The sequence below is a fragment of the Taudactylus pleione genome, unplaced genomic scaffold (genome assembly GCF_031769625.1).
Source record: "Taudactylus pleione unplaced genomic scaffold, aTauple2 ptg001990l, whole genome shotgun sequence".
NCBI classification, from domain to species: Eukaryota; Metazoa; Chordata; class Amphibia; order Anura; family Myobatrachidae; genus Taudactylus; species Taudactylus pleione.
Window position 1 is genome coordinate 1,660,214 of NW_028286386.1, and position 134,880 is coordinate 1,795,093.

Here is a 134,880-nt window from a genome sequence, read left to right on the forward strand (position 1 = left end):
CACAGCATTTGTAATAAATGTATAAAACTTATATCTTATACTTTAAAGCTATGGGACCTTTTATGTGAGTGTGCATTATGTAAGTATTAGGGGTTTGGGAAAAGACGCTAGTTAGATTTTCTGATTTGGGGCAGATGTGCATGCATGCAGCTAATAAACAGCGTTCGCATGCAGAATATTGTGCATTCGCTACTGTGCGTCATGTTAGCAGCGCAACTGTGCGTAATGTGCGGTGTTTATGCATGAGATTCTATTTATGATGGATTTAACACATATATATATATATATACGCACATATCGCATTCCTTACTAACATTTTCAAACTGCAATGCAAATGTGTTATGGGGAGTGAGCTTCACTTCTCAAACAAGGTGGAGACCCCCAACCGTGTTGGTGCCAGCATGTCTGAAAAAGAGCAGATTTAATTCAAGTGTCTGGGCCATATTACAATTGCCACAGCTACACCTGTCTATATACAGGGATTCCCAATTTATATGTAAAACACTCACAGTATTCTGGTGTATTGTCTATTCTATTTACTTTTCCCAGGAGGCTGTTTTTCTAGTTGTTTTTGTATTTCTCTATGCAAGGTTGTCCCCAGAATGGGCCTGTCATGGCTTCTAAAAAGATTATCAAAAACATTGCCATCTGTACTTAGCTCGTGAGTTGTAACTTAAAATGGTGCTGGTCGCAAAATGGCGTCTTGCAGATTCTTATTTTTAAGATGGAGTCTGGTTGCCATTCGCAAGATGGCGTCGCTCCAAGCTAATTTTACACTGATTCTGTTCCAGCCACTAAACCAGCTTCGACAGTCCACCCTTTGATAGCGAATAACATGCTATCACACTCTGATTTAAAATTAATTTAGGCATGCATTTATATATTAATGTTATTAGAGGATGGCACAAGGTGGTTCTTAATCCATCAATAATGTGTCTCTAGGAGGGGACATAAAACTACCATTATACGCACACCGCGGACCTTGGGAGATCATGTGAAAGATGTGGGGATGCACCAGTCCTATAAAGGAAGGTTTGATGGGGAATTAGGGACTTACATTATTTGAGGTGTTTTTAAAATAACATTTTGCTAATACTTTTTATGCACATCTAAATATAATACATTATATGATGGTATTTCTAGTTCAGGGTTGTAATGCAGTTCTACATTTACCTCAGTATTCATGAGAGTACTACTAACCACCATCATAATTTTGCTCTTCCGATTTACCTTATTTTTACATTTTCCACACTTCAACACATTAGGAACACACTTGACACACATGCCAATTACTATGATGGCAACCAATATAAGGATCAGGAGTTCACCTATGCTTGCGATCATTTCCTGGACCCACTCCCCTAGACCTGAGAACCACTTCACGGGGTTCAACCATGACACCCATTCCTCTACCTTTCCAGCCACTGAAGCGTTATGGTTCTTCCGACATTTCCATTTTAGCTGCAGAATTTCATCCATCTTCCGGTCTATCACCTCCTTGGGGTCACTGGTGTTATTAGTAATATATGTGCAGCACTTTACTCCAAACTGGGTCGCCAAAGTTACGCAATACCCTCCAGTGACAGCTATTAAATAATTTAGCACTAGTCTGTGTTGCACCAGTTCTTTCTTGTACGCTTGCAATTCCCTACCTGTATACCTGAAGATGTCATCATACATCTCGGTGATATTATCTATCAATTTAGTAAGATCTTGGATATATCTAAAATTTAGTGTACCCCGAGCGATCCTGGTGGGATCCAATGTGACTAAAACTTTGAAAGCCAGTTGTCTCACTAATTAACTGAGTGGCTTTATGCACGTCACCAGGTATCATATTTCTTTGGTCTCTGTGTTCATACTGTGTGTGAAGATATGGTGATGGTGTGTTTTTATGAATACCAAGCATTTCCCCATGTGTAAGGGTCATCATTTCTGGAAGTAGTCTTCCCAAATAACATAATTACTGTACTAAGATTGGTCAGACACTCCCCTGATTTGGCATAGCACTCCTCCTCCTGACTCCACTCCATCAGCACTGCCATCAGCTCCCATCTCCTCTATCGGTCCTCCATCACAGAAACTGGGTCTCCCAAACACATCATCACGACAGAAACTCTGGAAGAAAGAACTAGGATGACCACAGCAGAACACTCCATTGCTGGAAGCACTGATCTACACATTTCTTTAGCTCAGATATCTCACCGCACCTTTTTAACCCTCCTGGAACAGGCTCACAATCAACAGGTTCACGTTATCTGCCTCGACTCAGCCCCGTATCTCCACCGGTTGGTTGACCTTTCTACAGTGAGTGGAATGGACCCAGGTATCTCTCTCGGCCACCTTCAGCAACACTGGATTCGGACCTTCCCAAAGATCAGTCAAACAACCTGAGCTAGAAAAATTCGGATCATAACAAATTCCCCAGGTTTGACATCATGACAGTTTGCATCAGACATATTGGAAAATAACATTTTCAATTTCAGTTGTTCTTACTCATCTTCGTGAGACACTGCACAGTAACCTCATTATCATATTTTCACATGAGGCTGCCTGTTAAACAGTATCTCAAAGGGGGACAGGTAGACAGATGATCTGGGATGATCTTGATATTAATACCCATCACCTTACACAGGTTATAAAAGACATTACTTGTGAAATGAGTATCCCTCCTATATTCAATTATTCTAGGGATACTGTATTTGTACACAAATTCCTGCAATTTAAATTCTGTTATATCTACTGCTCTAAATAATTCCTGGACCCCTGGGTTGGACAGTATTCTGAGTATTTGACCTTAGCCTGGCATGGCTGCCATTTGTCATTAGCGACCTTGTATCCTGTGTGTGAGAGATAAAGCACAACAGTTTAATATCATTTAAACATGACCTAAATACAACAATAAATTGTCCACATTTTACATTAGAACAGATCCATTGGCAGGTTGAAAAGATTGGAAAGATTGAGGTTGTGCATGAGGATATGAGTTTGGATGTTGTGTGGGGTGTGTATTTTGACCGTGTGTGGTAAGAGCATTGTGGTGTTATCTGCATTACTTCTAGAGCTTAAATACTAACTGCCAGTAGTTTCTCGCTCTGGATCTCTCTCTTCTTTGAGATGTTTTTGTCATGTTCTATGGCGGATTCTATGAGGGTATCTATTGTGACTCCCCTCCAGCCAGGCTGTGAGGTCTGAACCCGGGTCTTTAGGTCTTCTTTAAGGCCATCCATGAGTATGGTGACAATCATTTCCCTGTGGTGAGTGCTATCTTTAATATCTTCTAACCCAGTGTACTGGGTGATAGCCTGCAGAGCCCGTTCACAATAATCTTCTGCAGATTCACTTTCCTTTTGTTTTATTGTGAAAATTTTGTTCCAGTTAACTACTACTGGAAAATATATACCCAACTGAGTTATAATACGGGTAGTGTTACCTTGGTTTACTTGGTCTGTTAAGGGAACGTCACCATCCAATACACAATCCGTGATAAATTTTGTCACGTCGATATTGCGTGGTAGACAGGCCATTAACACCACCCACCAATCTTTGTTAGTTGGCTCATGAGAACTACCCAAATTCCTCAAAAATCTTTGACATTTGGCTAATTCCTTCTTGGGATCGGGGAACTCATTCATTATGGAATTTAGCTCTGCTCTTGTCCAAGGACAATGCATTACCACATCCCTTGTAGGTACAACTCCGTTCGCATCCGCATTCCCATTCGGAACAGTGATTGTCCGAATGGGATGCAGACCGGCAGCAGTGCTACCTTTGACCTTATTACCAGGCTGGGGGTCTAGTCTGTTGCTGCAACGTATAGTATTAACAACTTCCTCCACGGGCGCAGAGGAGTTTAACACTTCCCGTGCTGTTACAGATGGAGATGGTGGCACCACTTGAGCTTGTCGTGGTGTCGCATCTAAAATGTGCACAGCATGGGAAATGGCAGACATAACAATAGGCTCATCATCCACATCATAAACATTTTCTTTATGGTTACTTAAGAGAGGGTACAAGTTGCTTGTTACATTTTTATGAGTTTTTTTTTTTCATGACTGTATCTGCACCTCCATCCACATAAGGTGGCGGTGGTGCGCGTGAACTACTGGCAATACCTTCCGCAACGCTACCTTGCCACATGTGCGCGCCTTTTTACGGCTCGCATGCATTGCAATCCAGCGCCGCGGGTGTATTTGCTGGCAATGCGTTTGCAACACTAGTTTGTGTTTCTTGCACATTTTTAAGCCACGCATCCCCTTCGTGCTGCCACAATTTTAAATATTCATAGTATATTACTTTTTTCTCTCGAGAACGCATCAGACTGATGTGATCCCGGACATTATCCAATACATCTTTATCAAAACTACCAATTCTGGGAAACGGTCTAACACTCTTCATCGTTTCTTTAAACCATATGTCACAACCGTTGCATGAGTACCATACTTAGTATGCATAATACGACGGGCCGATCCAAGCGGCGCTTCCATTAGCAGCACATCATTGTCTAACATCTCTATTGTTTGCGTGGCTCCCATCTTGGGACAACTCCTACGTTTTTCAATAAAAATGTAAACTGGTGAAAGACAATTAAGATACTTTCACTTACCTGAGAACGCCTTGGAAAAAGGGTGTATCCGCAAACCCTATGGAGGACGTCTAAGCGCTTCCACTCACCTACGGAAGTAAAGGCCGCTTCCGCTCAGCAGTCCCTTTTTGACTACCTTTCAACTGCTAGGGGGCAGCAAAGTACCCTTTGGGTTCCAGTTGATTTCATCCACCCTCTCACCAGCTCACAATCACAATTTAGCCAAAATTATGCGGTTCAATTATAGTGTTCAAATAAGTCTAACAGATCACACACATTGATTACTGAACGCTATAATCACGCTGGGAGCCGAACCTTAAAAAAATAACCCATACACCTGCTTTGTGTAAAGTAAACGGTAAGCTGCTACCGAGTCACTAGGCCAACCCCTGCGCCTAGCACTTAAGGGTCCTATGATACCCTTAACATTTAGGTCCCGTGTTATACCCTAAACAAGTACTCACAGTTGCACACTTTTTTTCCTGCGCAGAAAAATACACGTAAACCCAGTTATTGGCAATAATTGAAAAATGTAAACTCAACAGCTTTGTTCAAATACGTGGCAGCACTACCGGAAATGCGTGTATGCTATTGTGCGACCAGTCACATACACAATAATGCGACCAGTACACAACCGTATGACTTAACGTTAACAAAAAAAAATAATGCAACTCTGCCGCGTGTGCAATACTGCGATACACTTTTTTAGCGTGAAATACTATCAAAAAAGGAAAACAAACTTTTTCTTTTCTTGTCCCTGGATTCTAGTCAGCGTACCTTGACTCACACGATAACGGATAGCGATCTCTCAGCATAGAGTGGTTGTAGGGTAAACTGCGTGTGGCCACTATCCACCCTTTGGTGAGATATCGATAACCGTATTTTACCGTGTGAACAGGTAAGTGACCTCACACTATGAGACCCCATCTAAGGATACTGGATTTCAACCTCTATACGCACCTACCTATACCTTCTAAACCCTGCCTATTATTATTATCCTTTATTTACATGGCGCCACAAGTGTTTTGCAGCGCCTTACATAGAACTAATAGGTGAACAAGAAACAAGTAACTTACAGTACATTACAGTGCAGGACAAGGACATGATTTATATACATTGTTGCAATAGCGATTAAACACTCACAATAAGCAGCAGGGAGTTGGCAGTCACGTGTTAGATGCCCTTATGGGGAGTAAAGAGTCGAAAAAAATGTAAAGAGAAGCACATGAGGAGGGAAGATTTCCCTGCTCGTGAGAGCTTACATTCTAAAGGGGAGGGGCAGACAGACAGGCGTGACACAGAAGGGGTAGATAGGGAGGAAAGAGCATGAAGTGGGTTAGCATGAGAGCTGGAAGGCCTTGATGAAGTAGTGGGTCTTGAGAGCCCGTTTGAAGATTTGTAGAGAGGTGGAGAGTCTGATAGGGAGAGGGAGAGCATTCCAAAGGTCGGGAGCAGCACGGGCAAAATCTCGGATGTGGGAGTGGGAGGAAGTAAACAGTTGGCAAGAGAGGCGGCATGCATTAGTAGAGCGAAGTGGATGGGCGGGAGTGTGAAGGGAGAGAAGGTCAGAAATGTATGCGGGAGAGGATTTGGTGAGGGCTTTGTAGGCGAATGTAAGAACCTTGAATTGGCATCTGAAGGGGAAGGGGAGCCAGTGTAGGGCTTGAAGGAGAGGGGAAGCAGATGTAGAACGTCTGGAGAGGAAGATGAGCCGAGCAGCAGCATTGAGAACAGATTGTAGTGGAGAGAGGTGAGAGACTGGGAGGCCAGCTAGGAGAAGGTTACAGTAGTCCAATCTGGATATGACCAGTAAGTGGATGAGGGTTTTAGTAGTATCCTGGGTGAGGAAGGGTCTAATCCTGGAGATATTTTTTAGGTGAAAACAGCAGGACTGCGAGAGGTGCTGAATGTGCAGTTTAAAGGAGAGGGAGGAGTCTAGGATAACTCCAAGACAGGGCACTTTGGTGCTAGAGGAGATAGTTGTGCCATCAATAGATAGTGAAATTGTGGGAAGTGATGTAATGGAAGAGGGTGGGAAGATGATCAGCTCAGTCTTAGACATGTTAAGTTTAAGAAAGCGCTGGGACATCCACGAAGAGACAGCAGAGAGACAGTTGGAGATACGGGTAAGGAGCGAGGGGGAGAGCTCAGGGGTGGAAAGGTAAATTTGAGTATCATCTGCATAGAGATGATATTGGAGGTCAAAGGAGTTAATGAGTTCACCTAAAGAGGATGTATATAGGGAGAAAAGGAGAGGTCCAAGAACAGAACCTTGGGGAACTCCTACTGTTAGTGGAAGTGGGTGGGAAGAGGAGTCATGAGAGGACACAGCGAAGGAACGATCAGAGAGGTAGGAGGAAAGCCAGGAGAGGGCAGTGCCACGTAAACCGAGAGAGTAAAGGATTTGCAGGAGGAGAGGGTGGTCTACAGTGTCAAATGCAGCAGAGAGGTCAAGGAGAATGAGCAGAGAGTAGTGGCCCTTGGATTTGGCAGCAAGGAGGTCATTGCTGACTTTCGTGAGGGCAGTTTCAGTGGAGTGGAGAGATCGGAAGCCAGATTGAAATGAGTCAAGGAGGGAGTGGGAGGAAAGAAAGGCGGTTGTAGACAATACGCTCAAGGAGTTTGGAAGCAAAAGCGAGAAGAGAGATGGGTCGATAGTTTGAAAGTATGTTAGGATCAAGGGTAGGTTTTTAAGAATGGGGGAGACAAGAGCATGTTTGAATGCAGAAGTGACAGTGCCAGATGATAGGGAGAGATTAAGGAGGTGAGCCAGATGGGAACAGGCAGAAGGAGACAGGTGGGAGAGGAGACGAGAAGGGATAGGGTCAAGAGGGGAGGTGGAAGGAGGGGAGGACCGGATGAGGGCCCTGACTTCCTCTCCAGAAGCAGGGGAGAAGGATGTCAGAGTTGGTGAGACAGAAAGGGAGGGGTGGTAAGGGCAAGGAGGGGGAGGAGTGCTGAGGGTCTGATGGGATATGATGTCCTCATGTCAATTTTAGATGTAAAGTAGGTGGCAAAGTCGAGGGCAGAGAGCGAGGAGGGAAGGCGAGGAGAGGAAGGGCAGAGTAGGGAGTTGAAAGTGGCAAAGAGACGCCGGGGGTTTGAGGATTGGGAGATGAGGTTCTTGAAATATGTTTGTTTGGAGAGAGACAGGGCAGCACTGTAGGAAGAGAGAATAAATTTGAAATGGAGGAAGTCAGCCTTAGATCGTGACTTTCTCCTATGACGCTCTGCAATTCTTGAACACTTTTGTAGGTATCTGGTGCATTTGGAATGCCAGGGTTGTGGTGTGGATTTGCGAGGGTGAGTAGTTATTGCTGGAGCAACAGAATCAAGAGCAGAAGTAAGGGAGGAATTGTACAGGGAAGTAGCTTGTTCAGGACAGGAGAGAGAAATGATAGGGGAGAGAAGAGAGTCCAGCAGGGAGGAAAAAGCAACAGTGTCAATAGCCTCAATATTACACTTAGTAATGGTAGCCTTAGGAGTTAAAGGAGGGGAAGGAGAGAGGGATAGGTTAAAAGAGAGAAGATGATGGTCAGAGAGGGGGAATAGGCAATTGGAGTAATCAGAAATATCACAATGGTGAGTAAATACCAGGTCAAGTGAGTGCCCACTCACATGGGAGGGTAATGAGGTCCATTGTGCGAGACCAAATTAAGAGGTGAGGGTAAAAAGCTTAGCTGCAGAGGATTCTGTGGGAATGTCAATGGGAATATTAAAATCACCTAGGATAATGGAGGGAAGATCTGAGGAGAGAAAGTTTGGGAGCCAGGAAGTGAAGTTGTCAAGGAATTTGGAGGGAGAGCCAGGAGGACGGTAAATGACAGCTACTCTGAGTTTTACTGGTTGGAAAAGGCGTATAGCATGAACGTCAAATGTGAGGAATGTAAGGGATGGTTTAGAGGGTATTAGCCATGGCGACCCCCAAGCCTGGAAAGGCCCCCAGAGGATATAGCGGCAGGAGAAGTGGTGTCAGAGGGTGAGATCCAAGTTTCAGTGATGGCTAGGAGATTCAGAGAGTTGGAGATAAAAAGGTCATGGGTGGGGACCAGTTTATTACAGACTGACCTGGCATTCCAGAGGGCACAGGATAGAGAGATAGCATTTGTGGGGGAGATGTGAATAAGATTATCCGGGTTGCTGTAATGTGGAGGTAAGATTCATTTGGGGGACCGATATGAATAGAGTTTAGTGATGGTGTGGGCACCTGAGCTAGAAAGGGAACCTATAGGAGGTGGGCAGGGAGGGAGATGTGGATGGCAGTGGGGTGAAGTGACAGGGAGAGGTGTAGGAGGAGGCTTTGGTGGTGGGGTAGTAGGACAGAGGGGGGGTAGAACAGGAAGAAAGTGGAGTAATGGGTGAGGAGTGAAGAGTAGGCAGACAGAGGAGGGGGGAGAAGGGGAGGAGGAGGTGGAAGAGATAAGGGGGAAAGGATAAAGGTGGAAGTAGGGGGCAGAATAGAGGATTAGGTAGAGACTGAGTGAAGGAGGGAGTTGACGAAAACCTTGTCATGGTGTTTATAAGTAAACGAGGAATGAAATTCGGAAATGTAAATGAGATATGAGTGCAAGAAATTTGCAAAAGTGCAAGTGAAAAAACAGTGATGTATCAAAAAACAGTATCAATATGTATGCCAATTAACAAGATTGTTATAGGGAAAATTAAAAGTTGGGTTCTTCTAATGTGTGCAGAATTTGAAAAATAATGCAGATTGTAAGCAGATAGAGGATGTGAGGCGAGGCAAGAGAGCGGAGATAAACGACAGTGTTTCAAAGTTGATAGATGTAAACTGACATGGGGAAAAGTACGATAAGCATTAAATTGTATGCGAGAATCAGAAGGCCAGCATTATTAATAGCAATAGAAGTGTTCTTGCCGTGATTGTACAGGGAGTCCAGTTGTAGTCTGAGACTTTAGATTGTTGAGGTTTGTTATAAACCTCTAAAATTGATGCTATTTGCCTACGCAGTCATACAGTAAAATAAAGACTTTAGACCTTGAAGATGTGTTCCAAAGCATAAAGTATTATTCAAGTAAAGTACAGTCAGTTACACGCTGTGATCTAAGTACAATTTAGCGCAAAGAATTATACAGACCCAAGATACAGTTATACATTACGCACGCGCTCCAGACCAGATACCGGCATCAGCAAGAAACCTCCATCAATCAGCAAGAAGACTCCAGACTGGGGTCACAACACACACATTTATACCCTCACAGAAACAGACAACACAATAGAGGAGTTTGTTGCTGATCCCATTGGTTCCCAGTGCGGGTGCATTTGTTACAGGGCATTTAACAGGTTGGTTCAAATGAACACAGAACAGCCTCTAACAGCTTGTTGCCTCCTCTATTTCCCCTGCATGCAAATCTAGGCTGTTGGTTTCAGAAAATACATTTTGGTGCTTTATATCTCTACGGTCCATAAATTGAGAATGCATGTTGCGATCTTCACACCGATGATACCGGGAAGCTGTTGAGAAAGTGCAGATCAGTATTATATCAAACACAGCTTACTTATCATGTATTAAACCTTAGATACCAAAATAGTCTTTATTTCACAGCATTTGTAATAAATGTTTAAAACTTGGATCTTATACTTTAAAGCTATGGGACCTTTTATGTGAGTGTGCATTAAGTAAGTATTAGGGGTTTGGGAAAATACACTAGTTAGGTTTATCTGATTTGGGGCAGATGTGCACGCATGCAGCTAATAAACAGCGTTCGCATGCAGGACATTGTGCATTCGCTACTGTGCGTAATGTGCGGTGTTTATGCATGAGATTCTATTTATGATGGACTTAACATATATATATACGCACATATCTCATTCCTTACTAACATTTTCAAACTGCAATGCAAATGTGTTATGGGCAGTGAGCTTCACTTCTCAAACAAGGTGGAGACCCCCAACCGTGTTGGTGCCAGCATGTCTGAAAAAGAGCAGATTTAATTCAAGTGTCTGGGCCATATTACAATTGCCACAGCTACACCTGTCTATATACAGGGATTCCCAATTTATATGTAAAACACTCACAGTATTCTGGTGTATTGTCTATTCTATTTACTTTTCCCAGGAGGCTGTTTTTCTAGTTGTTTTTGTATTTCTCTATGCAAGGTTGTCCCCAGAATGGGCCTATCATGGCTTCTAAAAAGATTATAAAAAACATTGCCATCTGTACTTGGCTCGTGAGTTGTAACTTAAAATGGCGCTTGCAGATTGTTATTTTTAAGATGGAGTCTGGTTGCCATTCGCAAGATGGCGTCGCTCAAAGCTAATTTTACACTGATTCTGTCTCAGCCACTAAACCAGCTTCGACTGATGGGATGTGTCATATATTGTACCCCCGATGGTATATTGTTAGATATCCCAGAGAGAGCTGTGCACGAGGTGAGGGATATGTCGGACACTTCCCAAAGGTTAATGTATCACTTCACCGGTTCAGGTAAAAATCCATCTCAGGTAGATCAAATGTTATCCCAAATACCATATTCACTTTGGACCAAGGATGGACAGGACACTGGATTAATGGCAAATGTAGCTCCCGTAATGTTAAATCTAAAAAGTGGTAGACAAAATCCAAAAATTCACCAATACCCATTAAAACAGGAGGTAGAGTTAGTGGTTTATCCCATAATTGAGCGGTTATTACAACAGGGAATTTTAGTCCATACAGCGAGTATAGCCAACAGTCCCATCTTCCCTGTGAAGAAAAGTGGTGGGAGAGGTTATAGGCTGGTACAATACCTTAGAGGGGTTAATAAGGTAGTAGAGAGCCAATTTCCCGTAGTGCCGAATCCAGCTGTCATTCTTATGCAGATCCCACCAAATGCAACCCATTTCACTGTCATTGACCTCTGTTCTGCTTTCTTCACTGCACCTCTTCACCCTGACTGTCAGTACCTATTCACTTTTAAATACAGGGGTGTATAATACACATGGACACGATTGCTCCAGGGCTTCATAGACAGCCCCAGTATCTTCTCCCAGGCCTTACACGACTGTTTACAATATTTTCAACCCTCCAATGGATCTGTTCTAATACAATATGTGGACGATTTATTGTTATGTTCTAATTCGTTTATGTCATGTTTAAATGATACTAAACTTTTGTTGCTCCATCTCTCACAAACAGGACACAAGGTTGCTAAGTACAAACTACAGCCATGCAGACCAGGGTTAAATACTTGGGACATTGCCTAACCCAGGGGTTATGACATCTGACAAATGACAGAATCCAAGCCATACAGAGCATGACACTGCCACAGAACCAACAGCAAATCCGTACCTTCTTGTGATTGTGTGGATACTGCAGAATGTGGATCCCAGGTTTTTCTATTTTGGATTTGCCATTACAGGACTTAGGCCCTCATTCAGAGGCGCTCACAAAATGACTGAGGGCTGCCGCTTTGCTTTTGAAGTGTGGTCTCCTGGTCGCTAGCTAAGCTGTGGGTTACCACCCACAGCTTTAGCGACCGACTAGGTTGATTGCCGCGATGGTGAAGACCATAGCGACCATCGGGGCATGCGATGAGACCCTAAGGTTGGGTCTCGGCAGCCACAAGCCCCAGGGAGCTTCCTGCTCTGATCGAGCAGGAAGCTCCCCACTGACATCACTGCTGAATTCAGTGCGGCCGCCCACAAAATGGCAGGCGTTCCTTAAGGAACGCCTCCGTTTGTGAAACCACCCCCCCATCACGCCTACAAAATGGGTCGAGCTGTCGATCAACATCGACAGCCACCCCTTTTGTAGTGCGCTCCGGAGCTAGAGAATGTAGTGCGCTCCGGGGCTTGCGCACATTCAGTGTGGCCGCTGTGCGTGCTCAGGGCCTAAACATCGACCTGCTTGCGAGCGGGTCTGAATGAGGTCCTTAGTCCCTACCTCAAAGCCGGATCGTGTCATACACACAGAGGAATCAAAGCAGGCTTTCCTTAATCTTAAGGATAGTCTGACAAGAGCACCTGCATTGGGAATGCCTGATTATGAAAAACTTTTTGATTTGTATTGTACGGAAGCTAATGGTTGTGCAGCAGGTGTCCTCACACAAAAACATGGTGATGCCAGTAGACCCGTAGCATACTACAGTGCACAGTGGAACACTGTGGCTAGATCACTCCCAACGTGTTTAAGAAGTGTAGCAGCAACTGCTCTATTGGTCAGTAAGAGTGAGGATGTGGTATTAGGCCATGATATGATGGTCTATAATCCCCATGCTGTATCTGCTTTGCTAAACTCTGCCCAAACCAGACATGTCTCCTCAGCTAGATTCACAAAAGGGGAACTAGCCCTAATAGCACCTGCAAACATCACCAACAAACGGTGCAGTACGTTAAATCCAGCAACGTATTTACCATATGTGCAAGATGATGCACAAAGAGTGGAGAGAGGTGAGTCGCTGGTGAAAGGTGAGTTCTGCAGGTATATTGATGCACATGATTGTATGGAATATCTGAATCAAACCTTTACTGCAAGACCTGACATACGGGATACACCTTTAGAAAATGTAGATGTGACATTTTACACGGATGGAAGTTGTCATAGACAAACTGACACTGGAGAGTTATGTACAGGTTATGCTGTGGTAAATGACGAAGATATCATAGAGGCCGAACCTTTAGTTCCACCACACTCGGCCCAAGTGGCGGAACTGGTGGCATTAAGGAGAGCTTGTGAATTAGCAGAAGGTAAATCTGCTAATATCTACACTCACTCTAGGTACGCCTTCGGGGTGGTACACGATTTCGGGGCTCTATGGCGTCTGAGAAATTTTAAGACAGCAGCAGGCACACCAATCACACATTCCAGACATATAAAGGACTACTGACAGCAATCCAATTGCCTAAGACAGTTGCGGTAATTTAGTGTAAAGCCCATACATGTGAGGATGACCCGTTGTGACTGTGCAACAACAGGGCAGACAAAGCTGCCAAATGGGCAGCAGGGTTAAAAGTAATTGTGTCAATTAACCAAATGATGTTTCAAACGATTGACATGATGAAATTAATTGAGATGCAAGATTTGTGTTCCACTCAGGAAAAGGCAGTCTGGAAGTCCAAGGGATGTGGGCAAGAGTCCTCTGGACTGTGGAGAGATGGACAAGGTAACTACCCAAGCCTGGCTGAGGCAGCGCCTGGTCTGACTCACTCGGGAAAGGTATGTGGAAATTGGTGAGAGCATACTGGTGTGCACCAGGCTTTTCTTCTCAAGCAGAAAAGAGAGCAATGTCCTGTCTGACCTGTTGGAGGAAAAACATTGGGAAAATGATCCCTACTGAACCATCCCACATTCCTCCGACCAACAGACCTTTTCATCCAATTACCACCTTGCAGGAATCTCAAGTATGTATTGGTGTGCACTGATGTGTTTTCTAATTGGGTTGAGGCATACTCAGCTGCCACTAATACTGCTGCATTTACTGCTAAGAAAATTGTTCAGGAGTTTGTATGCAGATACGGTATCCCTAGAATTATTGAAAGTGATAGGGGTACTCATTTCACAGGTGATGTCTTCCAAAACATGTGTAAGTTGATGGGTATTAATAGTAGACTTCACACCTCCTACCGACCGCAAGCCAGTGCCAAGGTGGAGAGGATGAACAGTACTATTAAAAACAAATTAAGTAAAATCATGGCGGAAACTGGACTGGGTTGGCCAGAAGCAATACCACTTGTCCTTCATAGTATCAGGACAACTCCTAGACCCCCTCTCAATCTGTCCCCCTTTGAAATACTGTTTAGTAGACAACCTCATTTGATCATAAGCCCACAGGAGGATTTGAAAAGTAACAACGAGGTAACTGTAAGGTATCTTATAACAATGAGTAAACAGTTAAAGCAGCAACAGCAGAAACTGACATTGTTGTCACATGATATGCCAGAAACAAACTGTAATGATGTTGAACCTGGAGAATTTGTTATGATCAGAAATTTCTTGCGTTCAGGTTGTTTGACAGATCGGTGGGAAGGTCTGTATCATGTGTTGCTGATGAGTACAACTTCATTGAAGGTGGCAGAGAGAGATACCTGGGTCCACTCCACTCACTGTAAGAAGGTCAACCAACCAGTGGAGAAACAAGGCGGAATCGAGGCAGATAACGTAGACCTGTCAATTGCGAGTCTGTTCCGGGAAGGTTAAAGGTTACAGTGAGATACCTGAGCTAAAGAAATTTGTAGATCAGTGTTTTCAGCAATGGATTGGTCTGTTGTGGTTATCTTTGTATTTTCTCCCAGAGTCCTCATTATCTTGGGTTGTTTCGGGGTCTCTGGTTTCTGTGACGGAAGACAGAGGATGGAGAGGGGAGGAAATGGTGATATCAATGGAGTGGAGTTGGGAGAAGGAGTGCTAAACCAACCGGGGGAGTATCTGACCAAACCCAGTACAGTAATTGTTAAGAGATCTGCTATTGTGGAAACTCGGAGACAGTGTGAAAGTCTATCGTCTGAGGATTATTGTATGTGTGAGTTCTGTGGGTCCGTAGTCAATGAGAGATGCATCCAACAGTGCCAACCTAAGTATAACCAGTATTGGGGTGGGTATCCTTTAGAGGATTATCATACCATGGTGGGCATAGTTTCAAACCAAACTGACTGTTGGGTGTTCTCTCACCTACCACAAGGTCAGCATAATATAGGGTTAGTGCCATTTCCAATAAATGTCTCTGAGATTTTAGAATTACAAAAAGGGAAGACACTGGATGGAAAATTTCTTAACACCAAACCACCGCATTTTAAACTCCACCAGTACCAAGTAGATAAATCACTTTTATGTTTGAACATCACCAACTCCAATGACCCAGGAAGTTGGGAGGTGACGGGAAATAACCAGATAATGACCTTCTCATGAAGAGCTGTTCATGAGCCTATAAATTATTAACTGTTACGCACAATAGTGATTGTTATTCACATTTATGCACTGTTACGCACATTTATAGTTACGCACTGTTACGCACATTTATACCTGAAGTGTCTTTGGGTGGAAGACACTTCAGGTATAAATATACACTGAGTGACATCAAAGAAATGGTTGGCAGAGTACCAGAAGGGTACTGTCCCAGGGTGATACAACCAGAAACGTGTATTAGCCAGATAGGAGAACCTGAGATAGGATCATTTGTGAGGGAAATGTGTTGGATGATCATGATGCATTCTATTCCTTATGATCTCCCTGATGATGTATATTTTATATGTGGAAGGAAAGCGTATAAATGGCTCTCTCCGAGTTCCGAGGGTTTGTGTTATCTGGGAAGAGCAGTCCCAGAGGTTATGACCCTTACACATGGTGAAATGCTTGGTATTCATAAAAACACACCATCACCATATCTTCACACACAGTACGAACATAGAGACATAAGAAACATGATACCTGGTGACGTACATAAAGCCACAAAGATAATTAGTGAGACAACTGGCTTTCAAATTTTGGTAGCATTGGATCCCACTAGGATCGCTTGGGGTACACTAAATTTTAGGTATATTCAAGATCGTGCCAAATTAATAGATAATATCACCAAGATGTATGATGACACATTTAGGTATACAGGTAAGGAGTTACAGGCCTAAAAGAAAGATCTGGTGCAACACAGATTAGTTTTAAATTATTTAACAGCTGTCACTGGAGGGTATTGCGTAACTTTGGCCACCCAATTTGGTGTAATGTGTTGCACATATATTACAAATAATACTAGTGACCCCAAGGAGGTGATAGACCGGAAGGTGGACAAAACTCTGCAGCTGAAATGGGAATTTCGGAAGAATCCTAATGCTTCAGTGGCTGAAGTAGAGGAATGGGTGTCATGGTTGAACCCAGTAAAATGGTTCTCCGGTCTAGGAGAGTGGGTCCAGGAAATAGTAGCTAGTATAGGTAAACTCCTGATCCTCATATTGGTTGTCATCATAGTAATTAGCTTATGTGTCAGGTGTGTTCCTACTGTGTTGAAGTATGGAAAATGTAAAGATAAGGTAAACTGAAAGAATGAAATTTTGATGGTGGTTAGAAATAACAATATGATTACTGAGGTAAATGTAGGACTGCATTAGAACCCTGAACTAGAAGGTACCATTATATGATGTATAAGATTTAGATGTGCATGAAAGGTATTATGAAATGTTAATTTTAAACATCTTAAATAATGTAATTCCCTATTCCCTTCAAGACTTCCTTTATAGTATTGGTGTATCCCCACATCTTTCCCATGATCTCCCAAGATCCGTGGTGTGCATATAAGGGTAGTTTTATGTCCCCTCCTAAAGACACATTATTGATGGTTTAAGAACCACCTTGTGCCATCCCATAATATAACATTAAATAATATGTCATAGTGTAAGCCTAAACTGAATTTTTAAAATCAGTAGGCTAGCATGTTGTTTGCTATCAAAGGGTGGACTGTTGAAGCTGGATAATTGGATGAGACAGAATCTTTTTAAAATTAAATCTGCACAACGCCATTTTGCGACTGGCCGCCCAGCGCCATTTTAGCGAATCTCACCCATTATAAGTACATAAGGCGATGCTATCATTTAGCGTCGTGCGATCCCCATGCAATAGAAAGATGTTTAAAGTCCTCATTATATAAATAGACAGTTACTAAAACATATAATATGATCAACCCTGCAAAACACGTACCACGGTGTACTCCACAAACACGTAGTCGCATAACGCTAACTAGCATCTTTTCTCAATACCCCAATACTTACACACTGCACACTTACATAAAAAGGTTCCCTAGCACTAAGGTTAATATTTAAGGTTTTATTCATTATCAGTAATGTTGTGAAATACATGTTATTTGATATTTAAGGTTTAGTGCATGTTAAACAGACTGTGTTTGGTGTCATTCTAAACCACTGTGTCTTTGCAGATTTCCGGTTTCATTGGTGAGGAGATCGCAACATGTGTCTGCAAATTATGGATCATAGAGAGTTGGGCATTAAAATGTACTCTGTAATGCAGCCAGGTTAGATTGTTATACAGCGGGAAAATGGACACAAAGAGCTGTTGGAGGCTGGATTGTGACTATATGAATTGACCTATGAACTGTACTGTAACAGAAGAACCAGGAAGAAGAACCAATGGAATCATGCCAACCTGTTCTATTGTATTGCCTATCACTGTAAGGGTATATATTCAGGCTCTTTAAACTAGAGTCCAGTCATCTTGCTTTGATGCCGGGATCTGGATCCAGAGCGCGTGCGTATGTAACGATTGTACCTTGTGACTGTATAATTTGTTTGCGCTAATTGTATTTAGATCACAGCATGTAACTATGTTTTTTTATGGTGAATAATAACTTTTTATGCTTTGGAACCACAATCAAAGTCTGAAAGCAATTGTTTCTTGTGCGACTCATAACGCTAAATAGCAACAATTTTAGAGTGTATAGATAGGTAGGAATCGATAGGAAGTTTGCCTCATTACCAGATGTTAGAATTTTTTTCCAAGGAGTTCTGCGAGTTCATCCTCCTTTTGTTCCACCGGTAGCATTGTGGGATTTGTCTTTTGGTTCTTAAAGAGTTACAAGCTTCCCCATTTGTACCTTTAGACTGTAGATTGCAAGTGTTTGACAGCAAAGACACTTTTTCTTCTTGCTAGCTCTTCTGCTCATAGAGTTTTGGATTTGGCAGCGCTCTCTTGTCGCTCCCCAGTGTTTTTCACCAAGATAAAGCTGTTCTTCATACAAGGGAGGGTTACCTTCCTAAGGTAGTGTCCCGTTTTCATGTAAATTAAGAATTGGTTGTTCCAGCTTTTCAGGCTCTAGACCCTTTTGTAGGTGAAGCATCCCTGGATGTAGTTTGTGCTCTCCGTATTTATGTGGAGCGTACAAATTGTGTTAGAAAATCAGATTCCCTTTTTGTATTATATATGGTTTTTACAAACGAAGATGGCCAGCTAATAAGCAGACTCTGGCGAGATGGCTACACATGACTATCTCTCAGGTGTACACACAGGCTGATCTTCCTGTCCCAAGCATGGTGACAGCACATTCTACTCGGTCTGTAGGGCCATCGTGGGCATTCAGTTGTGGTGCTGCCTTGCACAATTGTTCAGCAGAGGCAACTTTTTTTAGGTTTTATGCCTTTGATACTTTTGCCTCCCAGGATGCTTCCTTTGGGAGACAAGTTCTCCTTTCTGCTCAGGAGCGTCCCCCACCCTAGGGGAACTGTGGATCCCTATGGACCCCGAAGAAATATAGAGTTATGATAGACTTACCTAAATAACTTTTCTTCAAGGTCCATAGGTTCTACAGGGCACCCACCCTGACTCACCTGGCTTCATTGGATGATTTTCTTTCGGTCACATATTCCCCCATCTTCTGTAGGAGTGTTTCTGGTGTACGATTGTTCTTCCTGCTCCTCTTTCCTTCTGCCTTTAGTCTTGTTAATTAAACTGAAGTCCTATGGCTAGGGGCGGGGTATATATAGAGGAGGACCCGGGGCCTTCTGGGAGCCAAAGCTTTAACTGTTTGGTGCCTGGTCTTCCAACCATAATATCCCCCCCATGGTATCCCTGTGGACCTTATGGACCTCGAAGAAAAGGAGTTATCTAGGTCTACCATAACTCTCTAAATTGTTTTTTTTTTTTACACTTTCTCTAGCTATGTAGAGTGCTTAACATATTTTAAGGGCTGCCTTGGAGTGTACAGCCGTGGCCACATTTTTGAGAATGACACAAGTATTGGTTTTCACAATGTTTGCTGCTTCAGTGTTTTTAGACCTTTTTGTCAGATGTTACAATGGTATACTGAAGTAAAATTACAAGCATTTCATAAGTGTCAAAGGCTTCTTATTGACAATTACATTAAGTTTATGCAAATAGTGAATATTTGCAGTGTTGACCTTTCTTTTTCAAGACCTCTGCAATTCGCCCTGGCATGCTGTCTATCAATTTCTGGGCCACATACTGACTTATGGCCGTCCATTCTTGCCTAATCAATGCTTGGAGTTTGTCAGAATTTGTGGGATTTTGTTTGCTCACCCGCCTCTTGAGGATTGACCACAAGTTCTCAATGGGATTAAGGTCTGGGGAGTTTCCTGGCCATGGATCCAAAATTTCGATGTTTTGTTTTCCAAGCCACTTAGTTATCACTTTTTCCTTATGGAAGGTGCTTCATCATGCTGGAAAAGGCACTGTTCGTTACCAAACTGTTCTTGGATGGTTGGGAGAAGATGCTCTTGGAGGATGTTTTGGTACCATTCTTTATTCATGGCTGTGTACTTAGGCAAAAGTGTAAGTGATCCCACTCCCTTGGCTGAGAAGAAACCCCACGCATGAATGGTCTCAGGATGATTTACTGTTGAGAGCACAATAATAAAGGGATAAGAGATGGAAGGAAAGAGCATTTGTCAACTTTGTTGGTGGGAACAGCACAAACCACAATCCAGCCCTGAGAGTCATGAGCTCCACAGTTTGCTTTGCTCTCTAGCAGGCGAAGCATATCACAGCAATTATAAATTAAAGCCTGGAAGCTGTAAACTGTTGGAGAGGGTGTTCAGCGATCTCTACTCTTCATAGCCGCTGGATACTAGGACCCAGAGCTGCCACCTGAAGCGAGACCATTGGTGTGGCTCCCCGTGCTGCTTCCTTCTACTCACCATCCTCCATAGCAGACATGGCCCTGATTGTTCACCAACTAACGCAGACTGTCCCCATCTATATGCTGCACCACAGAGTCCCCAAATGCCACTATTTCACCACCACTTCATATTACCTATATTCCACTGCCACCACTACAGTATATCAGTTCACTGTAGACTCCCTAAAATGTCCAGTATATCTTTTATATGCTCCTAGCTGCAACTGGAATATCTCTGCTGCATGCTGTTAACCCTGTGTTATCCTGCTACCTGTTTCTACTGGTTAATTATTATTATCCTTTATGTAGCTCCACAAGTGTTTTGCAGCGCCTTACATAGTACATAGAACTAATAAGTGAACAAGAAACAAGTAACTTACAGTACATTACAGTGCAGGACAAGGACACGATTTATATACATTGTTGCAATAGCGATTAAACACTCACAATAAGCAGCAGGGAGTTGGCAGTCACGTATTAGGTGCCCTTATGGGGAGTAAAGAGTCGAAGAAAATGTAAAGAGAAGCACATGAGGGAAGATTTCCCTGCTCGTGAGAGCTTACATTCTAAAGGGCAGGGGCAGACAGACAGGCGTGACACAGAAGGGGTAAATAGGGAGGAAATAGCATGAAGTGGGTTAGCATGAGAGCTGGAAGGCCTTGATGAAGTAGTGGGTCTTGAGAGCCCGTTTGAAGATTTGTAGAGAGGTGGAGAGTCTGATAGGGAGAGGGAGAGCATTCCAAAGGTTTGGAGCAGCATGGGAAAAATCTTGGATGCGGGAGTGGAAGGAAGTAATCAGTTGGCAAGATAGGCGGCATGCATTTGTTGAGCGAAGTGGACAGGCGGGAGTGTGAAGGGAGAGAAGGTCAGAAATGTATGTGGGAGAGGATTTGGTGAGGGCTTTGAAGGCAAGTGTACGAACCTTGAATTGGCATCTGAAGGGGAGCAAGTGTAGGGCTTGAAGGAGAGGGGAAGCAGATGTAGAATGTCTGGAGAGGAAGATGAGCGGAGCAGCAGCATAGAGAACAGATTGTAGTGGAGAGAGATGAGAGACTGGGAGGCCAGCTAGGAGAAGGTTACAGTAGTCCAATCTGGATATGACCAGTGAGTGGATGAGGGTTTTAGTGGCATCCTGGGTGAGGAAGGGTCTAATTCTGGAGATGTTTTTTAGGCGGAAACGGCAGGACTGTGAGAGGTGCTGAATGTGTGGTTTAAATGAGAGGGATGAGTCTAGGATAACTCCAAGACAGCGCACTTTGGGGCTAGAGGCGATAGTTGTGCCACCAATAGATAATGAAATTGTGGGAAGTGAGGTGGTGGAAGATGATGAAAAGATGATCAGCTCAGTATTAGACATGTTAAGTTTAAGAAAGCACTGGGACATCCATGAAGAGACAGCAAAGAGACAGTTGGAGATACAGGTGAGGAGCGAGGGGGAGAGCTCAGGGGTGGAAAGGTAAATTTGAGTATCATCAGCATAGAGATGATATTGGAGGTCAAATGAGTTTGAGTTCACCTAAAGAGGATGTATATAGGGAGAAAAGGAGAGGTTCAAGAACAGAACCTTGGGGAACTCCTACTGTTAGTGGAAGTGGGTGGGAAGAGGAGTCATGAGAGGACACAGAGAAGGAACGATCAGAGAGGTAGGAGGAAAGCCAGGAGAGGGTAGTGCTACGTAAACCAAGAGAGTGAAGGATTTGCAGGAGGAGAGGGTGGTCTACAGTGTCAAATGCAGCAGAGAGTAGTGGCCCTTGGATTTGGCAGCAAGGAGGTCATTGCTGACTTTTGTGAGGGCAGTTTCAGTGGAGTGGAGAGAACGGAAGCCAGAATCATATGAGTCAAGGAGGGAGTGGGAGGAAAGGTGGTAAGGCGGTTGTAAACAATACCCTCAAGGAGTTTGGAAGCACTATACCCTGGTTAAGTTTATCTGCCATGTTGACTGACCTCCATCACACACCAATGCCACCTACCATCATAGGGTCTGCCAATTGGTTATAGGCTCAAGCATCAGCTTGTGAAGATAAACAATACCAAGTAAAAAGGCTGCAACACAGAATAAGGATCTGAGTGAGTATAAAAAGGCCTTTATTTATTCAACAGACCAGCTCCGAAAACTATGCCACATGGAAGTTTTCCATGGAGATATTATAGCGGGAAAAGCTTTTGGAGATTACCAGTGACCTGGGTGATAATCCTAGCCCAGATGATGTAGATAAAGCTATGTGGACAATATGCTTAGCTATAGAACAGAATGTACATTTCATTATCCAAAGTAAAAGCAGCACATAATGTGCTTTACAGATGCCTTTTGAAGACAAAGGTTTAATGAGATGAATCAACCTGAGGTAAACTTTATATGGCACAAAGCTCAGTGCATGCAAGAATATGAATGAATATTTAGATAAAATGCTATCCATCTCTCAGAAATTGACATCAGTAGGGCATCCAAGAAGACGACGAGGAGGTTGCAATGGGGATGCTGCAAAAACTTATGCCAAAGTATGATTTCCTAGTAGTGGCTTTGGAGTCTTGTGCTATGAAACTATCACCAGAGATTGTAAGGGCCAAGCTACTGCAGATTCAAGAGTGTGTACCTGTTGATACTAAGGCTGGGTACATATTAGACAATGTGTACCCTGCTTGACCTCGGCAGCGACTGGACCTGGCGGGGGAGACTGCATTGGCAACTGCATACACACTTGTGGGTCTTGGCGGGGTGCCAACATTGACAAGTGCGTACACACTTGCCGAAGCCAAGAACAACGGTGCGACAGCGGGGGCCATGCTGCATTTGGCAGCATGGCCCCCGCTGACAATACCGCCTGTCGAGTTATGTTACTGACAACGTGCGGGTGCGCACTTAATCAGTGACATAGTGGGTACGCATTGCCCGATGTTTACGATGTCGTACGATCCGCCAGATTGGGCAACATATCATCTAGTGCAGAGGTTCCCAAATGCGGTCCTCAAGGCTCCCTAACAGTTTTTAGAGATATCCATGGTTGAGCACAGGTGGTTAAATCAAATTGACAGAGATATCCATGGTTGACCAAAGGTCACTCAATTAGTACCTCAAAGACCTGAACTGTTGGGGAGCCTTGAGGACCATGTTTGGGAACTTCTAGTCTAGTGTGTACCTGACTTTAGTCAGTGATTTATGTGACCATTGAGGAGAATATTGCTGACATGTTAACCAAAGGTTTGATATCACATGTACTTAATGTCTTTCTTTAAATATGAGGACTGGAATACATTTGAAATGATGTCAAAGGCGCAGCTATCGTGGATGCAGGGGGTGCAATTGCTATAGGGTTCGGAGTACCTATGTGGCCCAACCATCTGCATGCAGTTCACTTCACTTATTAAATTGTTCAAGTCTGCAAGATGTAAAGAACTGTCTACAGTGGCCGTACAATTGGAAAACTTAAAGTAGCTGGTCATCTGATCCTGATGATCGCAGACTCAGTCCTCCCACTTCGAGCCCTGGTGATTTCCTCTGTCACCTTGGGGACGAAGCTACAGAAGGATGGCGGTGGAGCTACACAGAGTGCGTGCCACTGGACTCAATAGCCGGACTGCATTTGGTGTGTGTGTGTGTTTGTATGTCAGTGTGTGTACGGTAAGGACCACTGGCACTGATGGTCTCGGAAGTAAATTGCTTCTTAGTCACAGGCAGCTTCGTCTGCCTGTGACTAAGCAGCAACTTACAGCCGAGACCATCAGCGCTGCAGCCCCCTGACAGTGTTCAGTAGAAAAGCAGCTATAGAACCATTTTTAGAGCGGGACACAGAAATTATTTTCCCCTGGAACCAATTCCCCCCCCCTCCCCATGTGTAAACCTGACACCCCTCCCCATGTGTGCTTTTGAACCCCCCTTACCCATGTCTGCCTCTAAACCTCCCTCTCCATCTCTTACTGTGCCTCCACTGTCATTCCCAAATGTGCCTTTGCTCCCTACCCAAGACTGGTGGCTTACTATCAGAAGTAGTGTGGGTGAATAGAGACAAGACCGTGCTTGATGTCGTATAACTGAACATAAAGATGGCAGGTAAGCACAATTTTCCTTTCTAAAAGCATTAGGGGTCCCTTCAAAATTTTGCTATGGGGCCCACAAAGTCTTAAGCTGCATACACACGTAAAGATTTTCTGTCCAACCATCTAACTTTTGGATTGGTTGGAATGAAAATCTAGTAACGTATGGGAGTAAATGATGATCAGCAATTTGCTCCTAAATACCAGAAAACAGATGAAAATGGTCATCAGACAAGTTTTTTTTTAAATGTTTGATCTAAACAATTTGTTCAAACAACAGTTTTTGTCCATTTTCCAGCTTTTGGGAGCAAATTGCTGATTGTCATTTGCTTTCATACCTTACCAGATTTTCATTCCAACCAATCAACTAGTTGGATAGTTGTACAGATAATCTTTACGTGTGTATGCAGCTAAAGTAACACCTCTGGTTGATGTGTTTTGTTATGTAAAACAAGACATAACATCCTTGTGTTTTTGGTTACAGGTGAGACGTCCAAATGTGGAATGTAACCAGAGACTGCATTGAGCAAGGAGAGATTTTGGAGAGAGCACTCAGCGCTCTTTCTTCTTTATGGCCGCCAGGCGCTAGGACCTGGAGGTGCCACCGAAGCTGCAACCTCCGACCTGGATACTGCTCATGCAAGGCTCCCTGCGCATTTGCCATCTCCTCACAGTCCTCCATAACGGATGTGCCCCTGAATATTCTCCAAATAACGGAGACTGCCCAATCTATATTCTGCACCACAGACTCCAAACCTCACTATATCACCACTGCGTAACTGCAGTATGAGTATAGGCGCACTACAACACCCAGCATACCCTTAGATGCTCCTTGCTGCAACTGGAAAATTTCTGCATCCTATACCTGCTGCATACTGTTAACCCTCCGTTATGCTGCTACCATTTTTTACCGATTAATAAATCATTCCCTTCTTAAGTTTATCTGCTGTATGGACTGACCTCCATCATACACTGTTACCCCCTACTACCATTGTAGGATCTGCTGTCGAAACCGAATAATTGGGTAAGACAGAATCTGTTTGGCAATCAGGAAAACCTGAACGACGCCATCTTGTGAATGGCAGCAAGACTCCATTTTAGAAAAGAAAGCTTACACAAGCATCATTTTGTCAAAAATACATAGTACACAATCCACAGTGCAAAATTGATAAAAGTAGCAATTTTGCTACTCACAACGCAAAGTTGCTAAAAAGTAGCACGAACAGCTTTTTAACAATCTTCCCCTAACACCTACCGACGGTGTTTAGCAGACATAAAATAACTTTGCAACACATTAAAATCACCACAGACTTATATTTGAGCAGTAGCAAAGTAGTGGTGTTTTCCCTGCACTTCATGTGCATAGGACAACGCAAAATAGCGATTTAGACGCACAGCCAGCTTTTTAGTGACCTTTCCCAAACCCATACTGGCATGCTCACACACATACACAGAAGCCTTTCCAACTTAGTGCTGGTCGCTAAGTGCCCCACAGACCCTCAAACGCACAACGCAATTTAGTGTCATTTCTCCCCGCATACACATTTAAAAGCAATGGTCCCGCAGCGCAAAAGGAATGATTATTACTTGGTTTAATCGCAATGTCAGCATATAAAGAAATGAATGTTTTCTGTAACTATGGCTTAGTAAATGACAATTGGACCGTGTTTGGTGCCGTAATGATCTACTCTGTTCCCACAGTTCCGGTGGCATCGGTGAGAAGATCAGAACATGCGGCTATGAAATATGTATGTTAGAGAGAATAACTTCTTGAAATGTTGTATGCCATAGTTAGATTAGATTTATTATGCAGCGGGAAGGTGAACACAATCAGGCTGTTAGAGGCTGGGTTGTGTCTTTGCACTGACCTATGAATTGTACCGTAACGGAAGAAGCAAGAAGAGGAACCAATGAAAACCTGCCAACGTATTCTATTGTATTGCTTATCCCAGTACGGGTATATATGTGAGTGCTCTGAAACAAGATGCCAGTCTGCGGTGTTCCTGTTATGCTGTTCGACGGAGGTCTCATTATTGATGCCGGTATCTGGTCCCAGAGCGCACGCGTATGTATTGACTGTACCTTATGACCTAATGTTTGTACAATTTATTTTGCGCTCATTGTTAAATCATAGCGTGGTAACATCTGTACTTTTACCTGAATAATAATCTTTAGCGCGTTGGACCACTATTCAACTGTCTTAGAGTTTTATTAATGGTATAATTAAACACAGCGCTAATTAGCGACATCTTGTGATTTTAGAAGGTATAGGCAGGTTTTGTCTTAGAGGTTCTAGGCAGGTAAATCTTAGAGGTTTATAGGCAGGAATGTACTAAAGGTTTATTTACGATTCAACACTGCCAATATAAACAACCGAGCAGCACCAAACGTAGATTCTACAAATCATGTACTATTATAAGGCAAGTATGTGCAGACCAAAGGGGGAGAGTCCCACTAAAGTACTTTTATTGGTAAAGGAAGTTATTTAGCAAAACTTATTTATTTTTAAGAGAAAGTTCACCTTTTAATCTGTGTTGTATGAAGAATTGTCATGTAAAATGTAGGTACAATTCTACAACCTTCTACAGTAATGAGTTAGAAGCCATAATTTAACTTTCTATATTTACATTAATACTGTCAGTAAGCTTTATAGTGGTAAAAAGAATCTTTGTTTGCATTTGGTCTCTCTTCCGAAGTTCCATCATATGTTTTTGTATGGTGAAATTTAGGCTTTAATTAGTCTTCATGTTATTATATTAGAAAATTAGCTTTATACTGGAATAGGGATGGCCATTGGTGGATTGTCCATCGATGGCACTAAACCATCTAAGGTGAACTATCGATGGTTTGCACTCCTCCATGGCCACCGCCAGGGCTATTTTAGGTTCTGGAACTGTGTTTGGAGCTACCAGTGGGCAAATTATAGAATATACAGGTCTGGATTAAGGCTTATGGGGGCTTCAGGGAAACTAAGTTGTGTACCCCCCAACCCCCCCCTGCCGGCAGTGACCCTCCCTCCCACCCACACACCTGCCACCAAACAGTATAAACACAAATCTACAGCAATGCTTTGATAGAATAATAGATACCTCTATAATGTAAATGAAAACAGGATGCTAATGGAAAATCAGTAGGTGTAATTTGTTTGTAGGGTTACAGCAAACAGTGATATTCAGATGTATAGTTGCAGCGCTGCAAAATCAAAGGGATCTCAAATGAGGACTTTAAATTAACTGAGAACAGTAGTAGCTAATGGGATTTCTAGATAAACACACTAACATAGACACGACGAAGGGAAGGGGGTTGCGGGAGAAGGAAACAAAGGAGACGGGGCATCAGATCTTAGGGAAAGATGTGTTAGTCCATGCGGTATGCACTGGGAGTGGGTAGGTTGTGGTCGTTCTCCTGATCAACCTAGCAGCACCGCAGATGCTGCCGGTGACCTATGTGCTGAGCCACCAGGTCCTTGTGGCTACAGCTGCTGTAAACTCGCCGGCTGCCCGCCACTGACAGAGAAGCTACTGTGAATGCGGCTGATGCTCAGAGCTGCCCGGTGACCTGTCTCATTGATGTAGTACTGGCTGGTGCCGAGAGCTGCTGCTGCTGGCACTGGTAATTGCCCGTCTGAAATGGGCAGGGGGCAAAATTTGGGGTGTCCCCAATGTGTGTAGGCCCCAGGGTGACCGCCATGTCCACCCCCCCTAGAATCCGTCCCTGTGTATATATATATATATAGTATTTAGAAAAGAAGGCACTGAAAAGGGACTTTAATATTAAAAGTGTCTTGTGGAAAATACAATTTGGCCTAGCACATTACGTCATAGTTAATGTACCTGCTTGTTCCTGCTGAAAAATAGCACTGGTGACCGCTTTTGGGGTGCTGATGCGGTCACTTCACTCAAAGCATTCACAGGAACGGGCACCTTTCGAGGGTATGCAGTCGGGAAGCCGGCGGACCTAATCCCGACAGCCGGCTTCCCGACTGCTGGCGAGGGTTAAATGACAGGCGTCTAAATCTAGACGCCTGTCATTTTTCCGATGCCGGGAGACTAGCGCCTGGCACCCCGATCGAAGGGACGCCGGGCGCCGATAGACACAGGGGGAGAGGGTTAGGTTTAGGGTTCCCGGGGGGGACTTGGGGTTAGGCCGCGGGGAAGGGGGAGGGTTAGGTTTAGGCACTTAGAGGGGGGATTAGGGTTAGGCACTAGTGGGTAAGGTTAGGCACCACAAATGGAGAGTTAGGGGGTAGAATAGGTTAGTGAATACTTATCTGGGGACGATCGGGATTTTCATCCTTGTCGGGCTGCCGCTATTTGAACCGCCGGGCATGGGTCCGGCAGTAAATCATACTGATTCCCTTTCGAGCCGCTGTGTTTGATACATGCCGGTGCTATTAATGCATCCTGCAACGCGATCATGGGCCCATGGGATCTTACCCAGATTGCATTGCAAATGCAATAATTGGTAAATGGGCCTCTATGTGTTATGTACATGTATAGTAATATAAAATTTGTGGTGTTCCTAATTCTGCATTGCTACTGTATTGCCTCCTCTTTCTTGAATAAAAGGTTACATTAAACATAAATAAACTGAATATAAAAATGTACATAGAATAGTTGAACGCGGTAAAGCTTCCCTTCTGGATGACTGCCCCCATCCCAGAGCTAGCGATCTTCATTTCCAGCCCTCCTGTCAGTGGTCCTAAGCCTGCTGTCAGGGTAGGCAGTAACATAGAGCTGCTGCTACTACTATTACTATCTGTTACTATTGTTGTTGTCCCTGAAATAGAGGATTTTGAAATTTGAAAGGCTTCTCCCTCCCGCCTGATTCTGTTGCCATCTGACATGACGTCTGGCACGTAGGCCACACCCACTGTTCCCAGGAACCAATTATCTTCCGCCCCCTGGAGGCTCCTCCCGTTTCAGGAAGCTCCATGGTAACGAAGGGCACAGGTCCAATACACGAAGTGCGCCCGGGACGGATCCCTGGCTGGGCTGTGCGGCCGCAGGTAGTTGACGCTGTGGGCACTGTGAAAGCGGCGGAGGAGCGGCGGCACGGGCCCTGCTGGAGTGGGTGTGTGACCCGTAGGCGTGTCCAGGGGCGGGGCGCGTCCAGTCGCTCGGTGTCAGTTACATTGTGTGTACTAGAAGAAGACCAGGGCTGAGTTGGACCGCGGCGGGCTGATACCGAGAGGGTCCAGAACACCCCGGACAAGCAGCTCCCTGAACTGGCTCGAGAGTAATCTGAGGTCTCCCGGGACTCGTCCTAAGCAGCACAACAAGCTGGGCAGGCCACAGCCTTTCACTGACACCCACAGAGTTACCCGGGCCCAAGCTGCCAGATCCTCGGCCATGGATCAACTGCCCAGCAACCTCCAAGTCCTGCTCCAAGCAGCCGAGTACGTGGAGCGCAGAGAAAGGGGTAAGGACCTGAAATCATCAAATCAGTGTCTCATCATCTGGTCCCCCTCCCCCCTGTGTGTATGTAGTTATGTATTCCCCAACAGCAGGGGGAGGGGATCAGATGGTAATGACACAGTATATACACCTCTCCCCTTAGCCTATTTCCTCTGTCTAACTCTGGTTATTGGTAGGCTCATCCTTCTTATAAATACAGGTTTATGACCTGTACAGCCACCTCTGCCATAGCAGCACCAGTGTGTGTGCCCCATGAAGTCGTCCTCTCTTCCTTACCCACACAGGTGTGTTCACCGTGCAGCTCCCCTCCTTCCCGTAACCACGCAGGTGTGTGCAGCCAGCCTCCCCCCTGTACCCACGCAGGTGTGTGCAGCCGTCCTCCTCGTACCCATGCAGGCGTGTGGCCCCCTGTGTAGATGTCCTCCCTCTTGTACCCATGCAGGCGTGTGGCCCCCTGTGTAGATGTCCTCCCTCTTGTACCCATGCAGATGTGTGCAGCCGCCCTCCCACCCGTACCCATGCAGGTGTGTGCAGCCGCCCTCCCACCCGTACCCATGCAGGTGTGTGCCCCCCGCGCAGCCGCCCTCCCATCCGTACCCATGCAGGTGTGTGCAAAAGTACCCATGCAGGTTTGTGCCCCCTGCGCAGCTGCCCTCCCTCCCGTACCCATGCAGGTGTGCAGCTGCCCTCCCACCCGTGCCCACGCAGGTGTGTGCCCTGTGCAGCTGCCCTCCCATACCCAGGCAGGTGTGTACCCTGTGCAGCCAGCCCTCCTTCCCGTACCCACGCAGGTGTGTGCCCCGTGCAGCCACCTCTCACGTACACCCTGCCAGGGCTATTAGATGTAGTACTGCTGACCTACACCTGTTGTCCTTACTTCTTCAGTTTCTGCTCTTCTCACTCTTACTAGGTTTTTCCTCATCATTTGCTTCCTAACCCAGTTCTTTACATTATTCGAATCTGAACTTTTCCAGCCCCATCACAACTGTCTCTCGGTTCACTCTTTGGCCATTGTGCTGGCAACAGTTATATGTTTCAATTGTCTCAGCCTCATTTGTAATTATTTATTTTGCTATTTAGTGCAGACCAACCCCTTTGCTGCCTACAACAAAATTTGTTCAATTCATGGACATGCACTGCACGTGCTTTTTCTTTTTTCAGTCTTCTATTACCAACATGCTGGGTCCCTGCTGATCACTCTCACATGGGCAGCTGGGGCATAGTGATGTAAAGTGGTGCAAAGGAACAAGTTACTGTTGCTTATAGCAACCAATCCAGTTTGCTTTAGTTTGCTATGTTTTATATATATATTTATTCCAAAAAAATGTTTGCGTGCAATACTTTTCCTTTTCACAAGTGTCCCCTACTAAACCCAGTTCTATTTCAATTGTACAAGCAGTTTAACTCTCACATACAGTAGTAATAATATTGCTAGGCATTCTCCAATGTCTGGTTGTTGTAGTTCCATTTTCTCTGTCAGCTTCCCTTTTTCATCTCCACTCCTATGTGTGCACTGACGTCTATGCGTTTGGTGTTTTCAAGTAAACTTAAAGATCTTTGTGACCATGATTTTCTTCAATTGTATGAATGTATTAATGGATTAAACAAGGCAACGTGCTTTATTTGGAAAAAGAGAAATGTGTTTCCTTGGTAACAGAACACGTCCATTTTGCCATAGAAATCAATATGTAAAATTAAAATATGCCGTAAATGTAAATATGCAGATTTAAATTCTGCTCCCTTTCATTGCAGAAGCAGAACATGGATATGCTTCCATATTGCCTTGTGATACCACCACTCCTGGGAGGAGAAAACGACAGAGAACCAACAGCAATCCTGATAGTGTTAGGTGAGAACGGGGTGAAATATATATATTACCAGGAGATTAGGTGGATCAGTTAGTGCCCAATATGGTCTTCCTGATAAATATGACCACAATCATTAGATTCAGTAATTCTGTTAGGTGTGAGTTGTGTTCTGTGAGCTGTATTCAGTGATCTTGCACTGCGAGAATTACATTTGCAAACTTGCATTTATTTTACAGAGGGCATTTTATTTTTTTTATTTTTTTGTGTGCAGTGCATCCGGAAAGTATTCACAGCGCTTCACTTTTTCCACATTTGTTATGTTACAGCCTTATTCAAAAATTTAATAAATTAATTTTTGTCCTCAAAATTCTACACACAATACCCCATAATGACAACGTGTAAAAATTGTTTTTGAGATTTTTGCAAATTGAATTAAAGAAAACAAAAACAAACTAAGACATCACATGTACATAAGTATTCAGGTAAGTGTGTTTTTTTTTTTTTTTTTTTTTTTTTTTGTACAAGCGGCACTGCTACAGGGGCATAACTATGGGGGCACTGCTATAGGATTTCCTTCCTTTCAAAGCAAGGGGGTAACGTCGCTGTATCTAAATATATTTTGGGGTAAAAGGTAAAAAAGTTCCCTGACCCCTGCTCTATCCTGACTAGTCCCCCAGTTTCTGCTGCTGAAAAACATCCCCATAGCATGATGTTGCCACCACAATGCTTCACTGTAGGGATGGTATTGGCCTGGTGATGAGCAGGGCCTGGTTTCCTCCAAACAGAACGCCTGGCAGTCACGCCAAAGAGTTCAATCTTTTGTTTCTCATGGTCTCAGAGTCCTTCAGGTGCATTTTGGCAAACTCCAGGTGGGCTGCCATGTGCTTTTTTTTTTTTTTTTTTTTTTTTTTACTAAGGAGTGGGTTCTGTCTGGCCACTCTACAATACAGGCCTGATTGGTGGATTGCTGCAGAGATGGTTGTTCTTCTGGAAGGTTCTCCTCTCTCCACAGAGGAATGCTGTAGCTCTGACAGAGTGACCATCGGGTTCTTGGTCATCTCCCTGACTAGGACCCTTCTCCCACAATTGCTCAGTTTAGACGGCCGCCAACTCTAAGAAGAGTCCTAGTGGTTCCGAACTTATTCCATTTACGGATGATGGAGGCCATTGGGACCTTCAAAGCAGCAAATATTTTTCTGTACTCTTCCCCTGATTTGGGCCTCGAGACAATTCCTTGGACTTCATGCTTGGTTTGTGCTCTGACATGCACTGTCAAGTGTGGGACCTTATATAGACAGGTGTATGCCTTTCAAAATCCTGTCCAAACAACTGAATTTACCACAGGTAGACTCCAATTAAGCTGTAGGAACATCTCAAGGATGATCAGTGGAAACTGGATGCACCAGAGCTCAAGTATGAGCTTCATGGTAAAGGCTGTGAATACTTATGTACATGTGATTTCTTCAGGTTTTTAAAAAATTTTTTATTACATTTGCAAAAATCTAAAAAAAACAAAAACTTTTTACACAGGTTTTGTATTGATGGGAAAGGTTTTTGTGCTTTTCAACTTGCAGATGAGAGGTAAAGTGTTTCTTCCAATTTTTTACAAACTTGTATAAAAACACTGAAAAAGTACTATACGGACATTTCTCTGTACCCCAAAATGCTGGAAAGACTTTGGTGAAAATGCATGCTATCAATTTTCCACCATTAATAAAAGTGCAGCCATTTGACACCTTTTAAAAACTTCCAGTACTTTCTTTATGGCCATTAACAGCCTTCTTATATGGCCTGCTATCTCAGTTGTCACTTTTTTGGGGGTCCAGAATGGTTTCTCCACTCTTTGCACTTCTCCCAGGTGGCCTTTGTAAGAAAAACAAAAAGTTGTGCTCCCTTGCAGAGGGTACAGTGAATTGGCATTTCTCGGGTACGCACATTCATGCATGTTTCATGAAACACACTAGTTTATAATTGGACTAAGCCCAGTGATGCACTGTTCAGGTCTGTACACTAAGCTTACATAATGCATTCATTGACTGTATGGTATTTTGTGTTGTGCATGAAAACAAGTGACAACCAACTTGCCTCCCCTGAATGATCATTTCTAATTTATCTCAGAATATAGGTGTACTAAAAGCATTTGTATTGGCTTTTAATCACTTTATCAACCAATCTGTTTTCCAATTTTGACAATCTAAGGTGCAATAAGTACTTTTTAGTTTTGGAACTACAATAGTGCATAGTAGATGTGTGTTCCCCTTATGTACATGCTTTAGGGGTTCTCAGTAAAGTAATAATGTGTACACTTCCTATGATTAAAAAAAAAACCTGTCACATAGGGGCTAATTCAGCGTGCAATGTTGAACGCAGAGGCATTTAAGGGGTGTTGTGTGGACAGCCGTCGTTCCCGGAAATGGGGGCGCCAATTTCCGGGAGTGGCAAGGCCAGGACAAGCTGGCCAGCCTGCGTTAGCTGAGGCTTCCTCAGCTTGCCGGCGGCCCGGCACAGTTCGCCATCGCGATGGTTATCCCAGCCTGCGACCTCGGTTGGGCTGAGATCACAAATGCAGCAGGGTGTGAGACACCACCTTGCTGCATTTGTACATATGCAAGGACGGAATTGCAAAGCTGCTTGCATGTAGCTTTGCAATTCTGGTCCACTTCTTGATCACCCCCATAGTGCAGTCTGTTTCATGAATTGCATTGCTGCTATCTCCATAGTCATAAGTAGTTGCAGATACATTTTATCTGTATAGTAAACCACTAAAAGAAATGCTGCAGGATTGGAAGTACAAAGACACGTTGAGAGTTTTAATTAGATCCATGTGGGGAGTGCTATCCAGTTCACTAACCCAATATAGGCAATGTGCACAAGGCACTAGTTAAAGCCGTCTCACTCCATTTCCTTTCTGACACATGAACTGATGAGGTGTATAGTGAGCAAGGATAGAGGTAGTTTCTTTTCTTGATGGTGCTGCATCAGTATCTTTCTTTAAAGATGAATGCTTTCTGTGTGAGGTTCTGCCCCCACCATAGAGGCTGTAACAATTTAAGAAGGCATATCTTCAGCTGGCACAATTGGCTATTCTCAGCAGGTATGCAGTCAGATTGGCATGGTTAAAATGTTGACATTAGGGATACTTGCCTCAAACTGTCGGCATGGGGAATGTCGACGTTACAGCCATGTCGTCATGTTTGTGTAATATACCAAATTTATCCCAGTACCCTGCTATTCCCCTGGCAGAGGAGCATTCATGTTCTCATGATGCAGGATAGTCAAAGATTGATAATCTGAAACCGAAAACTAGCCATCAATGCTGTAATACATTATTGTACTGTACCCTGCTTCTGATAGATTATCTTTCTACATCAGGGTCCATAGGGTATCCACAGGATACCTTGGGGTATAGGTGATGACGTCAGGCTTTGGGCACCATAGAGTTAAGTTTTCAGCCTCCCAGGATGCACTAGGGTCCCCCTCCTATACCCCGCCCCCGAGCCAAGGGATCAGTTTCGTTGGTGCCCGGCTCTGAGTCGGAGCACCTGTTTAGAGGGGGGCTAAGGATTAGCCCCTGAAGTTTTCTTCAAGGCAGCTGTGGCTGCCCATCTGGAAGTACAGCATGGACAGTCACTACTGACGTCCATGCTGTCTTCCCTACACCCCCGCCGGTACTGATCCGGGGATGCTGGTAAGCATCTGGGGTCACAGCTAGCGGTGACCCCAGATGTTTTGGACCATGGCCGGATTCAAGGGGGGCAGCAGGTAAGCAGCGGGGTCCCGCGGTGGGTCCCCGCTGAAACATGGTCCTGAGTCCCCAGGCAGGGGGCTCCCTGGGTACTGGCTGCAGCGTGGAGCCAGGTAACAAACCTGCGCTTCCACTACCCCCCTGGGACAGCGGACCGCAGCTGAGCGGTAGCGCTGTGGCATCCCAGGGGTTAATTGCATGCCAGGGGAGCGCGCCTTCCCTGTACACAGCCGGCGCCTCCCCCGCTGCACACAGGCCCCTCTGCACCTGCCGATTGGCCCTGTGGCAGCACTCCTCCCCCAGGCCGGCCTCCTCTCTGCTCCTCGGTGGCCATCTTTATGGAAGCATGGTGAACGCTGCTGATCGGTGGCATCGTGGTCTGAGTCCCCCGACATAGCTCTCCTCCATTGGAACAGGTCTGTGTATGCAGCGCTATGTCCTACCAGGCCCTGTGTCTGCGTAGTTGAGGATTAGCACTGATAGTGTAGGGATTAATTTCTTTGGATTGTATGTGACTGCTGCTAGCGTCTGCTGCCTGTACTTTTCTACTGTCAGCTTTTTCACTGTCCCTGCTCTTCTTCTGCTAAAGCCATTGCGGTGCGGTGATTGCAGGGCGGTTCTCCCACTATACTAACGAGTATCAGTGAGAGGGGTCACATACTTGCCATCATGTTTTAGAGTGATTTTCCTCTCCAGCTTCTGTGTACTACGTGCAAGGTACCTATAGCGGAGGGGGAGGGTAGCGCGGAGTCGGCAGTGTTTTTTATTGGCGCGACCAATCACTGTCACGGCTCCGGTACAGGAACCGCCCTGGGCTTGTTTCGCCAAAGCGCTTACAACCCTAGTGGGCCAGTTAGCTCCGCAACCTGCGTTCTCTCAGATGGGATTGTTCCAGCAGTCACTGGTGTCGTCACCCTTGCAGGGGTTCCCGAGGCAACTGATGGTACCCCACAGTCTCCCTATTTCTCCTCCCCAGGTCTCTCAGGAGCCTGCGTGGGTTAATTAGCTGACAAGCTCTGTACAGCATTTGTCAGACGTGTTACAAGGGGAGTCTGTGTTGCGGCCTCACAAGCGGCCGGTGGTGTTTCTGTCTGCTCCTTATGAGGATGACGACAGAACGTCCGATGATGGGGAGATTCTGGATCTTTCTGACCAAGAGCCTCCCCGTACTAAAGAGTCGGACGCTAAGTCTAAGGTTTATATTCCTGGCCTTATTCGTGCAGTCCGCATTGCTTTAGTTATTGAGGATGATGATCCTCCGGTGTCCAAGTCCAAATATGCCTTTTTCAAGGATATTAAGGGTGACTCCACAGTGTTTCCTCTTTCGGGTCAGTTAGTTGACCATTTAGAGGAGGCGTGGAAACATCCTGGCAAACGGTATCAGCCTCAAAGACGTTTAGCGGTGGCTTATCCGTCTGCGGACAATTATTTTTCTAAGTGGGAATCCCCTCCTCAGGTGGATTCTCATGTGACACGCCTAGTCCGAAGTGCCACATTGCCCATGCCCTCCATGTCCTCCTTGAAGGGTGCTACAGACCGTAAGGTGGAGATCTGCCTGAAGTCCATTTATTCCCTTGCGGGTGGGGGGGCATCCAGACCGGCTATGGCCGTATGTTGGGTAGCCAGAGCTATGGAGCGCTGGGCCGATAGTTTGGAGGCGTTTTTGGATTCCGACTGTTCGGCTGAACAGTCCGAGTTGATAGGCAATCTCCGGGATTTGGCCACTTACATCAGTGAAGCGGCATTGGATATTAGTACCCTCACTCGCATTTCCTCGGCAGCTGTGGCTGCTCGTCACACCTGGTTGCGATCCTGGAAGGCGGACGCTGATTCCAAAAAGGGATTGGAAGCTTTGCCATTTAATGGAGAAGTCCTCTTTGGTCCGGATCTGGACAAAATTGTGGCCACGCTGGCGGCAGCCAAATCTGCATGTTTCCTGTCTGCTGCGGTCCCTTCCAGTTCGGGTACGTTGTCCTTTCGGCCTTATAGGGCCGAGGGTAGGCCTAAGGCACAGTCCTTTCCCAGACAGGCTGGGCCCAAGAAATCGGCCAAGCCCAGGAAACAGGCCTGGAGTACCAGACGTCCGGCCCCTGAGTCTGATGACAAGCCTGCGGCCTGACGGTCCGGGCCTCCCTTTGGGGGATCCCAAAGTGGGAGGCCGTCTGCTGCAGTTCGCCCAGTATTGGTCGGCAACTACGACAGACACTTGGGTTCACGAGGTGGTTTTTCACGGGTACGCCCTCTCCTTTTGGCACAGGCCCCCATCCTGATTCTTCACCACGGGTCTTCCCTTAGACCAGACCAAAGCCATGGAACTGCGGACAGTTTTGCACACTATGCTCCAGGCTGGAGTTATAGTGCCTGTTCCATTCTCCCAGAGGGGCCAGGGTTTCTATTACAATCTATTTTTGGTGCAGAAACCCAATGGGTCGTACCGTCCGATTCTCAACCTCAAGGCCCTCAACAAGTCCTTGCGGGTGCCGCGGTTTCGGATGGAGACCCTACGGTCCATTATTCTGGCGCTGAAACCTGGGGATTACATGGTGTCGTTGGACATACAGGACGCTTACTTGCATGTCCCTATTCTTTTGCGTCACCAACAGTTCCTCAGGTTTGCAATCCGCAATGATCACTTTCAGTTCCGGGCGTTTACCCTTTGGCCTGGCGACAGCACCACATGTATTCACCAAGTTATGGTGGTCATGGCGGCGTCCCTATGGCTGCAGGGAGTCCGCTTGTTGCCGTACCTAGACGACATTTTGTTGGTAGCAGGGTCTCCAGAGCTCCTTCTACGCCACTTGAATCTGACTACTGCAGTACTGCAACGCCACGGCTGGTTGATAAACTGGCAAAAGTCCACCCTGATCCCGTCTCAGAGGATTCTGCACCTCGGAGCCTTATTGGACTCCGGACAGCAAAGGATCTTTGTGACGGGGGAAAAGATCTCTGCTTTGCAGTTGATGGTGCGCAGTTGTCTGCAGAGTCGCCGTGTGTCTCTACACTTGGCGATGGGGTTACTGGGCTCCATGGTGTCAGTATTCGACATGGTGGAATATGCCCAGTTTCACTCCAGACCTCTGCAGCAATTGATCCTGTCCAAATGGAATGGACTGCCTCGGAGTCTAAAATCCCAGACGATGCTGCTCACTCCGGAGGTTCGCCTGTCCCTTGCCTGGTGGTTGCAGACGACCCATCTCAACAAGGGTCTTCCGTTTTGGGTGGAGAACTTGGTCCTATTGACAACGGACGCCAGCCTTCGGGGCTGGGGAGCGGTCACTGGTCCACACTTGTTCCAAGGCAGATGGACTCAGGCGGAAACGGAGCTTCCAATAAACATCTTGGAACGCCACGCCGTTTTCAATGGTCTCCAGCAGGCACAGCTGGTTCTCCAAGGTCACCCCGTGCAGGTCCAGTCGGACAACGCCACCACCGTGGCCTACATAAATCGTCAAGGAGGAACCCGATGTCGGGCGGCACTCGTAGAGGTGTCCCGCATTCTGGTCTGGGCGGAGCGCAATCTCCCGGCCATATCAGCAGTATTCATTCCGGGAGTTCTCAACTGGGAGGCGGACTTTCTCAGTTGCCAGGACGTTCATCCGGGGGAGTGGTCCCTGCACCAGTACGTCTTTCAACTTCTGGTGGACAGGTGGGGTCTTCCAGAGATCGACCTCATGGCGTCACGGCACAACAACAAGTTGCCGGTGTACGGGTCTCGCACAAGAGACGAAAAGGCGTCTCTGGTGGATGCTCAGTCCATCCAGTGGACGTTCCGGTTTGCTTATCCATTTCCTCTGTTTTTCCTTCTTCCTCGGGTAATCCGGAAATTCAAACAGGAAGGAGGAACGCTCCTGTTGATAGCTCCCGCGTGGCACAGGAGGCACTGGTTCTCAGACCTTCAGGGTCTGTCTGTGGACAGTCCTCTGCGGTTGCCGCTGCGACCGGACCTACTGTCTTTGACGGCGTGGCTGTTGAGACGGCCATGTTAAGGTCCAGGGGGTTTTCCAGCTCTGTAGTACGAACTATGCTAAGAGCTCGGAAGCCGCCTTCTGCAAGAATATACCATCGTGTGTGGCATACGTTCTTCCAGTGGTGTCGGCCGAGAGGTGATGCACCTCGGGAGTTCCGTCTGTCTAGGGTGTTGGCTTTCCTACAGGCGGGACTAGACCATGGGCTTCGCCTTGCTTCTCTGAAGGTGCAGGTGTCTGCCCGTCCGTTTGGTTCCATCGTAGGATTGCTACAATCCCTGATGTGCGCACCTTTATGCAAGGTTTTCTTCGAATTCAGCCTCCTTTTGTTCCACCGGTGGCGCCTTGGGATTTAGCTGTGGTCCTGAGGGCTCTCCAGGGACCGCCATTTGAACCACTGGGCTCAGTGGACCTTAAATGGCTGACAGCTAAAACAATTTTCCTTCTGGCCATCGCTTCAGCCAGACGTGCTTCTAACTTAGGGGCTCTATCCTGTAGACCCCCTTTCCTGAATTTCTTCCCTAAGTTGTTTCACGTTTCCATATCAACGAGGAAATTGGTGTGCCGGCTTTTAACTCACCCGACCTTTCAGTGGGTGAGGCCACTTTGAAGAAGTGCGGTCAACATAAATCCTTAAGACCCGCACAACGTCCATTTAGGAAGTCGGACGCCTTGTTTGTCCTCTATGGCTTCCGTAAAAAGGGTTGGCCTGCTTCAAATCAGACTTTGGCAGGTTGGATTCGTATGGCCATTTCAGAAGCTTATCTTCATGAAGGCCTTCCGGTTCCTTCCTCTGTGAGGGCTCATTCCACTAGGTCTGTGGGTCCTTCGTGGGCAGCTCGACGTGGTGCCTGGGCAGTCCAGATCTGCAAGGCTGCCACATGGTCCTCTGTCCATACCTTTGTGAGGTATTATGCGTTTGACACCTTTGCCTCTCAGGATGCTTCCTTCGGGCGGCGGTTTCTCCTTTCAGCACAGGAGCGTCCCCACCCTTGAAAGATACTGCTTTGGGACATCCCCAAGGTATCCTATGGATACCCTATGGACCCTGATGTAGAAAATGAGATATGGTAAGAACTTACCTTTTGTTATCTCTATTTCTACGAAGTCCATAGGGTTCCACAGGACTCCCGCCCTGTCGCACCTGTGCTGCAGATGGGCTTTACTCTGGTCACTGGTTTTTCCGTCTCTCTCTCTGGTGAGAATGTGATTCTTGTGTGCGTCCAGATCTTTTTCCTCTCTCTTCCTTCTCCTCCTATGGCTTGGTACGTAACTGAGATGCCTTGGGTCGGGGGCGGGGTATAGGAGGGGGACCTTAGTGCATCCTGGGAGGCTGAAAACTTAACTCTATGGTGCCTGACGTCATCACCTATACCCCAAGGTATCCTGTGGAACCCTATGGACTTCGTAGAAATAGAGATAACAAAGATAAGTTCTTACCATATCTCAGATTTTTTAAATAATATAAAACTGCTGGTAAGAAAAGCTGGTCCGGACTGATTTCAGGTAATAATGTACAGGAATCTTTCAATTTTTTATAAGAAGGATTTGAATTTGAGGGAATTGGTACACTATAAAAGAATTAAGCATTAAGTGTAGGAGGCAAACTAAATGGACCAATTTGTTTTCTGCCATTATACGTTTGTAGGGTTGAACATTGTATACTGTTTTTAGTCTGTAACTAATTGGCTTTTGTTTGGTTTTGTACCTGCAGGTCTGTTCACAATGAGTTAGAAAAACACCGGTGAGTAGTTCAGTTATGTTTTTTTGTGTTGAAATTTTAGAAGGTTGTGTAGTATTGCATTAATGATTGCACAAACTTACCAAAGCAAATGAGTTAGTAGCTCACATTATAGCTTAATACAGTGTGGTGGAGTGATGTAATTTGGCTAATCTTTGGTTCCTGCTTATTTTTTTTTTTTCTTTAAGCCAGACTTTAGAACTAAAGTGAGATTAAAAAAAATAAGCAACCCAATACAATGAAAAGCCACAATGTGATATGGTGAGAAAAGACAGAGAAATTGCGCCACTAAGCAGATATCTTAAAACTATTTGCTTGCAGCTGTGCAGAATAATGGGTTTAATCATAAGGCTCTAAAATAGTGGGGGTTTTTTCTTTGTTTTTTTTTTTTTCTTTATTTGACTTCACCATGTAAATTAGTTCTCTATTTGAATGCTATTTATAGTGAGTGATCAGCTATTTTACATATGGTAGCTAGACTTTAAATATTGTACTTACTGTAAAAGCTCTAAAGGTGGGTACACATAAGACGAGATGTCGCCCAGTCCAGCCGACATCTACTACGTTGGCAAATGTGTACTCACTACGTTGGACCATGCGCGCTCCCGCAGGTAGTCTGTCAGCCTGCATGTAGGGACGGTGGAACGACCCAGCTGCCAACACCAAGCAGGTGAATGGAGCCGGCGCCGTCCCCACCCGCGAGCCGCAGTGTCTCGCAGAGGAGGGGGATGCGGTGCAGCACTTCCTGCCAGTGAATAGATTACATTTGCACGTGCAGTGCATCTATTCATCGTGCAATGTGTACCGGCTGCCCGATATGTTGGTCCGTTGCATCGCTGGGTACACGCGTCGGTAAGCTGTATTGACGCTTGTGTTTTACCAGTGAAAATTATGTTGAGCATAAAACAAAATCAGCCAATAGAGCTGAAATTTTAGTTTTAGGTACAATAATATTAGGTGATGTCTCTTAATAGCTTTAAAAAAAATGTGCACAAGTATAAACTATATATTTAGCGAAGTAATTCATAGGCGATTATCTAAATGTACAATTTTGGACTGCAGGTTAAGTTTTATATGCAATAAAACCTAATTAGCATATTATCCCATTGACTACATTGTTCTACTTGCAGGAGAGCACAGCTGCGGAGGTGCTTGGAACAATTAAAGCAGCAGGTCCCTCTGAGTGTGGACACTTCTCGACACACTACTCTCAGCCTCTTGCACAGAGCCAAGCAGCACATTAAAGTGAGTCCAACTTCTTCTGTACCCACATTAAAAACTTTTCTAAAGGATAGCACTGCAGTAACAATCTGAACACATTAAATCTGAACACAGTTTATGATCTAGAAGACTTGATCCATGATCACACATTTATCTGGTGTCTGTATGTTTGTAGAAATAACAATGACCTATCCAGCACTCACACTTCTATACAATGTATAGAACACTGTAGGAATATGTAGACCCTCAGGTCCTCTTGTTAGTCAGCAGAGACCTGACCAATCGTGTAGAGCTAGTTGTATAAACTAGAACAGTTGCCAAACAGCTTAACCTTGCAATGGACATTGCATCTCTGGCAATGGACATGTTCTCTAGACTGTACATCTACTACACTCTTTAGACTAAGAGGGGTATTCAATATGAAACGTTAACTTCACTGTCGAAGTTAACGTTTCATATCGGAGTTTTTTTCTGCGTTAAGTCTGGTGTGCGCTCCCGCTTATCCCCGTATTCAATATAAAATTAACGAAAACGGGAAACTCCGAAGTTGGATTTGCGTAAAGTTACGAATTTTTCCTTAAAATAATTGTAAGACCCCCTAAAGTTGTAAAAACATGGGGGAACACTATGGGTACCCCCGTTTTAGCCTTTAATTGAAAGTCGGGGATTTAAATAGCCGCAGCAGGTGTTTTTTTCCCGACATTGAAGAAGTGATGCAGAAGAGCACTTGGGTTATTTTTTTCGTTTTTTTAAGTGGTCCCATCAAATTTGGGGTACATGAAAATGGGTACTAGCATATTTTGATGTCCCTAAAGTCAGTTTTTAAAAATTCTGCATTTGTGCACCTGCCGCTATAATTCTATTCTTCAAAACATCTGCCTCATACATGCGGAATAGCCCTGAACCTATTTCCCTATTGTTTAACAATTTTTCCCCATATTTTTGTTTTTTGCACCCCAATTTTTAAGTTAATTTTTTGGGGTGTCCCTATTTTTTTAAAACTTTTTTTGACACAGTTCTTTTTTAAATGTCATTCTCAGGGGTGCAGCCTATTTTTTTTTTTTTTTTAAGCCTGCACCCCTAAACCCCAATTCTGCACTTTTTTCGACACCTATTCAATGGTGAAAACTTATCCCCGTTTTTTATCAAAGACTTATCGTAGTTTTGACAAGTCTTTGAAATTGAATAGGGTGTAAAAGTAAAACCTGCGATAATGACATCATAATTGCGATATTAACGCAAAAACGATGTTATTACACCCATATTGAATACCCCTGTAAGTACTTTGTTTCATATGCAGGACATGCTTCACAACCTCTCAATGTCACCGCCTTCCCTTTTCCAGTGTTCAAACCTGCTGTCTGTTCTGCCTGTGGCATCTCTCCATAAATAGTACAATACACATATCTACCCCAGCCTTGCTCCTGGTGCTGTGTTTTACACATTGTATTTTGGCATGCTGGGAGATGACTTACAGTAGGTGACCCAGGAAAAACATAGCAGGATCCCTCACCTCCTGCACAAAGCAGCAGTTCCCTTCACCTCATTCCTAAGTAGAGCAGAATTCTTAACAAACCCCATTTTTACTATTACATTAATGATCTTATGGCGAAATGCATAATACATTCATAGAACTATTAAAGCAGACAGATATACATATATGGGAAAGTCATATACTTAACACTGATACTTAAACCATCACATTAAAACCACCGGCCTAATATTGTGTAGGTCTCCCCTTGTGTCGCCAAAACCATCCTGACCCGTTGAGGTATGGACTCCACAAGACCTTTGAAGGTGTCATGTAGTATATGGCTCTAAAACATAATCAGAAGATCCTTTTAAGTTCTGTAAGTTGCGAGGTGGGGCCTCCATGGCTTTTTTTTTTTTACCAGCACATCCCACAGATGCTCGATCAGATTGAGATCTGGGGAATTTGGAGGCCAAGTCAACACCGTCAAAACCATTCCTGAACAATTTTTGCAGTGTGGCAGGGTGCATTATCCTGTTTAAAGAGGCACCTCTTGCCATGAAGGTGTATACCTTTGTCTGCAACAATGTTTAGGTAGGTGGTACGTGTCAAAGTAACATCCACATGAATGCCAGGACCTAAGGTTTCCCTGCAGAACATTGCCAAGAACACCACACGCTCAGATGCTTACGCATGCCCATTTTTCCCTGCTTCCATCACATCAACTTAAGGAACTGATGTTCACTTGCTGCCTAGTATATATCGCCCTTTGACAGGTGTCATTGTAACAGGTAATCCATGCTATTCGCTTCACTGGTCAGTGGTTTAAAATGTTATGACTGATCGGTGTGTATGTGTATATGCATGTATAGGTATATGTGCAATACACAGAAACATCAGTGGCAGCACATACAAATACACATGTCTGACAAAAGTAGCATATGTGAAAGTATAAGAATTTCTCTATTGCAATGTTTGGATCAACTAACTTAACACCACACTTACTCATGCATAAGCATCAGAAAATAGCAGCAAGTTCAGTGGTGCATCTATAAAAAGGATATGACATGTACTTACACCTCCCATTTTGACACTTGTGCTGACATGAACTGAGAACATACAGTACACAGTGACACATACAGGCAGAGTATAAATATGTTTGTTCGTTATACTTTCATGAGCTTTGGCACTTGCTCGGTTACTCTTACATGAATAAGTATAACCTATTTTCCTTCTAGAAAGGGCAAAACATTTCTGAGAACTGACTAGCGCTACTGTATACTAAAGCATATCATCCCATTATTAAACAACTAACTTTAAATGCTTTACTTAATTTAGAAAAATACACATTATTTTTATGGATTGTTTCATTGGTATTTCTTTGTTTTATAATTGAATTCTATAAAGCTTAATCTTAAAAAGTATTACAGTAGCTCCCATGGTATGGGAATCCTATGCAGCATTGGCATAAAGCTAGAGATGACTGCATCCCACTAAGGGCTCTGAATGCAGCCTGATGCATCTTGCCATTCCAAGCAGTGACACTGTAAGAGTAGTTAACATGTCACAATGCTGTGGTTCTGCCTGTAAAACTGCAGCATCCAAAAACATTATTAGCCATGGCCCTAAATTGTATTTACATTTTATCAAAAGTTCAACATCCCTGAACCAACTAAATGAATAAAATATAGAACGTGTGAACTCATGGCCACTGTTGAGAACCAATGGAATATACCAAGGGTCTGTAACACCAGGCCCTAGAGCAGGGGTGGGCAATAAGTGGCCCTCCAGCTGTTGTTGAACTACACATCCCAGCATGCCTTGCAACAGTTTTAGCATGGTCAATTAGCAAAACTGTGGCAGGGCATGCTGGGATGTGGGTCTACAACAGCTGGGGGGGCTGCTTATTGCCCACCCCACCCTAGAGGCACAACCAGGCCAGATGGTTTTGTTAAATCAAGTAAGAGGATTTTCATGCAGATTAAACAATTCAGGAGTAATGTGAGCTTCTGTTTATGAGCCAAGAAAATATATAATTTGTTCCCAATATGTGTAGTTTGTACGTTATCCCCATGCTTGTGTGGTTTTCTTTTGGGTGCTCCAAGTTTCGTCCTACACTCAAGACATACCAATAGGTGAAATTGATGAAATTGCCATAGTGTATGCTTCATGTAGGGAATGTAGATTGTGAAATCCAATGGGGCAGAGAGTGATGTGAATGATTATATAATCTTTGTAAAGCACAGGTAATATAAATAACTATTGTTCTGGCTGTGTCCCATTAAAACAGCCTGCCGGGGTGCCATCCCCACCCGCGGGATGCAGTGTCCTGCAGGAGGGGGGAATTGCGGTGCAGTGCTCACTGCCGGTGAATAGTTACGATTGCATGCACAGCCTCTATGCATAGTGAGGTAAGAGCTTGGGGGCAACCCAGCATGTCCGTAAGTGCTGGGTACGTCCCCAAGAGTGAAGAAAAGGGTGTGTGTGTCAAAGACCTGCTCCCTTCTCGGACACTTGCGGTGTGTGCGCCAGAGTGCCCTTTCTGCGGTCCTGCGCCAGGCCTAGAATGAACTCTATAACTGTCTTTAAAATACATTTCAGTAGACCATATGGCTCTTAACGTTAATATTGTCCATTGCAGAAGCTAGAGGATCAAGAGCTGAGAGCAAAGAACCTAAAGGAAAAACTAAGAACTGAGCAACAGAAGCTCCGGCAACGATTAAAACAACTTCTACCTTCTAATAGCACAGAACGGATAAGAGCTGACAGCCTGGACTCCTCTACCTTGTCATCTGAAAGATCAGATTCTGATCAAGGTGGGTTAAAAGCAAGCCTACGCCGTTGGGGTGCATTTTGACCCTCCACCATAAAACATAAAAATAAACACATTTTATATTTCTCTCTTTTGCAGAAGATTTGGAGATAGATGTGGAAGGGGTAATCCTGAGCGGAAATGAGGGGGACCTGTTCGTGTCTTTTAGTGCTGGCATGGAGCACAGTTACTCAACTCCAGCTCATGCCTGGCTATGACAGCAGCAAGCACAAACAGACTTGTACAGCAATAACACAAGGCAGCGCTTTATGAAGATTCCTAGTTGGCAAATATCAAACTCCCAAAGTACTATAGAACAGCAACCCTTAGGTTTTCTCTTCGTAAAGGCACGGTCCATTGCACAGTTAAATAACAATTTTTTTTTTTATTATTATGGTAAAGGGCATCCAATGTTTGCATAGCATTTTTTTTTTTTTTTTTTTAAAGTGCATAGTAGGACCCCCAGGATGACTTTGTTAAATGAGGGTGAGACTAGCCAGGAACCAATGAACACTAGATTATCCCTCTTAAACTTTTCAACATAACTAATCTGCAGCACAGTGGTCAGGTAGTTATAATACACATGGCAAGCTGTGCTACAGAGAATCCATTGGGACGCAATTGCTTATATAGCGACAGGTTCTCTCAGCGCTGACCTTAGAGAGCATTGGATCTGAAACCCTTTATGCAGCACTAGGAGAGAATTAAGTAACCAGCAATTCACAAGAGTGGTGCCACTGTGATCACGTAACTTATTGTACATATGTAAATGCTGGAGCACCTCTCACTGCATCTCTGTGCACTGGTTGTACAGAGTGCTCCTGGACACATGGAAAGAAGCACTTGAAGGAACACCCTGTAAGCATCTGTTTATTTTTAGATTCTTAATAAAGATGAGGACTTATGTGAAGATAGCACACTGTGGGCGTCTCTGGCTTCCACATGGAATGTGATTAGAGTTCATCCACTTTTTAGCTAAAACATTTGATTCCATTAAAAATAACACCAATTACCATCTCTGGGAGGTGATTTAATGTTTACAGAACTGAAAATAACTTGTAAAAAGTCCCAAATATGACCTGCACTTGCTGAAGAAGAGAAGCATCATGATCAGGCCTGCCTTAGCTGCTGTTCCATGACACTGCATCTTTAGCTCCAAGGACAATGAAAGGCACTATTGGGGATTGGACAACATGGTATACCCCTTACCTACATTCCTGAACCCAGCCAACATTTGTAACATAGGAGTGTTTGTTCTGGGGAAAGAGGTGAAATCTTCAAAATAAGCTTTTTTTTTTTTTTTTATATATTTTAATCTCTATTTTAGTAAATGTGTTGTTCAGTAAGATTGATGTATTTTGATTTGTATTTTAAATATACAGATAATGTATTCCTTCCAAGAACTATAATAATAGCACAACAGCCAAAAGTTGCTCAAAGCCATATATTCAATTACTGAGGGAAAAAAACAAACATATTTTAAACAAAATGGAATGATGTGGGTTGAGCTAACCAGTCCTAAAGCGTGGTTAACAGCAACATGTCATGAGGGGATTACTGCTTAAGAACAATTGGAAGGCTTTCTGATTCAGACAACAGATTAAATGGACTCTCCTCCAAAAATGCCTTTTACTATACTGTTGCTATAAATAAACCACAAAAAAAAAAAAACTTTCTAGGCTGCAGCCTGCCATGGCTTAAACTGGGTACACACAAGTTCTGCTAACCTATCTGACAATTGATTGGTGTGTATACACTTAACATCTGCCCAATGTGCCATGGTTGACAGTTTAACAGAGCTGGCACATAAATTGCCCACACAGTTGATCTATCAATCACCACCGTGTCCCCGGCAGCATGAGTACAGTTGATCGGCGTGTTGCCAATATATATTGGCCATCTACTGTGCTGCACAGCAGATCGCATATGTCTGTGAATGACATTGTTCACAGGCATATCTGCTTTACACACCAGGTGATGCACTATATATTGCCCGTGTGTACTCAGTTTTAGAAGCAGGTAGACATTCCCTCCATAATAACTATTGCAGTAAGAAGCTACCACAAAGTGAATGGATGGAGATGTGGCAGGTGATTTTCAAATTTGTCATAGTAGTAGTAGTAATCTATACACTATGCATTTTAGGTTGAGAAACCCTTTAATCTATGTTTGTTATAATAAAAAGATCCTCAAGGCACAGGGTGTGATCTTTTGGTTCATTGCACTTCATGGGTCAGGTCACATTGTCAACACTGACTCGACATTCCCAGAATATTGACATGTGAAATGCCTACATTCTCGGAATACCAGCACTTAGGTTTAGGCAACGGGGAGGTTAAGGTTTGGCTACAGGGGGGCGCAGTGGTATACATTAGGGATAGGGTGGACTTTTCTCACTGGAATGCCGCTCATCAGATGTCTGTGCTGGAACATCTTGTCAAATGACCACCAGGAAAGTGACCTCTGGGTCACAAGGGACATTATGTCATCCGTGTAACCATGATTAAAATCAACATGGTTATTGTTGACCTTATGCATGTCGTCATATCATACATAAATAAAATACAATTATTGGTCTACTCAAAATTAGCAAAATTCCTTCTGTACCAAATTTTCTAATAAAAAAAAAAAACTTCCATAAACACAAATCCATAGTTTGCAGATAACACAATGCAGTTGCCATTGACAAGATGAGACTGATGACCACACTCCTCCCCCTTGCATACAGCAGTTGGTTGTAACAAGAACATTCAATTGGTCAGGGAATGCAGTCAACATTTTCAATGTCGAGTTATGTTGCTGACATTATCAGAATGCCAACAATGTTAGGCTGCCAGAGGTGAGGTTTAGGACTACTCACTGCTGCAGGATCAGCTGGAACTCACTGGCAACCAGACCTGGAAAACACTGTACAAGTTATGTCATGACCACCAGGAGCACTTCATCAGCAGTCTATTCATGTCGCCTTTCTATCAGTATCTGCATTACAACCATGTCAATTTTCTCATATCAACATAATGAATGTCGAAAGAATATACCCAACCAATTGCTCAGACTGGCTGAGAGGTGGATTTCACCACTCCCACTTAGAACACAACCATCTATGTATCGTGTCAGTTATGAAAACTCCCATCATCTTCCCCGAAATATACATTCGCTATCTTTGCCCACCTTACTCTCTGAAATACAAGGCCAAGGTGAGGTAGGGGCAGTTTTATTGAATAACAGAACGGGCCAAGATTGGTGACTTTTGCATATAAAAAAAATGGGACAAAATATAAACATATTCTGGTATCACTGTGCATATGGAATGGAAGAGGACAAGTCACAATACCTGATGCAGGAAATCAGCCTCTGTATTCGCACAAATCTGAATAGCCTGCAACTCCACCTAGCCTAGGTACAAACACTCCATTCAGCCGCACGTGGAGTTGCAAATTAGATATGGATGACTCAAGTTCAGCCATAGACATGTGTTTGGCTTACAGTGCATATGTGCACTGCTAAAAATCTCATACCCTGTTTACAAAATGGACCTACATGCAGCTCTGAATTGGTCCCTATATTTTTTGTCTGCTTTTAACGAAACAATGCAGTTTAGACATAGTAAACATAGGTTTCCTCTGTCTTATTGATGGCAGTTGCATCTGTATGCAAATGACAGAGGAGATAAAAAATATTTTACCATGTAAAAAGAAATATCAGCTGTGCACATTGCAGGACAGCATACAAGAACTGATTGGTACCACACCATTATCTCAGGTGGAAGGAACGTTTTTTTAACAGATCATACTTTAATCATAAATAGAAAAAGAGCAACATTCTTCATTTCTTCTTTCATGTTACTATTCAAGTTTTCATTTGCACTTACAACATGATAAAGAATTGATTCACATTTATAGTTTCATTTGGTTCAGATGATCGAGGAACCCAGCGCCATTGCCAGCTTCTTGTGCCAGAGAAGCAGTGATCTTGGATTTAGAATAGCAGCCCGAGGAGCCTCACACATAATGCTTCTTCTTACTTGTAGCTGCCTTATTGGCCAAGTCTTTGGCTTTCTCCTTTGCTTTTTCTGTTGCCTCCTTTGCAGTTTCTACCAGTGTCCTCGCTGGAGATTCACCTGGAAGAACATTGTAATCAGTGGCTGGACTTGTCAGCATTCCACATACCAAGGTTTCACTGGATGCTGCAGAATACTTAAGATGCCATAGAAGTGGGGTGGGCCCTTATTGGAAACATGCAGACATGAATTAGGAAAGAATAGTGACACAATGGCAACAAAGAAAAATGTGCTGCTTTTCTGAAATGGATTCTGCGTACTTTAAAAAGGTGTGAGGTAAGATTATGACATTTACTTGTCCTACAGTATTACTCGTTTGACTTAAATTCACCAACATGCAGAATATCCCCATAATACTACACCATTACACAGTCAATAAAAGCATCTTGTAAAGTAACAGGAAATTCAGAAAAAAATCTGCATTCTCTGTGACGATGACATACAATAAATTCATTGACCTTGTCCCAAGTCACGTTTCCTGTCTTATGACTTACATTAGCAATGGAACACAGTGAATATTTCTGACTATGCTGTATATAGTAGGCATATACTGTATATTGCTAAAACAAGTTTCTCAGGTGAATGTTTGCAACCACCTACCTTGCAATTTTGCCAGGATAAATTCAAAGCCCTTTATTGCCTTGGTCACATTACTTTTGAACCGAGCCAGACCAAACTCCTAGGAATTAAACATAATGTTCAATTAACAGCCTTCCATGCTACATCTATTTACCAGCTACATTTCAAGATATGCGTAGGACATGTGGGAACAAAACTAGGCCAGTAGATTATCACAACTGTAAAGCCTGGATTCAAGCAACACCTCTCGCTAATAACACACAGTTCTTATACATGGGTGATCAAAGCACCAGTGTGCCACTACTCTACACAGAAACTAATTCAAAAGCAGTTAAATTAGATCACATCAATAAATGATCATGCACCCAATATCATTCACAAAGGTGGCTGGCAGTCCGATATGCATACAGAGTTCTGTTTATGCAATTTACAGCTTTTCAAAAATATATTGTGTATTTTTTTTTTTATCACATATACAGACAGAAAACAGCATTCAGGATAATTTAGCAGTGAACATCACAGGTTCTCAAACTTGGTCCTCAGGACCCCAAACAGTGCATGTTTTCCATGTCTCCTCACAGAAACACAAGTGATATAATTAGCTCCATCTGTGGATCTTTTAAAATGTGTCAGTGAGTAATGAATACACCTGTGAACCTGCTAGGTGACCTGGAAAAACCACTGCTGTACATTATCCCAAGTGTGTGCTGTTCTGTATATGTATTTCTGTACGACACTCAGTACTATAAACATTAGCCATGAGTGGCGTTTTGTATTATTATTTATTTAGATATAGTGCACACATAACAGCGCTTTACACTGAATATTTAGTCATTCACAGCAGTCCCTGCCCCAGTGGAGCTTACAATCTATATTCCCTATCACATGGACACATATACATTCTGTTAGAATCCAATTAACCTACCAGCATGTTTTTGGATTGTGGGAGGAAAACAGAGCAACCAAACAAAAACCCACACAAACACTGGGAGAGCATACAAACTGTACATAAATGTCACCTTGGTTGGAACAGACCACAATGCTGCAATGAATCTGCCGCTGTACTGCCCACAAACCTTGAAAACATTTTTTACATGTATTTTCCCAGTATGTTTTATTATGTAAATCCTTTCTCCTGTACAATAAGAATAACTTAACATGAGAATGTTGCATGTGCTCTAAAAAATTATGAGATATGGTAAGAACTTACCCTTGTTATCTCTATTTCTACGAAGTCCATAGGGTTCCACAGGATACCTTGGGGTATAGGTGTGACGTCAGTCGCAGGGCACCAAAGAGTTAAGCTTTCAGCCTCCCAGGATGCACTAGGTCCCCCTCCTATACCCCGCCCCCAGGCCAAGGCACCTCAGTTAGTTACCAAGCCATAGGCCGGAGGAGGAGAAGGAAGAGAGAGAACAAAGATCTGGACACATACAAGAATCACATTCTCACCAGAGGGAGACGGAAAACCGGTGACCAGAGCAAAGCCCATCTGCAGCACAGGTGCGACAGGGCGGGAGTCCTGTGGAACCCTATGGACTTCGTAGAAATAGAGATAACAAGGGTAAGTTCTTACCATATCTCATATTTTCTACTTCAGGGTCCATAGGGTATCCACAGGATACCTTGGGGATGTCCCAAAGCAGTATCCTTTAAGGGTGGGGACGCTCCTGTGCAGAAAGGAGAATCCGCCGCCCGAAGGAAGCATCCTGAGAGGCGAAGGTGTCAAACCTGTAATACCTCACGAAGGTATGGACAGAAAACCACGTAGCAGCCTTGCAGATCTGAACTGCCGAGGCACCACGTCAAGCTGCCCACGAAGGACCCACAGACCTAGTGGAATGAGCCTTCAGAGAAGGAGGGACCGGTAGGCCTTCATGAAGATAAGCTTCAGAAATAGCCATACGGATCCAGGCTGCCAAAGTTTGCTTTGAAGCAGGCCAACCCTTTTTACAGAAGCCATAGAGGACAACAAAGCGTCCGACTTCCTAAACAAAGAAGTGCGGTCCACATAAGTCCTTAAGGCCCGCACAACATCCAAAGAGGCCTCACCCACGGAAAGACCCGGTGAGTTAAAGGCCGGAACAACTATTTCCTCGTTAACCTGAAACTGGGAAACAACTTTGGGGAGAAACTCGGGCCGAGTGCGGAGCACTGCCCTGTTCCCATGAAAAAAACAAGAAAGGGGGTCTACAAGAAAGAGCCCCTAACTCAGAAACACGTCTGGCTGAAGCAACGGCCAGAAGGAAAACAAACAGTCTTAGCTGTTAGCCATTTAATATCCACTGAGCCCAGTGGTTCAAACGGCGGTCCTTGGAGAGTCCTCAGGACCACAGCCAAATCCCAAGGCGCCACAGGTGGAACAAAGGGCGGCTGAATACGGAGAACACCTTGCATAAAGGTGCGCACATCCGGGATTGTAGCAATCCTACGGTGAAACCAGACAGATAGGGCCGAAACCTGTACCTTCAAAGAAGCAAGGCGAAGCCCATGATCTAGTCCCGCTTGCAGGAAGGCGAGAATCCGAGACAGACGAAACTCCCGCGGTGCATAACCTCTCGGTCGACACCACTGGAAGAACGTATGCCACACGCGATGGTATATCCTCGCGGAAGACGGTTTCCGAGCTCGTAACATGGTACACAGCATAGAGCTGGCAAACCCCCAGGACCTCAGCATGGCCGTCTCAACAGCCACGCCGCCAAAGACAGCCGAGTCAGGTCCGGGTGAAGACAAGGACCCTGAGACAGAAGGTCCGGTCGTAGCGGCAACCGCAGAGGACTGTCCACGGACAGACCCTGAAGGTCTGAGAACCAGTGCCGTCTGGGCCACGCGGGAGCTATCAACAGGAGCGTCCCTCCTTCCTGTTTGAATTTCCGGATTACCCGTGGAAGAAGGGAGACCGGAGGGAACAGGTATGCGAACCTGAACGTCCACCGGACGGACAGAGCATCCACCAGAGACGCCCCTTCGTCTCTTGTGCGAGACCCGTACACCGGCAACTTGTTGTTGTGCCGGGACGCCATGAGGTCGATTTCTGGAAGACCCCACCTGTCCACCAGTAGTTGAAAAACGTCCTGGTGCAGGGACCATTCCCCTGGATGAACGTCCTGGCGACTTAGAAAGTCCGCCTCCCAATTTAGCACTCCCGGGATGAAGACCGCTGATATGGCCGGAAGATTGCGCTCCGCCCAAACCAGGATCCGAGAGACCTCTACGAGAGCCGCCCGACTGCGAGTTCCTCCTTGCCTGTTTATGTAGGCCACGGTGGTAGCATTGTCCGACTGGACCTGCACCGGGTGACCCTGGAGAAACCGCTGTGCCTGCAGGAGAGCATTGAAGACCGCACGGAGTTCCAAGATATTTATTGGAAGCTCCGCTTCTGTCGGTGTCCACCTGCCCTGGAACAAGTGTGGACCCGAAAACTGCTCCCCAGCCCCGAAGACTGGCGTCCGTTGTCAACAGGACCCAATTTGGAACCCAGAACGGACGTCCCTTGTTGAGGTGGGTCATCTTTAACCACCACGCAAGGGACAGGCGAACCTCCGGGGTGAGCACAATCGTCTGGAACTTCAGAGACTGAGGCAGCCCGTTCCACTTGGACAGGATCAGGTGCTGCAGAGGTCTAGAGTGAAACTGGGCGTATTCCACCATGTCGAACACCGACACCATGGAGCCCAGTAACCTCATCGCCGAGTGTAAGGACACCCGGCGGCTGTGCAGACAACTGCGCACCCTTGACTGTAAAGCAGAGATCTTGTCCTCCGTCACGAAGATCCTTTGCTGTCCCGAGTCCAATAAGGCTCCAAGATGCAGAATCCTCCGAGACGGGATTAGAGTGGACTTCTGCCAGTTAATTAGCCAGCCGTGCCGTTGCAGCAGTGCAATGGTCAGGTCCAAGTGGTGTAACAGGAGCTCTGGAGATCCTGCCACCAATAACAGGTCGTCCAAGTACGGCAACATGCGGACTCCTTGCAGCCGCAGAGAAGCCGCCATGACCGCCATAGCGTCCTGTATGTCCAATGACACCATGTAGTCCCCAGGTTCCAGCGCCAGAATGATGGACCGTAGGGTCTCCATCCGAAACTTCGGGACCCGCAAAGACTTGTTGAGTGCTTTGAGGTTGAGAATCGGACGATATGACCCATTGGGTTTCTGTACCAAAAATAGATTTGAATAGAAACCCTGGCCCCTCTGGGAGAATGGAACAGGCACTATAACTCCAGCCTGGAGCATAGTGTGCAATACCTTCCGCAGCTCCGTAGCCTTGTTCCGGTCTGATGGTAGACCCGTGGTGAAGAATCGAGCCGGGGGTCTGTGCCGGAAGGAGAGGGCGTACCCGTGAGAGACCACCTCCAGAACCCAAGTGTCTGTCGTAGTGAACGACCAACACCGGGAGAACTGCAGCAGGCGGCCTCCCACCCTGGGATCCCCCAAGGGGAGACCCGGACCGTCAGGCCGCAGGCTTGTCATCTGGCTTGGGGGCCGGACGTCTGGTACTCCATGCCTGTTTCCGGGGCTTGCCCGATTTCTTAGGGCCAGCCTGTCGAGGAAACGACTGTGGTTTGGGCCTGCCCTGGGCCCTAGATGACCGAAAGGACGATGGTCCAGAACCAGAAGGAGCAGCGGCCGACGGGAGACAAGCAGATTTGGCTGCCGCCAGCGTGGCCACAATCTTATCCAGATCCGGACCGAAGAGAACTTCTCCGGTAAACGGCAACGCTTCCAGACCTTTCTTGGATCTGCGTCCGCCTTCCAGGATCGCAGCCACAAGGTGCGACGAGCAGCTACCGCTGCTGAAGAAATTCTAGACACCAGAGTACTAATGTCTAGAGCCGCCTCGTTGATGTAGGTGGCCGAATCACGGAGATTGCCAATCAACTCCGCTTGTTCGGCCGGACAGTCGGATTCAAAAGAAGCCTCTAATGAATCCGCCCAGCGCTCCATCGCTCTGGCAACCCAGCAAATGGCCATAGCCGGCCGTGCTGCCCCCCCTGCAAGGGAATAAGCGGACTTCAGGCAGATTTCTACCTTGCGGTCCGTAGCATCCTTAAGGGAGGACATGGATGGCATCGGCAATGTGGCACTACGGACAAGACGGGTCACGTGAGAATCCACCTGTGGAGGGGATTCCCACTTCGCAAAATAATTATCCGCGAACGGATAAGCCACCGCCAGGCGTCTCTGCGGCTGGTATCTTTTGCCAGGTTGTTTCCACGCCTCCTCTAAATGGTCCACCAACTGACCCGAAAGAGGAAAGACTGTGGCATCGCCCTTCACATCTTTGAAAAAGGCATACTTAGATTTAGCCGCTGGGGGAACTTCGTCCTCAATCACCAAGGCTGTGCGGACCGCCCGAATAAGTCCAGGAATATATACTTTGGACTTAGCATCAGCGTCCTTAGTATGGAAAGGTTCCTGATCGTAAGGATCCAGAATCTCCCCATCATCAGACGTCCCTTCGTCATCCTCATAAGGAGCGGACAGAGACGCCACCGGCCTTTTATGAGGCCGCATCACAGACTCCCCTTGCAATACATCCGACAAGTGCTGTAAAGAACTCGTCAGGGAGTTAACCCACGCTGGCTCCTGAGAACCCGGGAGCGGGGAAATAGGGAGACTGTGGGGTACCACCAATTGTCGTGGGAACCCCTGCATGGGTGACGACACCACAGACTGCTGGGACAAACCCATCGGAGTAAACGCGGGCTGCGGAGCTAACTGGCCCACTAAAGCTGTTAACGCCTGAGCGAAACAAGCCCAGGGCGGCTCCTGTACCGGTGCTGTAACCGTAATAGGCCGCGCCATGGACAACACTGCCGGCAAAGGCCCTCCGCGCTACCCTCCCCCTCCGCTAACGGTACTTTGCACGTGGTACACTGTAGCCGGAGGGGAAAATCACTTTCAGACATGATGGCACCACGTATGTGACCTCTCTCACCAATTAAGTATTAAATAGGCGAGAGACCACCCTGCAGCACCGCACCGCAAGGGCTTTAGCAGAAAGAACAGGGACAGTAATAAAGCTGACAGTTTAGTGAAGAATAGTTACAGGCAGCGCTAGCACAGTCACATACAATGCAGAGAAATAACAATTCCTGCACTAACAGCGCTGATCACTCAACTACACAGACACAGGGCCTGGTAGGACACAGCGCTGCATACACAGACCTGAGCCACAGCGGAGGAGAGGTATGCGGGGGGACCCAGACCACGATGCTTCCTTCCAGACTTCCAGCAGCGTTCACCATGCGTTGCAGAGAAGATGGCCGCCGAGGAGCAGAGAGAAGCTGGCCTGGGGGAGGAGCGCTGACACAGGACCAGTCAGCACAGTGCAGAGAGGGCTGTGTGCAGCGGGGGAGGCGCCGGCTGTGAGACAGGGAAGGCGCGCTCCCCTGGCATGCATTTAACCCCTGGGACGCCGCAGCGCTACCGCTCTGCTGCGGTCCGCTGTCCCAGGGGGTAGTGGAAGCGCAGGTTGGTCGCCTGGCTCCACGCTGCAGCCAGTCCCCAGGGAGCCCCCTGCCTGGGGACTTAGGACCATGTGATCAGCGGGGACCCACCGCGGGACCCCGCTGCTTACCTCTGTCCCCCTTGAATCCGGCCATGGTCCGGAGCATCTGGGGTCACCGCTAGCTGTGACCCCAGACGCCCACCAGCATCCCCGGATCAGTACCGGCGTTCTGGTACCGGCGGGGTGTAGGGAAGACAGCATGGACGTCAGGACTGACTGTCCATGCTGTTCATCCAGATGTGCAGCCACAGCTGCATGAAGAAAAAGCTTCAGGGGCTCTTCTAGCCCCCACTCCAACAGGTGCACCCGACTCCGGCCGGGCACCAAACTAAACTGAGGTGCCTTGGCCTGGGGGCGGGGTATAGGAGGGGGACCTAGTGCATCCTGGGAGGCTGAAAGCTTAACTCTTTGGTGCCCTGCGACTGACGTCACACCTATACCCCAAGGTATCCTGTGGATACCCTATGGACCCTGAAGTAGAAAGGAATAGTATACTAAATACAAACATGCAAAACATTGTTTTTCTTAATAAAAATAAATTAATATTTAAAAAACAAACATGTTTAGGAAAGATATTCTGTAACCAATTTCAGCCAGATGACATTTTCTGAATAGTAACTATACAAACTCCCCTTTTCGTACATATACTGCATATAACTTTGTACTGAATGTAATGCTTTATTTTTGTCCTTCAAAGGCACATTGCTCCATAAAGAACTATGGTTTTCATTGTATAAGAAAATATATATAATTCTGCAAATAAGGTTATTCCTACAAAATAACATGTTCAAAACATGTACACATAAGGTCAAAGTAAATGCTACAGAACACTTTAAAAAAAATGTTTAATTGTCAATCTCAAACACAACAAAATTGTTTTATACAGCAATCTACAATCATACGTGAACACACGTGAAGTGTGAGTACATTGAACCAATTACACCTGAATGCATGCCTTCTACAACATTGCAAACAATAGGCGTTTATGGAGAAGATTAATATTGTTCATTTCACACCTGTACTGGTTGGCATTCTGAAGTCTAAAGATAGATAACCCAACTCTCACCTGTATGGGTCTGCTAAAACCAAACACTTTCGAAGACACCCAAGCCTCTCTCTTAATCTCTGTCCAATTCCAGTTCTCTGAATGTTTACAGTATATGCATCGTTCCTCAACAGACTGCAGGGAAAACCAGAAATGCCAAATATTCAGCCACATACTTTGCGCATATACAACATAGAAATCTGAAGCCTCATCCAGGAGGACATAAGTACTGTGCAAAACTAATATAAAACCAACCTTTCACACACTTTTTCTTACCATGATTGTGCTGTGGTTTATGTTCCAGGTATAGGTTGTCAGGGTTCTCTTATGACAATCCATTATGGAGTCCTCTATAACATACACAGCATTGGCCACATTGGCTGGAAAGAAACGTTCTGCCCACCTTGGCAGACGGTTGGTCTTTGTTAAAAGCCTCCTGGTCAACAGTTTGTGGTCACTGGTCACTTCACGGTATAGAATGTCTTCAGACAGGACATGCTTGCTTTATGCCCAGCAGAAAACAAGGCGTGCAAAAAAATATAAACATCCAATGATTATATATAAACAGTCTAGTAAAAATATGCTACATTTCTTTTACATCAATGTACTTTAATGTTTAAAAGACATTAAGGGTAGATGATTCAAGCTTTCTAAAGAGTGGACAATTTGTTCATAGCACCCAATCACCTCCTACCTATCATTTTATATAGTGTACTTGATAAATATTTAGATATCGGATTGTCTTTGTTAAAGAACAATACAGTTTATTTGCAAATGTTATCAAATTTGTGAGAGGAAGCTCCTAGTCTAGTGCATGTAAATATGTTTACATTATTTCATGCAGCTTTTCTGAACATTAAATCCTATAATGAGCTATTTGAGCTTCAGGCTACTGTTTCCATAGTGCTATCCGAGTAGTTCTTTCTCAAATTTATTCTGGTTGGTTTCATGATAATGGACATGAAGTGTACTTTCCAATGTCAGGAGGCATGTTTTAGGCTAATCTTACCTGTAAGGGTTTGGATAACGCTGCCAAAAAGCGGAGAACACTTGGTCCCATGAGCTCTTCAGCTCACTAAAGCCTAGAAAGTATTTTGCCATTGTTCCCTTACGTCATACACGACCGGCTCAGGAAATCATCAGAGGACGGCGGTGGTGTGGAGGTCACCTCGAGTAACTATCTGGATCCAGCGTGGTACGGGGTTGTGCTTGTCCTAATGAGGGGACTGGACCATCAGTATGGAAAGAAAAACTTTAGAACCAGTTGCCCCAGCTGTCAGACAGGCTACTACTACTGCTCTCCCATATACCTGCCACGGCTGTGACGCAGACTACTACTACTGCTCTCCCATATACCTGACTCGGTTGTCACTCAGGCTACTACTACTGGTCTCCCATATACCTGTCACGCAGGCCACTACTATACTGCTCTCCCATATACCTGCCCCGGCTGTCACACAGGCTGCTACTACTGCTTTCCCATATACCTGCCCCAGCTGTCACACAGGCTACAACTGCTATCTCATATACCTGCCCCAGCTGTCACACAGGCTACTACTGCTCTCTCATATACATATACTGTACCTGCCCCAGCTGTCACACAGGCTACTACTGCTCTCCCATATACCTGCCCCGGCTGTCACACAGGCTACTACTGCTCTCCCATATACCTTCCCCAGCTGTCACACAGGCTAATGCTGCTCACCCATACACCTGCCCCAGCTGTCACACAGGCTACTACTACTGCTCTCTCATATACAGTGCATCTGGAAAGTATTCACAGCGCTTCACTTTTTCAACATTTTATCTTACAGCCTTATTCCAAAATTAAATAAATTAATTTTTGTCCTCAAAATTCTACACATAATACCCCATAATGACGTGTAAAGTTTTTTTTTAGAAATTTGCAAATTTAATTAAAACAAACAAAAAAAAAAAAGCACAAAATCTAAGAAATCACATGTACATAAGTATTCACAGCCTTTGCATGAAGCTCAAAATTGAGCTCAGGTGCATCCTGTTTCCACTGATCATACCTGAGATGTTCCTACAGCTTAATTGGAGTGCACTTGTGGTAAATTCAGTTGTTTAGCCATGATTTTCAAAGGCATACACCTGTCTATATATGATCCCACAATTGACACTGCATGTCAGAGCACAAACTAAGCATGAAGTCCAAGGAATTGTCTGTAGACCTCCGAGACAGTACTGTCTTGAGGCACAAATCTGGGGATGGGTACAGAAAAATATCTGCTGCTTTGAAGGTCCCAATGAGCACAGTGGCCTCCATCGTCCATAAGTGGAAGAAGTTCGGAACTACCAGGTCTCTTCCTAGAGTTGGCCGGCCGTATAAACTGAGCGATCGTCTAAACTGAGCGATCGGGGGAGAAGGGCCCTAGTCAGGGTCACATGTGATTCGTTTTTTATTAAATTCAAAAATCCCCCCCCCCCCAAAAAAAAACTTTACACGTTGTCATTATGGGGTATTGTGTGTAGAATTTTGAGGACAAAAATGAATTTATTCTATTTTGAAATAAGGCTGTAACAACAAAATGTGGAAAAAGTGAAGCGTTGTGAATACTTTCCGAACACACTGTACCTGCCCCAGCTGTCACACAGGCTACTACTGCTCTCTCATATACCTGCCCCGGCTGTCACACAGGCTACTACTGCTCTCCCATATACCTGCCCCGGCTGTCACACAGGCTACTACTGCTCTCCCATATACCTGCCCCGGCTGTCACACAGGCTACTACTGCTCTCCCATATACCTGCCCCGGCTGTCACACAGGCTACTACTGCTCTCTCATATACCTGCCCCGCCTATATGATGTGCTCGCCGCCTGCGGTAACCATGTGGGACTCATTGGTAAGTAACCATCTCAAGCTGCTGCCACTGACTATAACCGGTAACAGCACATCCGCCGCACATCACTGGTAGCGCACACACAGCGGCTCTCACTCATACAATGAGCGTATGAGAGAAGTAGGCGGTATCCATAAGCAGCTGTCCCCTAATAGCCGGTCTCCCACACATACACCCCCGGGGCACCCTGTGACTCTCTTACCTGCCCCATTCAAGGACTCCGTCAGTTGCCCCTGGCCGCCATGAGGTACCTGCAGGACTCCTCAACTTCCGGCAGCGCCGGAAAGCGGTCACTCACCTCACGAGTCACGTGACGGGGACAGGCAGCTGTTTCCGGCGTCCGGGTCACCGCCTGCAGCGAAGGGGCGTGACGTGTCGAAACAGGAGGCGTGTCATTGGGACACGGGGCGGGGCCAGTATTGAGCAGCGACAGGCACAGAACGGTCGGATAGACGCCACCGGCACCGAGCCGTCACCCAACGCGGAACAGAGGTCTAGAGGAGACAACATGAGAACGCAACAGCAGCAGACGGGGCAGTAAAGGCAGAGAGACGAGCAGCACCAGGTAGTAGTCACCGCAGGAGCAGCATATATGCGTGTGTGACAGGCCGGCCTGTAGTATAGGTGATGGTACTGCACAGGGGAGCATCATGCATGCCCCACATTACAGGGGGACGCAGCACAGACACAGCATGCTTCACAATATAGGGGGATACAGCACTCACACTGCGTGCCTCACATTATAAGATGAAACAACACACACATTGCGTGCCTAACATTCGGGGACACAGCGCACCCACAGTGTGCCTCACATTACAGGGGGACACGGCGCACCCACAGTGTGCCTCACATTACAGAAGGACACGGTGCACCCACAGTGTGCCTCACATTAAGGGGGACACAGCGCACCCACAGCGTGCTTCACATTTCAGGGGTATGCAGCGCACCCACAGCGTGCCTCACATTAAGGGGGACGCAGCGCACCCAAAGCGTGCCTCACATTTCAGGGGGATGCAGCGCACCCACAGCGTGCCTCACATTAAGGGGGACGCAGCGCACCCATAGCGTGCCTCACATTACGGGGGGGTGCAGCGCTCCCACAGCGTGCCTCACATTACAGAGGGACGCAGCGCACCCACAGCGTGCCTCACATTGCAGGGGGACGCAGCGCACCCACAGCGTGCCTCACATTGCAGGGGGACGCAGCGCACCCACAGCGTGCCTCACATTATAGGGGGATGCAGCGCACCCAGAGCGTGCCTCACATTACAGGTGGACGCAGCGCACACACAGCATGCCTCACATTACAGGTGGACGCAGCGCACACACAGCGTGCCTCACATTCAGGGGGACGCAGCACACCCACAGCATGTCTCACATTACAGGTGGACGCAGCACACACAGCATGCCTCACAATATTGGAAGGCATAGCGCACACAGTGCATTTCTCACATTACAGGGGCATGCATCAAACACACACATAGTATGTCTGTCAATACGGGCATGCAGCACGGCAAGGCCTGACCGGTTCCTGTGCTTTGTCTGGTAGATGACGTTTCCACTACTGGCTCATTATCTTGGAGGTCGCTTTGCTGGAGTCTTGACAACATGAGCGGGCAGCGTGTGGATGCCAAGGTAGTGATGCTGGGGAAGGAGTCAGTGGGAAAGACCAGCCTGGTGGAGAGATATGTGCATCACCGCTTCTTGCAAGGACCCTACCAGAATGTGAGTTTTGATTTCTTCCAGAATGAACCTCCACCTTCCCCAAAATTGTCTGTGCTCCAGCCTGTTCCTCACTGTCAGTGCACTCCTTCCCTCCCTCCAGGATCTACATCTTTTGTCACTTCCTTACTGCACTCCATCCCTCTATTCATGGTATACATCTCCTGTCACTTCCTCCCTGCTCTTCATTCCTCTATCCAGGGTATTCATCACCTGTCACTTCCTCACTGCACTCCATCCCTCTATCCAGGGTATTCATCACCTGTCACTTCCGCACTGCACTCCATCCCTCTATCCAGGGTATTCATCACCTGTCACTTCCTCACTGCACTCCTTCCCTCTATCCAGGGTATTCATCACCTGTCACTTCCTCACTGCACTCCTTCCCTCTATCCAGGGTATTCATCACCTGTCACTTCCTCACTGCACTCCTTCCCTCTATCCAGGGTATTCATCACCTGTCACTTCCTCACTGCACTCCTTCCCTCTGTCTAGGGTATTCATCACCTGTCACTTCCTCACTGCACTCCATCCCTCTATCCAGGGTATTCATCACCTGTCACTTCCTCACTGCACTCCATCCCTCTATCCAGGGTATTCATCACCTGTCACTTCCTCACTGCACTCCATCCCTCTATCCAGGGTATTCATCACCTGTCACTTCCTCACTGCACTCCATCCCTCTATCCAGGGTATTCATCACCTGTCACTTCCTCACTGCACTCCATCCCTCTATCCAGGGTATTCATCACCTGTCACTTTCTCACTGCACTCCTTCCCTCTATCTAGGGTATTCATCACCTGTCACTTCCTCACTGCACTCCTGCCCTCTATCCAGGGTATTCATCACCTGTCACTTCCTCACTGCACTCCATCCCTCTATCCAGGGTATTCATCACCTGTCACTTCCTCACTGCACTCCATCCCTCTATCCAGGGTATTCATCACCTGTCACTTCCTCACTGCACTCCATCCCTCTATCCAGGGTATTCATCACCTGTCACTTCCTCACTGCACTCCATCCCTCTATCCAGGGTATTCATCACCTGTCACTTCCTCACTGCACTCCTTCCCTCTATCCAGGGTATTCATCACCTGTCACTTCCTCACTGCACTCCTTCCCTCTATCTAGGGTATTCATCACCTGTCACTTCCTCACTGCACTCCTTCCCTCTATCTAGGGTATTCATCACCTGTCACTTCCTCACTGCACTCCTTCCCTCTATCCAGGGTATTCATCACCTGTCACTTCCTCACTGCACTCCTTCCCTCTATCTAGGGTATTCATCACCTGTCACTTCCTCACTGCACTCCTTCCCTCTATCTAGGGTATTCATCACCTGTCACTTCCTCACTGCACTCCGTCCCTCTATCCAGGGTATTCATCACCTGTCACTTCCTCACTGCACTCCGTCCCTCTATCCAGGGTATTCATCACCTGTCACTTCCTCACTGCACTCCGTCCCTCTATCCAGGGTATTCATCACCTGTCACTTCCTCACTGCACTCCGTCCCTCTATCCAGGGTATTCATCACCTGTCACTTCCTCACTGCACTCCGTCCCTCTATCCAGGGTATTCATCACCTGTCACTTCCTCACTGCACTCCGTCCCTCTATCCAGGGTATTCATCACCTGTCACTTCCTCACTGCACTCCTTCCCTCTATCCAGGGTATTCATCACCTGTCACTTCCTCACTGCACTCCTTCCCTCTATCTAGGGTATTCATCACCTGTCACTTCCTCACTGCACTCCATCCCTCGGTCAAATTTGGCCTAAAACTACCTCAGATTTTCACATATAATTAGATAAAGAGCACCAAATCAAACAAATGAGGCAAAAAAATTAGACGTGCTGATTTTTTTATTGAGGAAAATGATCCAATATCGCATATCTGTAAGGGGCAAAAGTATGTGAACCTTTTCTTTCACTATCTGGCATGACCCCTTTGTGCAGAAATAACTGCTTCTAAATGTTTCCGGTACTTGTTGATTAGTCCTGAACATCAGCTTGGAGGAATTTTACCCCATTTCTCCGTACAAAACAGCTTCAACTCTGGTATGTTGGTGGGTTTCCTCCCATTTAATGCTTGCTTCAGGTCCTTCCACAACATTTTGATTGTTGACTTTGACTTGGCCATTCCAAAAATGTAAATGTATTATTTTTTTAACCAGTCTTTGGTCGAATGACTTATTTGCTTTGGTTTGTTGTCTTGCTGCATGACCCACGTTCTCTTGAGATGCAGCACATGGACAGATATCCTGAGATTTTCCTTTATAATATTCTGGTATAATTCAGAATTCATTTTCCAATCAATGATGGCAAGTTGTCCAGGGTCTTATGCAGCAAAACAGGCCCAAACCATGATACCACCACCCCTGTATTTAACAGATGGTATGAGGTTTTTATGCTGAAATCCAGTGTTCTCCTTTCTCCAAACATAATGTTTCTCATTTAAACTAAAAAGCTCTATTTTGGACTCATCTGTCCACAAAACATTGTTCCAATAGTCTTCTGGCTTATCCAGGTGATCTTTAACAAATTGCAGATAGGCAGCAATGTTCTTTTTGGAGAGCAGTGACTTTCTCCTTACAATCCTGCCATGCACACCATTGTTGTTCAGTGTCCTCCTGATGGTGGACTCATGAACATTAACATTATAGCGTTCCCGCTAGGCTGTTTCAGCAGGGCGCCGTGCCCTGCCCTATTTCTGAAGGGCAGAAAGCACTCTGCCCTCCAGCGCGGCGCCTGCGGGTTCTGCCCTCCACCCGCAGGCTGCAGTGTCCCGAGGGTGGGGAAAATGTCAGAGCAGCGGTTACTGCTGGTGAATTGATGCCGGGCGCATGCGCCCAGCATCCATTCACAGTGACCGCGGCGCTTGGGGGCTGCCAGGCATGTCTGTAAGTGCCGGGCACGCCCCCAAGAGTGACGAAAAGGGGACGTGTCATAAAGACATGCCCCTTTTCATTGACCTCGCCCCCTTTTCGCAAGCACTTGCTCTAGGTCCGGCACACTGCCTGCCGCCGGACCTAGAGTGAATACTACATTAGCTAATGTGAGAAAGGCTTTCAGTCGCTTAGAGGTTACCTTGGGTTCCTTTGTGACCTTGCAAACTAATTGACACCTTGTTCTTGGCGTGATCTCTGTTGGTTGACCACTCCTGGGGAGGGTAATAATGGTGTGGAATTTCCTCCATTTGTACACAATCTGTCTGACTATTGATTGGTGGAGTCTAAACTCTTTAGAGATGGTTTTTCAACCTTTTCCAGCATGATGAGCATCAACCATTCTTCTAAAGTCCTCAGAAATCTCCTTTGTTCGTGGCATGATACACTTCCACAAACATGTGTTGTGAACATCAGACTTTAATAGATCTTTTAAAAAGACAGGTTTGTCCACTCACACCTGATTGTCATCCCATAGATTGAAAATACTTGACTCTAATTTCACCTTCAGAATATCTGCTAAGCCTAAAGGTGCATACACACACACCAATTTTTTTTGAACGATTATCGATAACTATATCGTTCAATCGTTGAAAAAATCGTTCACTTTCTGAGTTAGAATGATTATCGTTCATGCGCGTTCTCGTTTGTAGTTCAGTCAGACTGACCAACTCAATGATGCAAAAATCGTTTGTAGTTAAAAAAAAATCGTTCATTACATTTAGTAAATGAACGATTTTAGTAAACTATTTTCGTTCATTTTTTCCTTGAAAACATGAACGGAAATCATTTACTAGAATCGTTCATTTACTAAATCGTTGTGTGTATGCACCTTAAAGGTTTAAATAGTTTTGTCACTCACTGATATGTGATATTGAATCATTTTCTTATGTTTGATTTGGTTCTCTCTATTTTCATGACTTGTGTGAAAATCTGAGGTAGTTTTAGGCCAAATTTCAGCAGAAATATAGAAAATTCTGAAGGTTTCACAAACTTTCAAGCACTACTGTACATCTCCTGTCACTTTCTCACTGCACTCCATCATCCCTTTACCCAGAAAAAAAAAAAAATCTGTCACCTCAATGCTCTCCATCCCTCTATCTGGGGTGCTCAACTCCTGTTACTGTCTGACAGTATTTTATATCATTTTCTGTGTGTGTCCATCTTATGTCACTTAAGCACTGTATGCAGGGTGTTTGTCTGCTGTCACTTCCTCACTGGCTCTATCTTTTAGGGTGTCTATCTCCTGTCACTTTCTGACTACACCCCACTCCTCTATACAGGTCACTTCCTTACTGCCCTACACCACTTAATCCAGTGTACTCATATCCTGTCACTTCCTGACCTCCCACTTTACAGCCTCCTCCAAATAGAGTTCTGTTCTGTCATTTGCTCACATCTCCCCCTCCTGATAGGGGCCCTGTCACTTCCCTGCTGTTCCCGTTTCCCCTTCCATACTTTAGTCAGTTATTTCTCTCTTTATGGTAGGTTAATTGAGATTAAATTTTTTTGGTTTTCTATTCTATTATTTTTTTTAAAAGGACATCCAGGAATTTTATTTTAAATTGAACAATACTTACCCTTAACTCTATATCACTATCATTTCTATATGGTTGTAGAAGGGGGTAAACTATTTTGTCTTAATTCAAAGAACATGTTGCATTATATTTATCAGAGGTTGCTCACTGCATGTTACTGAATACTGGAATCTTTCTGTCCCTCCTACAGCCTTAGACATTACCTTTATTGAATGCTCAGACATGTTTCGTCCATTAAATGTAGCAGCGGCCTTTTTTACATTCTTTGCCTTTTTACATATTACACTTTTGCAAAATTAGACCATTAAAGCAAATTATTTCTTAATATAATACTATTTTATCCAAATGCAAAAGCACTAGTCTTTTATTAAAGCTCAGTCATCAGGTGAGGTTGAGATTGCAAAACTGGTTTACGTCAGTATAAGCAGCACTTTTACATGCATGAATGGTTCCTCAAATTACAGTGAGTTTCAAAAGTAGCCCAGTTCCACTGTAAACAGTAAGCAGGCTGAATCCAGAGAATTGCTTTGTAGCTGATAAAATAAAACTTTAAGTACAATAAAAAAAAGAGTAGAGAATATAAGATTAAAAACTGAAAATAGTTTACTAAGTGTAGTGGAATATTTCATAAGTGGTGATGGAAAAATTACACTGACAAAATAAATATTTTTATTTAGAATATGTTGAAAAACTCTGACAACATGAAAATATCCAGTCACCTCTTTACAAAAATAAAAATGAAATTTAAATAGAATATAAAATGAAAATAAAGAAAGAAAGATAAGCTTAAAGAAAATGTGTGTATGTATGTATGTGTATATATATATATATATATATATATATATATATCTGTATACACACAAGTACACCTGTGTAAAAGTTTTAGGCAGATGTGGAAAAAATGCTGCAAGGTAAGCATGCTTTAAAAAATAGAAGTGTTGGGGGCGTGGCCACGGAGAGCATGAGGTAACACACATCTTGGCGTGCTCTCCGGATCCATATATCCGGCACTGAAATCCCGACTGCTCCCCCGGGATCCCATAGCGGTGTCTGGCTAGCGGAGGATACTGTGACCGGCTTGGTAGCGGCTGCGAGGGCTGTCTTACCCCCCAGGGTGAAGTAGAAGGAGACGGGGCCTGCTTGTGTGTCACGCTGGCGCCATCTTCCCTGCATGTGCAGAGTCCCGGCGGCGGCTGGTATCTGACTGGAGGCGCTCCTTCCCGGCGGCAGAGCGGTGCTCCTTCACGTGGTCTCCCTGAAGTAGCAGAGGGTGAGAATAATCCCCTCTGTTCTCTAAAGTGGCCCCAGTCCTGGTGCTTCTACTGCAGTGCAGTGCTACAGCACATGCACAGAGTTATACAGGCGGGACCAGCCTCTTCCTCTCCATACCTCCTGACACTGCTAGTATTGTTACAGTTCTCATCTGTATCATATATATAAAAAAGAGAGACGCCTTTTATATACTCCTCTACATTACTACTTCTCACCTCTATACAGTAATATATGATCAGCCCCTCTCATATATACTCTAATGATGGGGAAAAATTCTGCTGCTGGTGCAAAATTGGAGAAATTCTCCAGGGTACCCCCTGCTCAATCCACTTCTACTGCACGGGGAGATAACTCCGCTCCTGCATCCTCAGCAGAGTCGGCGGCCTTGGTTGAGCCATCAGACGCTGCGCTTCAACGAGTTCTTGAGGCAGTGACAGCCTGTGAGACTAGGCTGTCAGAAAAAATTGGAAACGTGCAGTCAGATCTCTCAATTATACACCATGACCTGCAGTGTGTGCGTGAGAGAGTTGGCGAGGTGGAAACCCACACTTTCACCCTGGAGGATAAGATAGCACCTTTAGGTGTCCGAGTTGACTCTATGGATTCACAGCTTCTTTCCATACAGAGGAAAATGTCTGACATGGAGGGTCGCCTAAGGCGAAATAATATCCGATTCGTGAGGTTGCCAGAGAAGGTGGAGGGTCCCAACCCCGAAAAATTTCTGGAAAAATGGCTATCTGACACGTTTGGCCCTACTTCTCTCTCACCATATTTTTCAATTGAGAGAGCTCACAGGGTGCCTGCTCGACCCTTGCCGCCTGGAGCGCCGCCGCGTACTCTAATAGCTAAGTTCCTGCACTATCGCGACCGGGACTCTGTCCTCAGATTGGCCCACACTAGTGGTCCATTACAATGGAACGGGACTCGTGTCTCAGTGTTCCCGGATTTCGCTATGGAAATACAAAATGACAGGGCCCAATTTCTCCCAATTAAAAGGCGTCTACGGGACCTTAATATTTCATATGCCATGTTATACCCATCTAAACTCCGAGTAGTTGCTGATGGTGAAACCAAATTCTTCACAACTCCGCGGGAGGCTGTGCCCTGGCTGGAGCGCCGCAGACCCGCCAGGGATGCAATGGCTAATGATTGACATGTCTAATGCTCCCAGTACTTGAATGGACGAAGTATGTATATATGTGTGTGTGTGTGTGTGTGTGTGTGTTTATGTATATATTTATATATATATATAATATATCTACAGTTATTTTTCTAATATCTGTTATTTCATGTTATCTGGGTACTATATGCATTTACAACATTTATATGCTGAGATTTCTAATCTCTTATAGATAAATTACCAGGTGTGTACCGCTGGTTAGGTACCGACTAATTTTACACTGGAATTTTCAAAGAAGTTTGTCTAATCCCGGGGGTTTACTCCGTGTCTGGAGACCTCCATGTGCTATGTTCTATTGCCATTATATGTTTTGCTCCAGTTATTTTATTAGTAGTATGGTAATATATTATAATTGTATTGCCAAGTTTAGTTTAATAGTGTGGGGTAGGGTGTTCAGGTACAAGGTATGCCTAGGTTGGGTTTGGTATACAGGGTGGGGGAGGTTTTAGGGAATGGGCTCATATTTGTTGGTATGGGATATTTTATTTATTTTTTGTGTGTAGTGGTTTTCATCTGCTATTTGTGGTATTGTATATTCTTCCTCTTTATGGTTTTAAGGCTATTTAAATATTCTCTTCGGTATATCAAATGACGGCATTGCCAAAGATTAATATTCTTACTTGGAATGTGAGGTGTTTAAATGATATAGTCAAAAGATCATTAGTGTTCAGACAGGTGAAACAGTATGCCTCAGATATAATTTGTCTGGTGGATACTCATTTGATTGGAGGGAAATTGATGTCTTTGAAAAAGCCGTGGATTGGCTGGACATATCATTCTACGCACACTTCTGCATCCAGGGGTGTGTCCATACTAGTGCGTAAATCTGTCCAATTTTCAAAGGAGCAGGTGCAGTGTGATGCCTGGGGTAGCTATGTGTTCCTAAAATGCAAAATTAACTCTATATCTGTACTATTATTGGCCGTATACATCCCACCACCATATTCACATGAGGTTCTCAAAAAGGTGGCTGAATTTTTGGCCATATTCCCGGACACACCTGCCTTGTGCCTGGGGGATTTTAATAATGTCCTAGACCCATTGTTAGACAGGCATAGAGTGTCTGCTCCAGGTACACAGGGGAGGGGATCTGGGTTTTCAAATATGGTCCAGGGAATGGGCTTGGTCGATGCCTGGAGGATGAGATATCCTAATGTGAGACAATAATCTTGTTTCTCCTATACACATTCATCGTTTTCCAGGATAGATATGGCATTAGTTACATCAGGTTTATTGCCAAGAGTACATAAGATAATTTATGAGACATGGGGTATAGCCGACCATTCCCCATTAACAGTCAGTCTGGACATGGAGGGACAACGGGGTCAACAATTCTGGAAATTTAACCAGTTCTGGTTGTCTCGCATGGGATCTGGGGCGGAATTAGAGGCTGCATGGAAATAATTTTTTTAATTAAATAATGGCACTGCATCTGCTGCAATTATATGGGATACCTTTAAGTCATTTCTAAAAGGTTCTTTAATTCAGAAAGTTGCTAATTTAAAGTCTTCCTATAAAAAAAACTGAAGTTGATCTGGAAGCTTCCTGCAAATCTTTATAGAGTTAGCCTATATTTCTGCCGGATCAGAAGCGAATAAAAGAGCATGGTATGATGCATAAAAATTATGGAGGGATTACTTAATGGACAAGGCCCAATATAAAATTCTCTTTAATTCACATTTACAATATGCAACAGGTGATAGACCTGGATCATATTTAGCTAACCTGGCTCGAATAGAACACAAGTAATTCAATACGGTGGTTAAATTAGTTGGTTCAGATAATGTTGCATGTGTGCGAACCCCAGAGATAGCAGAGGAATTTGTAAGATATTATCATCAATTATACAAATCTAGGCTGGTCTATACTCAACCAGAAGTGAGAGAATTTTCGTCTGCTATTTCCCTTCTGACACTCTCTCCGGAGGCGAGGGATTTTCTGGATTCACCCTTGACACTAGAAGAAATCGAGGTGGCCTTAAACTCGTTTCCCAATGGTAACGCCCCATGGTTAGATGGGATCCCACCTGAGTTATACAAAAAACATAATAAAATACTTGTACCCCAATTATTTGAGCTTTTTAATCAAATGTACACAAATAATACATTACCTAAATCTATGTCTGAGGCATTGATAATTGTATTACCCAAGCCGGACAAAGACACCACTCGGCCAGATTCATATAGACCTATATCACTACTCCCCACAGATATAAAAATCCTAGCAAAAGTACCGGTAAGGCGTTCGATTCCGTTGAATGGTTGTTTCTTTGGGAAACCATGGAACGCTTGGTATTGGCCCGGGATACATTAAGTGGGTAAAACTCTTATATATGAGACCTGTGGCGAGGGTGTCGATGAACAGTTATGTGTCTACATCATTTTCACTTTATAGGGGAACAAGGCAGGGGTGTCCCTTGTCACCCATTCTATTTGCTATGGCTATTGAGCCTCTGGCCTGTATGATTCGAGATCAATCAAATATCCACGGGTTTCAGCTAGGTTCAAGGATAGATAAATTGCACTTTATGCGGACGACATACTACTCTTTATTTCGCAATATGAGACCTCTATACCTAAGGCCCTTGAAATTATTGATTTATTTGGGAAATACTCAGGATTATTAATTAATTGGGACAAATCTTGTATCCTTCCATTCAGGGAGCCTCGCCCCAGTGATCCTATTATAAATCTTCCCCTACAGTGGGTGGATTCGTTTAAATACCTGGGAATCTGGATCTCTAATACACCTCAAAAGTATATATCACTGAACGTACAGCCGCAGATTGAATATCTCAAGTCCCGTGTCCCGATATGGAGTAAATTGCCACTAAAGTCCTTTCATCAATTGCAACTTGAATTTGATGTCCCCAACCATTTTTTCTTTCGGTATCTTCAGCTTAGACATGCTATTAATGCCCAATTCTCTGAAGCCCCTTTGATTATACAGGAATCTCCTATTAAAACTCTATTACAATCCATTAGTAATAGTCGCTTGATATCTGTGATTTATACTAGTTTATTGAACAAGCATCACAAGTCTGATTTAACATCCCTAAAACAACAATGGGAAAATGACGTTGGGGTATTGGTGGAGGAGGACTAGAGTGTAGCTCTTGCTAGTCCACGCCTTGCCACTATGTCTGTAAGATATCAGCAGATACAGTATTTCATACTACATAGAATATATATGACACCCGTCCGATTATTGAGAATAGGGGGCAGGACAGATTCAAAGTGTCCCAAATGCAGTTCCTCCGAGGGTAATTTTTGGCATCTGCTATGGTCATGTCCTGTAGTAAATTCCTTTTGGCAAAGCGTACTCAGGGTGATTGTTTCTATGGGCATACCTCAGGATATTCTTACCCCTGCGGCATGTACTTTGGCTGTAATAAATGCAGAAGCAATTGACAAACCTGCTATACGTTTTACTAATAATCTGTGTGCGCTTGCCAAAGTATGTATAGCAAGGGATTGGATGGCAACTGTTGGGCCAAATCTGGCAACCTGGATATCTTTAGTTGGAGCGGTTGCAGCACATGAAAAATATGTCTATACTGCTAGAGATATATCTCAGAAGTACTATAATGTATGGGACAGATGGCTAGATTCCCCATATAACTGTTCGGGGGCTGCAACACTGAGCAATTCCTTAGAATAAGCTTACAGTACTACATGTGGGATGCTGTAATTACTGTCACTAATATGATTATCTGTACCAAATCAACATTTTTTATTTGCTCTATATACAGAGGAAAGAATGTAATATTCAGAGATATTTAAGTAGTAAGAAGTGAAACCACACATGTATGTATTTTTGTCTTTCCTTTTTTTTTATTATGTTTATTGTTCTTATTTTTATCATTGTAATGTTTACAATGTATTAATGTTTATTAATGTACGTTTATTGTATATTCAAAACAAAAGTTAATAAAAAAATTATTGGATTAAAAAAAAAAAAAAAAGTGTTAACAATGTGTGTTAATTTTTATCAATTAACAAATGCAAAGTTAATGAACAGAAGAGAAATCTAAATCAAATCAATATTTGGTGTGACCACCCTTTGCATTCAATACAGCATTAATTCTTCTAGGTACACTTGCAAAAAGTCAGAGATTTTGTAGAACTATAGTCAGGTGTATGATTAACCAATCATACCAAACAAGTGATAATGATCATAATTTTCATATGTAGGTTGAAACACAGACATTAACTGAAACAGGCTGTGTAGGAGGCTTAAAACTGGGTGAGGAACATCCAAACTCTGCTACAATGGTGAGGTTGTGGAAGACCATTTCATGTCACAGGTCATACACCATGGCAAGACTGAGCACAGCAACAAGTGCAGTAGTTATACTGCATCAGCAAAGTCTCTCCCAGGCAAAGATTTCAAAGCAGATTGGTGTTTCAAGAAGTGCTGTTCAAGTTCTTTTGAAGAAGCACAAAGAAACGGGCAACGTTGAGGACCATATACGCAGTGGTCGGCCAAGGAGACTTAGTGCATCAGATGAAAGACACATCATGCTTACTTCCCTTTGAAATTGGAAGATGTCCAGCAGTACCATCAGCTTAGAACTGGCAGAAACCAGTGGGACCTAGGTACATCCATCTACTGTTCAGAGAAGTCTCTCCAGAAGTGGTCTTCATTGAAGAATTGCGGTCAAAAGCCATACCGACCAAGAAACAAGGCTGAGCGACTTAACTATGCAAGTAAACATAGGAACTTGGGTGCAGAAAAATTGGCAGCAGGTGCTCTGGACTGAGGAGTCAAAATTTTAAATATTTAGCTGTACCAGAAGACAGTCCTCTGAAGGTCTGGAGAGTGGTACAATAATGAGTGTCTGCAGGCAACACTGAAGCATGGTGTAGGTTCCTTGCAAGTTTGGGGGTGCATTTCAGCAAATGGAGTTGGGGATTTGGTCAGGATTAATTGTGTCCTCAATGCTGAGAAATACAGGCAGGTACTTATCCACCATGCAATGCCATCAGGGAGGCATCCGATTGGCTACAAATTTGTTCCGCAGCAGGACAGTGACCCCAAACATACAGTTCTTCATTACATTGGCTATCTTCAGCGTAAAGTAGAACGAGGAGTCCTGGAAGTGATGATATGGCCCCCACAGAGCCCTGTTCTCAACATCATCAAGTCTGTCTGGGATTACATGAAGCGACAGAAGAATTTGAGCAAGCCTACATCCACAGAAGATCTGTGGTTAATTCTCCAAGACCTCCCTCCCTGTACCTAGAAGAATTGATGCTGTTTTGAAGGCAAAGGGTGGTCACACCAAATATTGATTTGATTTAGATTTCTCTTCTGTTTATGCACTTTGCTAATTGATAAAAAGAAACTATTAACACTTCTATTTTTGAAAGCATTCTTACTTTGCAGCATTTTTTCCACATCTGCAAAAACTTTTGCACAGTACTGTATGTAAGTGTGTGTGTGCGTGTATATGTATGTATGTGTGTGTATGTATATATATATATATATATATATATATATTTATGTGTGTGTGTGTATATATATATATTAATAGTAAACGCGCTGAGTGAGAAAATTTGTGGGTCCCAGGGACCCCTCACTTTAATGAAATAGGGGGTGGGTCCTATTCCACTTTTTCTGGGTCCCATTGCATATTATGGTACAATGCTGGGGGCAGTTGGGGTTAAGGGTAAGCAGTAGTTGGGGTAGAGCTGGAGATAGAGGCATGGAGAAGTGGTGGATAAGGGCAGGCAGTGCTGTGGGCAGGGAGGAAGAAAGTGCTGGGGGCAAGGATAGAGCTAGGTGCAGACAGTGCTAGGAGTAGGGGGGAAGGGTATAAATCAGCTGGGGCAGCATTGGAGCAAGGAGGGTGTTAGGGGCAGGCACTACTAGGGACAGTGCTGTGGGGGTAGGGAGGAGACAGATAGCAGCTAGGACAGTACTGGGGGGCAGGGATAGAGTTAGGGGCAGACAGTACTGGGGGTAGGGAGGAGGCAAGGGTAGATAGCAGCTGGGGCAGGACTAGGGGGCAAGGATAGGGTTAGGTCAGGGGTAAGGGTAGATAGCAGCTGGGACAGTACTGGGGGGAGAGGGTAAGGATAGATAGCTGGGGCAAGCAGGTGCTTAGGGTCAGGCAGTACTGGGGGTAGGCTCTAAGGCACTGCAGGCACAGGGGAGACACACTTCTACACTTCCCTACCCTACAGGGTCACAGCCATAAGCCTAACCATCTCTCTGGGCACAGATGCAAGGCAGGAGAGTGTAGGCAGGCAATGGGGTGTCACGGTGGTTCACTGCCCATACACAGAGCACACATCATGGGGCAGTGACAGGGAGCAGCACTTACCTTTGCAAAGGTGGAGGGTGGCTGCACTGCACTGGGTGAGTCAGGCCAGTCTCTGCGGCATAGGTATATGCTGCTGGCAGCTGGATCAGTGTGCCCTGTAGAGGATGCAGAGGCACCGCTGGAGACTGTCACTGACCTGAGCTGGAGGAGAGAGCCCTAAGCAGATCAGAGCGCTGCGCTTGCGGGCTGAGAGGGGGGAGGAAGACACTGCAGGCTGCTGATTGGCTGGGAAAACAGGTACCGAGCGATTGGCTGGAGGCGCTGCTGCTTCTCCCGGGGAGTGGGTGGAGCCTGGCAGTTCCAGTGTCTGGCTTTTCGGAGCTGCCTGGGGATTGGGTGATGACCGGAGGGGCAGAGACTTGTTGAGTTAACACCGCCGGCAGCTATTGGTTGTGAGGACGCCGCCAGCAACGATTGGCTGCTGTGGCACTGCACACAGCGCGTCCTGCAGGACACACCCAGTTTTTAAAACTGGGTCCCCATCAGCCTGTGGAGCGTAAAAACGCGCTATAGCACGTATTTTGCAATCCCTGTATATAAAGAATATAGGGGGCACTCTATCGTGCATGAACAGTAGTATTCATTAAAATATCTCCAGGTATAGACGGAATGTACTCGTACCAAGTATGTTTATATATTTTGCAGCACTTCGCATGCTGATTGAGTGACTTAATCACACACAGATATACATGTCACATATCAAACGGTGAACGCTGCACCATAATTCTCCCACCTCCAAGGGACGCTGTGGCCCGAGGGTGGGGATTGCACCCGGCACCCCTGATAGACTGTTTCAGCAGGGCGCATTTTTAAATCAGACGGGGCACGGTGCCCTGCTAAAACAGCCTAGCTGGAATGCTAGGCATCGGTTTGTTCGGGCTAATATCAAGATATATCACAATGATGGACTTTATTTTATACCATGTAGAGCTTGATATGACTTATCCAGTTTCTCCAGAAAAATTTATGTAACCCCTGTTTACTAAATTTTAGTTTTTCTCCTCTTTTTTTTTTTTTTTATTGATTTAATTTATATGAAAAAAGATTCCTTCATTTCAAACGAGTCCAATTCCCGGTAAGTGTCTGCTTCGGCATGACAATAAAGAAAGCACAGGGACAGACACTCAACGTGGCTGGAGTTGACCTAAGTGGACAAGTTTACGTGGCCCTTTTGCATGTCACATCCAAAACTAAATGTTTTCGTGAAGACGTCAGGAGAAAAAACATCTAATGTCTACAAGGCAATATTAAAATACCGTGGTTAAAAAAAAAAAAAAAACTCTGGTAAAATTGCATGTATGTGTGTGTGTGCGTGTGTATATATGTGTGTGTGTGCGTGTGTATATATGTGTATGTGTGTGTGTGTATATATGTGTATGTGTGTGTATATGTATATATATATATATATATATATATAAGACCATAGGTATGGAACATCATTTAGTAGGAAAAATGTCACAATTGCTATTGAATGCAGTTGATCATTAACAAATTGACCTGTACAGTACAAATACCACAACCATATTCATAAAATAAAACCGAGGTGGTGAAAGCACATTCATATACACGATCTATAATCATTTCATTACTTTATAAACCTTGTTATTTCTTGTCCAACTTCACTTTTTAGGAGAGATCATGACCACATAATATATACCTAATTATTCTGATAAGGCTGTAATCATGGCAATCCCTTCATAGCCAAAGGTACTTTGCCCCATACTGATTCCAAATTAGATCCGTTTTTGCCTTTTTATTTCTATGAGAATTTTTGTTGTTTTCTTTGTTCCCAGCAGAGAGGGCAGTGTTTCCCAAATTCAGTCCTTGGGGAACCCTAAAATTGGCAACACATCTAAAGATCTAGTTGGCTTGTTGGAATGATACTGTTAAGATGGCCACACATCTAAAAATTGTGTTTTCTATATTTCCATGCTGGAGCACAGGTCTATTCATTACTTATTGACACATTTTAAAAGATAACTAATTATATAATGTGTGATTCTGTGGGGAGATCTGAAAAATATGCAATGCAAAGCTGACGCCTAAAGATTATCATTATAAGCCAACCAACTAGTTGGCTGTATAAAGGAAAAAGACAGGTCTACCAGCGCTATGAGTATATACTACACAATGTGTTGAATCCAATTCTGCTTGTATCTTTTAGTTCTGAGGGGTGAAAGACTGAGGCTTACATTCAAATTCTCACCCGAATGTCCATAAAGGTATTTTTCCTTTCCCCTCTCTTTATTTTCACACTCACAGGTTAGATGATACAACAGATATAAATCTTAAAAAGGAGACACTTATATTAGTATTCTGTCTCGAGTGCCAGTATAACAGTTTCTTTAATCTTTAGCTCCTGGGGATGCGTCTGTCTCATGTATGACACGCAGATACCCAGTAGAAGCAGGAAGCGATTTATTAAGACATACTAATAAAATCCATAGCTTTGTAAAACGTAGAATAAATATAGGACACAACAGGATATATTCCAAGCAGGGCTTACAAACAGATCCACACCCGCTTGTAGTTCCTCTTCTCCTTTTACTTATTCTAGTCTAAAATTAGGTTCTCCCTTCCTTTTCTTATTCTAAACCGAGAATTCTCTACAAGCTCTGGGCCTGATTCAGCAAGGATCGCAACTGCTAAAGCGTACGCAGACAGCCGATTGTTTCTCATTGTGATTGCAGTGACTACGCAGACCCATCCCAGTGTGATTGACAGGAAGTACTGTTTGTGGGTGGTGACGGGGTGGTCGAAGAAATGCAGGCGTGCCAGTGTGTTTGAGCGCTGTTGCAGGGGCATGCATAAATTAGCCACTGCGATGGCATACGCAGCTTGGCCCGTATTCAATTCCAGGCGAAAACCTGTTATCGGCGATAATTTATCGACAATTATATCATTTTCGCCTATTTGTAATTATTGCCGGTGCGAAAAGTCTTTGTAAAAAAAACAGGGATAAGGTTTCTCCAGTGTTTAGCTGGTGAAAAAAAGTGCAGAATTTGGGTTTAGGGGTGCAGGCTTAAAAAAAATAGCCTGCACCCCTGGGAATGCCCCCTAAAAACAATGTGTTAAAGTTTAAAATAAAAATAAAAAATCGTGACACCCCCCAAAAAATATTTTTTTTAATTTTGTGGTTAAAAAAAAATAGGGAACACGCTTCTAAAATAGCTAAATTCAATCCAGAGGGGTTCCAAAGTATGCGGCAGGTGTTTTCTTCATTGCAGGTAGTAGCGGCAGGTGGATTTTTGAAGAATTTTAAAAAATCATTTTAGGGACTTAAAAATATGCTTGCACCCATTTTCATGTACTCCAAATTTGATGGGCATAGTTTTTTTTTTTTTTTTTTAAATTGCTAAATGCTGTTCTTCATCAACTTCTCAAAGCCGCATTTATGCACCTGCCGTGGCTATTTAAAAACTCGACTTCCCTTCAGCAGGCAAAAACGGGGATACCTATAGTGAACCCACATGTCTGGACATCTTTATGGGGGTGATGGGATATTTTCCCAAAAATTCCCTTTTTTTTTTTTTTTTTTGCTGCTCCCAGTTTCGCCGGGTCCCGTTTTTGCGTCCTTTTTAATTGAATACGGGGATAATAGGGCACGCGCCCGATACTTTTCCGCCTGGAAGACAGGCGAAGGAGGCGAAAAGTCTGGACTTTTTGCCTCAAATTGAATACGGGCCTTGAGCTCTCAATGCGTGCAGGAAAGTTAGCAATTTAGTTGTAGGGTCAGACATGTGACTCGCACTTTAATGTGCGAGTGGCTCTGATGTACTTCAGTGTTACTGATGTTTTGGCTGGATTGCAAAGTATTATGGATGTGCAAGAGTGGAAGTGGGCGTCTACATGTTGTCAGTGAGAGTGGTTTGCGATTGCAATTATTAGCATACTTTCGCAGCAGAACTGCGTGCGCGATTGCTACCATGATCGCATCAGCGATCATTGCTGAATTAGGCCCTCTGTCCTTAGTTTAAGTAAGCATAGGCCGACCCTGGCCTACACCTTGTGGCACATTGCCAGCTAAATAAAGACTTGCACACTGGCCTCTTGTGGAAAACGCAAATGGTCACAGCTTTATTAAACACCAAAGACAAAACCATTACAGCAACCATGGGAAAGAAGTGAACAAAGGCATATTCACCTAACCTGTAAGACCTCTATCCATCATTCCCACTAACACACCCATCTGCTCGGCCATGACACAACACTGATAGTGGCCTAATCATTGAAGCTGGAACCCAACATGTGGGCACTTTGCTTTAGGGTGTGTGCGCACGCCGCGGGCCTCTGTTTATGGCTATACCTTGTGCAAGTCTTTCCCCCGCCATATGAGGGACCTCCCATTAGGGCTGAAGCCCCACTCCTGTGACCATTGTGACCGCTACCTCCTTTATGGAGAGGTTGGGGGCGCTGTTTCACTTATACGGGATGGACTATCTGCCAAAGATGCACGGAGCAATTTTTGCTTGTGTTGCAGGCATGAGGAGCTTCTGCTCTAAACATGTCCCACTTGTGCCGCGACAATGCATCTGCTATTACATTGCACTCCCCTGGCATGTGCTTTCCCCGGAACGTAATGTAATGCTGCAGGCACTTCAGCACCAACCACCTCAACAGCCTGATTAGTGGAGGCGAGGATGCTGACCGATTGTTGATTGCCTGTACTACCCCTATATTGTCAACACCGAAACTGAATTTGCTTGTTGGCTAGCTTCTTGTCCAAAATCTTAAGTGACCACATTTGGGAATAACTCTAACATGGCTAGATTTTGTGTTAGCCCGTTTCCCACCCACTGTTGGGGCCAGCTGTGCGCGCACCATTCTCCGTGCAAGTATGCTCCAAAACCTTTTGCTCCTGCCACTTTGCCAGCCATAAGCGCACTCTATTGAACTGCTCAAGGAAACACTCCCATACTCCTAAGTCCTCCTTGAGTTCTTTGGTAATGCGAATCATGTGGTGAACCTCCTTCACCCCTCCTATGGCTCTTTCCAGATGCCTTTTAAATATTCTCCCTACCAGGATCACTTTACATATGAAATTGAGTGAGCCCAGCTGCGACCGCATCTGACCTAGTGTCACCTTTTTTGCCCTTTGCGCATTTGCTTACTGTAACAACTTTTCTACCTTGTCCACTGGTAGCTTACAGCCATGGCCAAAAGTTTTGAGAATGATACAAGTATTTTTTTTCACAATGTTTGCTGCTTCAGTGTTTTTAGTCCTTTTTGTCAGATGTTACTATGGTATACTGAAGTAAAATTACAAGCATTTCATGAGTGTCAAAGGCTTTTATGCAAAGAGTCAATGTTTGCAGTGTTGACCCTTCTTTTTCAAGACCTCTGCTGGAAAAGGCATTGTTAGTCACCAAACTGTTCTTGGATGGTTGGGAGAAGTAGCACTTGGAGGATATTTTGGTACCATTCATGGTTGTGTTCTTAGGCAAAATTGTGAGTGAGCCCACTCCCTTGGCTAATAAGTAACCCCACACATGAATGATCTCGAGATGCTTCACTGTTGCTTCTCAGCCAATGGAGTGGGCTCACTCACAATTTTGCCCAAGAACAGTTTGGTGAGGAACAATGCCTTTTCCAGCATGATGGAGCACCTTGCCATAAGGCAAAAGTGATAACTAAGTGGCAGAGCTGTAACTAGACTTTTTGGTGCCCTGTGCCAGAAAGAGCATTGACGCCCCCCTCATTTTTCAAAGGGACATAATGCACCCAAAAAAGGGGAATGGCCAGGGAATAGATAGGGGAGGCCAGGAGATGCTGGGGATGAAATAAGAGGAAGCTACAAGTGAGAATGATAATAAACAGAAATTTGACAGGCCCAAACAGCGCCCCCTGACCTGTGGTGCCCTGTGCGATTGCACCGGCCGCACAACCCTAGTTACGGCCCTGCTAAGTGGCTCGGGAACAAAACATTGAAATTTTGAGTCCATGACCAGGAAACTCCTCAGACCTTAATCCCATTGAGAATATGTGGTCAATCCTCAAGAGGTGGTTGGACAAACAAACACCCACAAATTCTGACAAACACCAAGCATTGATTAGGTAAGAATGGGCGGCCATCAGTCAGTATGTGGCCCAGATGTTGATTGACAGCATGCCAGAGTGAATTGCAAAGGTCTTGAAAAAGAAGGGTCAACACTGCAAATATTGACTCTTTGCATAAACTTAATGTAATTGTCAATAAAAGCCTTTGGCACTCATGAAATGCTTGTAATTTTACTTCAGTATACCATAGTAACCTCTGACAAAGGTCTAAAAACACTGAAGCAGCAAACTTTGTGAAAACCAATACTTGTGTCATTCTCAAAACTTTTGCCCACTAACCGTATGTATTTCTATACCCAAGTAAGAAATAACTGTTTTTGCTATTTAAGTTTTTTTTTCCTTGAGCAACAGGAATGCCAAACTCTCTCAGCATGACCTCAAGCTCCTCCAATAGATGATTGCATTTTTCTGACTGCGCTGGACTTGCCAGTATGAAATCATCCAAGTAGTGGGCGATTGTCCCCACTACTGTGAGTTCCTCAAGGCACCAGTTAAAAACAAGCAAAATGTTTCAAAATATGCGCAAGAAATTGCGCAACCCATGGGCTAGCATCTATCAACAAAAACTTTTTGTCAAATTTAAAGCCCATGAGCTTGAAACTATCGGGATGCAGTGGCGAAAGGCTGATTCAGGCCCCCAGTTACCAACGAAGGATAACCTCTTTAGCACTTACTAAAGGGGTTATGTCCTCGTTTCTGCATTTAAAAAACAGCGGTAATCTAAGATTACCGCTGTTTGTCACAGCATTACTATGGCGAGAGCGATGCGGCCCCCATTGACTGCAATGGGGACCCGGCGCTGCCTTTCCGGTTTCAGAGAAGCCTTCCAGGCACTGCTGGGACCCCGTGTCAAGCACATGCGCAGATGGACTGTTGCGCATATGCATAATGCCGGAGCCCCGTCGCTGGCAGTCCACCCGAGGACCTTGCAGAGGACAAGGACTTTGCTGGACATCGCCGGAGGGGTAAGTATTGGTAAATACCAGTTAATTTTTTGTTAGTATCACAGTGATAATTCCGCTGGCATTTGCCTTTGTTGGCAAATGGGGGGGCCTCAATACCCATCTTGGCCGTAAGGGTCCCTTTGCCTAGCCTTCTAATCATCCTGTCAAATTACTGCTACTGGACAGAACACTAGTCCTTGTCAAGCGCGTGAATAACAGACGCCTCTTCTGGGAAGGACAGGTGCTGAATGAGCCAGAACTTCCCCGTAGTCTTTTTCGGCACCAGGCCCAATAGTGACACCACCAGTCCCTTATTGGAGGCTTTGAGAATGGGCCAGCAATTCTGTCCAGGATCATTTAATAAAAATTGTTGGTTTTTTTATGAACTATGGGCCTGATTCAGTATGGATCGCAACTGCGATCACAATAGCGATTACGCACGCAGTCTCACTGCGAAGATATGGTAATGATTGTGGTTGCATTGCCATACACAGCCTAAAATAAGGACGCCCCCTCTACCTTACGCACATCCGTAATATTTAGCAAAACATCGGTATCATCGAGTACAATCACAGCCTCACACGCACTTGAACAAGGTCTGACATTGCTAACCTCATCGCACGCAATGCAAGCCCAAGCTGCGTATGGCATTGCAGGGGCTAATTTATGCACGCCCCTGCAACTGCTTTCAAACGAACTGGCACGCCTGCGTTTCGCCGACCACCCCCCCCCTTCACCACCCCCAAACGGTACTTCTTGTCAATCCCTCTGTGATGGGTCTGCATAGTCACTACGATTGCAATCCCGATCGCAGTGGCATGTTGGTGCACTGCGATGCATGTGCAGAACGCACCAATCGGCTGCGTGCGTAAGCACAGTTGCGATCACTGCTGAATCAGGCCCTATGTCTGGTTGCGCACTGACTTAAAAGTTATATGCACTAATATTCAAGGGGAAGAGGGGTAATGCTAAAGCCATCTTTGAAGCCTATATACAGCAATGTGGCTTCCTTGCCCTTTGGATATCTAGCCAGGCACGCTAGCATCCAACTTAGCTTTACTGGGCTAATTGCTTTTGTTAGAGCCACTCGTTGGGGGTAATATGGCATCTATTGTACATGTGGGGCAGGCTCTAGGGTCCTGTTATTATAATATAATAGTGTTCCCTCTAGCTCCGGCGGCAGGCAGGGCGCCGGAGCTAGAGAGGGCAATCTTGTGCGCGCGCCCGAAAAGGGGGCGTGGTTATGAAAAGGGGGCGTGTCTATAAGACGCGTCCCCTTTTCGTCATACTTGGGGCGTGCCCGGCGCTTACGGACATGCCGGGCAGCCCCCAAGCACTGCAGAAAGGGAGAATAGATGCCTGGCGCATGCGCCCGGCGTCTATTCTCCGACGGTGACCGGGTCACCGCATGTTTGTCCACCCATGGGACACTGCGTCCCGCGGGTGAGAACGGCTCCCGCAGGCTGTTAGGGCAGGGCGCTTTTTGCCCTCCTCCTGGAGGGCAGGGTGCTTTTTGCCCACCAGAAGGATGGCAGGGCGCCGCGCCCCGCTGAAACAGCCTAGCGGGAACGCTAATATAAGGAGGCAGACCCTGGTATCGTGTAATTATAATACTGATAGGGCAGCCTGTGATGTATTATTGTTATTACACAGCTAACACATGTTTATGTTATAGCAACTGCTGTAAAACAAATATTAAATATGTTGTACTGTCACCTTGTGCTCCGTTCCCCCCTACCTATGTCTGTACCCCTTCTGCTTTCCTGTGTACTCTGCCCTCCCACCTGTGCCCCCGGTTCCCCTCTCTTCATGTATGTACCCCTTTTACTCTCCTGTGCACTCTGCCCTCCCACCCCTGTTGCCCCCTGTTCCATTCTCCCCATGTCATTCTCTTTGCGAAATATGTCCTATACGTGCTTTAGGCAATGAGGCATAAATTGTGAACGGACCCAGAAACTGTGGAGTAGAACCCCAATTTTTTAAAGTGAGGGATCCTTGGGACCCACATTTTTTTTTGCTCAGCGCGATCAGTGCTCCTGTGATGATCATCCCTTTGTGGCACAATCTTCCTGGTTATGGGTGAGAAGCGTTCCACTGTTCGGGAAACGCTGTAAGAGTTGTACCCTATGGGCTTAACATTCTGATGTGGCCTCCTACTTGAATCCTCCAACCCTGCCCCAAGATGATCTCTTCTAAGTGGGGAAATGTTGCTCCTATGGTGGTGAGGGGAATGTTTATTTTATTTATTAACAGTAATTTATATAGCGCGCACACACATTCTGTAGTACTTTACAGGGAATATACCTGTACCCATTCACATCAGTCCTGCCACAGTGGAGTTTACAATCTATATTCCCTACCACAGGCTCACACACATATACACTAGGGTTAATTTTTTTATTGGGGGCCAATTAACCCACCAGTATATTTTTGGAGTGTGAGAGGAAACTGGAGTACCCGGAGGAAACTCACGCAAACACAGGGAGAATATACAAACTCCACACAGTTAGGGCCGTAGTGGGAATTGAACCCACAACCTCAGTGCTGTGAGGCAGTAATGCTAATCATTAACTAAATAAATACAACAGTTGAACATACAGAATAGGCTGTTTAAACAGTTGAACATTAATGTCTACTGTCACTTTAACAGTGGCTCATTTTGGAAAGAAAACATGTTGAACAGTGAAATGTACTGGCAGGAAGTGCTTAATGATTCTTCAGGGTCAAAGCTGGCATGTCTACTCACTGTTTGCTGTGTGGGATTCTGAATTGGCTGCTCAGGTAATGGGGCACATCCACTAGCAGACTTTGAAACGACTGCACAAGTACGACATTGTAATCGTGCAGTCGTTTCACAGTCTGTACTGTGCCTACACTGAACGTTCAGTCGTTCAGTGTAGGCACATCAATCATCCCCTAACATGCTCAAGCTGACGTTCTTGTCAGGTTGATCAGCATGTACGGGCTATAATTGATGTCGGAAACGGCCAGCGGGAGCGCTCATCGCTGGTCGTTTCCGACATTAATGTGCCTGATTCATGCACGTTTCATGAGCGATTGAACAATAACGATATTGTTCAATCGCTCATAGAAATCGGCAAGTGGATGTGCGCCTTAAGTCCTGTTCAGGTTCTTAGAATAGATATCATTGGTACCAGTCTAGCCCCTGAAGAAATTATCTTAAATAATCCAATTACTGTGAAGATAGTGACATCATGAAAAGGCAAGTCCCATATTAGTGGGTGTGGCATGGATACATAATGAATTATCAAATAGTGTGAGTAATAGACACTGCTGCCTAGATCTAAAAAACAAAAAAGTGAGCTGGTGAAAATGATTGCAGTGTGAGAAATAGGAGCTAGCTTCTGGATTAGAAATGGGAGCAAGTGTTTATACATGTGGCTGTAAATCATTTTGGGGATGAAACGGTAAAAAGAGTTGACTAATAGAAGTTTGCGGGTAGTGAATAGGTAGGTGGCAAATCCATATGTGAAGAATAAGTAGCCGATCACTTGAGGCAATTTGTATAATCACACTGCAATAAATCTGTAGTGACGTCAATGGAGGGATGTGTGCCGGGCATGTAAATCATGGGGATGGTGGGGCTGATTCGCACACAAAGTGACTAATACGAGTATCCATTCAACATTGGGTTCATGCCCGTGGAACTGTCATCATTAGCATCTGCAATTACACCAGCCCCATGCTAGGTGCAAGAGTTACATCAGGAAAAGGCTTCCCTTCCCTGTAGGTGCAATTTGAAAATCACACAGAGCTTTTGGTCCAACTCACAATAGGACAGATAAAGGCAAAAATGCTTAAATTTGCTTCTGTACATGCACTGTATGCAAAAAGAAATCTGTGCGACTTGAATCAGCCCCCGTGTGAGCTCGCTGTTTGCTATTGCAAATAGCACTTGGAGAATCCAGAATTGAAAATAGTAATAAATATGTACATCAGAATCGGCACAAATATATCAATGCACATGATTACTGGTAAGAAACAAAGCGTCAGTACATATCTTCCTCATTAAGAATCACATAATATAGCACAATCAACATAATATTGAACACATAAAATATTCTAAACCTAGCAACAAGATATAATAACTGAATAAAGTTAGAGGTATCAATAATCATGATCTAATCATACAAAATCAGCATCAGGGTGTAAGTACACGTTAGTCTCCCTTCCATTTTTATAATAATCCAGTTTTATGAAATTTTACGTTAATCCTCATAAAATAAAGTAAATGTTAAGAATTGTCATTGATAAAACCTATAAGAACTAAACAATATAATATAGAAGGTGTAAAAGTATGTAAATTGTACAAGAGTGGTAACTGAATAGGATGTTCAATTTGTGTGTGTATATGTGTGTATGTGTATATATATATATATATATATATATATATGTATGTATATATATATATAATATACACATAGAGCAGTAGAGGACCTAATGGCTGGTCCCATTTAATTACTGTATTGTGCTGTAGGGTAATTCTGCATACACATGTAAAGATTTTCTGTCCAACCATCCAATTAGTTGATTGGTTGGAATGAAAATCTGGTACGGTATGAAAGCAAATGACAATCAACAATTTGCTCCCAAGCGCCGGAAAATGGATACAAAATGTTGCTTGAACAAATTGTTTAGATCAAAAATTTAACAAACTTGTCTGACGACCATTTTCATCTGTTTTCTGGCATTTAGGAGCAAATTGCTGATCATCAGTTACTCCCATACGTTACCAGATTTTCATTCCAACCAGTCAGCTAGTTGGATGGTTGGACAGAAAATCTTTACGTGTGTATGCAGCATTAGTGATTTTACGTTTTATAGATTTTTAGTTCTCTCATTAAATGATGTACTCAATGATCTTTTTTTTTTTTTCAGACTATTGGTGCAGCATTTGTTGCCAAATCCATGAATGTGGGAGGACGCAATTTGACACTGGGAATCTGGGTAAGCACTAAATCAAACTATCATATTGATACACAGCTTTAATGGGACTATATATATTTTATTATTGTGCACCAAACTTCACCAAGGTTGTCATTGTGTCTGTTTCACCGTTACAATGTTAATATGCGATATCTCTATATTTATATGTCTCAGAAATATGGGGTGTTTTCACTAATTATATAAAATTACTGACTACTCCAAAGTAGCCTTATCCACAAACGTTATTTACTGTGACAAACAAGAAAATATAAAAAGGCAGAGCTATAGATTCTTACATTTGTAAATATGTCAGGAACTGATACGAAATTGTTTGTTATAGAAAATAAATATTGCATAAATTAACTATATATAAGATTGTCAAAATTATCAGACCACTCTGATCTCTTGATGTCTGTAATAATCACTTAATTAATGTGCTGTCATATTTTTAGAACCACAATAAATACTGGTATTATACTCTTAATTCATTATCCCTGCAACCACTCAGCATATTACAGCCACTGATAGCCCTTAATCTGGCCCAACTCTGAGTCAATATATATATAGACAGTTAATAATTATAACAGCCTTAAGGTGGCCATACACAGTGCGATGCACCGTGTAGTGCGACTGCCAATCCGTCAGCAGACGGATTGTGCTGTCACCGCCGGCAATCGTGCGGTCCCCGCTGACCGCATGATATGCCGGCTCCCCCCTCCTCCATCTGAATGGGATCGTACATCGCATCCCAGATCAGATGAACATGCGGGAAGATCTGGGGATGCGATATACGATCCCATTGGAGCGCGCAGCACGATATCTGGTATGATATCGTGCCCATACACGGCACAATATAGCACCTATATCGTGCCGATCCATCGGATCGGCACGTATATCGTGATGTGTATGGGGGCCTTTACTGATATCTGATTACAAGTAGCATAAACTGTTTACTTCTCCTCAGTAACTTAATCCCTCCTGCATCTCACAATTATTTCACTAAGGGGCATAACTAGGTCCCATGACCTCTTGTCACTCAGATTATGCATTTATACCTAAAATAGAACCTGGATGGTTAAAGGGATGGGGGCCCAGGGCAAGATATGCATTCTAGTGGAGTTCCTTGTATTGAAATCACACCAAATTCCTATTGCAGGTCCCTCTGTAGCTCTGGGTACTCCTTTGCTGAGGAGTATGTTTTGATATGCTGTTTCAGAGCTTTTTTAGCTTATCATAAAATAAATTTTCCAGTGACCCTTACACTGTATTTGAAGACTAGTCCTGTGTCAGCTGACACCTGTCTGTTATCTGTTCAAGTTGACTTGTAGTATTCAAATACTCCTTTGTGATCAAAGGGCAGGAGGTATAGAATAATAATATAAACACCTTGATTCGTAGTCAAGTCTGTTAACTCTTTTGATCATAGGAGCTAAATGTCTGAGCTGTAGTACCCCATGTTGCCATTCCTGACCCTGGGCATCTGTCAACACACAGTACAAGCCCTGGGGCTCATTCTAAAATCTGAATTATACTTCCCGATTCATATTTTTTTAGCATATTATATTACTTTACTGCTTCACAAAGATAAAAAAAAATACAATTACACTGACTATAGAACACTATCAAACTAAAACAGTAACCGTTTGTCACAGATTAATCAGTATGATTAAAAATTTGCACATTTATCAAGTGACAGTCTCACATCACTATATAGTCATTGATTAATATCATTATGTATTAAATGAATCTGGATTATAAACACAGTTCCTTCCAATAAGGAACTGTAAAGGTACAAAAGTATATTCAACGGTATTTACAGTAAAATGGATGCATGTGTAGTTATTTCATTTGACTGCCTTTTTTTTCTTTTAATGCTTGTTACACTGGCAATGAGACTTTGCAGAATCTTTTAAGGAGCTGCTTGTGACATTTTATTTATGTCCATTCTTGCTCTTTTTAGTTTTTTCTCATCTACTATTTCATAAAAGTATGTTAAACAGTTCTCTGACCAGACCACACGTATTAAAAAAACATGTGTTTACATTTACCATTTGTTACACATGTACACTTTCATCTATATTCAGCTTTTATACAAGTCTTCATGAGGCTAGGCGCCTTGTGGTCATCTCATGAATATGTAAGAGTAAACAGCCCATGTACTGGCAGGAGCATGCTCACTGTGTTTCTGGTACTGGCAGGAGCATGCTCACTGTGCTTCTGGTACTGGCAGGAGCATGCTCACTGTGCTTCTGGTACTGGCAGGAGCATGCTCACTGTGCTTCTGGTACTGGCAGGAGCATGCTCACTGTGCTTCTGGTACTGGCAGGAGCATGCTCACTGTGCTTCTGGTACTGGCAGGAGCATGCTCACTGTGCTTCTGGTACTGGCAGGAGCATGCTCACTGTGCTTCTGGTACTGGCAGGAGCATGCTCACTGTGCTTCTGGTACTGGCAGGAGCATGCTCACTGTGCTTCTGGTACTGGCAGGAGCATGCTCACTGTGCTTCTGGTACTGGCAGGAGCATGCTCACTGTGCTTCTGGTACTGGCAGGAGCATGCTCACTGTGCTTCTGGTACTGGCAGGAGCATGCTCACTGTGCTTCTGGTACTGGCAGGAGCATGCTCACTGTGCTTCTGGTACTGGCAGGCGCATGCTCACTGTGCTTCTGGTACTGGCAGGCGCATGCTCACTGTGCTTCTGGTACTGGCAGGAGCATGCTCACTGTGCTTCTGGTACTGGCAGGAGCATGCTCACTGTGCTTCTGGTACTGGCAGGCGCATGCTCACTGTGCTTCTGGTACTGGCAGGAGCATGCTCACTGTGCTTCTGGTACTGGCAGGAGCATGCTCACTGTGCTTCTGGTACTGGCAGGAGCATGCTCACTGTGCTTCTGGTACTGGCAGGAGCATGCTCACTGTGCTTCTGGTACTGGCAGGAGCATGCTCAGTGTGCTTCTGGTACTGGCAGGAGCATGCTCAGTGTGCTTCTGGTACTGGCAGGAGCATGCTCAGTGTGCTTCTGGTACTGGCAGGAGCATGCTCAGTGTGCTTCTGGTACTGGCAGGAGCATGCTCAGTGTGCTTCTGGTACTGGCAGGAGCATGCTCAGTGTGCTTCTGGTACTGGCAGGAGCATGCTCAGTGTGCTTCTGGTACTGGCAGGAGCATGCTCACTGTGCTTCTGGTACTGGCAGGAGCATGCTCAGTGTGCTTCTGGTACTGGCAGGAGCATGCTCACTGTGCTTCTGGTACTGGCAGGAGCATGCTCACTGTGCTTCTGGTACTGGCAGGAGCATGCTCACTGTGCTTCTGGTACTGGCAGGAGCATGCTCACTGTGCTTCTGGTACTGGCAGGAGCATGCTCACTGTGCTTCTGGTACTGGCAGGAGCATGCTCACTGTGCTTCTGGTACTGGCAGGAGCATGCTCACTGTGCTTCTGGTACTGGCAGGAGCATGCTCACTGTGCTTCTGGTACTGGCAGGAGCATGCTCACTGTGCTTCTGGTACTGGCAGGAGCATGCTCACTGTGCTTCTGGTACTGGCAGGAGCATGCTCACTGTGCTTCTGGTACTGGCAGGAGCATGCTCACTGTGCTTCTGGTACTGGCAGGAGCATGCTCACTGTGCTTCTGGTACTGGCAGGAGCATGCTCACTGTGCTTCTGGTACTGGCAGGAGCATGCTCACTGTGCTTCTGGTACTGGCAGGAGCATGCTCAGTGTGCTACTGAGAAACCTGTGACCTTTAACATCCAGCTTTTAGTACATTGGCTCTAATAATAATGTGAGATCAGTGTCACGGGAACCTATACACAGTAGCAAATGAAGATAATGCTCAGGGTGTTTGACAAGGAGAGGGTGAGGCATAGTTCTATAGATGAGTTTCCTCAATTATTTTAGGGTTGTTAAATAATTGCACATTTCAGGGTTGGATTTTTGAGAACTGCATGATAGGCCTGATCAGGGCTGGCTCCAGGCACGTACAAGGGCGCCAGGGTCTGGCTTTAGAAGATCTCCGCCTTCCACCCACCCGCTGCCATTAGTATATGAAGCCATGGGGGAGGGCGCAGGTGATGGAAGGGGCTGAGGGGGAGCACAGGACGGTGCAGGGTGACGAGATACCTAGCCCCGGCCCTGGGCATTATGGCCATAGCTCTTGTTGAAATAAAATTTACCTACAGACCAGGATTTCATATAAACAGACAGAAAACCATTATCCTAACATTTCATTTTTGTAGCATAAATCACTATATATATATGTGTGTGTGTAATATATATAATATATCCCTGCTGGCTTCTCATTATAGCTATGTTTAACGTGAAAGAAGCTATGGTGTAATATTTCCTGCCATTCTCTTTCTTGTGCTGATGCTGCAGTTTTTGCCTACAGGATACCGCAGGCTCAGAGCGTTATGAAGCCATGAGCCGCATTTATTACCGGGGGGCCAGAGCTGCCATTGTCTGCTATGGTGAGAACATTTTTAATGTTGCGACTTGAAAGAGATTGAGATCCGTTACAGTTTTATTTGTCATACACCGCAAATGTTACCTACCTATTATTTCCAAGGACAAGGATGGTTTTGTGTTTTATATTTATTTATTCATTCCTGCTCAGAGTCCTGGAGTTAGTAATTCCTGACGTGGATGGCTTCTTACTCAACATGCTATAGAAGAAGGCCTGTTGGTGTAATCCATGGTTTACATCCACTTCACATTATAGTAAAGTGCCCATATATATGGGTAGAATCACCACCATTCAGCTGGTGTGCATTCATGTAAACCTTCACCCAACTCATTTTGGGGAAGCAGGAATACTTATTTGAAGTACTTGTCATGGTTTTTGTTTTGTACGTTGATATTATCCTCCTCCATTATTTATATGGCGCTAAAAGGGTTCCGCAGTGCCTTACACAGTACATAAGCCGATGAGCACATAAGAAAAGTTATTAACAGTACCAAACAATGAATGGCAAGGACGTAGTTTATACACTTTGCTGTATTAGCGATGGTAAAACTTAAATAAGTAGCAAGGCGTCAGCAACCAGGTTTTTGCTACCGTTGTGAGGCGTTAAGAGTAAATGATAGTATAAGTAAGGGGAAGAAGGCCCTGCTCGTGAGAGCTTACATTCTAAAAGGATAATAATTTTATGTAATTTGATAATGGGCCTGTGTTTTTATTTACTTATGTTCCTATTCTTAATAAGACATTCAGAGTACCAGCTTTTACATTTTACTGAAGACCCCACTTTAATTCCTAATTTTCTACTTCAGGGTCCATAGGGTATCCACAGGATACCTTGGGGGTATAGGCGATGGCGGCAGACATCCAGGCACCACAGAGTTAAATTTTCAGCCTCCCAGGATGCACTGGGGTCCCTCTCCTATACCCCGCCCCCGAGCCTCAGGCCACTCAGTTTTCGTAGGTGCCTGGCCGGACCAGTCGCACCGTACAGAGGGGGGTCTTTTTAAGGCCCCTGAATATTTCTTCGCAGCTGTGGCTGCACAACTAGAGTGCTCCAGCATAGGACAGTCAGTATTGACGTCCATGCTGTCACTCCTACACCCCGCCGGTACCAGAACGCCGGTACCGATCCGGGGATGCTGGTAGGTAGCTGGGGTCACAGCTAGCGGTGATGGACTGTGGCCGGATGCACGGGGAACAAGGTAAGTGGCGGGGTCCCGCTGTGGGCACCCGTCGGTAACACAGTCCTGTTTGGTCCCCAGGCAGGGGGCTCCCTGGGGACCGGCTGCGCGTGGGGCCAGGTACTGATCCTGCGCCTTCCACTAGACCACCAGGGACAGCGGGCCGCAGCATGTGCGGTACAGCGCGGCGTCCCAGGGGTTAATAGCACGCCAGAGGAGAACGCCTTCCCTGTCTCACAGCCGGCGTCTCCCCCGCTGCACAGTGCCATTCCACAGCGGTCTGAGCGGGCTGTGTCAGCGCTCCTTCCCCCGGGCCCTGCCTTCTCTCTGCTCCTCGGTGGCCATTTTCTCACTACATGTGCTGGGGATGGCAAACGCTGCTGGAAGCTGATACAGATGCCATTGCGGTCCGGGTCCCCCGCATACCTCTCCTTCAATTAAGGTCAATGTATGCAGCACTGTTTCCTACCAGGCTCTGGTCTGTGTAGTTTATCGCAGTGCTTGTAATGCAGGATGTTATCTGTGCATTGTATGTGACTTAAATGCTAGCGCTGTTTGCCTGTACTTTCATTTCTGACTGTCAGCCTTTTCCTATCCCTGTTCTTCTGCTACAGCCCTTGCGGTGCGGTGTCGCAGGGTGTTTATTACCTCACAGTAAACGTGGTTTTTCTGTGTGGGAGGTCACATACGCTCCGTTCACACTCCTCATGTCGGAATGTGAACGAGGATATCCTCTTCCAGCTATAATGTACTGATATCATGTGCAGTTAGCGGAGGGATATGTAGACGCTGAGGGTTTATGGAGGGCATGTTGTATTATATATCACGCCCCATTTCTGTCACTGTGCCTGCACAAAAAAAAAGGGGACCGCCCTCGGCTGGCTAAGATGCTTACAGCCTTTGTGGGCAACGCCCCCTGCGTTTCTCCATAGGGGTTATCACAGCCTGTGGTGGTCTCATCACATGCAGGGGTCCCTGGACAGTTGATGGTACCCCAGTGTATCCTGCTTTTCGCCCCCCCAGGTCTCGCAGGAGCCTGTGTGGGTGAATTTATTGTCCAAATGGTATAGCACCTGATGGACGTTTTACAGGGGGAGTCACCATTTCGGCCTTCTAAACGGCCTTTCGGGTCTCAGACGGGTAAAGACATGACGTCTGATGACGGTGACATTATTGACTTTTTCAGACACGATCCCCTTAGTGCAAAGGAGGCGTAGTCTGGGTCTAAAGTCTATATACCTGGCCTTCTACGGGCAGTCTGGTTATTACATATCCCCCGTGGCTAAATCCAAATATGCCTTCTTTAAGGATAAGGGTGTTGCCACTGTAATTCCTCTATCTGGTCAGGTGGATCATTTAGAGGAGGCGTGGAAATTCCGGGTAAGCGGTTCCAGCCTCAAAAACGGTTGACCTTTTGCATACCCTTTTTGCGGATAATTACATTTCCGAATGGGAGTTACCTTTACGGGTAGATTCTCATGTTACACGCCTAGTGAGGAGTGCTACGTTGCCCATGCCCTCCAGGTCCTCTTTGAAAGAGGTTCCAGATTGCAAGGTGCAAATATATCTAAAATCCAATATTCCCTTGCTGGAGGGGCTTCCAGGCCGGCTATGGCCGTGTGCTGGGGGGCCAGAGCCATGGAACACTGAGTAGGTAACTGGATCTCTGCACACTGACTCTCCAGCAGAGCAGGTGGATAGTGGCAAATTCTCAGAGACTTTGCCACGTTCATAATGAGACGGTCTTACATATAGCCTACTCCTTTCCAGAATCTCCTCGGCAGCAGTAGCGGCTTGCCGCTCCCTGTGGTTGCGCTCTTGGAAAGTGGACGCAGATTCCATTTGGAATGCTTTGCCTTTTACGGGACGTCCTGTTTGGCCCTCGTCTGGACGCAATTGTGGCCCTGCAGGCAGCAGCTACGTCTGCGTGTCTGCCATCGGCTACAGTCCCATCGGGGTCTGGGACTTTGTCTTTTCGGCCCTGTGAGGCCAGGGTAAGTCTAAAATACAGCTTTCCAAGACAGTCAGTAGCCAGGAAATCTGCTCAGCCATAAGAACAGGCTTAGAGTACAAGACGTCCTACTCCCAAGTTGGATTATAAGCCTTCAGCCTCACGGGACGGGCCTCCTCTCGGGAGCCCCCAGAGTTGGAGGCCGGCTTCTCCAGTTCGCCCAGTGCTGGTGTCTGACCACCACGGACACTGGGGTAAGAGAAGTATTTTCTTGAAGGTATGTCCTCTCTTCCCGGTAAAAGCCTCCCAGACGGTTTTTCGTTACAGGTCTTCTGTCAATTCAGGACAAGGCCCTGTAATTTTTGAGGGTGTTACACTCTATGCTCCAGGCAGGAGTTATAGTACCTATTCCGTTGCCCCAAAGGGGAACGAGGTATTACTCCATCCTCTTTCTGGTACAGACACCCAATGGGGCTTACCAGGACATTCTCAACCTCGAATCCTTCAACAAATTCTTAAGGGTTCCTCGGTTCGGGAGAGGGACCCTGCATTCCATCATTCAATGGAGCCTGGGAATTTTGTGGTGTCGTTGGATATATTGAGGGTGACTACCTGAATATCCCTCTTATCTTAGCACACCAGTGTTTTCCTCAGGTTTGCAGTGGTCGATAAGCGTTTCCAGTTTCTGGCATTGCCCCTTGGTCTGGCCTCCGCGCCTCACGGTTTACCAGGGTCATGGTAGTTATGGCAGCCCGCCTGCGGATGCAGGGGGTCCGCTTGTTACCCTATCCGAGTGACCTCCTGTTGTTACCACGGTCTCCAGAGATACTTCAGTGCCATATGCAACGGACAATATCTGTGTTGCTACGTTAGGGCTGACTGATAAACTGGAAATGGTCCTCTCTGATTCTTCACAGAGGATGCTCCATATCCCAACATCTGAGGATCTTTGTGATTGAGGAAAAGATCTCTGCAGGCAACTGCGTACCTTTGCCTGTAATGCAGAGTTGCCAAGTGTCTATTCACTTGGCAATGTGGTTCCTGGGTTCCAGGATGTCGCTGTTCGACATGGTGGAGTACCCAGCTTCACTCTAAAGAACTTGATCCTCTCCGGATGGGATGGGTTGCCCCATAGGATAAAGTCAATAGGCTTTCCCCGGAGGTTTGTCTCTCTCTGGCCTGGTGGCTGCAGAAAGCTCACCTAAACAAGGGGCACCCCCTTTGGGATTGCGGACAGGGTCCTTCTGACGACGGACTCCAGTATCTGTGGCTGGGAAGCAGTGACGGGTCCACACTTGTTCCAGGGCAGGTGGATACCAGTAGTTTTTGCGCTTCCCATAAACATCTGAGAACTCTGAGCAGTATTCAAGGTTCTCCAGCATGCAGGACAGGTCCTCCACGGAAATACCGTGCAGGTACAGTCTGACAACGCCATCATGATGGCTTATGTAAGCCACCTAGGAGGTTCCCGAAGTCAGGCGACACTAACAGTGGTGTCCCGAATTCTGGCTTGGGTGGAAGGCTATATCCCCGCCGTCATCGGCAGTGTTCATTCAGGAATCCTCAGATGGAAAGCAGGCTTTCTCAGCCGTCAAGACGTGCATTCAGGGAAATGTCCTCTTTATCAGGAGGTGTTCAATCTTCTGGTGAACAAGTGGAGCCTTTCAGAGATGAGACTCTTCTGATAGACGTAGGTAGGTCCAGTGGACCTTCCAAGTTGTGTACCTCATCCCTCCGTTATCCCTTCTTCCTCCAGTAATAGCAAGAAGGAGGCACGCTCCTGCTGATAGCTCCAGCGTAGGCCAGATGGCACTATTACTCAGATCTTCGGAGCCTCTCAGTTAACACTCCGAAGCTGTTGCCTCTACGCCCGGACCTGTTGTCTCAGGATCCTGGCTGATACCCAGACCTGGGTTGTCTGTCCTTGACGGTGTGGCGGTGGAGACCGCCCTCTTAAGGTCTAGGAGTTTTTCCAGCTCTATAGTTAACAGGGGCTCTGTCCATGCTAAGAGCTCGGAAGTTTTTATCTGCAAGAATTTACCATTAGGTATGGTATACTTTCTTTCAGGTGTCGCCCTAGAGGCTAGGCTCCTCGGGTATTCCGGATATCCACAGGTTGGCTTTCCTACAGGTGGGCTTAGATAACGGTCTTCGCCTTGCTTACCTGAAGGTGCAGGTTTCTGCCCTGTTAGTATGGTTTCAGTGTAGGATTGCTACTCTTCCTGATGTCCGCACCTTTGTGCAGGGTGTACGTTATATTCAGCATCCCTTTGTTCCACCTGTGGCTCCTTGGGATTTGGCTGTGGTCCTTAGGGCTCTCTGAGGACCGCCATTTGATCCACTGGGCTCAGTGGATTTCAAATGGCTTACGGCTAGGACTGTATTCCTTCTGGCTCTTAATTTGGCCAGTAGGATCTCAGAATGGAAGGCTCTGTCATGTAGACCTCCATTTTTCTCATCTTTCCTAGGAACAGGGCAGTGCTTACCTTTACTTCCCCAGTCCTGTCTGCTGGTGAGGCCTATTTGGCTGTGGTACGGGCGCTAAGAATTTAAGTTGACCGTACCAGTCCATTTAGGAAATCAGACTCTCGGTTTTGTCCTTTCTGATTTCCATAAAAAGGGTTGGCCTGCCACTACGCTAACTTTGGCAGGATGGATTCACAGGTCTTCCTGTTCCATCCTCTATTAAAGCTCTTCCACTAGGTCTGTGGGTCCTTCGTGGGCAGCTCGACGTGGCGCCTCAGCGGTGATTGGCAGCCACGTGGTCATCTGTCCATATTTTTGTAAGGTATTATGATTTTGATACCTTCGCCTCTCAGGATGCTTCCTTTCGGCGGCGGATTCTCCTTACAGCACAGGAGCGTCCCCACCCTTAAAGTATACTGCTTTGGGACATCCCCAAGGTATCCTGTGGATACCCTATGGACCCTGAAGTAGAAAATATGAGATATGGTAAGAACTTACCCTTGTTATCTCTATTTCTACGAAGTCCATAGGGTTCCACAGGACTCCCGCCCTGTCGCACCTGTACTGCAGATGGGCTTTGATCTGGTCACCGGTTTCTCCGTCTCCTTTTGGTGAGAATGTGATTCTTGTGTGTTCCAGACTGTCTTCTCTCTCTTTTTTGCTCCTGCTCCGGCCTATGGCTTGTTACGAAACTGAGTGGCCTGAGGCTCGGGGGCGGGGTATAGGAGAGGGACCCCAGTGCATCCTGGGAGGCTGAAAATTTAACTCTGTGGTGCCTGGATGTCTGCCGCCATCGCCTATACCCCCGAGGTATCCTGTGGAACCCTATGGACTTCGTAGAAATAGAGATAACAAGGGTAAGTTCTTACCATATCTCATATTTTTGTTTCTTGTGACCTTTAATATTGCTGGGTATTTGTTAACATTGGTCATATCTGTACTAAACCATAGCACCCAATTATAAGTTTAGTTTCTAGTGTCCAACTTATGCTGGGTACACACCTGGCCGACCTAACGATTGGTGGGTGTATACACATTGTCTGCCCGTTGTGTGTGCTGACATCACAACTGTGCGGATATTTAAATTTGCCTGCCTAGTTGAGATGTCGGTCACCAATGGTCCCTGCAGCAGGTGTACGGATGGTCGCCCACACACACAGCCAGACATGCCGATATATCTGCAAGATATATTGACGACAGCTGTGCTGCAGGGCAGATGCGATATGTCTGATATCATCTGCACCCACCCACCACTGCACTACAGATATCGCCCGGTCAGTGGAACAGGAGATTTATCTGTCAGTGTGTACCCAACTTTGGACTAGTAAAAGCCAATAGTTTGCTGTGGTTTGAGCAAATATTAGCAGAGCCATCATTTGGCCATACCATGGCAGCCAGACACTTAAGTCATTGTCTAACGTGCTCTAGACATATAACAGCGAATTGCTGATTGGTTGATGGTTTAAGTGCACATCTATGCATTGTTGGTCAATGAGCCTTAACTGTATCTTTTTCCAGGCCCCAAATTTGTTTGCATTGCTGCATAAAGTTTGTACCTGCTATATTGCAAAGTATGTAGCAAAGCTGTTTGAAAAGAGAAACTTCTGCCTCCATTTCTGCAGATTATATTTTCAGAAGTACAGAGACAATGGTGTAAAATATATTAAAAGAATTTACCGCTATATATTTGAGGAGGGGATCCAACCAGAATGTAGGCAATTTCTGAATGTTGATATGGACTTTAGGTAGACAACCAAAATGTCAACATGTTCATAATGTCGCCATATAACATTAACATGTCGACACCACAATGTCAACATACAGGTTTTTTTGCTTCTTTTTAGGGTTAGGCTAAAAGAAGCAAACTATGGTCGACATGTCTATTGTTGACATTAATAAAATGACAACATATTTGATTGTCAATCTTTTCTGTGATTGGATGGTTGGAACTTCCCATTTAGTCACTTTTATAACATGAACAGTCATGAATTTGCCCATGTAGAGTCCTGACTAGTGGTTGGTCCAAGTATACAGTTTGTTATCTTGTTACAGATATCACAGACAACAGCAGTTTTGAAAGAGTGAGGTTCTGGGTGAAAGAACTGCAAAACTATGAAGAGGTCAGTGTGTGTGTGTGTATATGTATATATCTATCGCAGTTTGTTTTTTAAGCTTTTTCTAAACAGGGCCTGCCCCTGCTCGTCTAATAATGAGTTTCTTTCTGTAACAGCACTGCAAGATTTACATTTGTGGGACAAAGAGTGACCTTATTGAAAATGATAGGAGCATGAGACAGGTTGATTTCCATGATGTGCAAGATTATGCAGATGGTAAGATTATGGACACTGTACCGGATACACTATGCACACACGCTAGGGCCACATACCCCCCATGGAATTATTTCTGCTAGTAAATGTACATGGTGAACATTTTTCACAAGCATTTGTTCTAGTGTTTGTGCTAGGTGTCCCGATGTATTTAGCTGCGGTAAATTCAGAAGATAGAACCTGATGTTGAAAACTGGGGTACAAAAACAATACTCACACAATACTAGCAACAGCAGCCGGGGACATGGTGACACTGGAAGCAATGATTTATATTGTCGTACCCGTTAAGATGCATGTTATTAGCTAGTAAAACTAATGTAATAAATGCCAGAGAGTATAACTCCAAAACTTTAGTCTCTGGCTCTCATGCTTTGTATTTTCCAGTTCTTTTCCTATTCTTTAGGGGAGATGTATCAAATCTTGGACAGAGATAACGTACCAATCGGCTTCTGTCACTTTTCAAACACAGCCTGTAAAATTACAGAAGCTGATTGGTTCTCTCTCTCTCTCCAAGATTTGATAAATCTTCCCCTTCTATATTATTAAACCTTCTCCTGTAAATTTTGTTGTGTTTTTATTTTGTAGAGCAAATATGGTTTGGCCTAACTTTAATGGAAACTGAATTGCAATATTTATTATGTTAGGCCGGGAGACACTGCAGCAGCTAAGTGTAACTAGCTAAGGCACAGGTTCTCAAACTGTCCTCAGGACCCCAAACAGTGCATGTTTTTCAGGTCTCCTCACAGAATCGCAAATGGAATAATTAGCTCCACCTGTGGATCTTTTAAAATGCGTCAGTGAGTAATGAATACACCTGTGCACCTGCTGGGTGACCTGTGTGGGGTCCTGAGCACCGAGTTTGAGAACCACTGAGCTAAGGTATCGGATGTGATATCCTGAAACTCTCTCTTCAGCCAGGTATTCCCTGCTGCTGTGCTGAACCTACTGGATCGTGAATGATCCATATTGCTATTTGGGACTTCTGCTCACTTTCAAGGACTGCAACGATGGTTTTAACCTAGTTTTCATCTTTTTACAGAGATTAAAGCTCACTTGTGTGAAACATCTAGTAAAACAGGACAAAGTGTAGGTAAGAGCTGTTAAACTAATCTATAAATAATGTTAGATGCATTAACGAACCCAGCATATGGCTGGTCACCTCAGTCTCCATCCCTGTTCGATCCCACCCACTCAGGCTGGCCATGCCACCTTTCTGCTGCCTTCCTCCTCCATCTCGCCTACCGACCAACAGCTAACGCCGTAAGAATGGCTGTGCTCTGCTGAATCACGCCAGCACATGTTGCCATGCAACAGTCATAACAGAATGTTCATCCAAAAAGTAGATTACTGCCCGCTTCAAGTTAGAAAAAACAATGAGTAAAAATCTACAAATGTTGACTTATCCACTATTACAGGTCATTAATGTATGCATAGAGCCTACTGTGCAAGTTATAAAGAAAACATTAAAAACCTATTTTATTTTTCTGTTTTTAGGCTTAAGTTGAACAAAAACAACCCAGTACATTGTGTGATTTACAGTACAGACATTTTGATGCAGTAAACTGCGTTTGTGTATTACTTGCAGTTTGGCGGGAGAGATCTTACTATTATTGCCCTTACCGTTTTTTTTTCTTTTTTTTTTGTGTGTGTTTATGTAAACCAGATGAGCTTTTCCAGAAGGTTGCCGAAGACTATGTAAACTACAGTGACTTTCAAGTACAAACAGGTGGGCCACTAACCCATAAACACAATCCTCTGGAACATGCTTCAGAGACTTCAAACAGTAGGTTATTGGCTTGTGTAAGGGTCTGCTGAGAGAAAATGTTAATTTATGCAAACATACAGTATTTATATTGTTTCTTTTAGTGGGCTTTCTAAATTAGACCTATAGCTTATCCATATATTGGACTAAATATTTTTTCCCATCTATCCAAAGTCTTCCCCCTTTTCCATCCTCAACGTTACAATGTTTTGATCACTTTCCTGATCGGGTCTTATCACCATACAAATACAATCTAGGACAGCAGTGTGGCCACAGTTTGAATTTGGTCAAAATAGCAATGCTCCTAAGATATTATATAGCTCAATTAGAGTGCGACGCATGTTACTTACAACATGCATCCGTAAAGAGTGTCCCAAAAATGTGCAATACATTTTAAAATGTGTCCAGCTCTGCAATAGCACCAAGTATATACCAGGTAAAGAAATGGCAAATGCGCCAGGATTACACCAAGGAAAAGTTGAGGCTTGATAATGTTATTAGTAATTACTGAAGTCACATTGACAAATTTGTACACAATATAGTACTGTAATGAAGTATCATATACAAAAAATAGAAGTGTCTGGACAGCATTATTAATAAATGTGAAAGTCACATTTACCTTGTAAATATAATTACATCCAGACACAAAACAATTTAATTTGAACTTTGATTTTTTTATGTATAAACATATTTGGCCTTTCCCTTTTAAAAGTCAAATGGAAATTTTAACTGCCACTGTCCAAGAGCAAATGTCAAGTAAGGCGAATAGATGACCATTAATTCATATGATATAGCAGCCAGATAGGATCCAGGTGCTATCAGCCAATCGGAGACAGCCTCTGATCGTCATCATCAGTGCATATTTTGTACCAAGGTTCGAGCACCCACAAGTGTGTGTCCTCCTGACAGGCATATATCCATCTGTGTCCCCAGGTCTACCCATTTAATTGCTTTCACCCTTCCTGCCCTTTCCCTGCACAGGGAGTCTCCAATGCATGTACATATTATTGCTACAAAACCCTATATTTCACATTATAATCCCTGATGTTCCTTTGCCAGATGATATTTCATAAAACTAAATCCATAATACTCTTCATTGACTTGAATATTAAACTAGCCCATAGGTTCTCAAACTCTGTCCTCAGGGCCCCAAACATTGCATGTTTTCCAGGTCTTCTCACAGTATCACAAGTGTAATGATTAGCTCCACTTTTAAAATGTGTCAGTGAGTAATGAATACACCTGTGCTCCTGCTGGGTGACCTGGAAAATGTGACCTGTTTGGGGTCCTGAGGACCGAATTTGAGAACCACTGAACTAGCCCATATACAGCATGCTCTGACTGAGGGGTATGGCCAGATAAATATTCTGTGTAAAGAGCTGCGGAATATGTGTGCACTATATAAATAACTGTTAATAGTAATGCCCGGCCACAGTTTTGCTGTTAGGACATGTTTGGATATGTAGTTCCACAGCAGCTGAAGGGTCGCATGTTTATTACCCGGGGGTCATTCGTCATCAAATCAACAATTTCCGAAAACATTCTACCTTACATTCTATCATTTCAATAAAAATTTGTATAATAAAACCTGCCATGGGTGTAAAGAAACCCCCCAAATCTTAGGCTGATAAAGTACATTGGTTTTGAAGTTATACCTTTTAAAATGGCAATTTTTGTAAAGGAAAAATTTGCTTTTAACAGGTTTTTTTTTAATTGCTTTTGCAGCTCACGTAATGGAGCTAGAGAGTTGAGTAAGGTCTCATTTTAAACCTCTTTTATGGGCTTTCATTATGGTATATAACACAGAAGTATGTTTCAATAAAAAAAAAAAGTACATTTTTAAAATCAAGTTAGATTTTCAAAAAGCCGTATTTTAAAATTTTTGAAAAAACACCCGAAAAATTGTTCATACTGTTAATAAATCCCCAAAGTTTTATTTTGGGATCACTTGCTATAAGCGCTTTCATTTTTGAGTGATTCATGAAAATTGTATTTATTGAGGAACTATGAAAAAATCAACAAAACATTATTGTTTCCAGTTCACTTCATTAGAAGAATGCATGTTCCACTTCAGGTGTGTTTGGGGATGAGATTCTACAGACAGCGCCTACTCCCAATTTGTGCAGGTGCGCAAACTTAAGTGGAAAGATAATCCATATGTTGTTTAGGTCCACCTTTTACATTTCCTTGGACCACTACAAATGGTCCAGGGACAGGTTTGAGTGCGCTTTAATGAAGAAAAGAAGTCTCAGTCACCCGGCCAGGCAGAGAAGACACAGCCCAGCTCGTGATTTCCACAGGTTAGAGGAGCATGTGATGGGCTCCTGCAATCAGAGCTTAGCACATACTCCTCTCACCCCTCAGCGGAGTCTCATGGGAATTATTTCCCAGTAGTGCATTGCTACAGTAACTGCTGGACCCCAACTCTCCAGCCACGGCCGGGACAGTCAAAACAGCTGTGCTGACTAAATGTTCATACACACGTAACGATTTTGTAACCAATGATTATTTTGAAGAAGTTAAAGATTTTTTGAAGTGTAATGAATGATTTTTACAACGATGAATAAAAAAATGTTCCTTCCCTAAATGAAAATGGTTATGTTGGACAGTCTGAAATAAACTACAAACGGGAACGTGCTTGAACTATTTTCTTTCATCATTATAACTCAGAAACTGAACGATTTTTTTAGCGATGTTAACGACAAGTGGTCAAAAACTCATTACGTGTGTATGCACCTTAAGCCGCTGCCCTGCACCCTGATTAGCGATAGATTCGCCATAGTCCCATAGATTGTATCTAACTGCTGTATATGACACCAAATGGTGGCTCGCATTTATTCTGGAGAAAGATGACAACATTAAAGAAGTGTAAGTGACATTCCTTCATCCAGCTGGTCCATCACCATCTTTTTCATACCAAGGGAAGCCAGATGTTTTATGGATTCTTATGGTAGATGTATTGTGTAAGGTGAATCCGTTAACTCCAACAGGTGGAATGTACACCCTTTCTGAAATGGAAATACTAAAAACAATTTAAACCTTCTGCCAGTTCCAACCCATCAATTAGCACCAATGGTAATGATCCATCCAGTGTAAATAGCATAAGAATTTTAATTTATCTTCACACCCAAAGAATCAATTAATACGCCAAATTATTGCAATCTGAACCAATCAGGCTGAAACCCTGTGTTGATTTGGTGTGGAATGGAAACCCTGTGTTGATTTGGTGTGGAATGGAAACCCTGTGTTGATTTGGTGTGGAATGGAAACCCTGTGTTGATTTGGTGTGGAATGGAAACCCTGTGTTGATTTGGTGTGGAATGGAAACCCTGTGTTGATTTGGTGTGGAATGGAAACCCTGTGTTGATTTGGTGTGGAATGGAAACCCTGTGTTGATTTGGTGTGGAATGGATTGTCTGGACTTTACTCCTTACTGGAGAGTAGCCTCATCTTGTCACTCAGTCATTTAGGAACTAGATATTGGCCCTACTGAAACCATGTTAAGGCTTTTATTTTACAAGTTTACCAAGGCAAAATAATGACGGTTTGCAGTCTATAAGTGATTATTCCAAGTAATCAGCATATTATTTCAGTGCATATAGGAATTTACTGAAGTTCCTTGCACTAGATCATTTAAACCCATGCAAGTTACTGAGCATATACTAACTTTAAGCAGACATGACCCCCTCTAAATGATGGCACTAATTTAAACTTAAAGTTCCAGGGGTCTTTCGCACAAGTGGTAAAGTAGGGAGCAGCCACAGTGAATAGTCATGGAAAGTAAGCCAAAATCGGTACACAGGCAATATTGTCATAGAAGAAAGGATCAGCAGCTAGTGACAGGCACACTAGACTGAGTACTAGGTTTGACCCACTTTGATACAGCCTGGGGGCAGGCACGTGCCATTCAATCCCTGTGACGCTGGCGAGATTGCACCAGTGAGTTTATCTCCCTCACTCGATGACCTGGCCCAACTGCGAGCGCACCTGAAACTCTGAGATGTATTTGAATTAAATGTAATGTTAGAAGAAGTGCTTAACATTGTTTTCAAATGAAGGGATAGTTGTAAAATGCACTGTTATAAAGCATAAAAGTCAATATTCAAAGCTTTACACTAGATTTTTATTGTCCCCAGAGCCAAAAGGAGTGGATTTGAATGATCGGAAAGAACTCACTTCATATGTCTGCTGCCATCACTAAAAAGATATATGTCCATGATGCTGCCAACAATGACATAATTTTTGACTGTCTTTGTGCTGTTTTATTTTATTGTATTTTAAAGCGTCTTATGCAGTGACATTTGCCCAGCGGTTGCAAGATAGAACTTCAATACCTCTTTTTTGGGAACTGTTACCAACTTCCTGATATGCGCAACAATCTATTTATGCACGTTAAGTATATGGCATAAAGGACTATGACTTTGAACATAAAGGAAATTATCTATGTGAAAAAGAAGAAAAAAAAAACCACATGAACTATTTGAAGTTTTGGATCTGTTTCCCTGGCAACATTTACAAATAAAAATTTGTAGTGTTCAGATGATTTCTTAGAACATAGTCTGCAAACAAGTATGAATGGGTGTGTGTTATGAAAGTGTATTATAGGTAAGAGTTCTCTACAGTAAGAGCAATGTTGATGTTTGTTTTACCACAAATGTATGCTACTCACAGTTTATTTTTTTTAAATAAGTGCTTCATTGCAGTAATTTTTCACTCCCAAAGTTGCATTCTTCAGAGTGTAGTTTTCTGCCTTGCAACATCACATGCAAGTAATCAGATAGTGCTGGAAAAAAAATAAAAATGAAAACACCTGTTTAAGGGGCCTATGTATCAAAGCTTGATGAGAGATAAAATTCTGATAAAAAGTATTAACCAATCAGCTCCTAACGGTCATTTTTCAAACACCGCCTATAAAATGTAAATTAGAAGCTGATTGGTTGGTGATTTATATCTCAAATTTCTCTCATCAAACTTTGATACATAGGCCCCTTACATTGGGCAACCACATACAGCCAGTGTGACCTCAATGTGCAGCGTCATGGAGTCTTCCAATGTCTGAAATTGTGCAGGAGGACTCAATGTTCCAGAGAAGCCAATAAAAATGCTTGATTGGGTTAAGTTCTGATGACTGATAAAACTGACATATGGCTAACAGCAATGTGATGCTCATCAATTCATTGTGCGACCACACGTGGACAGGGGCATTGCCATTCCAGAAGACACTAGAAAGTATTGCTGCAACATGGGGTGAAGATAATCACTCATTACGATTAATTAGTGGTTAGCATTGACCATGCCTACTAAGGGGAAACCATGCCAGGAAATACACCCTATAACATTCTGAAACCAAAAGAACCCTTTCTCAGCAGACACTCAGGGCTGTAGAGTTCTTTACATTGTCTATACAGCTGTACTCCCACATTTGTCCAAATGGTGAAAAGTAATTTATATGATTTTATTGCCTTTCGACACTGCTCAGCAGTCATTGTTGGTGCTCTATACACCACCACCAGATTAGTAAAGGTGGACTGCAATTGGACTATAATGTACTTTTTTTTTAAATAAAACTTGCTCTTTGCAGCACAACTTAAAATTAGCAGTTAACCTGCAGTTGTTTCCCTATTTGCCTTGCACTTATAATTAATGCACGCATGTCATGATCTTGTTGCATGTCTTTCTGTCCTGTTACACATTACTAATGATGTTTTTCCCTCTGAGTCTTATACAGATTATGCCTAGACACTTTGTGAAACTTGCCCATTTTCTGTATATTACATATCCATATGCTGGGTACACACTTGCAGATATATTGGGTGCCAGTTGGCCATTGTGTACCAGCGATATGTCTGACCGACGTCGTTCACAGACATTGCGTCGGCTGTGCAGCACAGCCAATGGCAGGTAAATCGTGCTGGGTGTACGGGCAGTCCGCCGACCACCCATGCACTTGCAGCAGAGGCCGCGGGGAGGGGGCGTGTCAGCGGGACCCACGGCCAGATGTTGGTTGTTCATTGTCTATGACCAACTATCATCTGCAGATCATTCAATCTGCAGATATATCTGTCAGGTGTTTATCCAACATTCGATTCCTATAAATATGTTAATTATTTTGGAAATGTTCATGATTAAATAATTACAGCAATCACCAGTTCTCTTGAACATTAGCTGCCAAAACAACATGTTCTTATCAAAGTTTTCTTTTTTATTTTATAAATAGTACAGTCCCAAATACAAGGTCTCATTTATAAAAATATACAGAGTTATCAAGTTTTGACTATTTAGTGCCCAGACATTTCCAGCACCTACTATACCCCAGTGTAACTACAGTATCTCCCATGGAATTCAGGGAAAAGGATTAATCGGGTAAGAAACAATTAAATTTTTGCTCACAAAATCTGTTTTTACGATAAATTTATTTTGCTATCAAAATAATGTAAAGTTTCGGTGATTCAAAACTGACTTTTTTCCCAATCTTTATTTTCAATATAAGTGACAAAAGTAGCGAAGAAATAAATGTTGTAAACATCATAAGACAATAGTTGGAGGTCATTGAGTGAAAATATAAACAATATCCAAAAGTCCAACGTTAATAAATGATGTGAAAGCTCAATCTCAAAGCTTAGAATAAAGAAATACAACAAAGTCTGGGGTGGTACCCTAATAGGGTCAGAGCCACTACTTGTCCAGGTGAGCCTTTTTGTATCATTGGGAGGGGAGTTTTTATACGGTGAGCAGTTGGCAATGCATAGGAAGTTGGCCCCCATCTAGGCCTTGAGTAGTGGAAGTTGGCCCCATCTAGGGAGTTTAAATAAAAAATCCCCAATTCATTGCTATAATGATGAAAATCCCAGCTCTAACCTGTCACCTCCGTAGTGCGGTGTGAGATCACAATTTACCATGACTTTTGCTCCAGAAAGAGCATCCCACTACATCAGTGGTTTGCAAACTTGGTCTTTAGGACCCCAAACAGTTCACGTTTTCCAGGTCACCCAGCAGGTGACCTGCACTCCCCATATACTTAGCCCAGACTGGGCGCCCAGTAACATCCAGGCCCCACATCCCGGCATCCTAGACCAGACACTTATTACTCCAGATGGGGATTTCCGCCACATAACCAGACTGAACAAACCACTAAGCATTAGTTAGACAACCGCTCTGCGTACTGCCTGAATAAGACCTCACAGCACCATATCTGCCATTCGTTCTTCTTACCACGCAGCATCAGGACGCCAGCGTCCACCCCGCATACTATGAAGTAATGGGCAAGGGGGAAAGGCCAAGGCCAGAGTAGTGCATCTGCCCCCTAGGGATGGGAATCATTTGATGCTTCATCGGAAACATCGGTCAGATGGTTCCAATGTTCAACCCTGCAATGTTTAGGATCCAGTGTTTCATTACCATCGCTAGATTTCTCCCCCAATGTTTTCCCCTGCTTTTCCAATGGTTTTTTCTTATGACACTGTGTGGCGCTGTCACTGCTTTGGGCTGCCAGCCGGCTCTCACCTTGTTTTATAGTCAATCACAACTTAAGAAGAGATTACAAAACACACTGACTGGGCTGCTGCTGATTGCATGATGCTGCTGGGGGTGGTGGCTGATACAAGTGACAGACACTCTGGCAAGCCAATCAGCTGCAGCACAAAGTACAGTCCGACCCCTGGTTCACTGTCACTGGTGCTACTCTCAGTGAACACTGGATGGCTGCTGGGGTGGCTGGCTGCTGCAGCTCTTCTTGGTAAGCAGCACAGTGAGCTGTTTCATTAGTTAAAATATCTTGTTTAATTTCTTCAATAACGAGTTTGATTTACCGCAAAACAAGTTTTACTTCTAAAAATGCATATATTCTTATAATTTTTGCACCATTTGTATGTGTGTGTGTGTATATATATATATATATATATATATATATATATATATATATATATATATATATATATACACACACATACACATATATAGATAGACAGACAGACCAACCAGCCACGGGACTGCCATCTGGTTATTCAAAAACAGCTTGCTCTCGTGCCTGAATCCTCATACACAAAGTCCAACATAAAAACAGCACTAGGAGAGGTCATAGATGCAAAATTGATTGTGTTGAAATAATGTTGGACTTATATATATACACACACACAGGTTGAGTCTCTCATATCCAAAATGCTTGGGACCAGGGGTATTTTGGATATCGGAATATTCCGTATTTTGGAATAATTGCATACCATAATGAAATATATTAGGAATGGGACCCAAATATACACACAGAATGCATTTATGTGTTATATACGCCTTATACACACAGCCTGCAGGTCATTTTATACAATATTTTCAATAATTTTGTGGCTCAAACAAAGGTTGTGTACATACATAAAATTCATTTGTTTCATATACACCTTATACACACCGCCTGAAGGTAATTTTATACAATATTTTTAATAATTTGTGCTTTAGACAAAGTTTGTGGACAAAAATCAAAGGTTTAACTATCTTAGTCATGCCAAAAAAAATCCGTATTTCGGAATATTTGGATATGGGAGACTCAACCTGTATATATGTTTGCTTCCATGAAGATAGACATAGTATAAGAATTATTTCAAATTTTATTAATCTATTATATGTTCAAGTACAAAATTAGATAAAAGAAAAAAAAACATTGGTAAACATCAGTTCCAGGGAACCAATGTTTATATCTAAATAATGTTTTGTATTCAATGTTAAAAACATTGGTACTTCTAATGTGCTCTTTCGATGACCCATCCCTATCCCCCGCTCATTATCCGCTTTCCAAGCTCCCAGGCTGTGTGATAAGTGCCTGTCCCTCCCCATATTGCACCTCTCAGCACGTGCACCACTGGTGACAGATTCCTGACTGACAGATGATCACAGTTGGAAATCAGAGGCACTCCACACCAATGGATTTCCAGGAGATAACTCCTCCCACTCCTGCTATGGTGACTGAATATAATTTATAAATTATATATTCCCACAGTAATAGCGTGTATGAGATAATCAGATCTACAGTATGTAATTACCCCAGTAATAGCGTGTATGAGATAGAGGTGACTATCTAATTACCACAGTAATATTGTGTATGCTATAGTCAGCTCTATGTAAGTACCACAATAATAGTGTATGATAGGGAAGGTGTGTGGCTGTGGAGCATTTTTATAGAAAAAAAGAATAATTGACATCCCCTGAAAACAGCCGTTTTAGTGGGCTCCGGTCAACCAAACCAACAGTTTGGATGCCAGCACCGGAATTCCAACACCTGTCAGAATCCTGGTGCCAATATCCCGACCAACGGTAAGTACTGGGGTTAGGAGGAGGGTTAGGCACTAAGGGGAGTGTTAGGTTTAGAGTGTGTGGGGGGAGGTTAGGTTCAGGCATCGGGGAGGGAGGGTTAGGATATTGACTGACAAGTGTCTATTCCTAACCCTGTCGGGATGCCAGCATCAGGATTCTGACTGCCGTGATCCGGAGTGAGGTGGTGTCTGGGTGTTGGTAGTGTATGAGCATGTGCACAAGAGCCCCGGCGTCTGGTGGAAGGAGACGGATAGGGGTGGAGGGATCCGAGAGTATCCCTCTTTGCAACCCGGAAAATGCTCCCACAGTTAAGCTCCGAAAGTATTTTCGGAGCTTGATGAATTTCTGTCCCCATACTAGTGTTTAGGGACAACGGGCTATTCCGCCAGTGAAAGGTAAGCAGGAGATAACTGTGATATCTCCTGCTTTACCTTCTTGATGAATGACTTGGACACTGTTTATTTTCACCTGCATTTGTAAAAATTAAGTGATGATGAATAGAGCCCATAGTTGAGACGTGTTACTTTGCAAGGTGCTAAAAATGGCATTTGTGCTGATTTTGGCACCTTGTCCATTACATATAACAGCAGCTGAATCTTCTACAGCTTTGGTATCAGAAAATCTAAAAGACGATTAAGAAAACATTCATAGAACACCTGAACCTGAATTTCACACAGAATCAGAGAATATATTTGTAAAACTAAACATAATAATTGTGGATAGTATTGAGTGAATGGATGCACCAAACCCTATACTTCAAAAGCCTATAGATGGATTTACTATATGTGGCCACAAGTCAATTTTAAAGGTGGTAGTTATATATGACTTTGTTAATCTTGTTTTATATTTCTGCTGGTGATGTGTATTGTAGACATTCGCAGCACCTGTTGGTTTCTTTCTATGCCTGTGTCTACATCAGCACAAGCAATAATATTTGCATATATTGACCAATAATAGTTCAGTGAGTGTATTTAGAAATGCAAGTTCAAGTTATTATATGCAGAATGCTCCCTATTTTTTCTTAACAAATGCTTTATTGTGCATTATTATATCTTATACTGGCTATAGTCGATCAAGCAGCCGTAGACTTACATTCTTGCTGATGGAAAGTAAGTAGGGCGTAATTTCACATATGTTTATTGAGGGGCATAGTTGTCAAATGTGGATAGTAACTAGTTTAAAGGAAACTAGCAATAAAACCAACTTTTGAAATAATGCAGCCATTAGCAAGACTGTGTTGGCCTATGACACAGTTCAGGAGACAATATTATCCACCCGTGCCTACAACCAAACGGATAATTTCTCAAGGCAATCGTAAAGTAAAAACTAAGGAAGGCCATTCATGCATTTGACTGGGCAACTACCAAACAATGAGCCACATCAACATACTTTACATATACTGAGTTAGTGTGACTGCAGACCCGCGCTCTGACACTGACTGAGCCGTCCCCGGAGTGTGTGGGAAGGAGGATGATGGAGGAGAGGATGTGATGTGGCTGAGGTGTGAGGGAAGGAGGATGATGGAGGAGAGGGTGTGATGTGGCTGAGGTGTGAGATGAGGAGGATAATGGAGGGGAGGATGTGATGTGGCTGGAGTGAGAGAGAAGGATGATGGAGGGGAGGATTTGATGTGGCTGGAGTGAGAGAGAAGGATGATGGAGGGGAGGATGTGATGTGGCTGAGGGCACGAGTCTGGTTAATCCACTATTATATGATGATGACCTTGTTAATATTTCAACACAAACAGGCATCTTCCGTACCATGCTATCCCACATGAATAGTGAATACCGACTGAAGACGCCGACTGCCCAGAGAGGATACATTTCCACAGAGGTTTCTCATTGTGGGAAACCACCATATAGGTACAGTGCATATAGAATGGAAAGGAATATTCCCAGACTGTCATATTGATAAGTCCCCATTTTTCAGTGGCCACGCCCCTTGCCCAATTTTTGGCTCACGCGCACACTGTTGAGGGGCGCCATTATTCATCTTTCCCTGGGCGCCACAGACCCTAGTTACACCTCTGACTCTTGCACATGTGCCAAAGACGTGTGTTCGAAAAATGGGGGTGCACATTTTGGGAGCATGACTGCACTACATGCGACAGTTCTTGTCACCCTGGGGGCCGCAGTTAGGTAGCCCCCAGACTGTATCGGCACAGTGCGGATGATGCGCACCTGTGCGCGTCGTAAATTCACAGTTGCTCTGCTATGGAGAGCATTGATGACAGCATGCCCACCCAGAGGGACAGTGCCCGAAAAGCAGGACTGTCAGTTGACATCGTTAGGATATATTTTGTCGAAGCCCCTGTTCCTTGCATGTGTTTGTTGATAAATGCAGGTATTACTTTATTTCGTATTGCTCTGATATGCAACAATAAGAAATAACACAGGTCTGCGATGAAAAAGCTTTTATAACTAATTTATGTGATACTTATAGATTTTTTGGCTTCTGAACACGAAAACAACTCCCGACTTTGCATATCACATCACGTTTTTCTGCATAACGTGTATTTACGAATAAGTCATTTTTTTCATATTCTTTAAAGTAATAAATGTATTCTGCCTACATTTATTATAAAACACTGTCTTAAATTAATTCAGTCGGTAGTATAGAACGTTGCAATTCAGTTCTCGTCATAAAACTTCCTACCGCCCAGTGCCAGATTAAGGTCCACATGGTCCTGGAGCTGTAATTTACAAAGGACCTAAACCCCATACTGTCTAAAGGAACATTGCACACACACAACAACTACAACTACAAGGTGAGCTGGCGAAGGTGGAACCAAATACAACAGATGCAACACAGTTTTGCCCCGTGCCGGCTCATTTAACCCCTGCCTACCACCACATACACACACACAGTACAACACAGGGCCGGCGCTAGGCTGTGTTGCGCCCAGCGCCGTCCTGTGTTGCCGACCCTTCCCTCCTCCGCTCCCTCCCCCTGAGCTTAAATATGTCCTATAGCGCTGGGAGGGAGGCGGGGGTTTCCTGCCTCCTCCGGAAACAGTAGCGCTCCGGGCGACGGACCGCCTCGCCCGTGCCTGGAGCCGCTACTGAGTAGCATAAGTTCGCAGTAACGCCTTCGACACAAGTCACAGCCGCTACTGCTTAGCGTCCACCTAAGAATGAAGCTATAGTATGAGTCAGTGGTATATTTCACACTAATAGTGTATGAGATAAATGAGATAATCAGTGGTATATACAATACCACAACAGTAATAGTGTTTGACATAGTCAGTGGTATATATACCATAACATTAATAGTGTATGAGATACAGTCAGTGGTAGATACCACAACATTAATAGTGTATGATATACAGTCAGTGGTATATATACCACAACATTAATAGTGTATGATATACAGTCAGTGGTATATATACCACAACATTAATAGTGTATGACATACAGTCAGTGGTATATATACCACAACATTAATAGTGTATGACATACAGTCAGTGGTATATATACCACAACATTAATAGTGTATGACATAGAGTCAGTGGTAGATACCACAACACTAATGGCCCCATTCTGAGTCGCATACAATGTAAATAATGCACACAGTTGGCCGATGTTTTAAGTTTGCACATGCGTCCCAGTCGTACAGTGCATTCATTCCAATTTCAGAGCAGAACAGAATTGGACGCATGGTCTGTGGAATTTAGCGAGCATTCCTGGGAGGTAACGGGGGTGGCTAAGGAGATGCGGGGTGTTGCTGTAAACAACTGCAGCTCAAGATGCTCAGCCACTCACGCAGGTGGTCTTGGTCAGATGGAGAAACTGCACCTGCCATAGGGCTCGTTCAAGTTTCGATGATGCATCCGCTGATGCACGGACGGTGTGTCTCTTAAGACACAATGAGCCAGAAATGCACTGATGCAAGATGCTGCAAGTGGATGCCTCAATATTACAAACATCAGCCTGGTCATTAGCATAGGACGTGACCGTGTCTGTTTACAACTCAGCCCCTAGTAGTGTATGAGGTATTCAGTGGTATATACCATAACATTAATAATGTATGAGATATGTAGCAGTATGTAACACAACAGTAATAGTGTATGAAATATAGTAAGTGGTAAATACATCAACAATAATACATACATACCCTTTCCGGGGTGTGCCGGAAGGGGCAACCATATCCAGTGGGTGGGTGGGGAAGTGGGTCTAAAACCCGATAGTTGATAAATATGCCCCTTAGCTTGCAAATAGTGTACTAGGGCTCTGATTCAGAGGCGCTATTCAGAGCCGCTATAGCGTGCGGCCAGGAAGATGGTTGCGATGGTCAAGACCATCAGGCTTGCGACGAGACCCTTGTGGTAGGGCCTCTTTGCTGCAAGCCCCAGAGAGATTTCGGCTCTAAGAGAGCTGGAATCTCTCCACTGACATCACTTGTGATGTCAGTGGGTCCGGCCCCAAACGGTAGGCGTTCACATGGGAACGCCTCCGTTTGGGCAGCCAGCCCCCAAGCCGGCCACCATAGGGGGCGTGCTGTCACTCAACATAGACAGCATGCCCCCTTTGGTGCGAGACCTGGAGCGACGATTTGCCCGTCGCTATACGGGTCTCGCGCATGCGCACGATGGAGCCGGCTCCGTTGTGCGCATGCGCTCTGGGCCATCATCGACCTGATTGCGAGCGTTCAGCGCTCGTGACCGGGTCTGAATCAGGCCCTAGGTACTTAGCATTAGTGTTTTGCTGCTGCTACTTAAGGATAGTTGTATATAAATTGGTACCTTAATGGGCTTTTGTGACTACACCGTTTATCTCCTTTGTTATAGTGTAAAATCACACGGCCAATAATTGCTGTCGTCACAGGGCGTGATTATGAGTCTGATGCAGCCGCATCTTTGCTTGCGTAGGTTACCACAGTTGTGTCTGCAACTTTATTCTTATGGTGCATACACACGGTCAGATCTGTCAGATGAATGATTTGACCAACGATTTCAAACAGTATTAAAATGAATGAAATCATCAATATCTGACTGCAAACACAGACTGTCAGATATCGTTATCGGACATGCGGGAACGCGCATTGTTCATCGTTGCAGGCCCACGTCAGATTTTCTTTCAGATTTGAACAATTTTTTAAATAGTTATCGTTCATATCTGACAACAAATATGACCATGTGTATGCACCATAATACTAACATACTGTATGCCTTTCCATGGTGTAAATCTGTGTGTCTGAATGTTCAAGGACTTGGGCGCCCACTCTCTGTGTCTTTAGACGCAACAATCCCATTTGGTGAGTCTTTAGATGCAACCATCGGATGCACCATTGAAACTTGCACCAGCCCCATACACTGTGCCGAATCTTTCCTTCAAACAGAACGCCTGGCATTCACGCCAAAGAGTTCAATCTGTGTCTCAGTAGACCAGAGAATTTTGTTTCTCATGGTCAGAGTCCTTCAGGTGCATTTTGGCAAACTCCAGGCGGGCTGCCATGTGCTTTTTACTAAGGAGTGACTTCCGTCTGGCCACTCTACCACAAGGAATGCTGTAGCTCTGAAAGAGTGACCATCGGGTTCTTGGCCACCTCCCTGACTAGGGCCCTTCTCCCCCGATCGCTCAGTTTAGACAGTCGGTCCTCTAGGAAGAGTCCTGGTGGTTCCGAACTTCTTCCATTTACGGATAATGGAAGCCACTGTGCTCATTGGGACCTTCAAAGCAGCAGATATTTTTCTGTACCCTTCCCCAGATTTGTGCCTCGAGACAGTCCTGTCTCGGAGGTCTACAGACAATTCCTTGGACTTCATGCTTGGTTTGTGCTCTGACATGCACTGTCAAGTGTGGGATCTTCTATAGATAGGTGTATGCCTTTCAAAATCATGTCCAATCAACTGAATTTACCACAGGTGGACTCCAATTAAGCTGTAGGAACAGCTCAAGGATGATCAGTGGAAACAGGATTCATCTGAGCTCAATTTTGAGCTTCATGGCAAAGGCTGTGAATATTTATGTAAATGTGGTTTCTTAGTTGTTTTTTATAATTAAATTTGCAAAAATCTAAAAAAAAACTTCACACATAGTTATTATGTAGTATTGTGTGTAGAATTTTGAGGACAAAAATTAATTTATTCCATTTTGCAATAACGCTGTAACATAACAAAATGTGGGGAAAAGTGAAGCGCTGTGAATACTTTCCGGATGCACTAATAAATATAAATATATCAAATATCTTCCACAGCTCTCAAGGTAAAGCTGCCAAATCTTGGTCTGTTAAGGCACACATCCACTAGCGGGTCTGAAAACGACTGCACGATTACAATATTGTAATCGTGCAGTCGTTTGTCAGTTTGTGATGAGCCTGCACTGGACGAGCAGTCGTTCAGTGCAGGGTCATCAATCATCTGCAAGCATGCTAAACCTGATATCGTCAGGTTGTTCAGCATGTTTGCACGATGAAAGATGTCTAAACGACCAGCGGGCACGCGCAACGCTGGTCGTTTAAGACATTTTTGCAAACGATTTATGAACGATAACGTTATCGTTCAATCGCTCAACTAAATAGTCTAGTGGATGTGTGCCTTTAGTTTCTCTGTCTGGTTATGCATTCAGACACCCCTTAACCAATTGGGATGAAACCAAAGCGAGGTGGTCCAGTTGGATCCTGGCCATGTTTTAGGGGGATTAGGGTCCCGGTTGGACCTCCGCCATTGGTGTATGCTGGGAAGAACTTTGACAGGGAGCCTGTTCTGGGCCTTCTACTGGATGGATTTCGATGAAAACTTCAGAGGGGTGGCAATTGGTCTGGAATGCCTAATGGAGTGGTTGTTGTCCCAGTGGGACCTCACAGCAGAGTGTGCTGGGCAGACCTTTGACCCAGTGTACCTTTTCTGGGCCTTCCACTTGATGGATTTGGATGACATCACTGAACTTGAAGTTTTAAACCCAGGCAACGTCGGGTACTTCAGCTGGTATATACTAAATATGATATGAATTAGAAATAACTTTATAGATATATTTTGTTTTAACATTTAGCCGAGGACTGGCAAATCTGTGGCTCTCCAGTTGTTGTGAAACTACAAGTCCCAGCATGCTTTACCAGCTGATTGGTTGGAGGATATGCTGGAACTTGTAATTTCACAACAGCTGGAGAGCCACATGTTGGCCAGGCTTGATTTAGCTTAAGTGACCTCATGGAATGTCAACAAGCAAGTTGCTATATTTTCTGGAATGCAAGTTACTGGATTTTATTAAGCATGTAGGTGTTGATAAAACCCAAGGTTAGGAACCAAAAGTTGTCACTGAGGAAGATACAAATAAAATTGATGTCAACTGACCATAGCCAAGAAAAAAATAAGTAATTGACCAATTACAAAATAGGCTGCTTTACATAATGAACCCTTATGAGCAGTCTTATGAGCAGCCTCTTATTTAAGGACTGTTATCCATTGCTTTCTCGGTATTGGAGTGACATGCTATAAATAATTATTACTGTAATATTTATTAGCCTAGTTTGAAGTGAACTCAGAGTGAGTTGATCTACGCTAGGATTTTCTTGATAGCCTCAAAAAACTCATTACTCTGTGCTGCGTCACACTAAAGAGGGCCAATTCCGTACATTTGTATTCTTTTATGCCGATTGAAAGACTAAAGTAAAAAACCTTTTATTTGGCTTCATTCTATGTTGCGGACAATTAATAGTAATTTTCCTTTTGATTGCAGATATTGTGAGAAGGGTGTCACAAATTTTAAAACTGCTGTTATTGTAATATGGGAATTCGTGTCTTGGATCTGGACGGCATGTACTTACACCCAATGACCACTAAAAAGTAAATCTGCTCGTTAATGAAAATATCTGATCAGCTAATCATGTGGCAGCAGTTTAATAGATAAAAACATGCAGACATATTCAAGAGTTTTAGTTCCAGACCTCACACAAAAATGGTAAAGAGAAGTGAGGCAAGTGACTTTTACCATGGAATTAATGTTTGTGTCAGAAAGGGTAATATCAGCATGTCAAAACTGCTGATCTCCTAGGATTTTCATGCACAACAGGCTCGAGAGTACATAAAACGCAGCACAAAACAAGATACATCCAGTTCTGCCGGTCAGCTAAGCACAGAAAACTGAGGCTACAGTGGATACAAACTCACCAAAACAGGACAGTTGAAGATTTGAAATTTGTCACGTGATCTGACGAATCTCAATTCCTTCTGCAAAATGAAGATGGTAGGAAATAACACAAGGCATGATGGAGTCATGTTGTATAACAGTTTAAGTTAATGCTGGTATTGAAATGTTTTATTGGCACACATTGGGCCCTTTAACACCAAAGGAGTATCATTGAAAAGGAAACTTGGGTTGCTCACCTGTTAAGTCTCTTTTTCTCAGGAGGCACAGGGATAACACTGGGGTATAGCCTGGAGAGGAAAGTCCCACAAGCCCAGGCTCCCACTACTCTATACCCCACCCCCAGCCACTGGCAGGTAGATTTGTTTGCAAGCCCAAGGCAGGAGCGAGGCAGAGGAGGAGAAAGAGAAAGAGGTCCGGCACACACACGGAACCATACATACAAGTAAAAATACAGCCGGACAGGTTAAGAGAACACCCTCTGGCAGTCAAATACATCAGGGTGGGTGCCATATGCCCCCTATAGAGTCGAAGAAAGAGACATAACAGGTAAGCAACATAAGTCTTCTTTTTTTTCTTCCTCCACTAGGAGGCACAGGGATAACACTGGAATGTCCTAAAGCTGTCCTCCTATGGGAGGGGACGCTCCTGAGCTACAGTGAGCACAGAAAGCCCAAAGGCATCGTCCAAAGATGCAAAAGTATCAAAGGCATAAACGTGGATAAAGATATGAGCAGACGACCAAGTGGCAGCCTTACAGAGCTATTTTGCAGAATCCCCGCAGCATGCTGCCTAGGAAGTTCCCACTGCCTGGGTGGAATGGGTCATCACCACGGCAGGGGCAGGAACATTTGCCAAGGTGTAAGCCTGGCGAATGGTGAAATGGAGCCAGCAGGCAAAAGTCTGCTTAGTAGCCAGCCAGACCCTCTTCTGATCATATAAAAGACAAACAATCCGACTTTCGAATCTCTCTGGTCCTTTTGACAAAGCCAGAGAGAGTCCTCACCACATCCAAGGAGGCTTCCAGCTGAGAAGAATCCGAAATCTGGAAAGCAGGTACCACAATTTCTTGATTTATGTGGAAGAGTGACACCACCTTTGGAAGGTAGTCCAGGAGAGTCCGCAGCACAGTTCTGTCTGAATGGAAAATAAGAAATGGAGAGTGACATGATAAGGCGCTCAATCAGACACCCCCTGGACCAACGTGATGGCCTGAAGAAAAATTTTCCAGGTAAGCCAGCACAACTCAACCATCTGTATTGATTCAAAGGGAGCCAACTGGAGAGCTCGGAGAACCAGGGACAGATTCCATGGAGCCACGAGAGACACAAATGGTGGAGAACTCCCTTGAAAAAGGTTTGCATGTCCAGGAGCAGTGCTATCTGCCTTTGAAAGAGAACAAAGAGGGCTGAAACCTGGACATTCAAGGATGAGACACGGAAGTCCAAATCTAGACCTGTCTGCAGAAAGGAATATGGGATAGGCGAAAACCCTAGTCGCACACCAAAATAGGTATGCCAAACCAGTGATAGATACATGCCAAAGAATGACCCTTCTGGAGAATCCCTTTGCTCTCAAGACAGATGTCTCAAGAGTCACCCTGTCAAAACGAGACTGGCCAGTTCCAGATGGAATCATGGACCCTGAGACAGAACATCCAGCCACAGAAAAAGACACAGTGTCTATGGAGAGAACCAGCAGGTCTGCGTAGCACAAAAGTAAAGGCCAATCCGTCACCACCACGATCATCGTGCCTCCCTCCGGCTTGAACTTGCAGTGAATCCAAGGAATCGAGACCGCAGGGAAAATCTAAACCCGCATTAACATAAATGGACTTCAGGAAGTTTTCTTGCTTCCGATCCATAGGATCTTTAAAAGATGCAGTTAGGGATAGGAAGGAGGGATGACCTAATAACACAAGTAATATGGGCATCCACAGGGGGAGGAGATTCGCACTTAGCCCTATCCGCTACTGGGGGAGGGTAAAAGGTAACAATGCGCTTAGAAACTTGAAAGCACCTATTAGGGTGAGTCTTCTAGTTGTGCTGAAGACAGAAATTCCATTACTGTCTTCTTCTGACTCTTAAATACAGGTGCCTTGGATCTGGGAGGCTGCTCAACTAGGATAATGGATTTTACTGCTTTGATAAGAGCCTCTACATCTACTGGGGACATAGGGCCTGATTCAGCAAGGAACACAAAGGAGAGAACGCATGCACTCAGCTGATGTTTACACTGAATGCATCGCAGTGTGCGTACGCGAACTAGCAATTGTGATGGGAAATGCGTTTGCAGAGGCTATGCAGACCCCGAGCACAGTAATTGACAGGAAGTGCCGTTTATGCGTATGTGGGAGATATAGGTGAGCTGTTCTCTGGTAGCATTTGGTAGAGTATCCTCCAATGCCCCCATCCATTCCTCAATAGCCTTGGGGACACAAGCCCTAGCTGGTCAAGTAACCGCTCTATATAATGCAAATACTGCAATAAGAAATGTTTAAATTTTTTTATCTGTAGGATCTTTAAGATCCTACCGAAATCAGCAACGTAGGATTCCTGACTAAATGTGTCACCTGAGAATCCATGGTAAGTGGGACTTCCCACTTAGTACATTTAGTAGCTGGGAAAGGATCTAAAGATGCTAATCTTTCCGTTTATCCAGGTTACTCCATGCCTCTTCAGTTTGCTGACCACCACCCACCCCCCCCTTCAGATTTAGGAAACTCTGGTTTTACCATCTTCTGGTGTTTAAATACCGGTGCCTTCTTTCTAGGAGCCGGATCATCATCCTGTATACCTTGGATTGATTTGACCACCCTCACCAAAGAAAAGACATCCCACTGTAGAAGGATGGTCGTCCTCATCCAAACTAGATTCTGGAGAAGAACCCTGCACATCAACTGATTCCACCGATGATGCATCTGAATCTACATGCTGAGCATAAATTTAAGTGCCCTAGCGCCTACCGGCCTGTTCGTAACAGCTGATTTAGCCATACTCGGACCTGAGTGGGTATAAACATCCATCCAGGAAGGATGTATAGGAGGGACAAACATAGAATGCTGTAAGTATCCCATTAAAGGAGGCAGTGTAGGAGTAACCAAATGACCTACTAGCTGCGTCATCACCTGGGACAAGGAGACACCAAAGATGGCTCCTGTACCGGGGCTGTTAGACTGGACTGATGATGTGGTTCTTTATAAAGGATGGTTGGTGTGCCGTCTGTTTTAAAGGCCTGAGGGAACAAGCCCGCCACACAGGATTTACCTGAAACCAGCACACTCAACCTCCTGTTTCCCTTTACCTTTTGCATATTCCATAATAAAAGGTAACCATGCAATGCAATGTGACAGCCTTCACAAATACTAGTAAATATGAAGCACACAGAAAACTTCCCAACCACCTGTACCAGAGGGATAAGGAGAAAAAATAGAAATAAATGGCAGTATCCCACACAGCAGCTAGCAAAAAGTCGCATACAATGCATAATGTAATTTAGTTGCAATAGACTCTGAATCAACTACTCAAACACAAGGCTTGTTAGGATATAGAGCACCATATACCTGACCTGAGGGAAGACTATGAAAGAAAATGCCCGCTCAGGGTTCAGGAGGAGACAGGGAAGGATCCTGCCTGAGTCCTGCTGGCCACGGAGGAAAAGCGCGCCCCAGAGTTGGGGGAGGGGCTAAAAGGGAGCACCAGCATCCCCCATCTGGCTGGACCCCAAGGAAAATAGCCACTAGTGCTATTAAGCAGAACCCTGCTCCAAAAAACTACCCTGTGGTCTAGTGGAAAGCGCGGGAGACCCCACTGCCAGTATGGCCAGTGGTCTCTTACCTTGGTGGTAAAAGCCACAAACAAGTGGATCCCTGCATGCAGGAAGCCACCTTACCTGATCCCCACTGAGCGCCGGCTGTGGCTCTGGATGGTCTGGAGTCTGCAGCCGAGGTCACAGACTCAGTCGCCAGTGCTGAGGCCACCTGTGCGGCGGTAGGGACGTCCTATAGAATGCCTCAAAATGCCCACTTAATGTTAAAAATAAAAAAATAAAAGTAAATAAAATAACTGGGGGGCCACCTAAAGCAGCCCCGCAAAAAAATAAAAAAAAAATGGTGCCCAGCTACTGCCGGCACCAAACAAACCGCTGGCCAGTGGCTGGACGGGGTATAGAGCAGAGGGAGCATGGGCTTGTTGATATTTTTATTTAACTATTTGGTGCCAAGACCTTCCTCTGTAGGCTATCCCCATGTCCCCTAGTGGAGGAAGAAATACCACAGGCTGAGTATTGTTGCTGAAGATGTATTCTCTTTATGGTAACAATCCACCCATTTTCTAATGCAGTGTTTCCCTAACCTCTGTCCTATTGGCATACTATAAGTCCAGGTTTTAAGTATATGCATGCATGAGCACAGATACTTAAATCAAAATAAGGAGGTACTAATTGAGTCACTTGTGTCAGACTAGTATTTGTGAACCCGGTGTTGGATATTCGTCTGTGTTGGTGTCTGCAGGCGTGTACAGAAAGCTGGCAGGTCTAAGGAGACCCCCTGCATGTAGTGAATACTTCCCTGACCGGGAATCAAACCCGGGTCTCGGCGGAGAGATGCCGGATCGTACCCACTAGACCACCAGGGACGTCGGTGTTGAAGATAATTTATGTGCAATCAGAGGAGAGTGTGGCAGTAGATTGACAAGGCTGATACTTGATTAGTACTGTAGATATAATAATAAAAACACTTCTTACTGTAACCAGAAATGCAGGAGTGGTAGATCTTGGCAACGTATTCACCAGGCTGAAACTGGGTTGTCGCTGTAGTCCAGGATCCAGGAGCACTCAGATGGTAGCAGGACCGGATGCAGACAAAACACCGGAACGGGTAGGAGGTAATACCAGGAATGGCATCAAATGGAGCAGGAAACAGGAACACTCACCATGTAGTGAGAATGGTATACACAGGCGAGTTGTAGGTTCGGATAACAGGATCAGGTAGGTATTCACTGCAACTAGTGGGACAGCTGCCTCAGTGATAGACAGAACCGGAGTCAGACCGGACACTGGAATGGATAGTGGATGATGATACCAGGGACGGCATCAATGGTGCAGGAACCAGGAACGCTCACCATGCAATGGGAATGGTATACACAGGCGAGTGGCAGTTTCGGATATAAGGAACAGGCTGAGATTCTCCGTGCAGCCAGTGGAATAGCTGCACCAGGTGTAGATCACTTGCAAGAGTCTGTGTAGCAGAAAAAAGCAAAACTGCACAAATAGAATACAAGTAAGCAACAGGAGCTCAGTATAAATCACTCAGTAGGAACTGTGATTAGACATTGTACTGGCAATTAGGTAGGGTCAGCAGCTGGGATATATACCCCTGGGTTATCTGGGATAGGCTGAGCAGAGAGGTGGTACGGAGACCTCAGGTCATCACTCGATTGGCCGCTACAGTCAGGTGATCGGGACTTGTCAATGCAATAATCTGTAGCAGGCTTAGATCTTACTTTGGGCCTAACAGGCTGTGAAACACTGAAGCCTGTGCGACTGAAATGTGACGGAGAACGCTGGCAGATTCGGTGAGTGACCCGGCGACAGGGGAAACAGACCTGGGTTGTGACAACTTGTGCTCAAGTATAGCTATCCTTAAAACTTGGACTGTTAATGTGCCTTGAAAATGGAGATTGGGAAACATTAATGGCTACTTCCAGCAGGATAATACGTTATCCCAAGCTGGTTCCTCTACAGATCAGAATCCAATAGAGCACCTTTGGAATGTGGTGAAACTGGACACTGGCAGCATGAATGTGCAGCTGACAGATCTCCAGCTTTCCTGTAAACATGGACCAGAATCTTTAAGGAATTTTTCCACCAACTTGTTGAATCCATGCCACAAAACATTGCCCTTGCTCAAGTCTAAGCATTGAAATATTAGGAACTCCTGTATTCCAGTTGTCCAACATCAGAATGTATGTTATCGAAATAGTCAAAAGAAAACGTTGAGCATTGGAGAATGTGTATGTCTTGACCCTGAATGACCAGCCTTTGAGGAGTGTTATTCATATGGCTCAGAACCAAATTTAGCCTCAAGTTACATGATATTGAAAGGCAAAATAGATGCCTGGAAAGACACTGTGATATATAAAAACCATTGCTATCTCAGGAGCCTGGTGTTCATAGTGACCATCTAACACAGCAGCACAGAGAGTGGTTTCTCCATAGTCAGCTGGGACAAACCTATCCATTACTTCAAGGAGACCAGCACCTTGTTGTGACTCTCAAAATGCCAGAGATCTGTTCCACAAACACACAAATGCATTCTGGATGGAACGCAAGTGGAAATGTAGTAATGACATTCCTTCTAGAGTTGACACCATAAGTCTCCACCATCCTCACATATTAACAACTGTTACTACTGATGGAAATGTACTACTAGTGAACCAGTACATTATTGCCTAGGTTCCAATACTCTAACATTACAGTCCAGGTTTTAAGGCTATCCATTCTGGAGGCCAGATGGTTAAATCAAATTGACCGAGGTTCATCCTTAAAATTAGGACATTAAAGGGGGAGTTTGGAACCTCTGCATTATTGTATTACTCAGCTGCTTTTCTTAAAGAAAGCTGTATACCCATGTGCCAAGACATTTGGGTATTTACATTCTTCCTGGAGGGTTTATTGTACGTCCGTTCTGGTTTCCCCGCTCCCCAACTATTTTTCCCCCCTCTTGCCTTCTTTTACTTTCATTTATTATGAAACATAGGTTGACTACTTTACACGTATATATTACTGTGTATTGTTTTTTGTTACTTCAATCGTATCATTATCTGGATGTATATTAGATTGTTGTCTATGCTTTTGTATTCTCCTCTGAATAAAAATGATAGTTAAAAAAAAAAAGAAAAAAAGCTGTATATTATACTGGCCATTAAATTACGTTTCTAAGATGTTAGCCTGAAAACTTTTACCAGTTGTATGTGTTCCAATATTGATGTACATTTATTCATTTATTGTGTGAATGATAATTTTCTAATGCTTGTATGATGTTCATTTGTAGGCTGTGATGTTATTCATTAACTTGGCAATCATTGTGTGCAGCCTACATGTAATGGTCTTTTATACTGGAAAACTGAGTTGTGAGGAGCTATACAATTTGTTTTAATTTTAGTTACTTTTAAGCTATACATATCTTTTCTTTTTATGAGCAGCACTGCAGTTTTCTGATATTCTACAATTAAGGCATTGGTACAGAGCTGTGGGCTTTAAACATGTAATAAAACCAGCTATAAAACAGTTAATACATGCTAATGGCATATATTAGATTTACTAGACTGAGTGCACTACTGTCTGCTGACCAGGATGGAGCTAGACATTGCACTAACTTGTTGAGAAATAGTACTTAGTATTTCAAAATGTCATTCATACTTCTTATTTTGTTGAACAAGTTCCTTGTGTGTCACAATCTAGGAATCTATTTTATTTTAAGACAAAAAAAGCCTACTCATCAGAAAAGTAGTTAAAGCTAAAAGAAAAAAATATTTTAAAACAGACATGAAATGTAGAAAATTTCAGTGAATTATTTAAACACCACAAATTTTGGAGTTTTATAAAAATCAGCTTTTCATGAACAATATTCCAAAGTCATGGCAAGCTGACACTGGCAGAGGCTACTGGTTATACATGCAGTCAAGTTCTGTAACAAACATGCAAAATCAAAGTAGCACCAATTCATTTATGGAAATATATACATATACCAGAATTTTGGACCAGTCATACGTCGGGTTGCTAGTTATCATGCCCAGTGTTGCAGGTGCTCTCCCTCATCTTTATGTCACTTATCTCTGTCCACCCGCCTCATCTCTCATATGTGGCCTCCTCCCTCGGTCTCTCCTTTGTCTCTCTGTAGCTCATCTGTTTACCTTCATTTCCCTCTCGCATCTATGTCCCCTCAATCCCAGTCTCTCCTTTGTACACCCCCCCATCATCTAATCTGCCCCCCTCATGTTCCCCAAATATCTCTCAAGGGTCACTCTGTTGGGACAGTTCCCTCCGGTCGGCACCTGCAGGTGGACTGGTATCTATAACTTTGGCTCACATTTCATAAATTACAGAGGAATTTTGCTTTCCCCTTATACATAAATGTATTAATCTATATACCAAGAGGACTGATGGGCAATTTGGAGCCCTCACCTGTGGCCCCTAGCCTGCTTTATTGGAAGATGTTACAGCTTACATTTTTACAAATGCCTGCTGATGTTATTTCAGACAGCAGTCTCTCTTTCTCTGAATAACTGAACAGAGACTAAGGGGTATATTTCCTAAAGTGCAAGTTTTTAGAAGTGGAGGTGTTGCCCATAGCAACCCATCAGTTTCTAGCCATTATCTTCTAATCTAGAAGGTGCTAGATAAATGTTAATTAGAAATGGATTGTTATTGGTTTAAATTGGCATTGCATTTTCCCAGCAAAAAATTAGATGTTTACTCACCGTAAAATCTCTTCCTTGGAGTCCATTTGGAGGATGCCATTACTTCTGGGTTATGCATAGTGAAGGGTGGAGTCGGACACTAGATAGTTGAAACTGGCTCCCACCCCCTATATAACCCCTGGATCATTTGAAGGCAGGCCAGCCTATGTTTTTGTGCATCAACCACCACCAAAAAGGAATCCGTACGCCTAAAAAGATGCAGTAAGTAAATGCGTAACGCACGTACCACATCCAACAGTGGTAAGGAAGAATCTTCATTAGATACTGAATCCTGGTGAAAAGCTGGAAGGACAATATTCTGGTTAAATGTGGAAAGCCAAAAGGAAAACAACATTCAAAGTAAGATATCGCAATTCTACAGTTTCCAAAGGCACAAATGGTGCCTCTTGAAGTGCCTCCAAAATTAAATTCAAGTCCCAAGGAGGAACCGGTGGGACAGAGGGAAGCTGTATGCAAAGAACACCCTGCAAGGAGGTTTGAACTTCAGGAATGGAGGCCAATTCTCTCTGAAACAGGATCGATGGGGCCAAAATTTGTCCTTTAAGAGGTCTATCTAAGACCCTTAACCAACCCCTCTTGCAGAAAAGACAAGAGACGAGATACTCGGAACCTTTCAGGTTTGAACTTATGCTGTTCACACCAAGAAATATATATCTTTCCATATCTGATGATAAATCTGGGAAGTAAATGGTTTGCTGATGGCATAGACCCTGAAGCAACAGATCTGGACACAGGTGTAGACTATATGAAACGTCTGCCATATGGTGTAGAAATGCATAACAATTATGGTGCGGCCAGTCTGTAGCCACCATCTGCAAACACCTCCTGGTGTAATTCCCATTCCCCTGGATGCACACTGTGGCGACTTAAGAAGTCCACCTCCCAGTTGTCCACTCCCAGAATGTAAATTCCTGAAAAAGCTGGAACCCAATTTTCTGCCCAATGGTGTGAGAAACCGCCCTCATTGATTATCAGCTGTGTGTGCCACCCTGCTTGTTTATATAAGCAACTGCCGTGGTATTATCTGATTGGATTCACACTGGTAAATTCCTTAGATGGCATTGAGCCTGAATCAATGCATATCAAATTGCCCTTAATTGCAGTATATTGATGGAAAGAGAGGCATCCTGGACAGACCACTGACCCTGTAAGTGTCTGTCTAGAACCACCACACCCCCAAGCCTGTTAAGCTGGCATCTATGGTGACAATGGTCCAATCTATTACTGACAATTGGCAACCCCTGTTCAGATTTGAATCCTGTAACCACCACCGGAGACACTGCCAGGTCTGCAGAGATCATCTGAACATCTGTCTGTTTAATCATGGGTCTGGCTTCACCCTTTGATGAAGCAATTGGTTTTATAGTGGACCGACATGAAATCTGGCGAAAGGAATGGCTTTGAATTAAGCCACCATTTTCCCCAGTATCTGCATAGCCCTGAGAACTGAGATATAAGACATCTGCAAAATAGTCCTTATTCTGGATTGCAGATCCTGATTCTTTGCCTGGACAAGAAACACTCTGTGACACTGTGTCAAAGAGAAGACCCAAAAATACCATCCTCTGAGATGGAATTAAATTTGATTTGGGGAAATTGATGATCCAGCCGAATCTCTGGAGCATACCTAAAGTAATCTGAAGATGTTGTTGCAATAGGGCTATCGAGGCTGCCCTTAGCAACAAATTGTCCAGATAAGCCAACACATTTATCCCCCTACTCCTGAGTAGGGATATCATGTGTGCCATAACCTTTGTAAAGGCTCTGGGAGCAGTGGCCAAACTGAATGGCAGAGCCTGAAACTGAAAATGCCGATGCCCCACTACAAACCGCAGTAGAGGCTGATGCCCCTCCATATAGAAATATGGAGGTAGGCATCCTTGATATCTATGAAGGCAGAAATTCCTCTTCCTCCATGGAAGAGACGACTGACCTTATCGACTCCATCTTGACTTTTTCTAAAAGGAGATGAGCATTTAACCCCCTAAGGTTGAGAATGGGACAAAAGGCCCATCTGGTTTGTCTAAAAAGAAAACACTGGAGTAGAACCCAACGCTTTGCTGTAGTACCGAAATAATTACTCCGGAGTCGGAAAGCGCAGAAATTGTCTGTATGAGAGATGCCTTTCCGCAACCCTCCACAGGGAGTTGAAAAGAATGTTTTTGGAACAGGAAACTCTAAATCCGAAATGTAACCTCTGGTTACTATTTGACTTACCCAAATATCCGGATTGGATAAAATCCAAGATTCCTGGAATCTTAGTAAGTGGCATCCCACCAGATGATGGGTCCCAGTCCCTTGACAGTCATGTGGATTAACCTGCTGGCTTAGTAGCAGGGCGACTGGTGCCAGGGACACTATTATTAGGGGGTCAATGGATGCTTTCCCGAAAAATCCTGATTTTTTTCCCGATACCTTTCCACCGGGTCCCATTTTCGCAGCTTACAAATTGAATACGGGGATAAAAGCAGGCACGCGCCCAATACTTTATCCCCGTAAAACCTCCGATATGGAGCAAAAAGTCCAGCACGGACTTTTCGCTCACATATTAAATACCCCCCCTTAGCCTCTACCACCTCTGATGGGAGGCTATTCTACTTATTTTATTACCCTTTCTGTGAAGTAATTTTTCCTCAAATTTCCTTTGAATCTACCTCCCTCCAGTTTCAGTGCATATCCTCGTGTTTTAGTACTACTCTTCTTTTGAAGAATGCCTTCCTCCTGCACCTTGTTAAAACCCATGATATATTTGAAAGTTTCTATCATGTCCCCCCTTTCCCTTCTCTGATCCAGACTATACATATTGAGATCTTAGTCTTTCCTGGTAAGTTTTGTTGTGTAGGCCATGCACCATTTTAGTTTCCCTTCTTTGTACAGTCTCTAACGTATTTATATCCTTCTGGAGATGTGAACTGAACATAGTATTCTAGATGAAGCTGTACCAATGACCTATACAGTGCCATTATTTATTTCTTCCTGCTACCCATTACTCTCCCTATGCAACCAAGCATCTGACTTGCCTTTCTCATTGATTGTTACATTGCTTACCTGCCTTTAAGTCACCTGAAATAGTGACTCCTGGATCCTTTTACGCCTCTGTATTTTCCATTAGAGACCCAAGTGCATAATTTAGCATTTTTAGCATTAAACTGTAGTTGCCATGTTCTTGACCATTCCTCTAGTCTACCTAGATCCTCCATCATTTGTCTTACCCCTCAAGGTATGACCACCCGGTTACTTATTTGTGGGTCATCTGCAAAAAGGCATACTTTCCATTTAATTCCATATGCAATGTTACCAAAGATCTTAAAAAGCACTGGTTCAAGTACTGAACCTTGGGGTACAGCACCTGTCACAATTCCTTCCTGAGACTGCACTCAATTTACTACAACTCTGTTTCCTATTCTGCAACCAAGTTCTTATCCATTGAACCATCTTAGAATCCAGTCCCAAGTTTATCAGTCTGCGATGTGGGACCATATCAAAAGCCTTACTAAAGTCTAGATAAGCTACATCTACGGCCCCCCCTTGATCTATTACTTTAGCCACCCAGTCAAAAAAAATCTATAAGATTTGTTTGGCATGATCTCCCCAAAGTAAACCCATGATGTTTGGGATCCTGTAAATTGTTTGATTTGAGTTGTTCCACAAGTCTTTCTTTTAATAGTGACTCCATTACTTTCCCTACTACTGATGTAAGGCTCACTGCTCAGTATTTACTTACCTTACCTTGCTTCCACGTTTGTGCAGTGGGATTACATTTGCTCTTTTCCAGTCCTCTGGAATTGCTCCTATTTCTAGAGACTGGTTGAATAATTCGGTTAATGGTTTTACCAGCACCCCTTTAAGCTCTTTTAATATCCTTGGATGTATCCCATCTGGCCCCATTGATTTGTCCACGGTTTTGTCAGTTCTGTTAGGACCTTTTCCTCTGTAAGTATATATGCATCTACCTCATATATATCCTTGCAAATTAACTGTGGCCTATTTCCCTCTCCTTCTGTAGTGAATATCGAGCAAAAATAACCATTTACAGTGCATCCGGAAAGTATTCACAACGCATCACTTTTTCCAAAGTTTTTGTTAAGTTACAGCCTAATTCCAAAATGGAATAAATTCATTTTTGTCCTCAAAATTCTACACATAATATTCCATAATGACAATGTGTAAAAAGTTTGAGATTTTTGCTAATTTAATAATAATTAAAAAAAAACTAAGAAATCACATGTACATAAGTATTCACGGCTTTTGCCATGAAGCTCAAAATTTAGCTCAGATGCATCCAGTTTCCAGTGATCATCCTTGTGATGTTCCTACAGCTTAATTGAAGTCCACCTGTGGTAAATTCAGTTGATTGGACATGATTTTGAAAGGCATACACCTGTCTATATAATGTCCCACACTTGACAGTGCATGTCAGAGCACAAACCAAGCATGAAGTCCAAGGAATTGTCTGTAGACCTCCGAGACAGGATTGTCTCGAGGCACAAATCTGGGGAAGGGTACAGAAAAATATCTGCTGCTTTGAAGGTCCCAATGAGCACAGTGGCCTCCATCATCCGTAAATGGAAGACGTTCGGAACCACTAGGACTCTTCCTAGAGTTGGCAGCCATCTAAACTGAGCAATCGTGGGAGAAGGGCCCCTGTCAGGGAGGTGACCAAGAACCCGATGGTCACGCTGTCAGAGCTACAGCATTCCTCTGTGGAGAGAGGAGAACCTTCCAGAAGGACAACCATCTCTGCAGCAATCCACCAATCAGGCCTGTATGGTAGAGTGGCCAGACAGAAGACACTCCTTAGTAAAAAGCACATGGAAGCCTGCCTGGAGTTTGCCAAAATGCACCTGAAGGACTCTCAGACCATGAGAGACAAAGATTAAAGTCTTTGGCGTGAATGCCAGGCGTTAAGTTTGGAGGAAACCAGGCACCGCTCATCACCAGGCCAATACCATCCCTACAGTGAAGCATGGTGGTGGCAGCATCATGCTGTGGGGATGTTTTTCAGCGACACTAACTGGGAGACTAGTCAGGATAGAGGGAAAGATGAATGCAGCAATGTACAGAGACAATCTGGATGAAAACCTGCTCCAGAGTGCTCTTGACCTCAGACTGGGGCGACGGTTCATCTTTCAGCAGGACGACCCTAAGCACACAGCCACGATATCAAAGGAGTGGCTTCAGGACAACTCTGTGAATGTCCTTGAGTGGCCCAGCCAGAGCCCAGACTTGAATCCAATTGAACATCTCTGGAGAGATCTGAAAATGGCTGTGCACCGACGCTTCCCATCCAACCTGATGGAGCTTGAGAGGTGCTGCAAAGAGAAATGGGCGAAACTGCCCAAAGATAGTTGTGCCAAGCTTGTGGCATCATATTCAAAAAGACTTAAGGCTGTAATTGCTGCCAAAGGTGCATCTACAAAATATTGAGCAAAGGTTGTGAATACTTATGTACATGTGATTTCTTAGTTTTTTTTTATTTTTTTTATTAAATTTGCAAAAATCTCAAAAAAACATTTAACATTTTGTCATTATGGAGTATTGTGTGAAGAATTTTGCAGACAAAAATGAATTTATTCCATTTTGGAACAAGGCTGTAACATAAAATGTGGAAAAAGTGAAGCGTTGTGAAAACTTTCCGGATGCACTGTAGATAATCTGCTATGGCCTTGTCGAAACCGAATAATTGGGTAAGACAGAATCTGTTTGGCAATCAGGAAAACCTGCACGACGCCATCTTGTGAATGGCAGCAAGACTCCATTTTAGAAAAGAAAGCTTACACAAGCGCCATTTTGTCAAAAATACATAGTACACAATCCACAGTGCAAAATTGATAAAAGTAGCAATTTTGCTACTCACAACGTAAAGTTGCTAAAAAGTAACACGAACAGCTTTTTAATAATCTTCCCCAACACATACCGACAGTTTTCAGCGCACATAAAAATGACTTCCCAACATAATAAAATCTCACAACACATAAACACTAACTTATTAGCATTTGGAATCCTATACAAAGCCCATCCTGGAGAAAATCCCTATACCATAACACGACACAATATACCATGGTGCTATGAGCATTTTTACATAAGAATATATGAGCTGTGGCAATTGTAATGTAGCCTAGCTATGGAGCTACACAATTGAGTCCATCCCCACAACCAAAACAAGCAGAATAAAGAGTGAGGCTCCGACTGCACTGCTGGGGGCCTCCACCCTGTATGAGAACTAAGGGCCTGATTCAGACCCACTCGCGAGCGGCTGTCCGCTCGCAAGTGGGTCGATGTTATGCACTGAGCATGCGCACGACGGAGGGAGCTCCGTCGTGCGCATGCGCCAGACGCGACGAGCGAAGGAAAGTCCTTCGCTCGTTGTGTCCGATCAAAGGGGGCGTGCTGTCAATGTTGATTGACAGCACGCCCCCTTTGGTGGGCGTGCCTCCCTGACGGGGGCGTTCCCACGGGAACGCCTCCCGTCAGAAGCCGGCCCACTGACATCACTAGTGATGTCAGTG

At 44.4% G+C, this 134,880-nt stretch overlaps 3 protein-coding genes across 7 annotated transcripts; 2 read left to right on the forward strand and 1 right to left on the reverse strand.

Annotated features, from left to right (window-relative positions):
- Positions 1–29,351: 29,351 nt before the first annotated feature.
- Positions 29,352–47,384, forward strand: MXD3 (MAX dimerization protein 3). The gene is made up of 6 exons (XM_088465501.1): positions 29,352–29,608; positions 31,357–31,453; positions 40,837–40,866; positions 41,994–42,108; positions 46,197–46,371; positions 46,467–47,384. The coding sequence occupies exons 1-6, from the start codon at positions 29,539–29,541 to the stop codon at positions 46,583–46,585; spliced, it is 606 nt and encodes a 201-aa protein (XP_088321627.1). The 5' UTR covers positions 29,352–29,538; the 3' UTR covers positions 46,586–47,384.
- Positions 47,385–49,565: 2,181 nt separating this feature from the next.
- On the reverse strand, positions 49,566–61,770 carry PRELID1 (PRELI domain containing 1). 3 transcript variants are annotated; one of them, XM_088465496.1, is made up of 6 exons: positions 61,634–61,770; positions 59,575–59,779; positions 58,842–59,067; positions 58,587–58,700; positions 51,028–51,106; positions 49,566–50,592 (listed from the first exon to the last, which is right to left on the reverse strand). In XM_088465496.1, exons 2-6 carry the CDS (start codon positions 59,664–59,666, stop codon positions 50,369–50,371), a joined length of 735 nt encoding a protein of 244 aa, XP_088321622.1. In that variant the 5' UTR covers positions 59,667–59,779; positions 61,634–61,770; the 3' UTR covers positions 49,566–50,368. The 3 variants fall into 3 exon arrangements, with proteins under 3 accessions (XP_088321622.1, XP_088321621.1, XP_088321623.1); XM_088465495.1 differs by having other exon boundaries at positions 59,575–59,791; XM_088465497.1 differs by having other exon boundaries at positions 49,566–50,487; positions 59,575–59,791; positions 61,634–61,768.
- Positions 61,771–61,813: 43 nt separating this feature from the next.
- Positions 61,814–107,050, forward strand: RAB24 (RAB24, member RAS oncogene family). 3 transcript variants are annotated; one of them, XM_088465498.1, is made up of 9 exons: positions 61,814–61,996; positions 62,981–63,156; positions 88,317–88,385; positions 92,749–92,827; positions 100,471–100,538; positions 100,649–100,748; positions 101,785–101,835; positions 102,409–102,528; positions 106,644–107,050. In XM_088465498.1, the coding sequence occupies exons 2-9, from the start codon at positions 63,040–63,042 to the stop codon at positions 106,706–106,708; spliced, it is 669 nt and encodes a 222-aa protein (XP_088321624.1). In that variant the 5' UTR covers positions 61,814–61,996; positions 62,981–63,039; the 3' UTR covers positions 106,709–107,050. The 3 variants fall into 3 exon arrangements, with proteins under 3 accessions (XP_088321624.1, XP_088321626.1, XP_088321625.1); XM_088465500.1 differs by having other exon boundaries at positions 101,785–101,831; positions 102,409–102,471; positions 106,644–106,729; XM_088465499.1 differs by having other exon boundaries at positions 61,815–61,996; positions 102,409–102,471.
- Positions 107,051–134,880: the final 27,830 nt, after the last annotated feature.

Coding starts and splice junctions, on each gene's coding strand:
- MXD3 (XM_088465501.1), top strand. CDS start 29,539: ATGGATCAACTGCCCAGCAACCTCCAAGTCCTGCTCCAAGCAGCCGAG. Junction 40,867..41,993: donor AATGAGTTAGAAAAACACCG/GTGAGTAGTTCA, acceptor TTCTACTTGCAG/GAGAGCACAGCTGCGGAGGT. Junction 46,372..46,466: donor AAGATCAGATTCTGATCAAG/GTGGGTTAAAAG, acceptor TCTCTTTTGCAG/AAGATTTGGAGATAGATGTG.
- RAB24 (XM_088465498.1), top strand. CDS start 63,040: ATGAGCGGGCAGCGTGTGGATGCCAAGGTAGTGATGCTGGGGAAGGAG. Junction 88,386..92,748: donor ATTTGACACTGGGAATCTGG/GTAAGCACTAAA, acceptor TTTTGCCTACAG/GATACCGCAGGCTCAGAGCG. Junction 92,828..100,470: donor AGCTGCCATTGTCTGCTATG/GTGAGAACATTT, acceptor ATCTTGTTACAG/ATATCACAGACAACAGCAGT.
- PRELID1 (XM_088465496.1), bottom strand. CDS start 59,666: ATGGCAAAATACTTTCTAGGCTTTAGTGAGCTGAAGAGCTCATGGGAC. Junction 59,068..59,574: donor CGTTATCCAAACCCTTACAG/GTAAGATTAGCC, acceptor CTGGGCATAAAG/CAAGCATGTCCTGTCTGAAG. Junction 58,701..58,841: donor TAAACCACAGCACAATCATG/GTAAGAAAAAGT, acceptor TTTTCCCTGCAG/TCTGTTGAGGAACGATGCAT.